General features: G+C 43.7%; 1 protein-coding gene and 1 pseudogene across 1 annotated transcript; one reads left to right on the plus strand and one right to left on the minus strand.

Annotated features, from left to right (window-relative positions):
- Positions 1-29,611: 29,611 nt before the first annotated feature.
- ofcc1 (orofacial cleft 1 candidate 1) lies at positions 29,612-90,951 on the plus strand. The gene is made up of 13 exons (XM_055930391.1): positions 29,612-29,893; positions 30,495-30,829; positions 32,036-32,057; positions 32,430-32,661; positions 36,939-37,027; positions 39,261-39,439; positions 51,721-51,996; positions 53,988-54,240; positions 56,399-56,562; positions 66,914-67,073; positions 82,512-82,709; positions 87,687-87,831; positions 87,949-90,951. Exons 1-13 carry the CDS (start codon positions 29,612-29,614, stop codon positions 88,011-88,013), a joined length of 2,400 nt encoding a protein of 799 aa, XP_055786366.1. The 3' UTR covers positions 88,014-90,951.
- An 18,714-nt stretch (positions 90,952-109,665) lies between these two features.
- On the minus strand, positions 109,666-111,682 carry LOC129858833 (basic proline-rich protein-like; annotated as a pseudogene).
- Between the last annotated feature and the right edge of the window lie 32,497 nt (positions 111,683-144,179).

Raw genomic sequence — 144,179 nt, forward strand, 5'->3', positions numbered from 1 at the left:
CAACAGCATCGACTGCCAGAGCTCTCCGGTAAACCACAATAGACTTCAAGACAATCACCTTATGCTTTTCTATGGATGCCTCCCACCGATATAGGCCGCAGCCTGACTAGGCAGGCTCTCTCTCTCCTCCTGATCCTGATGCATTGTGACTGGAGCAGGGTTTTCTCTTTCTCTTACAGTCGTGCACAAAGCACACGCACAACAAAACGAGGAGAAAGAAACAGAACATTAATGAAATGGACAAGGTCCAGTAAAAGTCATTTCAGGAGGGATTCCTGGATAAATCCCCCGCAGTGCGGTTGTCATCTCATCTGTTTACTCCTTGAAATATTTTATCTCTTTGGTTGACAAAGAAGAAAATAATCACTTTAGGCATTGATTGACTTCACCTGATTCACACATTGGACAGCACACGTTGTCTTTACCTACAAGGGGCAATAACAATACCTCATAATCACTATTAACGTGGCAATGCAGTAGCGTAAAAGATACGTTTGACTGTTGAATCCATCCTCTATTTGTAACTGAAAACTATCTAGCTTTGATAAAGGCATAGTTCTACTCTTGTTACTTCCCAACGATGACCAGAGCACAGACACCAGCATTCTCAGCCCAGCTGGATATTTCTCTCTGTGTTGCAACACAATAAACTCCCTCAGAATTTTGAGACCAAACTTAGAAACATCGATACATGGTGGGTATAGTGGCAGTTTCTATCTTGGAGCTGTCACAGTGTTGAGTCTGTTTGTTGACCTCAGACTTTTTATGGAGAAGGTGCTGCATCGGTGGCCTCTTGAAAAGCTAGCTAGGCTAATCTACTGGCAACAATTCATTGATGTACTGTAGGAGACTTGCTGTAGCACTGGTGGTGATTTAGTGATGGACATTAGTCAAGGCTTCGCCTTATATCCACACTGAATGCATACTATTACAACATGTCATTGACATGGACATAGATGGTCAGTGGACTGTAAGATGTGAGTTTGCCTGCTTTTTTGCTGGTGCTTATAAGAAATAATGTTTCAGACAAGTGAATTTTTCAGATGGCCTTCGGTACTTTGCATGTGAAATCTAAACTGTCTACTACTTGTGCATAACAGTATGTGTGTGCGTGCATGTGTGTTGTGTATGAGTGTGTGTGTACATCCATCTGCGTGTGTGTGTGTTAACTCCACACACTCCCCTGTGTGTCCAGGTATGGGGCTAGCCCACAGGGAGGAGGCAGAGGTGTGGAAGGTGAGGGCCGGTGATCCAACGCTGCGTGTCGGTGCCGGTGCTGCAGGCCGTGGGCGCTTCATGGCGGCAGTGGAAGAAGGGGAAGAAGAGGTGATCCCCCGCTACGCCCAGCAGCTGAGGGAGCGCGTGCTGCCTGACATGATCACGCTTGGCAGCCTTTCACTGGAACAGGTCAGAGCCACAAAGAGGAATATCTATGTCATCTCCTATATTCACCAGCACATGAGCCATGTCCATTACACACTCCGCCTAATGGACAACACTGGGTGCTTCGCTTCCCGCCCACCCACCCCTCACAGACATTTCTGTCTGTGTTGTGCTTCCTTTTTAAAAGATTTTTTTTTAGTGGCCCTTTTAAAAGTTGAACATTTGGTTCCTAATGTAGTTGATGTAACTTTCAGATTGAACTCTTTTTATGCACTGAACTCTGAACTATTGTTATGTAACTTCAATGAATTGTAAGTTTCTTAAAGCCCATTCGATTCATCTCGATCCCAGATTTGCCTATTTGATCGTATCATACATTGTGTGTGAAAATAGGATATCGTCCAAACTAATAATTTGTTTGCGTTTGTTGTTTTTGTGATTATTCATTATTATGCATTTGTCATTGAAGCCTGGATTTCCGCCTTGGTTTGTCAACCATCTCTTTTCAGGAAAAATAGAGCGTGACAATTTTTTCTCCCCACCGCTTGTTTTGGGAGAAGGGGATTTTGCGAAATAGCGTAAAGATCTGAAGAAGCTTATGAATTGAGTGTTGATACTCCATCAGTCAAAAAATGGGGTGAAAACAGGAACATGGGGTTTTCATTGTTCAGCGGTATTGAGGTAGCCAAACCCAAACATTAACGCATATCTAAACAGAAAATAAAAAACTATCCAGTATATTTATAGCTGTAATCTGACTTGAAAAGGAAGAAGAATTAAGGAGTTCTAAATTAACACCAACAATATGGAAGGAAAGTGAAAAATGGATAGATCTTGTGATGGTAAGACTTGAGTCATCGTTTCGTGTATTGATAATTAGTTCCATCTACGTAATACTGTATACTAGCGGGGTTCAGTGTTTTATGCTATCATAATGTGTATTCACTCCCCAACTGTTTTGTGCCCACTTCTCATTGAAAGAACATTAGGCTATGCACCGGAGATTTCCTCATCTATTTTGAAGTAATAGGACTTTTTTCTCCCGTTTGTTACACACAAAAGCTTTCATGGTTGCTCGCGAGACGCTGTCATTTAACAGTGTCAATGCGACTGAATAGCGGTGTAAACTTGCTGACTGAATGGTACCGGCTGGAAGGATTCATCAACCCGTTACATGTCGGTAGGCTCCAGGCTGGCTGCTATTGATTGCCTGCAGATTGCATTACCACGTTGTTTCAGAGTTAGATGCTGTGTACTTAATTCACACTACACCTCCCTATCACAAAGCACGGCCAAACTAAGGGTGTGTCTGAAACCCTATTCTCTAGCACACTACTTTTGACCATGGCCTACATAGGGTGCCATTTTGGATGCACCCTAAGAGTGTGATTTTATTTTTGGCAGGATACACATCTTCAAAGAGGAGGGATGTCTCAGGAAAATGAGTGGGTGAGGAAGAAAAGACTAATGTCCTTCTTAAGGGGAAATGCAAAGGTACTTTGCTGTGTCCATGAAGGGAAAGATTACTTTGTGCTATGTAAAATTATATTTCCTGAAGTAGTATTGTTAGTATTACTGGGATGATTTGAATACATTGTGCCAGGTTTGCTGAGAGGCATTTTAATCTCCTTCCTCTTACTGTGTCGTAGAGTTGTACATGTAATCGAAGCTGTTATAGTAATAAAAGCCAGAGAAATCTCAGTGATATGGTTGTAGTTCAAGTCATGCACTATTTCATCAGTATCACGTCTTCATGCTTTTGTTTTGTGAGTCTATTTCTTTTTACTGGCTGCAAAATGTCCATGTTGACAAAAAGTTGGCTCATTCTTTCAAAGGAACCCCAGGCCCAGTCACACAGAGACTGTGACCAACAGGAGAGGATACTGCAAGACAGGCTGTATGCAGCGTTCCAACGGTATGTTTCCACTAATGTTACATGAATGAAATAAGCATTCATTGTACAGAACGTTCACCATATTTATTTAGCTGCCATTTGAGAAAACATGTAATGTGACTGTAACCTATATGGGCTCTATATTGCAATGCATTGTCTGCGCTGCTGCATTGTGGGTAAATGGCTGCGAGGCATGAAAATCTGCCCGTGTCACTGGACTCAGAGGAGCATCAGTTTGTGTTCCATCCACATCAGTCTGGAATCATGCATCTCCTCCCTCAGCCCAAAGGCTATAATAGCATGTAGAGGTTTTTTAGTAATTATGGCTTACCATCCGGCCTGACATTATACAGAAAAAAATCAAGAGAATCTACATGAGCCTGTTGTGCTCACTGTTTACTATGGGTGTTGGTTTGAACACCATGCCTGTCAGATGAATACCGTTTGAGTTTAGCAACGATGACCTTCTCCACACAGTCTTGGCCCCTGCAAATTCCTTCTGATATCATTGGTGGGTGGCTATTAGTCATGAGAGGTTTTAATACACATCACCTAGGGCTACGTTTTCTGAGATTCAATGAGAAATGATCTCCTATTCTCTAGAATGGGAACGGGATGCCAAGCTGACTTTCTTTTTTATTTATGTGTAATTTATTTCCTTTCACTGTTTTTGATTTAACAGTAATTTCATTAGAGAGAGGGCCCCCATTCTGCTGCGTTGTTAACTGACGAAAGCACATGTAATACTTTTGATCGGGTGAGCAGAAAATAAAGTTGGTGGCTGGCTTTGATGCCGCACCGATGAGCATTTATTTGCTGAATTATTCTTACTTTAAAGCCATCTTATCCACTTTAGCAGGCGGGCCTATGATATTGCTTTATTTTGAGGAATTAAGAGAGGTGGCTGGGAGACGGAGCGTAGCAGCAGTTTATTACATTACCCCAGATAAGATTGAAAGGCCAAGCGGGCTGAGGAGAGAGAGAGAGAGAAAGAGAGGGAGGGGAAAAAAGTGGAAAGTGTTTGTTGTTGCGTTATTAGATTCTCCGCTGTTGGCTACAAAGTGGGAACAAGAGAGCACAATATGCAGGTGGCTGGTTAACAGGGTTACCACTTGTGTTTCGCAGCGCAGAGAGCCAGTTGCTGAAGGCGCTGAGGGAGCGCAAAGGTGAAGTGATCGCCAAATACGGCGAGATGACAGAAGCCTCCGTAGCAGCAGAATCACCGTGGGCCAGGGAGCCGGGCCTCGGCTGGCAGGTAGGATCTGTTACCCAGCCATTACCAGACACAAACACAGGAAGTAACATGGCACATCAACAGGAAGTACATCTTCTATATCGGAGGCATATTTCCACCGGGGTTCAACCATAGAAGAAATGATGATATCTCACAAAATATGTTTATGTGGCCTGAGAAACAGATAGAGGAATGTTTTTTTAAAGTCAAATGATGTAATTATATGAAATCCTTGCTGCCGTGAATGGAATCTGTCAGCAGAGTCTCTTTTGCAAGCACACTCATGCACGTGAGAGCATACTCGCGCGAGCGCGCGCACACACACACACACACACACACACACACACACACACACACACACACACACACATAAAAGGCTTCCCTGTGTTTACCATGGAACACTGGGAAAAACCGCCGTCTCTCTTTCTCCTTTATTTAGGATGTTTTTCATCCCCCAGTGTGTAAAAAGCCGTCTGGTGTCTTAAGGAAAGTAGAAAGGGAAAGAAGGGAGAGTGAGGAGGAAGGAGCAGCATCAGGCAGCAGCCTTAGCATCCGTAGGAGTGTGCTGTTGTTAGGCTGGGGATGAGGCTGCTCTGCCACCATGCAGGCTTAGAGATGTAATGAATCTTCTATCAGCCCTTCCTGCCAGGGTGACAACTCGCTTTGAGGAAGGTTGTAAATGTGGGAGAGATTGTGGTATAATTCCTCAGACTGGCATTTCTGCCCCCCAGTCACCATTCGATTATCTCCCAAATTGCTGTGTTTCAGAGAGATAAAGATTTTTTATGGCTTGCTGACTTGAAACAACCGGCACAGCCAGGAAAAGCAATGGCCAACCTGCCATGCATAGTAATTCCATTGGTAAATGACAAAATCTTTGTTTATATGACATTTCCAAAATTACTGCGGCAGATGAATCTAAAATATAAAATGTCACATTTGGCATGCAAAACTATGAAAATATATTTCTGTGCAAAATTCATGGAGGCATTTAATTTAGAACGTGTTTAATAACTAAGTCTGCCTGCATCAGTAATCCTGCCTGGAGGTCCCAAAAAGATTGTCATATTTATTCACTCGTTTTCTACCCCCCCCCCCTTTCCTTCATTCCGAAGCCAACATTTTTAAGGGTAAATGTTCATTGTTAATTAAGATTTACTAATTAAAATGAAAATAATTAACGAGAAAGCTTAATCTCCGAATATTAGGCTATACTTAGAAAGAAAATATGTTTTTGTATGTGGCATTTCCTGTGTATTAAAGAGTTCAATTTGTGGAGCAGTCAATGTAGGAACCTTGAAAAGATGTTTCGGCGAAGGACGTGCTACGTGCCAAAAAAAGCTGCTGAGGATCCGTGGCTGAATGCTTTGATCTCATCTGTAGGAGTGGTGTAATGTTATGGCACTTTAGGCACAACTAAGGCTCCGGGCAAACAAACCACCTTCTGATATGGAAAATTGGCTCACTTTGCCTTTTACCTTCCCGGATGTCTTGACTTTCCGCCATACACGTACCGGTCCATGCATGAGAGACAAATAATAACAATCTCTAAAGACACATAGTGAAAAATTAACACTGGTGTGCTGTTTTTATTTATTTTTATTGTTCTTTTTCTACCCCCTTTCTTTCTCCCTCAGTAGTGTGGGGGCTTAGAGCCCTAACCTCCTGGATGTGCGATGTGTGGGCTAAACCGCTTTACCACCAATTATACTAATTTCACTTCTGCCTAAATTGTTTTGTGTTGTGGCGTATGCAAAGATGCTCAGCGAGGAGATTGCGGGGCATAACGGCAGGGCTCGGCACACACCCTCTGAGGGTGGCTTTGCGCTGGGCACTGCCAGGCACCGGCACGCACGTGGCACTGGGTGTGTATCTGTTTACGCGCGCGCGCGTGCGTGCGTGCGTGCGTGTGTGTGTGTGTGTGTTCCAAATGGTTAATATGGGCCATTAACAGTCAAAAAGCAACACTGCCGGGCACACAGTGCTGGGTAGGTGAATCCCAATAGTGCCACCAGTATACACCGTTTATGTAGAGTGGCAACAGTCAGAGAGCGGAACATGCAAATTGAGTGAAGTAGAATCTCCAGAGGATTTTTTTGAATATAATAGATGGTTTAAGATTAGGTGACTGTGTGTTGAACTGTCATCCCTGTGCTGTTTGTGGACTTGTGTTTGTTTTGTGGTAGGTGAATAACACCAGGATATGTACCCTAGGCTGCTGGTCAACCGCCACTGTCTAGCTCCCGGGTAGCTGACTGTATAATTCAAGACCTGCAGTATCTTTTTACACATTTTGTTACATTACAGCCTTATTCTAAAATTGATTAAATCAATTTTTTCTTCATCAATCTACACAAAATACCCCAAAATGACAAAACAAAAACAGGTTCAGCAAAGTTATGAAAAAAACTGAAATATTACATTTCCATAAGTATTTAGACCCTTTACTCAGTACTTTGTTGAAGCACCTTTGGCAGTGGTTACAGCCTCGAGTCTTCTAGGGTATGATGCTACAAGCTTGGTACACCGGTATTTGGGGAGTTTCTCCCATTCTTCTCAAGCTCTGTCAGGTTGAATGGGGAACGTCTCTGCACAGCTATTTTCAGGTCTCTCCAGAGATGTTTGATTGGGTTGATTGATTGTTGCACCCTCGACAACTACTGTGATTATTATTATTTGACCATGCTGGTCATTTATGAACATTTGAACATCTTGGCCATGTTCTGTTATAATCTCCACCCGGCACAGCCAGAAGAGGACTGGCCACCCCTCATAGTCTGGTTCCTCTCTAGGTTTCTTCCTAGGTTTTGGCCTTTCTAGGAAGTTTTTCCTAGCCACTGTGCTTCTACACCTGCATTGCTTGCTGTTTGGGGTTTTAGGCTGGGTTTCTGTACAGCACTTTGAGATATCAGCTGATGTAAGAAGGGCTATATAAATACATTTGATTTGATATGATTCAAGTCCGTGCTCTGGCTGGGGCACTCAAGGACATTCATACGCTTGTCCCCGAGCCATTCCTGCGTTGTCTTGGCTGTGTGCTTAGGGTTGTTGTCCTGCTGGAAGTTGAACCTTTGCCCCAGTCTGAGGTCCTGAGCGCTCTGGAGCAGGTTTTCATCAAGGATCTGTTTGTACTTTGCTCCGTTCATCTTTGCCTCAATCCGGACTAGTCTCCCAGTCCCTGCCGCTGAAAAACATCCCCACAGCATGATGCTGCCAACACCATGCTTCACTGTAGGGATGGTGCCACATGTGACGCATGGTATTCAGGCCAAAGAGTTCAATCTTGGTTTCATCAGACCAGAGAATCTTGTTTCTCATGGTCCGAGAGTCCTTTAGGTGTCTTTTGGCAAACTCCAACTGGGCTGTCATGTACATTTTACTGAGGAGTGGCTTCCGTCTGGCCATGCTACCATAAAGGCCTGATTGGTGGAGTGCTGCAGAGATGGTTGTCCTTCTGGAAGGTTTTCCCATCTCGACAAAGGAACACTAGAGCTCTGTCTGAGTGATCATCGGGTTCTTGGTCACCTCCCTGACCAAGGCCCTTCTCCCCCAATTGTTCAGTTTGTCTAGGTGACTAGCTCTAGGAAGAGTCTTGGTGGTTCTAAACTTCTTCCATTTAAGAATGATGGAGGCCAGTGTTATTTTGGACCTTCAATGCTGCCAAAATGTTTTGGTACCCATCCCCAGATCTGTGCCTCGCCATAATCCTGTCTCGGAGATCTACGGACTATTCCTTCGACCTCGTGGCTTGGTTTTTGCTCTGACATGCACTGTCAACTGTGGGACCTTATATAGACAGGTGTGTGCCTTTCCAAATCATGTCCAATCAGTTGAATTTACCACAGGTAGACTCCAATCAAGTTGTAGAAACATCTCAAGGATGATCAATGGAAACAGGGTGCACCTAAACTCAATTTCGAGTCTCATATTAAAGGGTCTGAATAGTTATGTAAATAAGGTATTTCAGTTTTTTATTCTTAATACATTTGCAAAAAAATTCTAAAGACCGGTTTTTGCTTTGGGATTATTAGATATTGTGTGTGTAGATTGTGTGTAAAATATACATTTAATACATTTTAGAATAAGGCTGTAACGTAACAAAATGTGGAATGGAAGGGTTCTGAATACTTTCCGAATGCACTGTATATTGTTTGTTGTATGCTTAATGTTTTTGAATGTTAATGTATAACTAGGTACCAGGATGCACTATTCCATGGAAACTTTTTAGGCCCTCGGCGCTTCTGTACTAGATAGATACAGTGCCTTATTCCACATTTTGTTGTTAAAGCCTGAATTGAAAATGTATTAAATTCTTCTATTTTTTTCACACCCATCTACACACAATAAATACCCCATAATGGCAAAGTGAAAACAGTTTTTTTTTAATGGTTTGCAAATATATTGAATATGTAATACAGAAATATCAAATTTACATAAGTATTCACACCCCTGAGTCAATACTTTGCAGAAGCACCTTTGTCAGCAATTACAGCCAAGTCTTTCTGGGTAAGTCTAAGAGCTTTGCACACCTGGATTGTGCAATATTTGTCCATTATTCTTTTCTAAATTCTTCAAGTTCTGTCAAGTTGGTTGTTGATCATTGCTAAACAAGCATTTTCAGATTTAAATCAACTGTAACTCGGCCACTCAGGAACATTCATTGTCTTCTTGGTAAGCAACTTCAGTGTAGATTTGGCCTTGTGTTTTAGTTTATTGCCCCGCTGAAAGGTGGAAAGCAGACTGAACCAGGTTTTCCTTTAGGATTTTGCCTGTGCTTAGCAACATTCCATTTGATTTTTATCTGGAAAAACTCCCCAATCCTTAACAATTACATGCATACCCATAACATGATGCAGCCACCACTTTGCTTGAAAATATGGAGAGTGGTACTCAGCAATGTGTTGTATTGGTGCTGCCCCAAGCGTAACACTTTGTATTAAAGACAAAAAGTGAATTGCTTTGCAATTTTTTTGCAGCATTACTTTAGTGCAACAGGATGCATGTTTTGGAATATTTTTGATTCTGTATAGGCTTCCTAATTTTCACTCTGTCAATCAAGTTAGTATTTTGGAGTAACTGCAATGTTGTTGATCCATCCTCAGTTTTCTCCTATCACGGCCATTAAACTCTGTAACTGTTTTAAAGTCACAATTGGCAACATGGTGAAATCCCTAAAGGTTTCCTTCCTCTCCGGTAATTGAGTTAGGAAGGACGCCTGTATCTTTGTATTGACTGGGTGTATTGATAAATAATCATTTCACCATGCTCAAAGGGATATTCATTGTCTGCTTTTTTTACCCATCTACCAATAGGTGCCCTTCTTTGCGTGTCATTGGAAAACCTCCCTGGTCTTTGTGGTTGAATCTGGGTTTGAAATTCACTGCTCGACTGAAGGACCTCACAGATAATTGTATGTGTGCGGTACAGAGATGAGGTATGTTAAACACTATTAGTTTCATACAAAGTGAGTCCATGCAACTTATTATGTGACTTGTTAAGCACATTTTTATTCATTAACTTATTTAGGCTTGTCATAACAAAGGGGTTGAATATTTTCTGACTCAAGACATTCCAGCTTGTCATTTGCAATTAATTTGTAAACATTTTGAAAAACAAATCCATGTAGACATTAGGCCAGTGACAAATACATTGTTTTTTTCCCTCCCAAATTTCATGGTATCCAATTCATGGTATCCATCGCTGTAACTCCTGTACGGACTCGGGAGAGGCGAAGAGCCGTGTGTTCTCTGAAATACAACCCACACTCTTTCTTTACACAATGCCCGCTTAACCCGGAAGCCAGCCACACCAATGTGTCAGAGGAAACATCTGGCAACCATGTCAGCATGCACTGCGCCCAGCCCGCCACAGGAGTCACTAGTGCGTGATGGGACAAGGACAAAATCCTCCCCTTACCCGAACGACGCTGAGCCATTTGTGCGCTTCCCCATGGGTCTCTCGGTCGCGGCCGGCTGCGACAGAGCCTGGACCCAAACCCAGAATCCCTAGTGGCACAGCTAGCACTGCGATTCAGTGCCTTAGACCACTGCGCCATTCGGGAGGTAGACAAATACATTTTTAATTCAGGGTGTAACACAACAAAATGTGGAAAAAGTCAAAGGGAGTGAATACTTTCTGACGGCAAGGGTTTATATACTGAACAAAAAGAAATTCATCCAAACAGTGTCACCAGACCGTTTATTTTGCGTGGCAAAAGTCAAGAACGGAACATGCAAATGAGTAAAGTAGAATCTCCAGTGGATTTTGGGGACTATAATGGATAGTTTCAAATTTGGTGACTGTTTAAGTGTGTTTATTTTGTGGTAGGTGAATGACACCAGAATCTGTTCCCTATACTCCTGGTCAACCGCCACTGTCTAGCTCCTGGGTAGCAGACTGGCTAATTGAAGACCTGCAGTATCTTTCAAAAGGGCCTTTCTGTTTTTTAGCTTTAATGAATTGGCAAACATTTCTTGAAACCTGTTTTCACTTTGTCATTATGGGGTATTGTGTGTAGAGGGATGACACATTTGTTTTATTTAATCCATTTTAGAATAAGGCTGTAACTTAACTTAATGTGGAAAAGGGGAAGGGGTATGAATACTTTCCAAATGCACTGTACCTGCAGTCAGCATGCCAATTGCACGCTCCCTCAAAACTTGAGACATCGGTGGCATTATGTTGTGTGACAAAATGGCACATTTTAGAGTGGCCTTTTATTGTCCCCAGCACAAAGTGCGCCTGTGTAATGATCATGCTGTTTAATCAGCTTCTTGATATGCCACACTTGTCAGGTGGATGGATTATCATGGCAAAGGAAAAATGCTCACTAATAAGGATGTAAACTAATTTCTTCACAAAAGTTGAGAGAAATAAGCCTTTTGTGGGATCTTTTACTACAGCTCATGAACCAACACTTTATATGTTGTGTTTATATTTTTGTTCAGTATACTTAGGCATGAATGAATTAACCTGCTAATTTCTGTATCCTTATTTTTATTTTTTTAAATGTCTTATTTAATCAAAGTTGCTATTTCCAAAGCACTATTCTGTTATTTCTGTTTTAAAGAATGCAGCATTGCAAATCCAGAGCTCCAATCACAGCACATTTTCTGTAAAGATGCAGACTGTGGGTTGCAGATTGTGTCATCTGCTGTGGTTCCTCGCTGTCAAGACCCAACATGATGGTAGTGTTGGTCTGTGATCCACTTCAAACTGTCAATGGATAAATCATGAATCGTGTCGATATTGCAAGAAAATATTGTCATTTCACAAAACCATACGAAAACGTAGCGAAACTAACTGGAACAAGCTAGCTAGCCAAGTTGCTAGTTATCTAGCTTATATTAACAGTAATACAAAATGCAACTAAACATTTTAAAACATTAGCTGACACCTTGAGGCTTGATAGGGGGTAAAAATGTTTTTCCCAGAAGGTTTGACATTTTCGTTATTTATTAGCTATCTAGGCTACCAGTTAGCATTTACCCCACACATCAAATCAAATAATATTTGTCACATGCGCCGAATACAACAGGTGTAGTAGACCTTACAGTGAAATGCTTACTTACAAGCCCTTAACCAACAATGCAGTTTTAAGAAAATACCCCCAAAAAGTAAGCAATGAGAATAACAAAATTAAAGAGCAGCAGTAAATAACAATAGCGGGGCTATATACAGTGGGTGTCGGTACAGAGTCAATGTGCGGGACCACTGGTGTTGAGGTAATATGTACATGTAGGTAGAGTTATTAGCTAGCTTACCCTACTGTGTGCTGGACAAATTAGTGTTTCGTCATTCTTGTTACTAAGATAAATAAAACATCTCAAATTAGCTACTCACTGTAGCGTTAACTTCTTTTGAGTTACTTCTTTCTTTCTCCAGTTGTCAGTTCGAACACACACCGTTTATGCACTCATTTGTGGAGGACAAATTCAGAAATGACAGTTGGAATTCCACAGCAGAAAATATGTGATTGTTGTTACTAGGTTACCAGTTACAGTGCTTGCTTTTAGCTTGCGGTTTGCGCACACCTTTATCCAGAGGGAATACAACAATTATAGCTAGTGTATGAAAGAATGATATGGATTTAATATTTGTCAAATTATTGAGCATGTCCTCAAAACTCAAATAATCATCAGAAGTTGTCCTAAATTAGCATGTCAAGATCCTGATATGGACCTCAGTCAAGAGCATATGCATTGTATGTGCGGAGAAAAAGGGTAGTGTAAGGGTTTGGGTTAGGTGCTACCCAGTATGGTGAAGAAAGGAGTGTCTTTGTAGTGTAATTATTTGCATGTGTGTGGGGGGCTTAAGGGTAGGCCTTGTCAGATTGGTGGGGCTTTAGGAGGGCCTGAAAGATAGTAATGGTCTCTGAGTCATGGATTGCTGGAGAGAGTTCCAGAGCCTAGGAGCAACCCTGGAGAAGGCCCTGTCGCCGAAGCTCTGGAGCTTCAACCTGGGGATGACAAGGTGCTGTGGTGCAACGGAATGCGCATGTGGGTTGGTAGAGGAGAAGGTTTGAGAGGTAAGGGGGGGCAAGGTGCTGAAGGGCTTTGTAGGTCAGAAAGAGGATCTTGTAATAAATGCGTTATTTATGACAGGGAGCCAGTGGAGCTCACAGAGGACAGGGGTGATGTACTGCCAGTACTTAGTGTGGGTGAGTTTTGAACCATTTGGAGTTTATGGAGGGAGCTTGAGTTGATGCCAAAGAGTAATGAGTTGTACTAGTTAAGACGGGAGGAGTTGAATGCATGTAGGAGAGTTTCAGCAGCAGGACGGGAGAGGGAGGACTTGACTTTGGCAATGTTGTGGAGGTGGAAGAATGAGGTTTTGACAGTCTGTCTTATGTGGTGGCGAAAGGAGAGGGTGGAGTCCAGAATGACACCAAGGTTGCATGCATGGAGGGAGAGAGAGAGACAGTGGTCTCGTTAATGGTGAGGTTGCCAGCTTTGGTGAGGGTGGATTAGGTGCCTATGAGGATGAGTTCCATTTTATCACTATTGTGCTTGAGGAAGTTTTGTTGCGTCAATGTTTTCATTTCAGAGAGGCAGGATTCATTGTGGGTCAGAGGTGGGTTGAGGAGGGATTTGGTGCTGAGGTAGATCTGGGTGTCATCAGCATAGCAGTGGAAGGTTTAAGTGGCAGAGGATCTGACCTAGGGGAGGATGTAGATAATGAAAAGTAAGGGACACAGCACAGAGCCCTGGGGGACACTGTGTATAACTGCAGCTGAGTCTGAGGTGTGGCCATTAAGGTAGATGTAGTGGGTCCGGTTTGTGAGGTATGATTGTTGCCAGGAGAGTGCAGTGCCCTCAACACCCAGAACCTCAAGCCTGGTGAGGAGGATCTGATGGCTCACTGTGTCAAAAGTGGTACTCAGGTCAAGGACAATCAGGATGTTGAGGGCACCAGCATCACCAGAGGTGAGAAGGTTATTGATAACTTTGAGAAGGGCAGTTTCAGGAGGGGTGGAAACCAGACTGGAGGGGCTAGAACAGGTTTTTGATTAGCAGGTGGGTTTGTAATTGGGAGACAACAGTACAATCCAGTCTTGGCAAGGAAGGGGAGGTTGGAAGTTATTGAGGATGATAGTGTCCAGTCCTGGCTTTGTTAAGATGGGGGTGACTCACAGATTCAAGGACCCTGCTTTTGCGGCCAAATTCATCAACAAGAATGTGAAAGCGGCTGTTGTACCGCATGGTGTGGAACAAATGGTTAGCTGGTCTTGTTAGCAGGCAAGTTAGCAGGCCGGCTGGCAGACTGCTCTGCTAGCGAAGCCAACTTTGCTGGGTTCATCGACACTTGAATGTTAATTTTTTTTTATTTTTATTTTTTTTCATTTCCATTTTTATTGGTGAGTATAAAGTTGACCCCCCGCTATAATGTGTGTGTGCGTGTGTGTGTGTGTGTGTGTGTGCGTGTGTGTGTGTACTATTCCACTCACATTATTGTTTTTTGTTTGTATCATTAATATTTTATTTTGATCTAAGTCGCCTCTAATGCCAATATCTGTCTGTTTTCATGATTCAGTCGTAGTTTTACAATTTGTATTGCTCTTAAACCTCTCTTAACCGAGGTTAGTTTTCCATAGACTCTGCTGGGGACCAATCTATGTATGTTTGGTTTACTCTGGTTAAATGGTCACAAATCTCAGGTAGCAAAGAGTAAGAGTTTTCATGCTTTGCTCTAAACCTTTTTTGTATTTAGGGTTTAGCTTGCATCTCAGTTGGGGAGATGCTTCGGCAAGGGAGGTTGTGAGGGAAGGGGTTTTTCCCTCTTTATTTGTATATCGTTTTTATATGTTTTTTTGTGCTTCGTAGCTTGTCTTTGTTTTTTAAATTTGCGCTATTAGGTTCATCTAAGATCTTTAGTTTACATTGTACCTTGTCCTTTACACGTCCTCTCTCAATTAAGACATGACTCAGCCTAGTGTAGCCCATCCAGCTGGAAGGAATGGCTTTAATTTTCTTACTTGGAACTGCAGCAGCATAAATAACCCAGTTAAACGTAGTAAGGTGCTACACGACCTTCAACAATTGAAAACTCACATAATCTTTCTCCAAGAAACTCATCTGAAGGTATCACAACACTCAAGTCTTAGGTGCAGATGGGTTGGTCAGGTGTTCCATTCCTCATTTCAGAGTAAGGCAAGAGGGGTGGCTATTTTACTTCACAGATCGGTACCTTTTACATGTTCTAATGTGATCGCAGATCCCCATGGTAGATACATAATTGTCAGTGTTAGGCTGCTCAATACGAATGTACTTCTTGTTAATATTTATGCTCAATGGTGGGACAATGGTGACATTTAAAATCGGTTTTCTCTACACTGCCCGATAGGTCTTCCTATATGTTGATCTTAGGTGGTGATTTTAACTGCTGGTTAGACCCACATTCGGATCGAGCCTCCACTAAACCTTGTCAACCTCAGCTAAAGTTGTCCAAACCTTTATGTCTGAATTTGCAGTTTCAGACCCTTGGAGAATATCCTTTTCCAGATGGATTAAACACCATTTTTTTCTCATCGGTTCACCACACTTTTACGCGCCTAGACTACTTCCTTGTAGATGACAGACTTCTCAATTCCATATCTTCATGTTCATATAATCCAATTGTTTTATCTGACCACACCCCTGTTATCATAGAAGTAGTCTTTCAAACTGTTGACAATCTGCGACTGCCTTTGCGGCTAAATACTCAACTGCTCTCAGTAATGAACACTTTGTCAATTTTGTTTTTGGTCTAATCGACTTTTTCATGAGTACAAATAGAACCCCAAACATCTCTACATCTACTTTCAGGGAAACTTTGAAAGCTTATATCAGGTGAAATTATTTCATGCACCACACATGAGAACAAACTGAAAAGGGATAGGCAATCTATGTTAACACGCAGTATTGCCCAGTTAGATGACATTTATGCCGTTTCACCATCTCCGGATATTTCTAAGGAGCGTTTCACTTTGCAAGCAGAATTTGACACATTATTAACAGACCAGGTTACTGAACTGCTTGTCAAGTCTAGGATCACTTACTATGAACAAGGAGATAAAGCCAGTAAATTATTAGCTCACAAGTTACGTCAACTATCATCATCACACCAGATTCCTAAAATTCGTACATCGTCTGGGATATGATTAGACCCTAGGGGGATCAATGATGAGTTCAAGAGATCTTACCAGTCTTTATATACTTCTGAAAGTAAAGCGGATACATTGGAATTGGATGATTTCTTCCACTCACTTGCTGTGCCTTCTGTCAGCCGGGATTTGGTTAAAAATTTAGAGCAGCCGAACACTGTTGAAGAATTGTCTAATGCTGTCAAATCCCTTCAATCCAGGAGAAGCTCAGGGCCTGATGGCTACTCGGCAGAGTTTTATAAAAAGTTTCTCTCTAAAATAGCCCCTATTCTAATTGAAATGAACAATGAAGCATTTGTAAATGGTGCTCTCCCACAGACTCTCACTCAGGCAACCATGTCTTATTCTTAAAAAAAAAAACAAAGACCCACTTGACTGTGTATCATACCGTCCAATTAGCCTGCTAAATGTTGACTATAAAATTTTATCTAAACTTCTGGCAACGTGTCTGGAAACAGTCCTCCCATCAATTATCTCTCTCGATCAAACAGGATTTATTAAAAATAGACACTCATTCTTCAATCTTCGACGATATTTGATATTATATATAATCCCTCTGTCGCCAATGCCTCTGAAGCCATTATATGCCTGGATGCGGAGAAAACGTTTGACCGGGTGGAATGGATATACCTTTTTTACACTCTAAATAAATTTGGCTTTGGCTCCAAATTCAAATTACTTGAATAAGACTTCTGTACTCATCCCCTCAAGCCTCTGTCAGGACTAATAACACTCAATCAGATTGCTTCCCTTTGCAACGATCGACACGCCAGGGTTGCCCTTTAATATGGTCAAATCTGGAAACTATCATTTCATGAACAAACCGTTTATTCTTTCAGTGAAATACGGAACCGTTCCGTATTTTATCGAACGGGTGGCATCCATAAGTCTAAATATTGCTGTTACATTGCACACCCTTCAATGTTATGTCATAATTATGTACAATTCTGGCAAATGAATGATGGTCTTTGTTAGGAAGAAATGGTCTTCACACAGTTCGCAACAAACTGCTGCATATACCCTATCTCTGCTTGCACAGAACGCAAGAGAAGTGACACAATTTCCCTAGATAATATTGCCTGCTAACAATAATTTCTTTTAACTAAATATGCAGGTTTAAAAATATATACGTGTGTATTGATTTTAAGAAAGGGATTAATGTTTATGGTTAAGTACATTGGTGCAACGACAGTGCTTTGATTATTGATTATTTGCAACGCAGGACAAGCTAGATAAACTAGTAATATCATCAACCATGTGTAGTTAACTAGTGATTATGTTAAGATCGATTGGTTTTTACAAGATAAGTTTAATGCTAGCTAGCAACTTACCTTGGCTCCTTGCTGCACTCGCGAAACAGGTGCTCAGCCTACCACGCAGTCTCCTCGTGGAGTGCAACATAATCGGCCATAATCGGCGTCCAATATTGCCGATTACCGATTGTTATGAAAACTTGAAATCGGCCCTAATTAATCGGCCATGCCGATTAATCGGTCGACCTCTACGTATCAGGGTATAAACTGAATCTCAGTAAAAGTGAATTGATGCCACTTAATATGGCCGCAAAAAAATCCCTTTACATAACTTGCCATTTAAAATTGCTCACAGTAGCTTTATTTATCTCGGGGTACATCAGATTTGAAAACCTTTTTCAAGACAACTTTGCTCCTCTTTTAACCCGTACTAAGGACGATTTGGAAAGCTGGTCTTTGCCACACCTAAATCTTAGTCACAATGATTAATTATATTAAAATGAATATTCTTCCTAAATTCTTATATCTCTATCAGTGCCTACTGTTTTTTCTTCCCAATACATTTTTCAAAAAGATCGACGGCCTAATTCTACCTTTTATATGGGACAAAAAGCCCCCTAGGATACAAAAACAGCTTTTTCAGAGGCCCAAACCAGATGGCGGTCTAGCTCTACCGGATTTCAGATTCTATTATTGGGCCGCTAACCTTAGGATCATTCAGTACTGGTTGCAGAGAGATATTCCCAACCCCAATTTGGCTATAGATGGAGGCTGCCTCATCAATACCGGCATCATTGTCTTCCCTCGATCACTCCTCCATTACAGGCTATTACTCTTCCTTCACCAAAAATATATGTGTCAAAACAACATTGAAGATCTGGAATCAATTTAGCCGCCACTTTGGGTTTCAGACAACCTCTTCTTTGGCTCCGGTAGCCTCAAACCCAGCTTTTCCCCCATCTATGGTTGATGGTGCTTTCTCAACATGGTCTAGTCTCGGTATTAAAAGATTCAGAGATCTCTATATTAACAATACATTTTGTAATTTGAACAATTATCAGATATATAATATATATATGTCCACAGCATAGATCCCTGATTCCCTTATCCCTCTTCCTACTCTGAAAGACACCTTGTCAATAATCTTTAGTCAAATTTGCTCACTACAAACCACCTCATTAAACAATATTAAATCCTCATGGGAGGAGGAACTGGGTGAGGAAATATCTGATGAACTATGGGAAGGGGCACTTTAAAGGGTACATACCTTTTCTATTTGCGCTCGACACGGTCTCATTCAATGCAAACTCATTCATAGGGCCCACTGGACCAAAGCAAGATTATCCTAAATTTACAAGGATGTGAACCCTAATTGTGTACGATGTAACCAGTCTCCTGCTAATCATGTACACATGTTTTGGTGTTTGCCCATCTCTTGTTGGTTTCTTGAAAGACATCTTTAACACACTCTCAGATTTGAGCGGCACAGAGATCGAGCCAGACCCTTTTATTGCATTATTTGGGGTTTCCTTACCCACAATACAATTGACCAAAATGAATAAGGATGTAATTGCCTTTGTCACTTTGTTAACGAGACGATTCGTTTTACTTACATGGAAATGCTCTGCACCCCCTTCTCATGCTCTTTGGATTTCGTTTTTGAATTGCATAAAGTTGGAAAAAATTAAACACACACTCAATGGGTCTATAGACACATTCTATGCAATGTGGGCTCCCTTCTTTTCTTATGTTAAACGACTACATTTCCTGCAGTGCCAGAGTGATGTATATTTATATATTGGTGATGTAAGAGGCCTGGTATGTGTATACGTGACATCTCGGATGTTAAGGACTGTATGATCTGTGCTAGTTGACCTGTAACAACTGTATCAAAATATATATTATTTCTTATCTTTTAATTTTTTAATTTTTTATGTTTGTTTTGCTGTATTGTTGTCATGATGTGTTGTTTTATATTACTACCAAATAACTTACAAATGCAATTATTTTGTAAATGCTGGTGTTGAAAATTCAATAAACAAAGTAAATTAATTGTTTTTTTGTAGTTGGAGGGGAAAGTTCCGTGGGCGAGGGAGAGGTTGTTGATGTGTGTGATATATGGACAGAGAGCAAGCAGGCAGGCTTTAATGAGAACAGGGGGGAGAGGAAGTTGTAGTCTTGGATGGCATGGTGAGTTTTGAGATATATGGAGAGTAAATGGGGGCAGATTCGGAGAGCCAGGGTTTCAGGGGTGACGGTTTGGAGGTTGGCGGGGGAGGGGGCGGTTAAGAGAGATTGATCAGTCACTAATGAGGTTTTTTGGTGATCTTGTCCTTGAAAAACTAAAGGAAGGAGTTGTAGAGTTCAGTGGAGGGAGTAGAGAAGGTGTGGTCACGGGGCTGAAGTGGCTTGCTGACAGTGGATAACAGAGTCGGGGAGTTCTTATTGGAGCTGTTAATGATGTTGGAGAAATAACTGGACCTAGCAGCACTGAGGGCATCACTGTAGGTGGAGTTTGTAGGCCTCAGCGTGGACAGTGAGCCCAGACTTCCTGCTCAGCCACTCCAGGTGGCGGCCAGCATGCTTCAGGGCGCGGAGCTCAGGGGTAAACCAGGGTGGGGAGGAGGGGAAGGAGCAAGAGACAGGTTTAGTTTGGAGTGGGCCAGAGAGTTGAGGGAGACAGAGCATTGAATTTGGCAGCTAGTTCATCAGGTGAGTTGGAGGTGTGGGCAATGGGCAGGGCGGAGCAGATGGCATCAGAGCTTTGATGTTGTGGAAGGAGATGAGGCATTTGTCAGTGTTGTGTGGTGAGTATGAGGTAAGAGAGAATTTAAGAATCTTGTGTTCAGACAGTGGGAATAGGGAGGGGGAAGTATAAGTTAGGTTGGGGCCAACAGAGCAAACAAGGTCAAGTATGTGTCCCTTGATGTGAGTGTGAAAATGTACATGTTGGGTAATATTGAAACAGTACCTAACAGCCATGAAATCAGAGGCAAGTTTTGAGTTTGTGTGCACGTGAGTAATTCAGATAGTCCAGAGGAATGATTCGTTAGCTTTACACCCTGACTACACCGCTCGCGTCGTGTGCGCCGAGCGTTGCAAAATAAATGTAGCAATCTATGTTATTCAATTTTTGCACCTACACTGCTCGCACGCCTCAACGTGCGTCTGCGTTGCCAAGGACTAAAATAGAAGTCAGTTCTATTTGTGATGCAGATCGCGGTGCAAGTCCTGCCTCTCCCATCTCCTCATTGGTTTATAGAAGCAGATACCCACGTGCATTCTCCTCATTGGTTATACCCATGTGGGTGATTGAAAGACGAACTGTGTTGTCGGTCGTGGTGGTAATATTATGAAATTTTAGATGCCAATCACCATATAAGTTCAAAGATTAAAAAACTTTGGAAGGCGGAGAGGTGACTAGAAACGATTCAGTTGACTGTTTTATGTGTGAATTAATTTGTCGGAGTAGAGGACCTTGTGCATTTCAGGTAAAATAACAACTCATTGTTTATATCCCAGGACAAATTAGCTAGCAACAACAAGCTAGCTATATAGGACAAATTAGCTAGCAAGTGCAATCTAGCTAGCTAAATTGCCGTAAATGTATAATGCTTTTCGACCTGTCCCCAAATTAATGTAATTGGTTCAGAGTTTGTTTTGATATTTTAACCTGCGTGTCGTGATCGCGTTTGGTGTGGGGGGACAAAATCAATTTATGCACGATGGTGCACAATGGCGCACGTGCGCAGCCGTTTTGGGTTCCGTGTTAGGAGGACGGTACACAAGGATAGTGGTTATGGAGCAAAATGATTTGTAGGCAATGTATTCAAATGAAGAGACAGTAGGGAGACAGTTCAGTTATTTAGATTTTGGAGTTGTTACAGTACACGGCCGGTGGAGCGAGGGTGACACAGGTAGCCATAACCAGCGGGAGTAGTTTCGTTAAGAGAAAATACTTGGGAGCTAGGTACACCCTCTGTGGAGCCAGGCCCAGCCAATCAGAATGAGTTTTTTCCAACAAAGGGGCTTTTTTTTGGACAGAAATACACCTCAGCACCCCTTCCTCAGATGATCTCGTAGGTGAATAAGCCATATGTGGTGGTCCTGGGCTGACGTGGTTACACGTGGTCTGCGTTTGTGAGGCCGGTTGGGTGTACTGCCAAATTCTCTAAAACGATGTTGGAGGCGGCTTATGCTCGAGAAATGAACATTCAGTTCCCTGGCAACAGCTCTGTTGAACATTCCTGCAGTCAGCATGCCAATTGTTCGCTCCCTCAACTTGAGACATCAGTGACATTGTGTTGTGTGACAAAACTGCACGTTTTAGAGTGACCTTTTTTGTCCCCAGCACAATGTTCACCTGTGTAATGATCATGCTGTTTAATCAGCAATGGATTATCTTGGCAAAGGATAAATGCTCACTAACAGGGATTTTGTGTACAAATTTTGAGAGAAAAGCTTTTGGGTGTATGGAATATTTCTGGTATCTTTTATTTTAACTATTGAAACAGTTTTTGTTCAGTGTACAATGTTGTGGCTCCATCCTCAGTTTTCTGCTGTAGCAGTCAATAAGCTCTGTAACTGTTTCAATGTCACCATTGGCCTCATGTTGAAATCCCTGAGCGGTTTCCTTCCTCTCCGGCAACTGAGTTAGGAAGGACGCCTTTATCTTTGTTGTGACTGGGTGTATTGATACACCATCAAAAGTGGAATTAATAACTTCACCATGCTCAAAGGGATATTCAATGTCTGTTTATTTTATTATTACCCATCTACCGATAGGTGCCCTTCTTTGCGAGGCATTGGAAAACCTCCCTGGTCTTTGTTGTTGAATCTTTGTTTGAAATTCACTGCTCGACTGGGAGACCTTACAGATATTTGTATGTGTGGGATACAAAGGTGAGGTAGTCATTAAAATATAATGTTAAACACTATTATTGCACACACAGTGAGTCCATGTAACTTATGTGACTTTTTAAGCTAACCTTTACTCCTGAACTTATTTAGGCTTGCCATAACCAAGGGGTTGAATAATTATTGACTCAAGACATTTTATAAAAATTATGGGGCATTGTGTGTCCAGTGATTCAAAATCTCACTTTAAAATCAGGCTGTAACACAACAAAATGCGGAAAAAGTCAAGGGATGTGAATACTTTCAGAAGGGACTGTATATTGTTTGTTGCATGCTTAATGTTTGAATATTCATGTATAACTGGGTACCAGGATGCACTGTTCCATGGAACCTTTTTAGGCCCTCAACACTACTGTACGATATAGATAATGTACTTTAATAATCCATGAAGGGGAATGTAATATTAATGCCCCATGTTTGTGCACGTGTGTGTGTTTTATGGTAGGTGAATACTAGGTACCAGGATCTCGCTCGTAGCGCTCTTAAAATAGGCTCCTGGTCATCTATCACTCTTTAGCTACCAGATTGCCAAATATGCCAAATTTCCCTTTCACCGACACTATACACTGAGTATACAAAATATTAAGAACACCTGCTCTTTCCATGACATAGACTGACCAGGTGAAAGCTATGATCCCTTTTTGAAATAATTTGTTAAATCCCCTTCAATCAGTGTAGATGAAGGGGAAAATATTTGACAAAGCCTTGACAATTGAATTGTGTATGTGTGCCATTGAGGGTGAACGGGCAAGACAAAATATTTAAGTGCCTTTGAACGGTGCATGGTAGTAGGTTTCTGGTGCATCGGTTTGTGTCAAGAATTACAACGCTGCTGGGTTTTTGACTCATAACAGTTTCCTATGTGTATTAACAATGTTCTACCAAAATAACATCTAGCCAATTTGACACAACTGTGGGAAGCATTGGAGTCAACATGGGCCAGCAACCCTGTGGAACGCTTTCGACACCTTGTAGAGTCCATTCCCAGACGAATTGAGTCTGTTCTGAGGGCGGGGGGGGGGGGGTATGGCCAATTTACCATGGCTAAGGGCTGTTCTTACTCATGACGCAATGCGGAGTGCCTGGATACAGCCTTTAGCTGTGGTATATTGGCCATATACCACAAACTCCTGAGGTGTCTTATTGCTATTATAAACTGGTTAACAGCGTAATTAGAACAGTAAAAATACATATTTTTTGTCATACCCGTGGTATACGTTCTTCATATACCATGGCTCTCAGCCAATAAGCATTCAGGGCTCGAACCACCCAGTTTATATTGTTCTCTGTATGCTGAATGCATGCCAATTTGTGAAAATTTGTGAAAAGGTTGTACATAATTACATAAATACAATAACATAAGCACATAAGGGTATGCACACATCTACTTTCGTAATTAATGATGATGGCTAATTCATACAAAATTGTATTTTGAGGATGCCATTCAGGAAGGGAAACTGAATGAGTGTTTTTTATTGTTCAGTGATCATCTAGAATGAATTCCTTAACAGTCCAACGATCTTCCCCTATTGCTCATCATATCCTTGAAATGAGGCCATTCCAACAAAACAAACAAACAACAACAAAGCTCATCTCGGAACCTCATTGTGATTGGCTACAGTTTCGTCACAGACTCAGACACTAACCCTCTCCCCTCACAGATTAATTGCTTCCTGAATTAATCCAGAGTGTTTGTCCTTTAACGTTTTCAACTGAATCCCTCCCCTCGGTGGATTTCCAACCTGATATGCTTCCCCTTTTAACAGCCAATAACTGAAATGTGCAAATATTGTTTTTATTTTGTGAATAATTCTCTCAACTGTATACAGTTTGGGGGAAATACTGTACCAGGCTTTCCTTTCCAAATTTAACAGAAATGACTCTGAGTTGTTAAGCAGCAATGCTTGTGTTACAGTACAGGATCTACACATTATATGTTTAGGGTAATGCATTTCCTTTGTGAGTGAGAATGATGCACACTGTCTGCTGTCTGGAAGAGAGGCAGGCAGTGGCACGCTGTCTGAGCAGAGGGAGAAAATGATAGAGAGAGGGACAGAGAGAGTGAGGGAGGGGAAGAGAGCGCAGGGAGAGAGATACAGAGAGAGAGCGTGAGGGAGGGGGGAGAGAGAGAGGGAGACGCCAATGCTGTGTCTGTGAGGGGTGCGTTCCTTGACCTCTGGTTTCTTGCTGCAGTGACAGTAACCGTAACACAACCTTCTCTATGTATTGCAGGTGGAGTGGTCGCAGAGTCCCCAGCCCATGGAGGTGCGTGTGCGCTGCCTACGGGCAGTCAGGGACAAGCTGCCCAGGGGCCTCTACAGCCTCAGTGTGGCTCTTCAGAGCCGTCTGGGAGGCCCCGCCCTCACCTGGTCCTGTCTGAAGGAGGAGCAGTGGGCTGGGACCACAGAGCCCGTGGAGCACGGGGGCCACTTCTACGACACAGAGCTGCACGTCAACCAGAGCCTGTTCACCGTACGTAAGCATCACAGGGATGGGGACTGCTCCTCCGCTCCAATCGGGTGACAAACACATTTAGTTTAGCCCCCCATCCTGGCCTTCCTCTATTGAGAGTAATGTGTTTTTATTCAGGAGGGGAAGGACAGGATGTGATTTGTGGCGATGGGAGTTCATTCAATAAGACCCTCTTTTATTGAAACGATGCTCGGGGAAGCCGCTCAAGAAATAGTTCTTGAGATATGTGCAATGATGGAGGAAAAAAATAAAAAACATATTCTTCATCTGAAAGCAATTCTGACACTGAGGGGCTCTGGATTAAAACACGTTCACTTCCAAGAGGGGGAAAAGTCTTTGACATGAAACCCAATACTGAATTAGCTAAATACTATCTTTAAAAACAAACAGGAGTTATTTGTCAGATAAAAAAATGACAATGCACACATGCGGTATTGAAATAACGGTTACAGCACGCTGTAGGTTTAATTTGTTTTCCACCGCAATAATTCCAACTACTCTTCTTTCCAATGGTTTACTCTTTGGCTGCAGTGTAGGCTGTAGATTGAAAGGGGTTATGAAAATTTATATTAAACAGTAACTGTGTATATGAGGATGGAGAGACATTGTATTAAAATATGCCAGTGAGAGCCTCTAGGTTTGACTTGGGGGAAATCCAATATGAATAAAACAGCAACTTTTCAAACATGACATTTAATCCATGCATGTAAATCAAAAGACAGATCTATTATTCATTTATATAAGGGCATAGTGTTTTATTGGAATGAAAATGAAGTACAAATGCACTGAAAAATGTAGTGTATTTTCCAGAAGTCTATATGAGCAGCCATCATGCAGTATGCCCAAGACTAAAGTAGGCCTCTACAGTGATATTTTTAGACGTGGAACTTGGCAAATGAAACTATTTCCACTGTAACACCCTGGATAAAGTCTTGATACTTGTTACTCAGTTTGACTAAAACATTTCACTCCAAATTCTATTGAACGTTATTAGTTCAGCTGCGTTTTCAGAGGATGGTTAGCATAGCAGTAGCATGTGCCACAGTTTTAGGTCTTCTAAGTATTTTTTATTTAACCTTTATTTTAACAGGGAGTCCCATTGAGACCAAGGTCTCTTTCACAAGAGAGCCCTGTGAACATTTTACATTTTTAAAAGGGAGCCCTTCGAAATGTAACCTAATCCTAAATCATCTCTGTACTGTTCAAAGCACTTGTTGGCACTACAACAACAAATGCTAACAACAATAAAAATGTCAGATGGTGGATGATGACCAGAAAGTCATGTTTATTCATTGCTATAAGATGCCTGATGCAATGCTGATACCAACATATGAAAACTATAAAAGCTAATCCACAATTTGTTTCCCTCCTGATCCGTTTTTCCAAAGTGTTAAGATGCAGAAGGACTGTCTAGATAGTCAGTGTTCCAATGGCAACTCTAAAGGGCCTTATCGCATGTGGCCACTGTCAATGCACTGCTACAGTAGGTGGGCGTATTCATCAAGCCTCAGTATCCTGATTATATTGTCTCAGGCTCCATCTGACATAAAGAACGGCGTAAGCCACCGAAACTGAATGCGGACTTCGCTGGGAAAGGCTGTAGGATCTGATTCAGAGGTATAAGGGTTTAAGTACGGCACTGCAAACACCTCGTGTCACTCTCAACCCTCTAGTCTCTCCCCAACCCTGGCTCTTATTTATAGATGTTGTTGTTAGCTGTGGAACCACTGCTGATCAGATTTGTCTGAGACTATCTGGATTGGCTCGAGTGTTTTTCTCTTTGCCCACGTTATCGTGCGATTTTGGGAGTGTGTTTGCGGTGCCTTCTGAGAGGAAATGAGGAATTAGCAACAGTAGGAGGAAGCCAGGAGCTTATTTTTGTTTTTGGTTCCCCTGTTCTTTGTGTGTGTGTTTGGGGTTCGTTTTACCAGGAACACTGCACTTCAATTTGATCTGTCTTAAAGATTCTTGCGAGGAGGCTGCACACATGAAGGGTGTCAGGCCCACGGTCTTAACACAGTGTTTACTTCAAGTGGGTAGAAGCATAAGATCCAACATCTTAATATTGAAGGGGAGGAAGAGGATGGAAACCATGGCATGATAAACTAAATCTTTGGATTTTCACACAATCTTGTCTTTTTTTCCCCCTCAGCCCTTCATCTTTCTTTTTTCCAGTCATTGTTCTAATTCCTCAACTTTTTTATTCTCCTTTTTTTCCGAAAGAAAGTGTTTTAAATTAATTTCCCAGAGACGGAGGAACGATAGATAAAGTTCTAAAATTGAGTCATCTTGTGTGTTAGTTTGGACAGTCGTTTTTTCTTCTCTTTTTCCTCCATTCCTTTTTTTCTCTCCTTTCAAGATTGGGGCAGCAAATATCAGTCTGTTTTTAATGAAATTCAATAGTTTAATGGTTTAATAGGCGTTTCCACCAGGCCAAGGCACACTGGAACACTGGACCATATGTTTCTGTTTGCTGCACCACCTGAGAAAGCCTGTCGTGCATCTCATCCAGGCCTGGCAGGCTCTCTCAGGCAACTGTGCCTTCCGCTCCCTTCTCTTTCTCTTTCCTTACCTCCCGCCTCCCTGTTTATGTGGCTTATAGTTCTGTTACGGTAAATGAACAATATGAAATATTTTTCAATATCCATAATATGCAATATTATGCCATAAATTGTGTCTTGAGTCAGACACTTCCACCATCATTTCTCTCAGGTAGGTACCAAAAGCAGATTAGCGGGGGATACACATGATTTATGTGATAAAACAAGTCTTCACCGTTTTCCATTACAACTAATAGAGGGATGAAATATTCCCCCCTGGTGATTGATGAAGTGGCGTGCTCCTCGTTGTCAGTTCATTTTTTAAGCAGAAGGTAAGTCTACTGCTCTCTGGGTAAATAACAGTCCCTGTTTTGTCATCTGCGAGCACAGCCCAAACTGCTCTACTTGCTGCTGCATGCGTGATTTTGTAACGTGGCTCTCAGTATGTTAAGGTCATGGTAGGCATGTTACTGTAAAATGTACATACTTGGGTTCACAGGGAAATTAACGTTAATATCTCCAGGGTGTCCGCAGGTCCTTAAAACTGTCTTAAGTCTTAAATTAATTTATCTAAGATGGGATGATGAACCAAACATTTTTGACACCAAAGCAATTTGACTGAAAGCAATTTTGCTTTAGTCGGTAATTTCGCTTCTGGCTCTCACTCCCGCTCCCCCAATTGCACATGGAGTAAAGGGAGAGAGGCATTCTGATAAGCGCAAGCATTGACTATTGACAAGTTGAGCAACATTTCAAAATGTAATTTACACAGTTTTTAAAACATCTACTGTTACTGTTATTAAAAAAAAGAGGAGAGTCTCAGCTTTATGTGAGTAGAACAATTACTTCTCAACAGTCAATATAGAGGAAATAACGCCGCTTTACAATCAAGGTATGTAATTGACATGATTGAGCGCACCATTTGTGGTGAATACATCAAGTAGCCTATGCAGGCCTACCAATGGAAGGTTTTCTCAGGATGTTACATTTACTGTTAGATCAGTTACATGGCTATCTAGCAACAATATCATATTAAGAGTTAGCAATCTAGCTAAGGCGTTTTTTTGTGTTCCCACTTCCTCTGCCGGTATTATGTAGCATAGGCTATAGCCTAGGCCAATATTCACAAAAAAACATGCAGGCAAATTAATCTCGAAATATATATGATTATTCTGGATCCTATTTTGACATGTTTTACCTCAAGATATCCATCATGCATTCCCTGAACATCCCTGAGCACATTTTTCCATGTCTTTCTTGGCACTGGAAAACGCCAGTTTAGAGCCCTCCTGCTTAGCTAACTTGCTTGGAATTATAGCCATTTGATACCTGATTTACTGAATGAGGGTAGGACCTTGTTAACCTGGATCAAAAGCCTGCACACCCAGTGGCCTAGCTCTCCAGATGGAGAGTTGACTATTGTTTTGTACAGTAACAGTGCTGTATGTTTGACTTCAAGGCATTTCTTTCACAGTTGTATCGTTATGGTATTGAGGATCATTATAGTTGGTATTGGTATCGATGCCAAAATTCTGAACACTTAAGAGTTTGTGATCTAGCTAATGATTAGCCGGTTGGGATAGCCTAAACAAATGCATGCTTCAGCCATCTATATCCTTGCCACTATGCTACTTCATCCGTTAGGCGGCAGGAGAATGCCCATTGCTAAAATAGCACACCTGCCTGATATGAGCCATGTAGGCTATACCCTTTGGTGAAAGGTAGTATCTAAAAATACTACTTTTTTGCCAACATTGGCACATTTCTGGAGGGAAATATTAGTAGGTGTGTGGCGCGCCCAGACTCTCAACAATCGAAATGTGTTGATCACTTCCTGTCGCTCAGCTAACTCTCTCAAACCAGTCTTTATCATTTCATCTCTTCCCAAACCTTAGTTTAATGCCAACATTGTTGTGGGACCGGTTAAGACCGTTAATATAATCTATCGTAGGCTGTCATGCAGAGACAGTCTGCATAGCGTAACATGGAAAATAGATTAGTAGAGGACACAGAGGAGGATTTGGAGGAATGATGATCTAGGTTGTGGTTTGAGAGTTAACAATCTCACCTGAGGGCTCCTGTCTTATTTGCCCCCCTATGTATGTGTGTGTGCATCCGTGTGTGTGTGTGTGTGTGTGTGTGTGTGTGTGTGTGTGTGTGTGTGTGTGTGTGTGTGTGTGTGTGTGTGTGTGTGTGTGTGTGTGGTTTGTGGTGTGTGTGTGTGTGTGTGTGTGTGTGTGTGTGTGTGTGTGTGTGTGTGTGTGTGTGTGTGTATCCATGTATGTGTGTGTGCAGATCCTGCCTGCGTCGTGTGACATGCTGCCCTCCATGGTCCTGCTGTTCAGGCTGCTGGACCTGACGGGGGAGCGGAGCCAGGCCGGCACCACACTGGGCTGGGCCGCCTTCCCTGTCTGCCACGCCACCCTCACAACTGTCCAGGGGCGCTTCAAGACCCCCATCCTCAGGGGGCTCCCGCACCCCCACCTCGACCAGTTCCGCAAGATAGAAGGCCTTATGTCAGCCGACCTGGACAACTGGCTGTGTAACCTGTACTTCCAGGTGTGTGGGTGTGTTAGTGTGTGGGTTGATGGTAGCGTGTGTGAGGGAGAGTGGGCGAAGGAGTTGTTTCCGTGTTTGTGAGTGTGTGTCCATTTCAGTTGGGAATGTTGAGCCCAGGGGCTATGGACAGTCACCTGATTTGAACCATTATCAGAGAAGCTGGGTGGTTGGTATGAGGGGACATTATGTGTGGTAAATGGTTTTAGCTGAGAAATTGTAAATTGGCCCCAGATTGTAAATAAACCACATATTTACTAAACATATCCGGATGCATTTGAGGTGATGCATTGATCCAATTACTCAGCAGCTTAATTTAATTAAAATACAGAACAAAGGTTTCTCTATTTACAGTTCCTCTGCATTTTTTGTCCCAAGTGTATTTTTCCGATCAATAGGAATAATTATCGCAACTAATATCTAGTGGTTTTAAGACATAAAGGAGTAGCCGTACAGACAGTCATTATTGATGCATTGCAGTAGACGTGTAGAACACAAGTAGCAGTGACATCACCACTGTTATCAATTCTAAATGTATCATTGCATCATGCACTCATTCCCGCTCTGTATGCCCCCTCCCCCCCTTTCCGTAATGGCTCTACAGGTGAGGAAGCTCCCCAGTGGCAGCTCCAGAGGGGATGAGGAGCACAGTGTCACCCTGCAGATCCCTCCTCTCCTCGTCCCCCCTTCGCCCCCCCAGGCAGGCCCAAGCGACTCCAGCCCCAGCCGGGGGAGAGGCGGCGTCAAGCCGTGTCACCGGGGGTCCCCTCTCCACCTGTCTGCCTCACACTCCTCCTCTGCCTGCTCCTCCTCCACTCTGCCAGGTAGGGCTCCCCCACCGTCACCCCCACCACCCCCTACTGCCAGCGGCCACAGTGGGGGACAAATTAAACCTAATGTCACAGACAGAGTGGCAGGTCTCCATGGCTGTCAAAGGAGGTGATTGTGCTCTGAGGCAGGTCCTTGGTGTTTATCATGTGCTATTATTAGTTACTATGTATTGTCAGTATTGCTATTGTATTGCTAGATATTGCTGCATTGTTGGAGCTAAAAACAGAAGCATTTTGCTGCACCTGCGATAACGTCTGCAAAATTGTACGTGACCAATAAACTTTGATTTGATTAATATATTTGCAAAATACATTTCAACCAGTTATAGTACCAGAGTGTATTACTAACATTGCCCATTTCAAATTAGATTGAACATTTCATTCCATTCTACACAACAAACAAACACTCATAACTAGAAGGATGTTATGCAATGGAAACTATGGAATAGATCAAATGTTTTATTAAAATGAGGAAACGGCTAGTTCTCTAGCAGGAACTCATATAACCTCTCCGTGCGCCATTAGCATATTCATATTTTGTTCTTCTGTGGATGTGGATGTGCTCAATGTGTTTGGGAAACAACAGATGAGAAAACCCCCAGCCTCATGCTGAGATAAAAGTCATAGGACATGTTGCATGTATTCAAAAGATACACTAAGTATGATTTGAATTCTAGTGGTAAGTTCGTACTGCACGCGAGTACAAGCAAACAACAACAACCACCTAAAAACACATTTCGTAACACTTGGTTTGACAGCACAATGCTGAAGCCAGTGTGGCTCACACATTTTTGTTCTCCTGAAGTATTTGGCATTTTTTATGCAGAGAACTGATTCTCATGGCATGGGGTGTTTGTCTAGTACACAGCCTGTCCAGTTGACACCACAGTATTGTGAAATCTTTGAATAGTTTATTGTTGCCACTTAAGCTTTACTTTAGATATGAGGACTTGTGATTTATTATAACTCATTGATGAAATGGGAATCTCCTGGTATGGGAATGTCCTGGCACTACAGTCCTAGCCTGGTCCCAGATCAGTTTGTGCTGTATAGCCAACTTCTATGGTCCATTTGGCATGACAATGACCATAGGAGTTGGCTATACAGCTCAAACAGATCTGGGACGAGGCTACTAAAGTCCCTCTTCAGTACGGTCACATGGATGTGTTTCTCAGCTGAAAGGACAGGCAGGTGGAAAAGAGTAACATCGTCCATCTGTAGAGAGGAAGTGAATAATACCGGCCTGCTATTACCAATGATAATGTGGCCAGTTTCTCACTTAAAACACACTTCTCTTGTTTCCCCTGGTTTTCAGGTCAGGCAACATCCTGGCCAACGTCAGAAATCAAACATAGGCTCATTTGGTATTGATCTAGTACAAAGACGACCAGGCCTCTGTTATTAATACATCACTTTTTTTGGCAGGGCGCTCATCTTTATTTAACAGTCCTCGAAAAAGTTTCTGGGGTAGTGCTGGAGCTTTAAACATCAGACGGGCGTTTTAATTACAAATGAGTTGTGACAGGTCTGCTGGGTAGCAACCTGGCCCATTTTAAACGTGATGTCGGCTGACAGCTCGAGCCGTGTTCTCCGAGTGTTCTTCGAGCGCCTCAACATGTGGAAGAAATTGGTCTTTTACATTTCACAGCTTGTCACTTCCTCTGCAGTGCGACCCTTGACCTCCCACTGAGATCCTAACACCCCACAAGGGAAGTGTCCCCGACAAGAGCATTCTGGGAGATTTATGTTCTGCCACACAGGCAAAGTACCAGTCCTCCACACCCACCTCCTCTACTCTACAAAAAGAAAGAGGGGGGAACAACAGAGAAAATTCAGGTGAGGAGGTGGCTGGAGAAGAAGTGAACCTGATCCGTACCTTGAGTAACGGATCAAAAGGTGTCCCTCACAGCACCTCGCGGAGGCCCGTGAAGGCACCGCTCCGTAAGTCTAGCTGACGTTTGTGTCACATTTGCATATGGATCCTTTCACGTTGCATTACTTCTCGGAGCGGAGTTATGATATTCAGATGGAGAGATTACGTCAAGCTCTGAGGAGAGAGATTGGATAGACAACTTTAACCTAGCCCACAACTGGAAATCAAATTCAGAGAGGAAAGAGAGGAACAAATTATTTCTGTTATCCAGCACTCTGTCAAAGTCGGGGGCCTCAACCATTTCCTTCCATTTGGAGGAAGCTCTCTGTTTTTGATGTATAGAGATTCCTTTTTCTTTCTGTGAGTGTAACGCCAGAGCTTTTCTCATTATGTGCTTCCCTCAGAATCAGGACAAGTATATGGAGACCTCTTGTCATAGGATAACACACACATAGTCTTACTTGACAGTCAGACTGAAAGTTGTGCGTTCCTGGGGCCTTAAGTTAATTAATCTCCCTCGCATTATCACAGCCCTGGATGAGGTGTCTATTACAGACAAGAAAGTGACTGACAACCCCATCCTTGATGACTATACCAAATAATAGATTTGACAAGTTTGGAGAAATTATGAAAAAACGCTGATGTATAACCATTCTTCACTGTTGACTTTGTTGTGTCAGAAAAGTAAACTTACCATATGAGAATCATAATCCGGTTTTACTTTGTTTGCTCCGTGCATATCGAAGTCTATTTGCCTTTTTGAACACACGAGAGTCGCCAGAGGCGGTGTGGGTTAACTGACCTTTCACATTAACTGAATGATCCGGTTACACTTGAGTTTGTTTGAATCCAAATGACTAATTAGATTAGGCCTGTGTTCTATGATTGCCGTCAGTGGATCAGTAACTGGATGCAGAGGATCAGAGTTGAGAGGGTTTAGTTTTGTGTTGTTGCTTTTCTCCCCCTCGTTTTGCCAATGCATCATACTGCATCATAATACCCCCCCTGAGCACAATTTCGAGGATTTTTCATCTGTCTCTGGAACGCTGCCCTGAACATTCAGGATAAAGGTCCCTCAGGGTTAGGGTATTGGTCATTCCATTCAAACTTTACCACTACGTTATATCGTTATAACCTTATATCTCTACCAGTCTGTGATGGTCCCCCAATTAATGTTGCACTGTCCATATTCTATATTGATGTTTTATTGTTATGTCAAAGCCTGTTTGTATAGATACAAGAGTAACCCCACAAAATGAATGTTACAGATTGGGACAAACAGAACCCAAGGGGAACACTGTTTAGTTTAACCCCCCACATCACATACATACAGCATGTCCTTTATGCTAATGAATGAACAGAGATGGAGATGTGAAGTGTACTTCAACAAGATAATTTTATTAATCACCGCTATAATATTCCAACATGTTATCCAAGCTTCAAGTGAGACTGCAAAGATCCGTGATCCTACTTCGAGTTGCGTCGTCGAGTAAACAATGTTACGTTCGAATAACCACATCGCTGTGAGTCGAAACAATCGCTGAATATAAAACCCCGCCACCGAATACCGGCAGCGAGGGCACTCTCGGGTAATCAATGATTCACTGACCTTGGCTCCGCGGTCAACTTTGGACCAATCACAGGGCAATTAGAAGCCCAGGTGAGTGGAAAGGGCTCGGCTGGTCGGCTTTCACTAGCAGTAACGGACTTCTCAGTGTGGTGGACCCGGGGCCATGTTTTCCAGCCGAGGTCTCTCTCGCTCTCTCTCTCGCTCTCTTCCAGCTCTCTCTCTTCCCCACTCTGTCTGTCTCTCTCTCCCAGTTCAGAGAGAACCAGCTGGATAACAAGGAAGCTGTTGTTCTACCCTCGGAGCAACACTGGGGTTGTGGCAGCAGCCCTCCAAGTTCATGGACATAGCCTATAGCTGTCAACACTGTGCTAATTCTGGCCCAACACCATCTGAGAATCAGGGTTGGTGAATTAAACCCGAAGCTGCAGTATGGTGCTCTCTCTTCTCTCCTCTCTTTCTTTCTCTCTCTCTCTCTCCGTCCACAGCGGCGCTGGTGTTTTAACACACAAACAATGACAATGAATTTGTCCTCTAACAGTGAGTGAGCTTATGTCAGACCTCAGCTGTACCGCTTAACTGCATGCCCGTCACTTTCTGCAGTACTTCCAACCCGTAAGCAAGGTACTTCTGAGTTTGTATTATTTTGATGTAACTACTTTGTTTAATATATTCTTATTTTTCTGGAATTCATTATAATTTTAGGACCTATAGCAAAGAATTATACTCATTGTCTGTTGAATGCATTTGAAAGTAAAGGCATGTTAAACACACCCAAGTTTGTGAATAATGTTTGTACATTTGACTACAAGGGTCATTGACTCAGTGCCATTCTGTTATTGATTCTCTTACACCTTCTCAATTTCCATCTCTGTCGGTCTCTGGCTTTTCTATGAGGAGACATTTTTACCTTTATTTAACAAGGCAAGTCAGTTAAGAACCAATTCTTATTTACAATGGCAGCCTACCCTGGTCAAACCCGGACGACGCTGGGCCAATTGTGCGCCGCCCTATGGGAGTCCCAATCACAGCCGGATGTGATACAGCCTGGATTCAAACCAGTGCCTCTTGCACTGAGATGCAGTGCCTTAGACCGCTGCGCCACTCGGGAGAACTTACATCTCATGTTTGACTTATAGTACAGTAACTGTCACAGTAAAAAAAAAAAAAAATGAATTCGGTTGACAGCACACATAAAGACTTAACTATGCAAGCCAGAGTTAAATAGTTATGCAATCACATGACAGATCAGGGAAAAAATAACATATTCTTCACTCTGAAAATAACAGATATAAGCTTATTACCTCGTAACTGTAGGCATTCCTAATGTTTACCAGCAAAGCCCTGGTAATTAAGAACTACATCTGGGTTGGAATTAAATCTGATGTCAGTCTCCGAAACCAGGAGGAAGCTGAACAGTCTTGCCATTAAGTACACTTTAGCCGTCAGACGGATTTGCTGATATGTCGCCTATATTTAAAGGTTATTATTACTGATATATTTAATCCCGCAGCAAGAGAGAAAAATTATATCATCTCAGAGGTTTCCATATTTATTATATAGATGTGACTGGCTGCAGAAGAAGACGAGAAAAAAAGCGATGAAAAAAAGTTTCACATAGTGAAATTTTTACATGTATCAAGCTAAGGTTTACTTAATTAGAACCTCCAGGCAATGCAAGAACCCTTTTTTAAATTCTGTGAATGTTAATATGCTAAATAATGCAAAGCTCCGGCTCTTCAAGCATGAGACACACATCTGGCGGCTTACCATTTAAATTACAGCAAAAAAATGAGAGAGAGAGAGTGAGAGAGAAAAGAAAAAGGGGAGGAAAAAACACTTCAAAAGTAATTTTCCAAAGGAAAGAAGAATGGAGAAATGTATTACAACCAAATTTAATTTCTTTTTCGATTTTTCATCATGTCTAATTGCATGCATTAGAGCGTTCAGGCTCGGAAGGTTTGGCTTCTTAGATTGTGGGAGATGTGTGTGCAGGGACGTTTCATAAGTCTCTCTCTTTCTCTCTGAGGAAAATCAGCCTCTTAGACTTTGTTGCTTTTGCAAACTCTCCTGACAGAACAACGCAACAACTTTACTACCTGCCTCTGACTATGATCACTACACACCACACATGTGCAGTATGCACCACTGGAAGTGGGAAGAAATATTTTAACAATATTGCAATCATGTGTTGATTGTTTTATTTTAGGAATAATCTACATGATTTTGAAACATTATTTGGTAATTTTATAGTCAATTATGCAGGACGATTTTATTGATTGGTTGCTTAAATAAAATATGTCCTTTTGATTGATAAAATAGTGATTTAACAAATATTTGCAACAGTGGAATTTGTATTTTTTTATATCCCAATTTAAATTGTATTTCATTTTTCTTATTTGAGTTACTAGATACTGTATGACAAATAGGTGTTAGTCAATATGTAAGTTACCAGATATATAGACATGCTGTTTGTGTGTATATAATCATTGTTTCATCCTACTGTTTACTGACGGTTTGAGATTTTTTAGCTCAAATACATTTTTTTCCCCCAAACTTTTTATTGCTTGTTTTCTTTTTTAACAACCTACCTGGTCAACTCCTACCAGCACTCCTACAGTAAGCAGAACTAGGATAAAACATGTCTTCATAAATCAGACATAAATAATTGTGTTACTGTACTTTCTCTCTCTTACTGTTGTTGCCAGATGTGCTTTGCTCATAAAAATAAAAATGAATCTTTCTTTTTTTTCTCTTTCTTTCACTCTTATATGGCAGGGAAGAACTCCACAGTAGTGGTCCCTGAGAAAATAGAGGAGATGAGAGATCCCTACACAGAGAAAGCAGAGACATGGATGCACTACAAGGTAACAATGTGATTTAGGAAAAATAATTTCTACCCCCCCCCCCCCCCACACACACACACAAACCGTCTCCAGCCCTACACACACCTCCCGTCGTTATTATCTGAGATTTGTCAAAATATATTTCACACTAACAGGTATTTTTTCGGTCTTCAAAGCCAGTTTTGATCTGCTTGACAAGCCAAAGCAGCTGAAATTCTGTGAAATCAGCAATGCCAGCCAGACCTTTTTATTGCTCCGAACACGCCTCTTCCTGAGCTACAGAGGACTTAAGCTAAATGAACCAAAGCCTAGTACGTTACCTGCCATACTTTGAAGTGGTAATTGCAGAACTACTTTTCTTTGCTGATCTGGCATTGCTGTCTCAAGTTTTGCTTTGCTATTGTGCCCTCCTTTGTTGTTGTGATGTTTTGTTGTGATGTTATTGTGGTGATGTTATTGTGGTGATGTTATTGTTGTGATGTTGTTGTTGTGATGTTGTTGTGATGTTATGGTTGTGAGGTTGTGGGGTTGTTGTTGTGATGTTGTTGTTGTGATGATGTTGTTGTGATGTTATGGTTGTTACGTTATAGTTGTTACGTTATAGTTGTGATGTTGTTGTGATGTTATGGTTGTGAAGTTATAGTTGTGGTGTTTTGGTTGTGATTTTGTTGTGATATGGTTGTGTTGTTGTGATGTTATGGTTGTGATATGGTTGTGAAGTTAGAGTTGTGATGTTGTTGTGATGTTATGGTTGTGAAGTTATAGTTGTGATGTTTTGGTTGTGTTGTTGTGATGATATGGTTGTGATGTTGTTGTGATGTTGTTGTTGTGATGTTTTTGTTGTGATTTTGTTGTTGTGGTGATAAGATTGTGATGTTGTTGTTATGTTGTGGTTGTGGTGATATGGTTGTGATGTTGATGTTGTGGTTGTGATGTTGTTGTTGTGATGTTGTGTTTGTGATGTTGTTGTGACGTGGTAGTTGTTGTAGCAGATGATGCATAAACACCACATGAGCTCCTATCCACCTCACACTCTTCCCAAGCCTTTATTCCTCAAGCTCCCCTCTACAGCCGCGTTACAAGTGGCTCTTAGTCTCCAGACGGCCAATAATCAGCACTGCTGACCTCTTAAATGAATAAGTTTGTTGATATGAGGTGTTCTTTTTTCTGAAGCCACAAAGCTGCAGGGTTTTAAACGCTGCTAACTCTGTCAAATGTCACCCGGTTGAAGCCAGTTGTCTAATGATTAAGTGCGGTGATCTCAAACCTGCCCCAACCTGGGCGCGGGGGATCAAATTTCAGCCCCCTCTCAACCTACGGTGCCAGGCTAATTAAAATGTATTTTCTCCAGGCGACCACTTCAGCCCAGAGGGCAGGAATCGCAGTGGAAAATCTGGCTCTTAAGATATTGCATTAAATGTATTGTAGAGACACCAGAGAACATTGTGGTTTATATATCTCCTGTGTTTTTTCTCCTCTTCTCTCTCTGTCTCTCTCTCTGTCTCTCTCTCTCTCTCTCTCTCTCTCTCTCTCTCTCTCTGTCTCTCTCTTTCTCTCTCTCTCTCTCTCTCTCCACCTTTTTTTATTGTGATCATCACTCTGGAATTCACACTTTCTTTGGCAAAGATTGCACTATGAAAACCAATGGGGCTTTTATAGGGGCCTTACCCTATTTACTACATCCTGGGCACAGTTCTCTCAGGTGGAGGAGAGAGAGAGAGAGACGGAAGGCTCTTTTTCAAACTAGGGAGCTGATTAACATAATCAGGAAGTATTTCACAACTTCTAGCTAGCAGACGGTCTAAGCCCACCCAAGGGCAAGGCAGCACTAGTTGACAGGACGAGGTAAAGCAAGCCGTTAACACATTGCCGGGCTTAACAAATAATATCAGGCGCTGAAGTACCTCTGCATGTGAAATATTTAAACCCACTTCCTACCTTCATTCTGACTGTGTTGACACTAGTCAACGACTAGTGTAAGTAACAGCAACAGCTGCCCTATAAGTTCTGCTGCATTTCTCCATCTACGCCTTGTTTCTCCCTCATCAAAGTTGCTCCTCTCCAGAGATGTGTTATTTGGTTGTCATTCAGTTCTGAGACTGGAAGAGAACAGTGGCTCAAAAGTGTGATGCACTGTCTCCATGTGATCCTCAGATAGATCGGGGCCCGTTTCCTGCTCTGCCTGCTTTGATTACAAACGACATCTGCATGTGTTGTCCCCCCCCCCCCCCCCAATTTGTGCTCTCCCCAACAGAAGAAGCCAATCAACAAGATAAATAGCTCGAGCGCCCATGTGAGAGGGAGCGCCGCACCTCCACCGCTTCTGCAGGGCCAGGCTGACAAACAGGAGACAGCAGCTCCGGCTGTAGCATCATCGGAGAAGAGGGAGAATCTCTGGGCTAAGGAGATGGAGGAGTATACGTTCTCCCTACAGTAAGTCTCACCACTCATTATACAACTTCCAGTCGCAGCGCGAAGGAAATGTGTGTGACGACAGCTTTTTGCCTCGCGGAAACGGGGCCCCATTTCAGCGCAGAATGTCTCGATAATAACTACTATAGAAACGATGGCACACTCACACATCTTAGGTAGTGCATTGTGAAGAAGACCAATTAAACAATGTATAGGGGGTGGATCAGCTTTAAATTGCAAATAGATTGTGGCTTCTATCAAAGTAATTGTCTGCATCAGTTCCAGTCCCCCATATATATATTTTTATATCTTTGTTTATAAAAAGTGAGTGACGATATCTCCAACCCCATCGTGGTTATGTATCTCCCCTGGTGCTATGGGGTAAGATCTTTTAAAGGGGTGCGCATGGCAACATTGGCTCATCACACATGCCTCTGTCACTGTGTGGTTAGTTGGTTTTCAATTCCCCTGCAATACAAACTGAATAAGAGGGTTGGGCAAATGTTTTCTCTTTATTGTGGCTTATAGCATTTGATTTTAATGAGAAAACAGGGATCTATCAAGCACAAACAGCCCAGGATACACATGGTATAAAACACCTCTGCCAAACACGTTTGAGAAAAAAATATTTTCACAGAGTATTGAAATAATATAAAAGGGGTATTGCTTATTTCAACTGGAAACAAAGTTTTGCAGGTATTTGTTTTTATTTCAGATTTGAGAACATAAATGAATACAAGGCGAATCTGCACCCATCACAATGAGAGGGAAAGCCTCACGCTCTCAGGGGATTAAAAAGGGGCCTGTGTTTCCTCATTTCAGAGTAGTTTGTAATTTATAGCTTCCGGTGGCATATTAAACAAGATCAGAGACTACACTCTGGCATCTCCCGAACACACCAGGGGAATTAAAATCATTACCACGACAACAAAAATGAAGCCACAAACATGACGACACAATGCTAAGTGAAGGGAGAGAAAAACACATAATGAATCTAACTTGTATGGGCGGACTATACGACGGGAAACATTTAAAGTGTGTTTTACTTTTACTTGAGGACACTTGGTTGATTATTCAAGATGTGTTAAGCTGTGGAACATATTACAATTTTGCCTTTATGCCCTATAATGCACTAAAGCCTTAGAAAGCTACTCCCATATTTATTACGTTTTAAGACCGAGCTCAAACTTCAAGCAGAGCTCACTCGCCCTACATTACATCTGTTCATCACAGCAATCATAGGCACTGATGTTGTCTTTCCTCAATATCCCAAACAGTTCTGCAGTGGTTTTTGAGTTATGCTGGGCATGTCTAGCACCTGAGGACTGTATGGGGAACAAGCATACGGGGATTCTTGTATTGTTTTATTCACCATTCCACTCTTCTTACTGTAATGATGTCATCTGTGATGCCGTGTGCTGGAGCTCTGTGTTCTATTCAGAATTTCTGGATTCATATTGGGGTGATTGAGGGATATTACTGCCATCTAGAGAACCACGAGAGACTGAGCCCATTGGTGAGAGCCTTGTTTTTAGGGCAAATCAGATATACACACCGCGCTCACACTGGCTACTATGAATATTGTTCAAAACATACACTACAGTATTTTGTATTTTCAGGTTGCAACTAACCTCAAGATTCTTATCCTCTTGACCATAACCTATTTGGTTTATGAAGGCATCTTGATGAAGCTCAAACAATATTCCCAGGAATATCATTAACATATCAAATTGCAAATCATATGCCAATATTGACCTTTCCTTTAAGATAATACACAATGCTGGATATTAATTCGACAAGAATGCCATTTACCCACACAAGAGCAAACACGCCGTGCACCATCGCTAACAAGAACTAGAGAATAAAGTCTTCCCTAAGATGAACCACTCTACTGTTTCTAACGAGGTAGAAATCAGTAACACCTTCTGGCAGATGATAAAAGACATTGAATGTTGTGTGTTGTACATAATATAGCGGGCCTACATAAATAATGTTTTCCATTTGAAGTTTTAGCTCAATGGGGCAGTATCTGGTTCAACCCTCTCTTTCTTGGAGTTTTGATTATATTCCCCTCTCAGTTTTATCCCCTTCGATTTGCATATCAAAAAGTAAGGTATTTGTTGCCAACCTCAAATGCAACTCATCCCAAAACATACGTCGCTGCACGATAATAACCGTTAACCATGAATTACAATTTCAAAGAAAAACACAATGCTCTTAAGTGCAAGTATTGACAATAACAGACAATTCCCCGCAAATGAAAAGGCAGGAATTTCCTACTCAGTTGATATCTGTTTGAAGAAACATGAAAGACACTCGCCGACCCTTCCACCTTATTTGATGTCTGCGAGTGGAGACTTCTTAAGCACCTTTCTCAAAAGAATGTGAGTGAATAAAATCAAAGTGTTTGATTAGTGTTGTAATTTGATACGGCCAATTTGCTACTGGATACCACTGCAACAACTTTCACTAAGGTAAACATATTTGAACTGACTACTATACATTTACATTAAAATTTTAGTCATTTAGCAGACGCTCTTATCCAGAGCGACTTACAAATTGGAAAGTTCATACATATTCATCCTGATCCCCCCGTGGGAATTGAACCCACAACCCTGGCGTTGCAAGCGCCATGCTCTACCAACTGAGCCACACGGGACCACTATAGCCTACTGTACTGACCAATAAACAATGTAACAATCCAACACAGCATTTTAAAGTTGGATCTGTATTTTTAGGACATTTCTGATTCCATATAAAATAGGAAATGAACAGGAAAGTGTTAGCTGCATTTACATTTATCTTTAACAGCCTCTTATTACCAACCTTAGTGGGCCACGCAAACTCCTCCTGATTTCATTGTAGTGGGTTTTGGTGTAATCTGTTGTGGCAGGAGTTGCCTTTTTATCTGTTAGCAAAGTTTTCATTGCATTTGTGAAACCCAACTTGAACTTTAAGATGATAACAGTACTTGAAGTTTAAACTGTGACCTCTACACATGAGCACCTCTAATAATATTAAAGACCCAATCAGCATTGACACAAGGGACCAGTACTCATGAGGAGCCAGTACTCATGAGGGGCCAGTACTCATGAGGGGCCAGTACTCATTAGTCAACTATATTGGTCTGGAGGACTACAGGTCATCACAGAAAACATATTTGTCCACAATCATCTGTCCCTCAAATGTGTTTTGCTTTCCCCCTCTGTTTGTGCATTAATTAGACTGCAGAGTGTGTCGCAGCAATGGTATCCAACTAAATATTTTTTTCTCTCGTTTTGGGGAAACCTGTTTTAATCAAACTCACTCTCACATAACAATTAGATCTAATTAGCCCAATTATCAAGACTCTAATTACACTGAAATGTACCCCCTAAATCTCATATCAATTATATCTGTGACTTTCCTGTTAGAGAAAGAGAAAGGGAGAAAGATAAGACAAAGTGTAGCGACACCCTTCGCCTCCAGAGGCCACAGGATGATGCAAGTATCCCCACAGTAGATTCAGTCCATGCTGAAACTGGTAGAGGAGAAGCTCTACTGTCTGATAGCGTTGTGTATGTCTCCTTATCGCTCGTTTGGATTTTGCACTGTCACATACTGTTATAGAGGATTGTTTCGACTTCAGTTTTATTTCTGTCGCAAATAATGGATTCCGACATTTTGAAGAATTACTGTATGTGCAGCTTTAGAAATTAGGTCGGTTCTGTTGAATTGATTTCTGGTATTTGAACTGTAGTAATCATTAATTTAAAGGCATCTCTCTCATGGGTGGTCAGAGGCCTTAATACTTTCTAAGGTCTTTATGATCCATCAGAGCATAGTTGACCCAGTGCAGTCTTTCTCTGTTCTGGTACCTTATCATCCATTAGCTTCCTTCCATTCATTCAGTCTACCATCAATGTAACAGTTGCACTGTTGCAGCACAACACCAAATGCTGCATGCTGCAGTCCATAGGGCATACGGGGGAAATCTCAGTAACTCTGTTTTGTTCCTCTGTGAGACTCGGAACCCTAACTGTTCTTATTGTGGCATTCCGTGGAGTCACCAGGAAGTCGGGAACACAGTGACCTACTTTCCCCTGCAGCCTGATGGGTTGGAGATCCACGCTTCCCTTCCACCCGTTCCCCGGCAGGGCTTGGCAAGGCGCCGCTTGAGTGCCTGCCTCTCCGGCTGTGTGTGTGACGACGAGAGGGGCTGGCCAAATACCGCCAGGTCACGAATCGACGACGCTCACCTGTTGGCGGGTTAGGGGGCAGCCCCTCTCTCCCTCTGTCGGCAACGCCGCTCTGCTTTTGGAAAGAAAAGGAAAGTAAGTATTTTTTTCTATGCCTGTCTGTTTGGAAATGGCTATGAAAACACATTGTGCTTTGTTATGGGTTGGTTATCTAAATATTGCACTGAAGTGCATCGCTGATTTGACAGTGCATTGACAAAAAAGACTAGTGCACACTGATGTAAACAACAACCAGAGAGGAACGACTGGAACCTGAAAGAGAGAGAGGGAGAGAGAGAGAACCACCTGAAACAACAACAACCTTCCTCAACGATCCCACATACTGCGCTACTCCAAACCAGAACCCAGCAGGGGTCAATCAAATCTGATGTAATGCTCGGTGGAGTTGTGGGTAGAGGTGACGAGCGGTCACCCACCACAGGTTCCCAGAGCCCTTTCCTGCATCCGTGGCCTGGGAGCACATGTTGCCTTCACCCCTCCGGGTCGCGCTAGATGTTGCTCCCACTTCAAGGAAATCAGCGCTGTCAGCTTTCTAACAGGCAGGTCCCTGCCCTGACGCCATTTGCTCGTCCCTGGCAAAGTGGGCATATGATCAGAGAAAGGCCCTCCTAGGCCTGGCAAGTCTGGTATCGTCTGGTCTGGGTCTGAGCTGTGTTTCCCACATTCCCTTTATGGGGCCTTGGAGAGAGAAAGAGAGAAACTGAGAAAGAGAGAGGAGATGTTCACAGTGCACAGAGGGCAGGGGCAAAGGTGAGGCTGCTCTGCCACTCTTTTCCAGTTCATTTGTCTTCACATGTTATCTGGATGACATGAACACTGAAAAATATTGCCAAGTCAATAAACATCTTGAAAAAGTTTGACTCATTCCAGTAGTTTTCCCAAAATTGTTTTTAAAACAATAAATTATGCTTGGATGGAAGTGACTTTTACAAGACAGAGACATACTGACTAATGTACTGCAGTACAAACATACAGAACACACTCTCCTTGTACAAATAAACACGGGATCCTGATTTTTCATTAGAACAACATTGCTGACGAGTTGCTCTTCTAATAAGCTGACAGGCTGTAACCGTTGATTTTATCAGCTGTCTGACAGACATATTTGTATATCTAAATATGACGTTGGCCGACCATTTTGGGTATTGTCCATTTTAGCCAAAGCACACTGTCTGAGCCATTGCTCTCCGACTGACCTGTTGTTACCTTTCCCTGTTCTCTGGGTAGTCATTGGATTCAATTATTTGCATTGGCAATGGCATGTGTGGCAATCGCTATGTTTGTAGGGTAGACTATTCCAGCGTTCTTTCCCCACACCAGTCTTTTACGTGAGTGCATGAGCTTTGTCGGTATGGGCTAGGTCGCTATTGTCAGTCTCACCCTTCGAAGGCTGGCCCGTTCCCAGTGTAAATCCTGTGCCTGACACACACACACTCTGGAGCTTTCTGTGGGCCTGGAGCCCCATGGCTCTGGGATTAGTCTGCCAATGGGCCCTGATGGAAGGATGCAATCTTAGTTGGCCAATCATCACCACCACCTCCCTCTCCTGCCTACACCCCCCTCCATCCTTTACCTACACCCCCCTCCATCCCCTACCTCTACCACAACCTTCCCCTACCTACACTCCCTAACCCTGAACGTCAACCATCACCACCTTCCCCTACCTACACCCCCCTAACCCTGAACTGGTGGTGAGATAAGAGAGAGAGAAAGTGAGAGAACGAGGGGGGAGCGTGATGGAGCTTTGACACACCAACACGCCTGCTGGGAGCGTGTGCAGTGGCATGTGGGGTAGCGTGATGTGCAACCTGCCTGGCGCAGAGAAGAGCCTCACACATGCATGCTGGGAATGCAGCAGCTCTTGTTGCTCCTCTCTCTATCTCCCTCTCACTCTCTTTCTCTCTCTCTCTCTCTCTCTCTCTCTCTCTCTCTCTCTCTCTCTCTCTGGTGACAATGTCCTGCAGTTATGAAGACAAGGTCACGAGGAGAATGAAACTACGTGTTAAATACTGATGCAATTCTCAGGAGGCTTCTTGGGGCCTCCCAGTGTACATCACCCAAATAGATCTCTCCAGAGCACTTGTGATTAGTTGTTTCCCCTGCCATAATCAGAGGGGTTATTAAACTGCAGCGATACCACACCGCAAAGCATTGGATTGTTTTTTAAAGGTCAGAATTATACTTAGGTGATGGAAAACAACCTGCTTTGGGATGCTAAGTGCTGTGTTTATAGAGGGGGAGAGTAAGGGTAGCCCCTTTGGTTTGTTGATCCCAGGTGCATGCGAATCCTAATGTTTCCACCGCTATTTATGGTTCGCTATGGGACCTACCATTTCCATGTTTTAATCCTAAATCCATCAAGTCTATAAAAAGGCCACATGTTGCATTTTGGGTTGAAAAACAGGGAAGAATGGCTACCTCATGTAAACAAGCAGGCCTGTTCTCATGAACGAGGCCAAAACACGTTTCGGGGGGATATTTGGCTTGGGTAGAACCTTCCTCTGACTACCCTTTCTCTCTGCCAGTTCTGTAGCAATATTATAGCGCTAGCGTTTCATTGGTTCTCCTACACTTGCCTTGCATGTAAGAGCCTCCTCCTCGCATTAAAAAAGGCCCAGGCAGCTATTAGTCAAACAAGGCCTCCTAATTAAGTGGAACATATTTTTTCACTACTTCTGATTAGGTTAGAGAGCCCAGGCTCCCAGTCCCTCTCAGCTGCAAATAATTCTGATAATTTGGCAGTACGGGCATTATGCTATTCTAATTATATGATGTACTCCAATTCTACAGCTGAGTCACGATGCCATAATTCTCTTTACTATACCCCAAATACCTACTGCTTTCCCATTTTCTCAATGAAAATCATTTATGTGTATCTTGCTTTGCCAGTGTCCTGGAAATGGGGCAACATATAAAACTGAAGATGTTAAGGTAATTGTAGGGGTTGGGAGAAAAAGAAAACAATGTTAAGTTAAACATTGAGAAAATTGAGCACATTTAAAAAATAACAAATAAAACTTCTTATAAGATGATATCAAGATGACTTAATTAACCGAAAGCCTCGGTTATGGCCTCGCGGGCATGCTGTTGTGGGCTTTTTTACGTCCCTTTTTTTGGCTGCTTTTAGAAAAATACCACCACTGCTGGACCATATGATTATCATTTAATATATCTTATGGGAGAGAGTGTATTTGGGATTTTCACTTTGTTTTTGTTAAGAGGTTTCATAGCTTCCTGCTTGACTTCAACCCACCTGCTCCAGATTTTTACATGCCAACATTGTTCAATCTATTACAGATACTTCTACCCCAGAAGTAGAAACACCTAGATATTTCTAGTGGTAACTATTTTTGCCATTACAAAGGCTCTTTAAAAATGTGTACACAGTGATGTAATGTTGTCCCATGGCTTGCAGAGTTACCTCCCCCCGCTTGACCCAGGGGACACGGCACGCAGTGACAGTGATGCCAGCCTGACTACAATATTGTCCCTAGTTAATTGTCAGCAGCATTAGAAAGGTCAGGCTGTTGGAATCACATAGTGCCCCTCGCTGCTTTGATTGAAGCATTCATTCCCAGCTCGTGTTTTACCAGGAAGTGTTTTTTTAAAGCTATCAAGGGTCAGATTAACTAGGTGACTTTCTCTCTCTCCTACAGATGTAGGATCTTAAATTGACCTATATTGTCACAGTAAAATAATCCTGCAGCAGCAGGATTTGAACATTAAGTCCATAATGTTGCTTGATAGGTGGTTAGGCTATTAGCTGGCCAAAAGTAGGTTACATGAAAAGTGCAATACTGTTAATATAACTGTGTGTTAGTGTGGGTTTTCAGTGAATTTATGTAAATCACAAAGCTCATCTGCATTTCCTGCGAAATGTTTCAGCAACAAAAGAGTGATCAAATTAAGATCCAACATCTGTAGGCCAGGTTTAGTCTGCTGTCAACTATAGATAACAATCTTAGTTTACTGTCACTGTAGAAAATAAATGCTGTTCTACTGCGCGTGTGTGTGTGAGTGTGCAATGAGCTGCAGTGGTGTTGAGGAGCATATGCACCCTTCACTGTGTGACGACCCTTGACTTAAGAAAAAAGCCCATCAGCTGTTGAGGAGGAGACAGTCATGTCTTGTCTCTCTCTCACTTCAAAGAACCAGGTACTGTAACTCAGTGCAGTGCAGGCCTGTGAAATCCTCCTTGAAGTTCAGGCACGCTTTGGATGTGTTGTGTAAAACACGTCGCCATAAAGAAGACATACACTGTGATATTGCTAATCCCGCGATTTACCATCAATCACCAAAAAAGCATAGCTCTCTTTCCACCACTCAGCGGCTTGACGCTCGCTTTAAGTGAGACTGCTTGAGTAAAAAACATAGAGAGAGACGGAAGGAGAGGGAGCATGCTTGCTTTGTTTGAAAACTGGGAGTTAGAAAGATACTTTGACTTTGAAGATATTTGCCTGTAAATCTTGTAAAGTGAGTGTAGCTGCTGCACCAGTGGAGCATAAAAGCTCTAGTGTTAATTTATGCATGTGTTCTCTAATACACTGCAGAGGAGCAGCAGGCCCGTGTGTAATGTGTGTGGTTGGGGCCCTTAAGTGGAAGTGACATAGTACTTTGGTTCCAGGATGGTATTATTACATTCTTAGCTGGTTTTTGCTCAGATAACTTTGAAAACCCATGTTGTCCTCAGTTGTAAGCTATAGAAGCTGATTGGAAATCGGTCTGTATATGGTTTGCCATTATGTCAGACAAACCTTCTGAAATTCAAAGGAAAAACAGTTCCCTTGTCCTGGCCTTGCTTACAGAAAATAAAATGTAAACAAGGATGATATGTCATTTTTTTCGTCAGTCCTATCTTTCCACTTTGCTTAAAAACGACAGTATTTTTTACTTACATCACCGATATGCATTCAGCGTGTGAAGAAACAATAACATTATGGGGCATTTGGCGAACTGTCTAGCTAGTGTTTCTTTAAAAAAACATCTGCAGATAAGAATCTGTTCCCCAGCAATGGGGCCCCCCCCCCACAAAAAGAAGTGACAGCAAATAACTTAATCCTACAAATAAATGATAAGTCTGGTCTTTAAGTGGCCCCAGATTTAGAGCCTTAACTGACGGGGGGACGGGACGGGGGGGTTCTCAGGGTTACCTTCTTTCGGGCTCCCACCCCTGCAGCCATCTCCGCATAAATCAGCTTTAAACTCCACGCCACACTATCTCCCTGCAGTACTGCCATCATTACCCATGCCAACTTAAAGGCTTAATACGTGTCCCTACTCGCTGCTTACTTTATACTATTTTGCTATTTTTAAAGAGCATGGCGTTCATGTTCGTGGTATATCATATATGTAGAGAAAGATGCTCTCTTGTAACATTCAACTGGAGAGGGGTGTGTTGCAACGTTATCCAGAGTTGAAGCTATATGATTTTATTCATGGAGAGTTGTGTTCGATTATTAGTGTATGCAATGCTAATCTTCTTTGAAAACTGAGAAATATACTACAATCAACTCCAATGAAAATAACCTGGGGGGGGGGGGGGAATAATATATATATATATATATATATATATATATATATATATATATATATATATATATGTAAAGTGTTGGTTCCATGTTTCATGAGCTGAAATCAAAGATCCCAGTCCATACGCACAAAAAGTGTATTTCTATCAAATCTTCATCTTCTATCTATTTCTATGCCACAGATTGGCATTGCGTGCAATTGGCATGCAATGCATGGCATTGGCATTGTGCCTTTTATTGTCCACCAGAGCTTTTGCCAGATAATTGAATGTTCATTTCTCCTAACATAAGCCCCTTCCAACATTGTTTTAGAGAATTTTGTAGTACGTCCAACTGGCCTCACAACCACAGACCATGTGTAACCACGCCGGCCCGGGACCTCCACATCTGGCTTCTTCAACTGTGGGATCGTCTGAGACCAGTCACCCGGACTGCTGATGCAACTGAGGAGTATTTCTGTCTGTAATACAGCCCTTTTGTGGGGAAAAACTAATTCTGTTTGGCTTGGGCCTGGCTCCCCAGTGGGTGTGCCTGGCTACCAAGTGGGTCGGCCTATGCCCTCCCAGGCCCACCCATAGCTGCACCCCTGCCTAATCCATAGATTAGGGTCTAATGAATTAATTTCAAATAACTGATTTCCTTATATGAACTATAACTCAGTGAAATCGTTGGAATTGTTGCATGTTGCATTTATATGTTTGTTTAGTATATATGGAATAGCTTTTTCACATATGAAATAGTATATACGTTATGTCCACAATATGTATCTTTGAATGTATGCACTGTATAGCTTTGCAATAAGGCGTGACATTGGAGTGAAAATCCTTCTTCTCATCACACCCCCTCTCCCTGCTATTTAAATATTGTACTTTTGGTAATTGGAGGTCCCACAATGAAATCAATTCAGTGGGTGATAACAGATTTCACATCGCGTTACCCATTTGGCTTTGAGTAGCCCCCTTGTGTGGAGACAGCTAAAAATATTCCTATTCATGCATCATCAATATCTTCATTACAAGAAAGATGGGAGTCAGGTTGTATTTGCAGTTCCTCCGTAATGCCTCTTGACAGGGTATCATCTTGCCTATGTCTGTGACACATAGCTTTTTTGTCTACTGTGTAATTTTACTTTTGCCGACGTGCGAAAAGCCTTTCTGTACCACGCCACGAAGCCAGAGTCGTGATAAGGCCTAGAATGATACAACTGACCTTTTTCCAATGACAAAACAGCAAGTAGAGACAAAATACATGCACTTTGTTAAAAACTCACAGCATTTAGGTTATAACACACTAAGTTTACAGTATGGGATTCATGAATACGTGCATTGACAGAACGCAGTAGTATTTTCCCCAGTAATTGACTTGTATGCTACGTAGTTTATCCTCACTGTACCAGTTTGTTTCAGAGTGCTGCATGAATATTTATCTACAGTCTATAACTGTTGACTGGGCATTTTCTGAATGAAAGCGAGCTCTCCCACATGGAAAGAACTTGAAGCGATCTCTCGTGTTTATCTGCAAGGAAACCTGAGAACTTAACACAAATAATTTAACACTTCACAGAGTGCCTTCCTCCGGGGTTTGGTTGATGATCACTTTTAGTTTATTGTGACTTGATTTAGGAAATTACCGGCCACATCCTGTGACTTAATATTGGGTGAATTACGCTCCACTGGACTCAAATCTAACAGTACAGTTGGATGAGGGGATGGAGAGAAACAATTGATTATTTTTGCTTTTCCTCTTTAGGCATTATATGCAAACCATTTCCCTGGGTACACACTACAAAGTGAATACCAAGCATCTTTGGGAACAGAAAGATGGCTAGACGTATGGATGTCCACGGGCCATTGCCTGGAGAAATATTAGGATGCACCTTCGCCTTGTTTGACTCTTCTCACACTGACAAAGGGACATGTTGTGTCTTTAGCCGTGTGTGTGTGTGTGTGTGTGTGTGTGTGTGTGTGTGTGTGTGTGTGTGTGTGTGTGTGTGTGTGTGTGTGTGTGTGTGTGTGTGTGTGTGTGTGTGTGTGTGTGTGTGTGTGTGTGTGTGTGTGTGTGTGCTAAGTTTGGAGATGGTAGGGGAGACTAGAGCCCTGTTGAGAAAGGCTCTTATGTTCTCAGTCTTGTCCTAATGTGGCGTTCCAGTTTTCCATGCCAGGTCATTACTGGCCCAGCAGCACCCACTCTCTCCTCCTCTCCATACAAACTCTCCATCTGTGCCCTCTATATGAAAGAGAATGGCTGAGCAGGAGCAGGGCTGCACTGAGGAGAGAGAGGTGCACTGTGGAGAGAAGCTGAGCAGGAGCAGGGCTGCACTGGGGAGAGAGAGGTGCACTGTGGAGAGAAGCTGAGCAGGGGGAGGAGGGGCTGCTGAGAGATGCGAGAGAGAGAGGCCTGTGTGTGTGTGTGTGTTTGTTGTTTCCAGGCCCTGCACTCTCCTGCTGTCGTCTTTCTAAATCTCTCTCGTGTCTCCCTCTCTCCCTGTATATCCGAGTATACACTGTATATACTGTATGTGTGATGTTTTTTCCAGGCCTGTGCTCTCCTACAGAGGGCTGGGCGGTGGCGGCACCGGCAGTGGTAGCAATGGTGGGGCTGCTGAGCGTACACATTTGGCTCTCCGCATGATCCCGTCAGAGCTGGGCCTGTCACCGCGGCGCTGGGGCTGGCGCTCCTCCTCAGCAGCAGCAGCAGCAGCACAGCTCTGCCTCATTATGCCGCTCCTGGCTTTGATCTGGTTTGCGAGGCTCTACCTGCATTACTGCAGCCAGTGGCTCTTCCTCCAGGCCATCGCAGTTCCTGTCAACAAGTGAGTGTGCTTCCTTTGATATCCTCCTCTCTCCGAGGAGGTGGAGGAGGAGGAGTGATTGTGTGTGTGTAGAGAGAGTGCATGGGAGAGGAGAGAAGAGGCGAGAGCTAGCACAGTGCAGTGGAGTTGTGTGTGTGTGTGTGTGTGTGTGTGTGTGTGTGTGTGTGTGTGTGTGTGTGTGTGTGTGTGTGTGTGTGTGTGTGTGTGTGTGTGTGTGTGTGTGTGTGTGTGTGTGTGTGTGTGGACACACACACATGCACACACACACATAGATGTACATAAGTACTCACACACTCCCTCCCACTAGATACTGTATAAAAATCTGCCCATTACCAGTTTAACAAGACTTGCCTAAGCATTAATGAAACCATGTGGGAGAATTCATTGATTTCAACAGGCATTCTTGCGTGTGCATTATTTGGAAAGAATGTATTGTTTATTATTTTGTAGACAGTATTTCATAATAAACAAAGTAGGATGCCATTGAGAGGCTGTTACATCTCAATAGCACATGGTGTTGATTTAGTTCATCACATTAAAAGCTAGACTGTGAATATGCTTACAAGCATTAAATCATAGAAATGCCATCTGACATCTGACAGAATACGGGAAAAATGTGCATGAGTAAAAAAGGAGTGGAAGGAGGGGGGATGGAGGAAAAAAACATGGAAATCGAGGGGGTCACCAGCCACCAACGGATGACAAGTTCCACATGTCTGGCCGCTTCCTCCTCTGAGCATTTCTCCCTGTAATGGGCAGTCCCCAGCTAGCTCTTTTTCTCCATCTCTGACAGTCTGGGGATGGCCAGTGTGCTGACAGCCTCCCCCCAGCCCCACCCCCTGTGTCTAGCCCCCTGTCTCACCCGATGCCCTCCCCCAATAGTGCCTCTGGGACATCAGCGGGCAGCAAAGCGGGCCCTTCATGAGCGAGACACTCTCACTCAGGCCCCACGCGGCTCTCCCATCACCCCCAGCACTCTCACGTACACACACACACACACACAGACTGTACACACACACACATCACCAGTCAGGTGGCCAAGAGCCACTTTGCCAGCATATCACACCACCACCTCACAGGCCCAGTCATTAAAGAGCACCACATGCACATTAGACATTACACCACTCTGTGGCCCGCTCAGAGTACTAAATCAGTATTATTACTCCCCATTTTATATGGAAAGTCTTTGTCAACATTCAACAATATATCTTTCTGTAAAAATGACATTTGTAACACCTGGTACAAACCACAGATACGGTATATTAAAATACAGGGATAGGGATATAATGACTGTTTATAGAATTGTAAAGTTGCCATGGAATTTGACTTAAACTGAAGATGGAAACCTCTAGACAGGTCAGGACAGAATGGTAGACAAACCAAAATACATGAGCGTAGCATATAGACGAATAGATGAATTGTTGAGAAGACAGAAAGCGATAGTAGGTTTAGCAGTGTTGTGTTGGATCAGAAGGAGTACAAATGGACCATCAGTGGGAGTAATGGCGAGTGGCTGAGAGTGGGTTGTTTCTCTTAGCGAATCACATGTGAATTAATGGGCAAAACAGGCACCTCTTTACTCACACAAGCACTACTCGCAGATGGTAGATTAAGAAACTCATGAGCCATGACGTACAGTACATCTTATCTTACCTTTTGTTATCGAAAACTACAGATTCACAACACTTGAGTTGCATGCTTAGTTTTATAGAATTTACTATGAATTGATTGGTACTGTAGATCCATCATCTTTTGTCGCAATGTACTTTATTCATCATGTGATCCCCATCACAAACAGAAATTAATAGTTTTTGGTTATGATGCACACAAAAACACTACTAGTATGTTCTTTATACAATATATATTTAGACATAAATGTTTTGCTATTTCAGTGTGCTATCACATGTACATGTGTCCTAGAGTGGATGGAGCGCCCCAAAGCGCTGATGTAGGCTAACACTTCTCTTGTTTTCCTCTATCCCCCCTTCCAGATTCCAGTTCCATGCTCACACCGTGGAGCTGGTCTACCAGAATTCCTTGCTTCATACCCGCGAGGAGTTGGCTATGGTCGTGGTGGGACCTCTGACCTTGAACGCCGTAACGTTGCTGCTGCTCCTGATCAGATGGTGCTGTCAGCTAGCGTTTGGCTCACTCCCCTCCTTCACGTCAAACTTTATCATGGCTTTGGGAGTGTGGACAGTGCTGGACCCGCTGGCGGTCTTTGTAGTGGATGCCTTCCTGGGGGTAAGTCACTTAAAATAACTTGGACACTTGTGTTCACTTTTAATGGGAAGTTCACTTTATCTTAGCAAAGTGACTTTAGAAGTTAGAAAAAAAGCACACACAAGGTTAGATCCATGTCTTTTTGCATCAGGGATCCCGTTTTGTCTGTCCGAAAGAACGCCACCGTCAGATGACTTTCAGTTGTTTATGCGGAATGTGAAACCATGACATAGAGGTTGATAAGAGGCTATTTGAAAGCCACACAGTGTATATGTGTATTATTATTTGGCCTGGTATTTGATCCATCTGTAATTTCAATAACCACCATGTACCTCAATGAACATAAATGATAATCCAAGGTGAATGTCCAGTTTGTGTCTAATATACATGTATACTGTCCAATCATATCCTATGGTTAATCATATGGTTATTAGTGAAGAGATATTAGCACAGTATAATATTTCCTCACATAATGGAATACCACAGAGGGCCTTGACAAATGCATGTCCAACCAAACACTTTCCCTGGTTTTCTCTTTGTCGGAGACCTCTTATATTACCTGTAGATTACACCGTAGATGTACTGTACTGTCCTTTGCTTCAATGTATTTAATCCAGTGTATATACAGCGCATTCGGAAAGTATTCAGACCCCTTGACTCTTTCCAAATTTTGTTACGTTACAGCCTTGTTCTAAAATTGATTAAATCAAAAAATGTCCTCATCAAGCTACACACAATTACCCATAATGACAAAGCAAAAACAGGGATTTAGAAGAAAAAAAACTAAAAACAGAAATACCTTATTTACATAAGTATTCAGAACCTTTGCTATGAGACTCGAAATTGAACTCAGGTGCATCCTTGAGATGTTTCTACAACTTGATTGGAGTCCACCTGTGGTAAATTCAGTTGATTGGACATGATTTGGAAAGGCACACACCTGACTATATAAGATCCCACAGTTGACAGTGCATGTCAGAGCAAAAACCAAGCCGTGTGGTCGTAGGAATTGTCCGTAGAGCTTCGAGACAGGATTGTGTCAAAGCACAGATCTGGGGAAGGGTACCAAAACATCTCTGCAGCATTCAAGGTCCAAAAGAACACAGTGGTCTCCGTCATTCTTAAATAGAAGGAGTTTGGAACCTCCAAGACTCTCCCTAGAGCTGGCCGCCCGGCCAAACTGAGCAATCGGGGGAGAAGGGCCTTGGTCAGGAAGGTGACCAGTGGTCACTCTGACAGAGCTCCAGAGCTTCTCTGTGTAGATGGGAGAACCTTCCAGAAGGACAACCATCTCTGCAGCACTCCACCAATTAGGCCTTTATGGTAGAGTGGCCAGGTGGAAGCCTCTCCTCAATAAAAAGCACATGGACAGCCCACTTGGAGTTTGCCAAAAGGCACTTAAAGGACTCTCAGACCATGAGAAACAAGATTCTCTGGTCTGATGAAACCAAGATTGAACTCTTTGGCCTGAATGCCAAGCATCACGTCTGGAGGAAACCTGGCACCATCCCTACGGTGAAGCATAGTGGTCACAGCATCATGCTGTGGGGATGTTTTTCAGCTTCAGGGATACTTGTCAGGATCAAGGGAAAGATGAACTGTGCAAAGTACAAAGAGATCCTTGATGAAAACCTGCTCCAGAGCACTCAGGACCTCAGACTGGGGCAAAGGTTCACCTTCCAACAGGACAACGACCCTAATCAAACAGCCAAGGCAACTAAGGAGTGGCTTCAGGACAAGTCTCTGAATGTCCTTAAGTGGCCCATTCAGAGCCCGGACTTGAACCCGATCAAACATCTCTGGAGACACCTGAAAATAGCTGTACAGCGACGCTCCCCATCCAACCTGACAGAGCTTGAAAGGATCTGCAGAGAAAAATGGGAGAAACCAAATACAGGTGTGCCAAGCTTGTAGCGTCATACCCAAGAAGACTTGAGGCTCTAATCGCTGCCAAAGGTGCTTTAACAAAGTACTGAGTAAAGGGTCTGAATACTTATGTAAATGTGATATTTCGGGGGGGTTTATGTCAAACATTTTCCTTTCTAAAACCTGTTTTTGCTTTGTCATAATAGGGTATTGTGTGTAGATTGATGAGGGGAGAAAAACAATTTAATACATTTTAGAACGAAATGTGGAAAAAGTCAAAGGGGTCTGAATTGTAGTCTCTATGCGTGTTCAGCGTCTGTCCTACAGTGCAGAGTCTCCTGTTGCGGATGCAGCCAAGCTCTACTGGCACTTCTACCGGACCGACCAATCAGGGGCAGCTGGAGTGGTCATCACCCTCTTCCTCTATGCCATCCTCTTCCTCCTCTCCACCACCATCCTCTACCTCTACTTCCTCAGGTCAGCACAAACATGCAGCAACTAATTTAATGCATTTGTAGGATAAAATATAGAATATAAAGTTGATTTAACTCTGAATTCATTCTAATATTGAAATTGGCCATCGGTGCTGATGAGGATAGACATAAGAAACATGGGAAAAATGGGACTATCAATTGAACAGCACTGAATGCAGTACTACGCTATGAGCTTAATGTGTTTTCATACACATTACTAGGGTTTTCATGGTGTATGTATTGTAATACTGTAGTGCTATTATAATAATATTGGCATTTCCCACCATTGCTTCAGAACCCATGTCGTAGTTGACGTCTCAGTTCCTCGAAACAGCCCGTTTCTGAACTAGAAATGGATCTTGCTCCAGACCTGTCCTGTCACATTGGGCTTTCGTGTCGACTTTGAGTCCTCCGTCTCTGACCTTCCTAGTGGCTGAAAAGTGTCACAACACTGGGGAAGCACACAGGAAGAGCGACTAGCGAATTAGGAATTATCATTGGGGTATTTTTAGATGGTCCAGCCTATGGGGACACCCTGCCAATGAAGAGTAAAAACCCTCTAACACCCATAGTCCTGTCCACTAATTCCTATACCCGCGTGTGTGTGTCTGTGTTTTCACTCAACAATGTCCGCAGAAAACAAGTGTTGATCTAATCGGTTGTGATTTTAGAGTCTCATGCAATTACTAATGCAGTTATGCGTTAAGTGAACTGCCACACAAGGTTGTCGAATTGAACGCAGCTCCATAGTCGGTATGGATAGTCGGAGAAGATGTAAAGCATGGCTAATTCGGAACTAGGTAGATTTGTTTTTACATAACGTGAGTATGTAACATCCTTGCATTATACGATTACTTGATATGGTGTATGGTGTATGTTTAATCTTTGTGCTGTATCCATATTGAAGGGCCTGCTGCTATAGTAGATGGACAACGTTTGAGCTGCTCATCAGATGAAGTCTATCAGATTGAGTCACCCCTGCTGGAACGTTAGTGGAACGTTAGCGCTAGCAGTGTTTGTGTTTGTGTTGTGATGGGGCTCTGCAAGCCACTTTAGCACTTATCTCTCCCATGAGTTGCTCTGTCCTGTGAAGAAAGCAATGCTCCAATCTGATTGGCTCAGAACAACAGCCAATGAGAGTGGTTCCTTTCAATGGATGTTTTATTAAGGAAGTTGGGGTTTGATGGTGATTAGTGATTATTGCAAGCTGAAGATGTGTTTTATACCACATGTACTTGTAGGCCTGTTGTACCCAATTTTCCTACATTTTCTTCTCCTATTTTTCCTTCCCGAAAGGCAATTCTCTTTTACATAATCGAAAGATTCAGTTGTAGGCCTAATTTTGGGGGAGTGGTGAGGTAGGAAAAACGTTGGGTATGTGATAAAATACTGTACCACATCCCCATCAAAAGGTGTGTGTTTTCGTACCCTGAAATTAGACCGAATCCCATTAACATTTCGAAATGTAAAAAGTCCACAATTGAATTAATCAGTTTGGAATCGGTCCGAAAGGGGATAAAAGGGTACCATTTCATTTTCAGTAAGCGGCCGCTTATCGGCTCAGCACTAAATGGACAATATTAAAACAGCAGCCAGTATTAATGATTTCTGCCACTCAGTCGCCGGGTGGATTGTATTGAATATAGGGCACGAGGCTGAGGAGGGCTGATAATTTTATGGGTTACATGTTCTTATTGGCTGTCAGAGTGAGAGCTCTGACACAGCTCGTGACCTATTTCTAAAAAAAAGCCTGGGGCTATATGTATAGATAGAATGAACTGTTATCCTTTTTTAATTACATTTTAGGCTGCCTTGATTCATTGGCTGAAAAAAATATATATTTCTGTAATTTTTTACTCCTTCACCGAAAAACTTCACAAATAGAGGTGATCTGACATTGATTGTAGTGGTATTACATTAGAATGATTAGAAGCTAAAGGAGAAGGAAAGGGTCTTCAATTTTGTATTGAGAGGGACTGGTCTCCATCTAGTACTTTGAATGAGTCTGGATCCAGCCTACTTACTGTCTGTCTGTCTGTCTGTCTGTCTGTCTGTCTGTCTGTCTGTCTGTCTGTCTGTCTGTCTGTCTGTCTGTCTGTCTGTCTGTCTGTCTGTCTGTCTGTCTGTCTGTCTGTCTGTCTGTCTGTCTGTCTGTCTGTCTGTCTGTCTGTCTGTCTGTCTGTCTGTCTGTCTGTCTGTCTGTCTGTCTGTCTGTCTGTCTGTCTGTCTGTCTGTCTGTCTGTGTGTGTGTGTGTGTGTGTGTGTGTGTGTGTGTGTGTGTGTGTGTGTGTGTGTGTGTGTGTGTGTGTGTGTGTGTGTGTGTGTGTGTGTGTTAGGGGCTCTGGGGATGAGACAGCCACACACACACACACACGTTTGTTTCACTATCCTTGTGAGGACTTCTGGGCCCCAGAAGGATAGTAAAAACACACACACACACACACACACACACACACACACAGAATGGGCTGAACCCTCCCTGGACCTCCTCTCTGTCACACTATGCACCATAGACCTAGTTTGAAGGCTAAAATGGTTAGAAGTGAGATATATTGTGTTGAATGTTGTGACTATCTATGTGGAATACAGATATTATAGAATTCAATGATTTGATATCTGTACAATCTTTTATTAAATATTCTGAACAAAAATATAAAAGCAATATGTAAAGTGTTGGTCCCATGTTTCATGAGCTGAAATAAAAGATCCCAGAAATGTTCCAGACGCACAAAAAGCATATTGCGCTCAAATTTTGTGATCAAATTTGTTTACATCCCTGACGGTGTGCTGGGGACAATAAAAGGCCACTCTAAAATGTGCAGTTTTGAAACACAACACAAAGCCACAGATGTCTCAAGCTTAGAAGGTGCGTGCAATTGACATGCTGACTACAGGAATGTCCACCAGAGCTGTTGCCAGAGAATGTAATGTACATTTCTCTACCATAAGCTGCCTCCAACGTACTTTTAGAGAATGGTCCAATGTCACAAGGATCTGTACGCAATTCCTGGAAGCTGAAAATGTTCCAGTTCTTCCATGGCCTGCATACTCACCAGACACCAGACACCCATAGACTCCCAAGTGATGCAGCGGTCTAAGACACTGCATCTCAGTCCTAGAGGCCTCACTACAGACCTTGGTTCGATCCTGGGCTGTATCACAACCGGCCGTGATCGGGAGTCCCATAGGGCGGCACACAATTGGCCCAGCGTCGTCCGGGTAAGGGGAGGGTTTGGCCGGGTAGGCCGTCATTATAAATAAGAATTTGTTCTTAACTGACTTGCCTAGTTAAATAAAGGTTCAACTAAAAAAAAACTATAATAATGTTTGCATATCTGTATTCCCAGTCATGTGAAATCCAAAGATTAGGACCTAATGAATTTATTTAAATTAACTGATTTCCTTATATGAACTGCAACTCAGTAAAATCTTTAAAATTGTTGCATGTTGCGTTTATATTTTTGTTCAGTGTATATAATTGACACTATTGATTAATATTAATTAGCAGCTACCATTTAACAGATAAGGGTCTTTCGATAAATAAATGGGCCAATGTGTGACATCACGGTCAACATTTCTAAATGGTTTGATATACATTTAAATATAATTTTCTAGCAGAATTAAAGTCTAGCTAGGCACAATGAGACCATAACACCACCTACAGTAGCAACAACAAAACGTCTACATGTCATTCAAAATGTCGCAAGAAACATGGACTCCGCATGTTTCTTTGTCATGCCTAGTTGGCAGTTTCTTTTGTGCTTTAGTCAACTTCTCTATCATTTTTAGGCTTGCTAAACATCCCTGAAGAATGAAAAAGACAAACAACAGCATTTCTATATGTTTTAATAGTTGATATAATACAATAACATAATACAATGGATTCTGTCAACAAAATCACTGACAATAATAATAACCAATAATGAAATCATTAAATCAGTAAACTCTTCAAGCATTGTGTGTGTGTGTGTGTGTGTGTGTGTGTGTGTGTGTGTGTGTGTGTGTGTGTGTGTGTGTGTGTGTGTGTGTGTGTGTGTGTGTGTGTGTGTGTGTGTGTGTGTGTGTGTGTGTGTGTGTGTGTGTGTGTGTGTGTGTGTGTGCGCGTGTGAACTAGCTGTCAAATTCTTGCTTCCTCTGTCCTTGTTTCCTCCACTGCTTGCCTCTCCTTGAGAGTGCATTGTAGCCTGAGGGGAGGAACCTTCACTCCTCTCCCCCAATGTGCTTTGAGAGGGAGGTGAAGAATGGGGGAAACAAGGGGAGAATCTCAATTACATTTCCATGATCGCTCACGTCCTCTCTCCTCGCCTCCTTCTCAAAACCCATTGGATAAGAAGGTGAGAGGGAAAGACCTCTGACATTCTCATCCAGTGGGTTTTGGGAAGGCAACAAGGAGAGAAGATGCAATGAATCAAGGAAATGCAATTGAGATTCTCCCAAGGACAGAGGAAGCAAGTATTTGACAGCTATTCAAGACTAGGTAGCTAAAGACCTGCTGTAAACATTGGAAGGATATATTTAAAGGATAAATAATGTCTACTATTTACATCCTTGCTTCATCCCAGCTAATTAGATGTGCAAACAATGACTAGGGGAATAGCTCTAGTCTAGCAATAGAAACTGTTGTTTTTTGGCTATATGGCATCATTAAAAAATATTACCAATGGTTAATTAGGTTGCTAGAATAAATCTGTCCAACAACCATTTGTGACCGACTGGCTCGATTCGGTCTTATGTTGCAAAATTAGATCTTTTTTTACATGGGATAAAAGTAGAGCTAGAAAATGGTATATCATACACTACAGTTGAGGAACAATGGGAAAGTAACTTTGCTTTGAAAGTTGATAAACTTGTAACCCCACTTTTGAGAAAATGTCCCTTGAAAGGTTTGGTGCACCTACTGGAGAGCTCTTCTTTGTCTACACCCATTCAGCATCACTCACATTCACTTAAGCCTTAGCTCCACCCATCTCTTTTAGGATTCACATGTGAGGCCATGTGCTAAACAGAGTGAGTATAGTAGTGTACTAAAACATTCAAAGATTTAAAGACTAAAAGCTGGTTTATACTACAGCTATGTCTGTAGACAGTTGTCGCAGTCACATCATGAACATTCTATTGTCGTCCTACATCAAACTTGTCGTTATGAAAAAGAACACAAAAACGACAGGCTGCATGACATCAGCAGCCTGGTGGTCTAAAATAGCATAACTGGTGTATTTTAACATCAATAAACCCATCCGTTTAAAAAAATTAATTAAGTATACGTCAATCTAGCAAACCAGGCAACTAAAAGCAACTTTCTAAACATTGTTTTGATTCGTTTCTAGCTTGTTAGCTAGCTAGCCAGTTTAAATAATTACCATATCATAGCTGACAATTACTTAACATTAGCTCATTTTTATTAATTATTAGATGAAAAAAACGCACAACAAGATCATTATTTAAAAGTTAATGGCGAGCTAATTACAGAAAATAGCTGAGAGTGTGACGAAATAAAAGCAGGGCGTTTTACCGGAGAATTTTAGATTTCTCCGGTAAATAGATAGTTTCTTTAGCCTGACTTTGTATCCTAATTTGACTGGTGCAGGTCATGTTGTTCTTCACATTACAGTCTCTGGTAAACACACACTATATCAAATAAAATCGAAGTTTATTTGTCACATGCACAGGATACAGAAGGTGTAAACGGTACAGTGAAATTGTTACTTGAATAGTGATGTCTTTTTTTAATGTAGCTAGCTAGCTAAACAATGAACCATAATCCCAATTTATAACGTTACTACCATGCATGAATCTGCAGGTAGATAAAGCTAACCAATTGGGTTCAATGCTAGCAAGCTAGCTAACATTAAGCTATAATTAGCAATGCAAATAGCTTTCTGAGATATGAATAATATTACTACACAGATCATATATGTAATGTTAGCTAGTGAGCCAGTCAGCTAAAATTAGCTAGCTAGCTAACAGTACGCTTTAACTTGCAATGGAAGCAACTTTCTGTCAAAATTTGAAGCGTATAATATCTGAAAATGTAGATATCTAGACACTCTTACCCATATACATGGATGAACTCTTGTCCCTCTCTGTCACCGGATGCCGTGGTTGCCCTTAGTTTGAAGATGTAATCCGGAGAGAGGTGTTTTATACAACAGCCTTATTTCTGTGTGTTCTCTTTTCTACTCCCATATTTGCAATCAATCAAAATACTTTTCTCCATCTCTTTAGCTATCATACTCTGCTTCCCCCGGGCATTATTATAGATTATTTTGGATATGTGTGCCCATCAAAACTGTTTTCACACCGTAACATAGGGGGATACAAAATGTTACGAGGTTACAGTGCACTTCCGAGATCGAACATACAAAAAAAGAGTCCGACAGCAATATCCAGGAATTTTACAGGATCAAGTTCAATGTGTAATTAATTTGTTAAATGCTTAGTATATGATATAACGACAAATAGCAGTATCATAAATGTAAGGAAAGAAATGTAGTGTTTTGTCACACGATTTTTGCCAAATCTGTGAAGACTCCAAACATGAGAAAGGGTTTAAACATAGATTTTGATTAATCTCATGAATTATATTTGAATGTACAGTTGAAGTCGGAAGTTTACATACACTTAGGTTGGAGTCATTAAAACTCGTTTTTGAACCACTCCACAAATTTATTGTTAACAAACTATAGTTTTGGCAAGTCGGTTAGGACATCTACTTTGTGCATGACACAAGTAATTTTTACAACAATTATTTACAGACAGATTATTTCACTTATAATTCACTGTATCATAATTCCAGTGGGTCAGAAGTTTACATACACTACGTTGACTGGGTCCTGAGATCCTCAAAAGGTTCTACAGGTTCTACATCGAGAGCATCCTGACCGGTTACATCACTGCCTGGTACGGCAATTGCTCGGCCTCCGACCGCAAGGCACTTCAGAGGGTAGTGCGTACGGCCCAATACATCACTGGGGCTAAGCTGCCTGTCATCCAGGACCTCTACACCAGACGGTGTCAGAGGAAGGCCCTAAAAAATTGTCAAAGACCCCAGCAACCCCAGTCATAGACTGTTCTCTCTACTACCGCATGGCAAGCGGTACCGGAGTGCCAAGTCTAGGACAAAAAGGCTTCTCAACAGTTTTTACCCCTAAGCCATAAGACTTCTGAACAGGTAACCAATGGTTACCCGAACTATTTACATTGTGTGTCCCCCACCCCAACCTCTCTTTTACGCTGCTGCTACTCTCTGTTTATCTTATATACATAGTCATTTTAACCATACATCCATGTACATACTACCACAATTGGCCCGACCAACCAGTGCTCCCGCACATTGGCTAACTGGGCTATCTGCATTGTGTCCCACCTCTCGCCAACCTATCCTTTTACGCTACTGCTACTCTCTGTTCATCGTATATGCATAGTCACTTTAACCATACCTACATGTACATACTACCTCAATAAGCCTGACTAACCGGTGTCTGTATATAGCCTTGCTACTCTTATTTTAAAATGTATTTTTACTATTGTTTTATTTCTTTACTTACCTACACACACACACACACACACCTTTTTAGAGCCTGTAAGTAAGCATTTCACTGTAAGGTTGTATTCGGCGCACGTGACAAATAAACATTGATTTGATTTGATTTGACTGCCTTTAAACAGCTTGGAAAATTCCAGAAAATTATGTCATGGCTTTAGAAGCTTTTGATAGGCTAATTGACATCATTTGAGTCAATTGGAGGTGTACCTGTGGATGTATTTCAAGGCCTTCCTTCAAACTCAGTGCCTCTTTGTTTGACATCATGGGAAAATCAAAAGAAATAAGCCAAGACCTCAGCAAAAAAATTGTAAACCTCCACAAGTCTGGTTCATCCTTGGGAGCAATTTCCAAACGCCTGAAGGTACCACGTTCATCTGTACAAACAATAGTACGCAAGTATAAACACCATGGGACCACGCAGCCGTCATACAGGTAAGGAAGGAGATGCGTTCTGTCTCCTAGAGATGAACGTACTTTGGTTCAAGAAGTGCAAATCAATCCCAGAACAACAGCAAAGGACCTTGTGAAGATGCTGGAGGAAACAGGTACACAAGTATCTATATCCACAGAAAAACGCATCCTATATCGACATAACCTGAAAGGCCGCTCAGCAAGGAAGAAGCCACTGCTCCAAAACCGTCATAAAAAGCTAGAGTACAGTTTGCAACTGCACATGAGGACAAAGATCGTACTTTTGGGAGAAACGTCCTATAGTCTGATGAAACAAAAATAGAACCGTTTGGCCATAATGACCATCGTTATGTTTGGAGGAAAAGGGGGGATGCTTGCAAGCCGAAGAACACCATCCCGACCGTGAAGCACAGGGGTGGCAGCATCATGTTGTGGGGGTGCTTTGCTGCAGGAGGGACTGGTGCACTTCACAAAATAGATGGCATCATGGGGTAGGAAAATTATATGGATTTATTGAAGAAACATCTCAAGACATCAGTCAGGAAGTTTAACCTTGGTCGCAAATGGGTCTTCCAAATGGACAATGACCCCAAGCATACTTCCAAAGTTTGGGAAAAATGGCTTAAGGATAACCAAGTCAAGGTATTGAAGTGGCCATCACAAAGCCCTGACCTCAATCCAATATAAATTTTGTGGGCAGAAGTGAAAAGGCGTGTGGGAGCAAGAAGGCCTAGAAACCTGACTCAGTTACACCAGCTCTGTCAGGAGGAATGGGCCAAAATTCACCCAACTTATTGTGGGGGCTTGTGGAAGGCTACCTGAAACATTTGACCCAAGTTAAACAATTTAAAGGCAATGCTACCAAATACTAATTGAGTGTATGTAAAAGTATGACCCACTGGGAATGGGATGAAGGAAATAAAAGCTGAAATAAATCATTCTCTTTCCTATTATTCTGACATTTCATATTCTTAAAATAAAGTGGTGGTCCTAACTGACCTAAGACAGGGAATTTTTACTTGGATTAAATGTCAGAAATTGTGAAAAAGTTTAAATGTATTTGGCTAAGGTGTATGTAAACTTCCGACTTCAACTGTATCTTTGTTCACACTTTATATCTTAATGATTTCACATGATAAAAAATAGGCAAATTATTATTGTCTATGTAACAGCTCCAAACAGTTGTCCACTAAAATAAATGCTCACTGGTACCATAGTTTAGAACTGTTGAACAGCAGTTCTGCCAAACATATTGTGCATATCCAAGGCATTTCCGCAATGAAAGATGGTGAATCCCACTAAGAGAGAGGCGCATAAATGAATGAAAAGAGCACATCTGATGATGAATGCAAGCTATTCTTATGTCTGAAGTCAGAGTACTACAGAAGAGTTGGAAACTCTCCCAAGAGCCCTGGATGGGAGTGATGCTGGGTTCAAAGCTCTATCTATCCAGTATCCTTGTATACAGCTGGCTCTCCTTGATGTTAGTTTTAACTGATTACCCCTTGACTGCGGAGAATCTCTTTGGTAGGGGAAAAGGTTGCGCGCGTTTGATGATTGGCCAAGGCATTTGTTTGTTTGTGTAGCGCTGGTGTCTTTGTGGGCTGTTGTCTGTGTTGCTTGTGGAGAAAGCTAGCCGGCTGATGCTCAGTCACCTCGAGACTCCGATCAATATGTGTTCTGGCATGGCCGCATGACTCAGACCCACCTCATCAGACGGCCACTCAATCAGCAGCCAATAGCAGCCAATCCCCTGGCGGCTATCTTTGAAGCGCCTTGTGGAGTCCTCTGGAGTCCTCTGGAGATTTTTCCATACCGCCCACTTACTGCCAGCCCAGCTCCTTTTAACTAACAAGTAGCCTCCCTCCCACTCACCAAGGCCAATTTGCCTGCATTCTTGTCCTCTGTGTTCTGCGTTCTGTTTTATTAGTGGATCAATTGAGATACTCCATTTGAAACGGCATACTGAGTCTGGAATGAGATGCTTAATGCAATTAATATAACGTTGGGGATGCTTTCTGGTACACTGGACACCATGATTTGGGTTTTAGTTGTAAGCACCAGACAACATCGAAACGATAAGCTTCATTCAATGCCGCCGAGGCTCGTCAGATGAAATGTGTCCCAAAGGTCAGGGAACCGGTTTGTGGAACGTTAGCCGACGTGACATTAACGTGAATATAATTAGGATGTGACGTTGGTTTGGCATCCGACTAGCCGACGAAACCATGAGTACAGTCATGAACTTTGACACCGTTGGGCTGAGTAGGGCAATATTGTTCCTTGTTTTCACAAATGACCCTTGGTGGCCTTTTACGAAGGCAGAGTGGCAGACAATGATGGTTCTTGGCTCGTCTCCTCCACTTTCCCTCCCTCCACCCTCACGCCCTCCCCCCAGACTCCACAACGAGGGGCGCATGCTGGACATCTTCCAGCGTCTCAGCGTGACCGAGGGATCCTTCTTTGTCCCCCGGGACCTGGAGGTGTCCAACCAGGAACTAGACTACATCATCCAGAAGGCCGAGCAGTGGAGGGGCTTCAACGGAGAAAGACGCAAGGTGAGCCAACTAGCCCGCTTAACATCCCTAAACCCTGACCCCAACCAAACTGGGCTGGCTCGGATATTTTGTTTCCACATTTTCCTTTTCAGCACGGTTCCATTAACTATGGGGGATGCCTAACCAGGCCAGCTCAACTTAGTGGTGTGAGAAGGCCTTTCTTATGACCACTCTACTGTAGCCATGCTCTCTGCTGTCCTCAAGTCGTAAGTGTTTAATTGGATTAATGGTTGTTTTCTTACTGAGAGGATGAGCAGAAAGGCCCTGTTGATACTAATCCATTAGATTGCTCCATCTAACAGGCAGAGAAATTGTGGTTGGTTGTCTGTAACCGCGGGTCATGCCCGCTAGGGTCTAGGACCAAGGGGATATATTCTGTGGGAGAGCTGATTGGTTAGCGAGGGACTTAGAAGAGTGGTCAAGATAGACTCCACTTATTGTCCATTACTAGCTTTAATTTGGACACTTTATTAACAAAGATATTAAGTTTTAAGAAGATACATAGAATAAGCTTATTTTCTATCATTACATTTTCTTTAGTTACATTTCAGAAAGCCAAGGAATTCATCTCAAAGGTCTTTAGCTTCATTCTAATTAGTACAAGATAATTACCAAAACAGAAACTCAGCTAGCGGGCTGCCTGATTAGTCTGTGGAAACCAATTTCCAAAGATATTTCATTAAAGAAAGACTACTCAATCAACACACACACATGCATGCACACACACACACACACACACACACACACTGCAACAGGCATTTGGTTAATGTGAACTTAGCATGGACAAGTCGATGTCAGAAGGTTGTGGGTGCAGGAAATTCCAACGTCCCCATGAAATGATTCTCATCTGAGGGAAGCTGTCATCTTCTGACAGGCACTATGGGTCGGTGAGGATGACACAGCGATGACACTGTATTAGCATGTAACCACGGCGGTGGGGAATCTATGCATAGTGATTGAAAATGTGACTTCTGCAGATAAGAAAATAGAACATAGCGATCCAACCCCATTTAATTTATTCTGTACAATTTGTTAGTGGCATACATCTCTTATTAACTTTCCTGCTCTCTCTCTCAAGTTCATACACTCCCAAATGGCTACAGCGTGTACTGTACTGCAGCCTCCCTGTATAGCCTCCCAAACTATTTAGTGACTTTCTGATGAGATATTATAATACCTGTCAACCGAGGCGAGTGTAAGTGAAAGCTAATTGCCACCTCATCGTAAATGCAAAGATTTTGTTCAGCTGTTTTGTGGTAGCACTCCATTTCAATATAGACTATGCTGAAGCTAACTATGTATGTTGATTTTACCACAAATCAATTAAAATACAAATAAATATATTTTACAGTCCCAGTCTAGCAATGTGCCCGTTTCACTTTTAGACATACCAAGTTAACTAAGGATCTGTGCCATACCAAGTTAATTAAGGATCTGTGCCATACCAAGTTAATTAAGGATCTGTGCCATACCAAGTTAATTAAGGATCTGTGCCATACCAAGTTAATTAAGGATCTGTGCCATACCAAGTTAACTAAGGATCTGTGCCATACCAAGTTAACTAAGGATCTGTGCCATACCAAGTTAACTAAGGATCTGTGCCATACCAAGTTAACTAAGGATCTGTGCCATACCAAGTTAACTAAGGATCTGTGCCATACCAATTTAACTAAGGATCTGTGCCATACCAAGTTAACTAAGGATCTGTGCCATACCAAATTTACTACACTCTTGGAAAAAAGGGTTCCAAAATTGTTATCCAGCTGTCCCCATAGAACCCTTTTTGGTTCCAGGTAAAACCTGTTTTGGTTCCAGGTAGAACCATTTTGGGTTCCATGTAGAACCCTCTGTGGAAACACTTGGAACCAAAAGGAATCTACCTGGAACCAATAAGGGTTCTTCAAAGGGTTCTCCTATGGGGTCAGCCAAATAACCCTTTTTTTCTAAGAGTCTAAGTATCTGTGCCATACCAAGTCAACAAGAGTCTCTTTTTATTTTTATTTTTTTAATTTCACCTTTATTTAACCAGGTAGGCCAGTTGAGAAAAAGTTCTCATTTACAACTGCGACCTGGCCAAGATAAAGCAAAGCAGTGCGACACAAACAACACAGAGTTACACATGGAATAAACAAACGTACAGTCAATAACACAATAGAAACATCTATAAATAGTATGTGCAAATGAGGTAAGATTAGGGAGGTAAGGCAATAAATAGGCCATAGTGGCGAAGTAATTACAATTGAACAATTAAACACTGGAGTGATAGAGTGAATGTGCAAGTAGAGATACTGGGGTGCAAAGGAGCAACAAAAAAAACAACAATATGGGGATGAGGTAGTTGGATGGGCTATTTACAGATGGGCTATGTACAGGTGCAATGCTCTGACAGCTGATGCTTAAAGTTGGTGAGGGAGATATGAGTCTCCAGCTTCAGGGATTTTTGCAATTCGTTCTTGTGGTCTGTTTAGGTGTGAGATCTTCCTATAGACCAATTGCCTCACAACAACTTTTGTGGGTTAAGCCTATTCATTCAAAGCCAGTCTTTCCATACAAGTCAATATAGTTCAATATACACTATATATACAAAAGTATGTGGACACCCTTCAAACTAGTGGATTTGGCTATTTCAGCCACACCCGTTGCTGATAGGTGTATAAAATCGAGCACACAGCCATGCAATCTCCATAGACAAACATTGGCAGTAGAATGGCCTTACTGAAGAGCTCAGGGACTTTCAATGTGGCACCATCTTAGGATGCCACCTTTCCAACAAGTCAGTTCATCACATTTCTGCCCTGCTGGAGCTTCCCCGGTCAACTGTAAGTGCTGTTATTGTGAAGTGGAAATGTCTAGGAGCAACAACGGCTCAGCTGCAGAGTGGTGGGCCACACAAGCTCACAGAACGGGACCGCCGAGTGTTGAAGTGTGTAAAAATCGTTGGTCCTCGGTTGCAACACTCACTAGGGAGTTCCAAACTTCCTCTGGAAGCAATGTCAGCACAAGAACTGTTAGTCGGGAGCTTCATGAAATGGGTTTCCATGGCTTGAGCAGCCGCACACAAGCCTAAGATCACCATGCACAATGCCACGCATCAGCTGGAGTGGTGTAAAGCTCGCCGCCATTGAACTCTGGAGCAGTGGAAACTCGTTCTCTGGAGTGATGAATCACGCTTCACCATCTGGCAGTCCTTCGGACGAATCTGGGTTTGGCAGATGACAGGAGAATGCTAGGAATAATGGTCTGGGACTGTTTTTTATGGTTTGGGCTAGGCCCCTTAGTTCCAGTGAAGGGAAATCTTAACGCTACAGCATACAGTGACATTCTAGACAATTCTGTGCTTCCAACTTTGTGGCAACAGTTTGGGGAAGGCCCGTTCCTGTTTCAGCATTACAATGTCCCCCGTGCACAAAGTGATGTCCATATAGAAATGGTTTGTCGATCGGTGTGGAAGAACTTGATTGGCCTGCACAGAGCCCTGACCTCAACCCTATCGAACACCTTTGGGATGAATTGAAACGCCGACTGCGAGCAAGGTCTAACCGCCCAACATCAGTGTCCGACCTCACTAATGCTCTTGTGGCTGAATGGCAGCAAGTCCCCGCAGCAATGTTTCACCATCTAGTGGAAAGCCTTCCCAGAAGAGTGGAGGCTGCTATATCAGCAAAGGAAGGACCAACTCCATATTAATGCCCATGATTTTGGAATGAGATGTTCGACTAGCAGGTGTCCACATACTTTTGGTCATGTAGTGTAGTTCATCAATCAGTGTCTTCAGCATGAGATGGAGCTAATGTGGAGGTGAGACTATACCCCCCGCCTTGAACCGTCCTCATGCACCTCCCTGAACATTACATGAGATACAGTCTCAGTTAATACAGTTGGTAAAGTAATACTAATTAGTTTGGCTTGTTTATTGGATAGAAATTGGGCCTCCATTTTTCTGGCGACTTTGAGAGAAATTAGGGCCCAAAGTTTATGATTAAGAAAATGCTTAATGTAGCCTGATGGCTTCTCACAGTTGTCCTACTAAGTCTTCCCTACGTTACGTAGATTTCCTCGCTGCACTGCAACAATTACAGCATACTTAATATTGTCCCTAATTTGGCTTTATTAAACTGATAAAATGCTAACGCATTAAACACATTTGCCAGCGTGATTAAAATATAGGGTTATTGCATTTTATGATTTTTACATTATTCAGGCCGGCGATTTTTCACAGAAATAAGATTGGCCGTGCCATTATTTCATCATTATTGGAGCAATTTCTCCTGTGCAAAAAAGGGTCACTTTCCTAACTCAGCAAAGACATATCCCTATTAAACTAATTTGCCTACATGCAAATTTTTGTCATTTTTCCCTCGTTAACTATTTATCAGAGACAGGAAAAAAATATATTCATGAAGGAGAGAGGGGAGCAGCCCGACAGAGCTGAAACTAATATTTTGCAACTCTAATGATTTTTTGCATCCTTAATTAGATAGAATAAGGTTGATATGATTAGGTCAGGATGTAGTGTTTTTCATTAAAAATACATTTCAGAAACTGTATTCCAAATGTGCCCTTGCAATTAAATAATGAATCCAACGAGTTTCTTATTACGGACCCAATTAATATGAGAGGGAAGGGCGTAATTTTAATAACAATGGGCCACGAGGCCTTCATTAACCAAGAGAGGAGGGAAGAATGGATAAAGAAATAGAGGAAATTTGATATTCACAGGTACAGTATAGTGATGGTGTGACGGACATAGAAAGTTTTAAGGGTCAAGCAAGGTGATGACAAAGGGTCAATGACTTGATCTGACCATTTATCTTTGAGTCCCCAGTCACAGTTCATGCTAGCAAGAATATAAAACTAAACAAAGACAGCCTCAAGGGCAGCCATATTTAATTTACTCTCTGATAGAATGTGTGTTAAGTACATGGTTGAACACAAGAAAATGAGAGAGGTTAATGACAACGTTGAGTAAAACCAGTGATAACCAATGACAACGTTGACTAAAACCAGTTTCCTCTCAGGGTGCCCTCTGCCATAACATGGGACGCGATCCTTCCTACCTTTTTACTGTACATGTGATGTTTCCCTCCAGCTCTGAAACAATAAAAGAAGAATCCACATTCAATAACAAATGTGCAAATGGCCCTATTATTATCAAACTTGTAATTTTCATGATCATAAAGCATAATCTAATTTGACTTTCTTACTTACCAATTAACTTTATATTACACCTCACTATTCTTCCAGGCCTTACAGTATACGATCAGTTCTATTGCTGTAAGCTTTGAATATGACTTAAAGGTGGTGGCATCAGATAAAAGCACCAGCTGTTGAGCTGATCCAAAGTGGGTGAGTGGGCCTACACTCATACCTGAGTTGGAATTCGATCTGAACACTTGCGGAGGAAGCAGTAGGATGAGTTTTCATTAAAGTCTTATCATCTAGCTAGTGTCTATGATGGTGGGTGATAGATACACCCACTCGCTGATGTCATCGCTTACGATCGATTAGATCATCTACATCGGCACCTTTCCTAGTTCTAGTTCTCCAGGGAAGTTACAACAGAAGCCAGGCTAACTGCCTACTGCATTAGTTGGTTAGCACACCGTTGTGGGAGTCTACTGCAACCGAAAACTCATAGTGGAGCTCAGTTGGTAATGAGCACATTAATTATGGAAAAGCACTGATGCAGATGGACCTAATTAATTGTCTGCCGTCACCCTCTTGATTACTGTACCTGGAAGGGAGGTGTTAATTTCGGTAATACTTAAGCAGGTACGCAAACAGTTGTGTCAGAGTGGGGGCTGTGACAGTGACTGAGGAGAGCCCTACCTCACTAGAGTCATTGTCACCGTCGTTATTCACCAGAAGTTTCAGGTGACATTGTGCTAATGGAAGTTGTCGTCTCAACGATGGCCCCAGAGATGTTTTCGCAACTGAACGGCGGTCGACAACATCGTGGCGGCGGCGTTTGTCTCCGTATGTCTACGTAATGAGTTACCTTGTGCGAATTTGGGGAACACCCAAGGTGCTTTGCAAAACATGCTTGTGGGGGGTAAACCTGTTGAGGTTTGGATGGCACAGATTGGAGCTCTAATGATAACTTGGACTGTGCTTCTCTTTCCTAAATCATGTGAGAGGGGACGATGTGTGGTCTCCCTAATCTATACTAGGTCCCTCATGTTACCACTTGATCAGATTTCAGCTTCACTCGACGTAACTTCTTACCCATTGGAATTACCATAACAACCTTTTGAGTTGAGCATTGAAATGGTTATTCTCTTTATCCGGTATCTGAGCCTCTGGTAAAGGTTTTAGCCAATCTGTTTTACCCCTCAACAATGTCCTCTGCATGATCCTTCTCAAAACAATGCTGCAACCCCTCTCGATTCAGAAGACTCCAAAGCAGCTACGTGACATTGTTGATGTTCACCACACTATCTGATCCTTGTCATTTGGCTTCCCCATTCCTGCTCTTCACTTATGTACAGTAAAGTGAGACGTTATAGGGGCCCCGAGAGACGACCGCCTTCACCGCTAAGGGAACAAGGCCATCACCCCAACCAGGGGAGCGTTAGCCCATGACGAGAAGCCCAGGAACTGCTTGTCAGTTGGACAATGGCCCAGAGAGCCCCCCTACAGGAACCCAAAACAGGAACACAGGAAGTGGAGAGGAGTTGATGTGTCACCGCGGTAATACAGGAGGGGTCATCTGGAGTCGATGGGGGTAGTGTTGGGGGCAGGGAGATATGGGGATCACTGAGGGCAGTTCCCCCATCACCCTTCACCCCTCTCATCCCACACCCAACCCTGCCATAGAGTGGGGGCTGTGTGTGTGTGTGTGTGTGTGTCTGTCGCATTAGGTCCGAGAGTGGCTTCTTCAATTACAGGGGGCTATTAGTGGACAGTGCTGTGAGCCTCCATGGCCCGGGGCTACAGCAGCCAGGCAGGCACAGGGAACAGGAGCACAACCACTCCACTCGCCGCTGCATTAGAGTGCTCAATATGAGATGTGACTGCAAAGGGTACATGCCTGTGTTGGTGAAAAGGTCACAGACTTTGGGGGGCAGTAATGTGTGAAAGCGGTGCAGTCGCACAATGGTTAAAGAAAGAAAAAATATATATAGAAGCACTCACTCAGCAACCCCCCCCCCCCTCTACTCACAAAACGCTGCAGCCCTGTCTCCATTTTTTTGTATCGCCGCGTTCACCCAGGGCAACTCCGTGATTCGCCGACGATCCTCGTAAAAAGTGTCTGCTTTGCTTCGCTTTTGGAAATTGTAGGCCTTTGCCTAAAAAAAGATGCAGCCATTGTTGTAATTGTGTAACACCTCAAACTGAAGAATGGGCGATCAGTTTATGTGTGTCTCTGACACTGAACCGTCCCTGTGTTGGCTTTTTGTGCTCCCCATGTCTCCTCCCAGGCCCATAGAAACAGAGGCATCGGTAGAGAGTCTCGTGTTTGAACTCGTCCGTGTGAACGTTTAATTACTGCGAGTGTCAGCCTCTGCTTAATATGTCCCTCACCATTAATCCAGGAAGAGGATATTATTATCTCTTCTCCCTTAACCCTGGGCAGGCTTTTCTCTGGGAGTCTGAGATGGAGAGAGTAATAGAGAAGGAGAGAAAGAGGGAAAGAGAAGAAGAGAGAGAGACTCGTCACATCATAAGTAGGTCTGTATGGTTAGCACCCCCCATCACATGCCAGACAGATACAAACTTACACAAACACAGTTTTTTTACAAAGTGGATGTTTTCTAGTTAGTGGTGTCTTTGCACTTGTAGAGATTCAGGGATGTTGGGGGGGGGTACTTTTCTTTTAATTTAATCCTAATATGTTGTATGCCCTGTCAGCTGTCAAAACAACGTCCAGCTGGAAGCCACACAATTGAGTCCACATGTTGAAGCCCTGTCTCTCCCTGCTTCTTCCCTCCCTCCCTCTGCCTGCCTCTTCCTGGTTCTTCCCTCCCTCTGCCTCCCTCTCCCCCCCTCTGCCTGCCTCCGTGCTTCTTCCCTCCCTCCCTGCCTCTCCCTGCTTCTTCCCTCCCTACCTGCCTCTCCCTGCTTCTTCCCTCCCTCTGCCTGCCTGCCTCCCTCTCCCTCTGCCTGCCACTCCCTCCCTCCCTCTGCCTGCCTGCCTCTCTATCTGCCTGCCCCTCCCTCTGCCTGCCACTCCCTCCCTCCCTCCCTCAGCCTGCCTCTCCCTCCCTCTGCCTGCCCCTCTCTGCCTGTCCCTCCCTCCCTCCCTCCCTCCCTCTGCCTGCCTGCCTCTGCCTCCCTCCCTCGCCCTCCCTCTGCCTGCCTGCCTCTCCCTCCCTCTGCCTGCCCAGCTCTTATGGATCCCGGCCCGTTCACTTGCCATCCATAATGCAAACCAGAAGGAACAAATTGGACTGTCGGCGAGGAGTGAACGAGTGTTCTTCAGCGGCACACAGAAGAGCAAATGGGATTTTTAAAGAGCTCATCTTGCACCATTTTTTTGTGTTTTGCACACTGGCTGAGTCTAATTTGTCTTGTAGTTTGAAATTATTATATCGGAGGATTAGCAGAGAAAGTTTGCCTAGGTTGGAGTCCAATGGGATGTGGTCACTAATCTAAATAATAACAGTTTGCTTCATTGAAGAGTATTTAAAGAACAAACATTTTGGCACAATTGACATGAAGCAGGAATGTATCGCTAGAAAGTGGTGGACTTGGTGGTGGAGAGTCGGTTGTCTTAAATCTGGATTTCATTTTAGCATTATTAAAAGCAGTACTATTAATAAAAGTGCATATCCTTCTTTGTGATCCTACGACACTATGAGAACCAGCCTGCATGTGAAGCCATCTGCCCTTTTTACTTTCTGACCATGCGTTTGTTAGTCTTTTCCCTCCTCCTCTTCCTCCTCCTCCTCAGTTGCTTTAAAGAGTGTGACCTTGAGTGTGTCCTGTGGCCCAGGGGGGAGCAGGCCTGCTGATTGTGACAGGTGTCTCGTCTTAACAGGATGGATGATGACATCCTCTGGAGAGATAGGTTGGAGGGACTTTAATATCTCTTATCTCTCCCATAACCACATAGATGGATATACAGCACTGCACTGTCAAGGTGGCCCCGCTATAAGCAGAGAATCCCAGGTCTAATTTTGTTATCGGCAGTTATCATCCTCTGAAGCCTTGAAGGGCCGATTGGAATGAAGCCACTTGTAAGTGGCCGGAGAGAAAATCAAGAGAGATGTTTCACTTTGGCCCCTTTTTGGGGGGCATCTCAATATCCAATGGTACAAAGTACAGTGGCATTGACTATAGGTATGTGGTACATCATGAAGAAATCTTCAAATGAACCATTATGTTTGTCATCACTTAATGCGTTAATGAGGGGTTGACTTTCCATGTAGCTTCTATGGTGTCACTTTATTGGGATAGTCCCCTTATGGATGATCTGTAGATCAAACATTAGATGGATCAGATGTCACCTTCATCTCTCTCAGTTAATGCCTTAACACCACCACAACAACACAACAAACCTGGAGAAACTGTCTTCCTTCTCCCTCAAGGCCCCAGTGGTTGAGCCTTGGTACTAAGTGGGGGGTTACTGCTATTGGAAGTGGGGCAGTGCTTCTACAGGAGTTGTTAGTGGAATGAGTTGCCGTTATTTTCCCCCTACCAGATAAAAGGAGATTAGTAACAGTGAATTATGCATATCTTATTTCTTGGATCATCTCGAGCAAGAGATGCTATCTCGCTAAGAAAGTTATTCAGTTTATGCAGACTATGTAAATATTCACTGTTGCTTGTTTACCTTTTTCTAGAAGTCCAATTTGAAAAGGAGCTGATATTGAGTGTAGTTTTATGACCATACTGTAGTGTATATGCACCTAGGTATATCCAAGTAGATAAAGACAAAACTGCCTCTTGCACCATACGCACAATAATGAGGGTGAATGGACCAAAATAAACAAGTACTGTACTGAATCAGCCACAGTGTAGTTACTGTGTGCACTACTGTACGTAATGCCAATCGGTTGCCTGTCTTGGTCGTCTGTGCATTTAACCAGACACAGCGTGTTTGAGCCAAATCAGACGAGCACCGGAGATGCGTCCGTACCATTTTAAAACTGTCCCAATTACACAAACAGACTGGCCCTGTATCGAGGACGTCGCCGGCAATAATAGCGGCTCTATTTCCATTCTAATGGCTGGCGTTGGCCTGGGTTATCCATGCGTATGTATGGCCCCTCTCTGATTCCTGCTCAGTGACTCTCTATGAGACTTTCAAATTTGATTTGATCTACACAGCAGCGGTAGCAGCAGGCTTGGAGGCCCCAGTCTTCTGCTGGCTACCTCTCAATGAATGCAGCGCTGGGGAAACAGGCCTTGAACCTGAGCCAGCTCTGTGCTGAGGCAGGGAGGTGTGGGAGTGACCGTCCGCAGCTCAGAGAGCCTCTGCACAGAGAGACAGTCCCCCCCCCCCCCCCTCCCAGGCACTGGGGCTGTGTCTTTCTGTGTGTGTTTTTGTATGTGCACATACATGTGGCTGGATAAGGGTCTGTGGACAAAGGAAACAGACATGGCTGTCACCTCAATAGTTGTCACTGTTCCTCTATCTGTACAGTATGTTCATACCCATGCCCTGGTACCGCTAGCTAGCCTGCCTCGCCTCTCTGGGCGGTGGTACAGTAGTCTGGCTCAGTCAGGGCGTTGTGCCATGCAGCCCGATGGATTAAGCGTGGGGTAGGGGGTCAGGAGCTGCCAGAGCACCCAGCCACTGCTGCCCATCAGCCCCATGCAGCCAGCCTGAGCCTGGGCAGCCCAGCCGGGGCTTCCACCCTCCATCCATGTGCGACTGACAAATAAATAACCCAGCCTGTCCACCACCCAGGCAAATTCAAATGCACCTGTCAGCGTGATGAAGCACTCGCCCGCAGGGAAGCATTGTTTACATTTTCACTCCACTCTTCGCAAAAGTGAGATTCTAATTATTTTCCCACTGTAAATTAAAGCCAAGTGGGACAGAACTGAGAACCAAAAGCCCCCCCCCCCCCCCCCCCCCCCAGTGGATGGAAGGAAGCGGGCGTCACTATATATAAATTGCGTTCGGGTAAAAAAAAGGAAATGCGGGTGGATGGTACTGAATTGGAAGGTCAGCGGCTCTTGTCTTGATAAAAAGAAAGACAGAGGGAGGAGAACGAGAGACAGAGAGAGAGGTGAACTGCTCACACAGGCTGCAGTGCCCGTCGAGTTTTGTTGTTTTGCTCATTACACATGGGTCTTGAGATATTCAGCCGAGTGGAATACATTATAGCCCCACATTTCATACATAATAATGTGCCAAAATTGCACCGCGTTATTTGTCATCCCGATGACAAGAGAGAGAGAGAAGGGAGAGAGATTTAATTAGTCCAAAGGAGCATGCAAATGGGAGGTAAAATTAGACTAGAAGAGGGAGAACCTAGGGATGAGTGTGGATGGTAATGATGGCTATCTAGTTTGGATCAATCATCCAGGGATCAGGGAAGGTGACAGGCCGGCTCGTGCCCAGGCCCCAGGCTCCCTTCCTGGACCACGGCCAGCACAGCTCAGCCTGTCTGTCTAGATTTCTATGGAGGCCTCTCCTCTCTCTCCAACCTCCAGCCCCATGACTCATACAGTACACCACTACCTGGAAAACCTTCACCATTCGCTCACACGCACCACCTAACCTGTAGACACACTCACCATTCTGGGGATTATTTAGCTCTGTGTTGTTAGTGATGCATAGCCTATGGCTGGGGTTTTCAAAATGGAGGTTCAGGACCTACTGGTTGGTTGTAGCCAACTCCAAATGAGTCTCAGCTTACGGCCAGACTGTAGCTCAAAACATTTTCATTACGAAAGTGTCGTATGAACATTTTGATACGGTAGGTCAGGGGTGTAGAACGTTTGGGGGATCAGTTGTGCAACAGGGACAGAAAAGCATGAGGTCATTAAAGAATTCCTCTTGTTTTAGACAACCATTGACACGTCACAAAATGGAGTGAAAATGTCACGGTGATATTTGTAAAGAGTCGAGGTCGAGTTATCTAAATACAAAATCACTCTGTCCACAGCCATGTCTCTTGCTGAAATAGTTTACTGAAATGGTTATTACTGAAATAGCTTCACCCAGTGGAAAGTTTCTATTTCAGTCGAATGTGTCTGCCCTCTTTTTAGTTGTTAGTTGCAAGTTTATATATTTTTTTAGGTATGCATATGGGTCAATTTTAAAATTAGGCTGAAAGGCATATTTTTGGGGGGTATGTAGTGCATTTAGTCATTTTATTGTGGGATACAATTATTTCATCCTCAAACTGTTGAATAGAAGAGCTTTATTAAAATGTCTTAACTTCCACTCTCATTATGTTCCTTATCTGAACACTGGCACGTGTTCAAGCTTGCTCTTTTGTAAATATTTATTATTGAATGCAAATAATTGATATACTAAATATTCCTTTACTAGTTTGAATACTCACTTCGCTGACTATAGACACTCTCATACTGTATAACCATGGAGTTACATAAAAATACAGACTATTTGCGATCTTCTTAGTGTTACATGCAGACTTGTTTGTGAACAGTGGACCAATGACTGCTGTTAGATTCCCTACCCACTTCCTGGATCTACCCCTCTGTGCATTTGCGGTAATGTCTACATATACCACAATTTATGTCCTTGCTGGGAGACATGGCTTGCTGTTTATAGTCCCTAAAATAAATAATGCTTGTCTCTTCCCATGCGAGTCAAGAGACTGATACGGACTCTATCAGATTTCCTAAATGTAGACGTCAACGATAAATCGAGGCAAGATTGGTCGAAATTAGGTTAGCTCACTTGAATGCTATCTGCTTAACCCACAGCTGGTCGGCCTGCTACACCCAGGCATTGAATGTAAATCAGTCACTTAGTGCTATCAAATGGAACAATGGGGAAGAAGAGAGCACTCAGACTTGGGCTCGTATAAAAGTCAGGCTGGCCAGAAACGGAACCAACCTCCTAATGCTCTCGCTCGCTTTCTCTCTCTCTCTCTCTCTCTCTCTCTCTCCCTCCCTCCCGCCCCCTCCCTGTAGCTACAGCTCAGAATATGATTCACCCTGAGAACCATAATGCACTGAGTGAAATGGCATCCCCGTCATCTGCACACAAAAACGTTTCTATGTTTGTCTCAATGTGTTGTCACAGGGATTTCACCAGCAAATTGGCCAATGTGGCCACGGCACGGGAAATGTTAAAGACAGGAGAAGGAAATGTAGTATTAGTGAGAACAATTGAAATATCTCTTGTTTTGTGTCATCTGATGCATTTCTTATGTTTTCCCTCAACAGCTATCAAATACACTACTCAAAAATCTAAAATGAATCAATTCCTGTTATCGTGAATGGAAGATTATTGGGGAAGTATGTCACCAGATCACACCAGTCAAGATAGTATGGACCTAGAGGGCACAGCTTTACCCTAATGAGTACTGAATTGGCGTTAAAGAGATGCGTCCCCCTGCGTTTCCTTCCTTAAATGTTTGTGGCTGGTCTTCCCGCTCTCGAGCCAAAGCGACTCTTTGACATTTGTGACAATGAGGTCGTTCTCTCCAGGCTGTCTGCAGTGTGTTTAGAGCAGTTGTCTAATTACAAGTAGGTAATGACTTGGGTGTTTTCGAACTGCCTTGAGTTGTTTGGCTAACAGTTTATGTAGTTAGAAGAAAATCAGGACATCGATACACTTCCCAAAACGAAGTCTCTCCTTCAGCGTGACCCTGCCACTCAGGCCCTGTGAATGAGTTGGCTTTCTGGCTCCGTGTTTTCTTAGACAAATCATAATTACGGAGCCAATTAGGGGGTCACCTTGAGTTTATAAACTCTGCTGCCGGGAAAAAATTCCTGGTGCCTTTCACCCAGCCTTAACCTCCACTGTGTGTGTGTGTGTGTGTGTGTGTGTGTGTGTGTGTGTGTGTGTGTGTGTGTGTGTGTGTGTGTGTGTGTGTGTGTGTGTGTGTGTGTGTGTGTGTGTGTGTGTGTGTGTCCACAGAATGAGATTGTGTGTCTCCACAGAATGACTCATGCCTTAATTAGGTCCTTGCTCTGAACCTGGCAGGATGCGGGCCTGCCTCCGCCTGCCTGGCTCCCCCACCTCCACACAGTCAGTCAGTCCCCCAAATCTGGTTTCCATCTCAGAGGATGAGTCCTTTTACTCCGGCACGGCCGCCCGGTGCTCTGTCTGTCTTTTTTCTCGCTCACTCTCTCCTTGGTAAGAGAGGCCTAGAGGACCCTCGAAGCAGAGGCCTTGAATTACAGGAGAGAGTTGTTGTTGAGCTTGTCTCTGTCTATGCGTGTTTGTCTGATATTGGAACATATTTTTAGTGTGTGTACGTGCCTGTGTGTGTGCACAAGTGAGGGTGTGTCTGTGTGTCGACCATGTCTGCCTGTGTTACCTCAAAGTTCCCCCGTCTTGTACCTGCGTGTGTGTCGTTCAGAGGCATTGTGTGTGAGGCGGCGGGCAAGCTAACACACAGGCCTCTAAAAACAGGCGTTATCAGCCAGAGAGGCACCATGATCTTCACACATGGATGCCGTCGAGTTACATGACCTATATAACATGTTACACGCTCTGCTAGCTCCCTGTGTTGCCCTAATAGAGGAGGGCAGTGCATTACAGGTGCAGCGGCAGAACAGGCAGAAGCGTCACGCACAAACAGCACCGCCACCATGGTTGTGTGTATGCACTCGCCCTGGTACAACCTGATCCCTTCTCCCTTACCTGCTGCACGATCACTCCCCACAGAACTAGTGAAAGCGTTGTAGCATTTCCAATTGGCTTATAGCAGCTTAGCATGCGTAGCATACAAATTCTCTCTCCTTTCCTGTGTCCATATTTCTTGACAAGAAATAAGAAGAGTGCAGCCACATGTTATAAGTCAATGCCTCGATTGATAATGTGAGTTGTGTTTGTGTTTGGCAACTTGATCCTCAGCATTCTTACCTTCTTTTCCTTTTCGGACGGTGCTCATCTTTGGATGTGAGGCTCAGCAAATTACAGAGGATTACTGTCAACTGTTTGGGTTTTAATTCTTTAAGAGCGCTGAGCTGTGGTCACAAGCAGGGCAAGGTATAATTACGTTGAAGTGAGCATTTGTGCAGGTATGCTTCACTAAACCCTGTGTACTCTGTTGTACTCTCCCTCCCTCTTTCTTTTTCTCTCTCTCTCTCGCTCCCTCTATTTTACACGCACACAACCTGTCTCTTTCCCTCATCCCCATTCCCTCCCCCCTTCTCTCTCTCTCTTTCTCTCTGTTGGTGTAGAGAGGGAATGAACCCTGACTGCTTTGACAAGCTCCTGACAGTGTCTAGTTAGTGTGTCTGTGTGTGTGCATGCCTGCATTTATCTGTGTGTATGTGCGTGTGTGTATTGGGGGGTCTGTAATGAGGCTGACGGGGCCCCTGTGTGTGTCTCACTAGGTGTCAGTGTATGACTACATCTGGACAGAGGAGGGCCCCTTGGCGGGCTGTGCCCCCCCCAGGGGTGACCCTCATGGGGCCGTGCCCGCTGCAGGGGGTGAGAGCAGTACCCACGTGTCTGTCTACACCCTCTACCTGAGCGGGCAGCGCCACCGTTACAGGCACTTCCTACGCCAGCCGGACGGTGCCATCCTAGAGGTAGGTTAACCCTAACTGTGCTTTCTCTCTCTCTCTCTCCCTCTCTCTCTCTCTCTCTCTCTCCTTTGTAGTCAGCTGCCTCTCTCTGTCTTTCATTCTTTCTCTCTCGCACGTTCTCTCTTTCTCTCCCTCTTATAACCTCTCTCTCTTCCTCTCACTTATAACCAGAGATAAAGACAGAACGATGGAGAGGGATGGAGAGAGGAAGAGTGAAACTGCACTGCATCCTCTCCTCAGTGTGTGACCTAGCAGAAGCACACACACACACCATGCACTCACACACGCAGGGGAGAGCGACATTGAGGGAAGGGAAAAAAGAGAGAAGAGGTTAGCATGCCACTCCTCTCCTTTGTGACTCAGAGTGAGAGGAAAGGAACCGTACAAGTCTCGCCACACCTCCCTAGCAATGCTACACACACAGACAACAAGAAGGTGCTATGGCCATAGGAAGGATTCTCCATTCTCCTTTCAAAGTAGCACCAAATGAGCACTGGCATGACTGTTATGATTCTCCCAGCTAGCACCAATGCTAACTCCCCACTTGTATTTTTCACCAAATGAGCATCCGCCACAACTGCTATTCCCTTATTTTGCACCCATGCTAACGCCCGTCTTTATTTGGTTTCTAGAATACTGGGTGCTGCACGCATTCTCCCAACTCCTGCCTTCCCCTGCCCTCGGCCACGCACACTCCTACCCTGAGTCAGTCAGGACGGAGCAGACTGCCGCACAGATTGGCTGTCTAATTAAATGTACCACTGATTCGGCTTTGTAACAACTGCAAGCACATGAATGAACTCCCCCGATCCCCCCGAGAGCAACCTGGATCATCACCATCCCGAAAAAAGTCAAATGAGAGGAAAAAAGAGATTAATGCCGGAGCTGCATCAACAGTTAGCTCTCGGGCGGTGTGGCGTCGTCCTAATGGGTCCCGTCATATTTTGACTGATGAGAATGTGTGTAAACACACAACGTGGCATATCTATTCATTTTTCGTGTGTGTGTGTGCGTGCACGTGTATGAGTTTGTGTGCGTGGTAATGTGTGTCCATGTGTGGCCTCCAAACCTGTGTGTCACAAATGAGACATCTGGGTAAAGTTGTTTACTGAAGGATTTAGAAAATCACAGCAGAAATATTCATTTTCACCATCTCTCAGACAGAAATACAGTCACTGTAATTCCTAAAAAAAAGAATACAATTCACTCTTGGCATTTCTGCTGGAGAAAATCATTTGGCCCCGGACCCACCTTTAATGGTAAGGGTTGAGGAACCAGTGGCCCTATTCCAGTTGTTTACCTCAGAGGGAGAGAGTGTTGTTCCTGCCCGGAAAAACAGAGGAGAATGTCCTGTGGTATCACCATCCACCCCATAGTGGCATGACGGCCACGCCTCTACGTCGGGTGGAACATGAGAGTGACGCCGGTGGCAGCCGTGTCCCCTCACCCCCGGCTGTGGTGTGTGTACGATGGAGAGGGGGGGAGGGGGTGGCGATAATGCCAGCTCTCCAGCCTTGCTGATCTTTCTGCTTTCCACCCTCATTTCCCCTCTCCCTACAGCACGGGCCCTCTTTACATATTCAAACTAATCCTCCCTTGAATATATAGACTAGTTTTATGTATAGAGTGACATCCAGGAATCACCAAAGGGCATCCCCAGCCCTCGGAAGAACACTTGAGCTGATTTTATTAGTGCTTTATGTAATTCTGCCAGCAATATAGTCAGTGTATGCGACGGGGGGCTGTGTATGCGACGGGGGGCTGTGTACAAACTGGCCTGCAGATTTAAGGTGACAGCTCCTTGGAGAGAAATAACATTCAGGCAGTCCTGCCTGAGCAATAAGAAAATATTTTAGACTGCACAATTCAAGGGGAAAGAGTAGAATACCTTGTGCATATGGTTACTTTCTCCACGCATATAGTATTTTAAAGCCCCCTGTGTAAGTTCATCATATTTATGTGTTAATTTTTACAGGAAACAAATCTCTATTTTGAAGTGAGGCTTGTTCCCATATCACAATATATAACATATAACATTTGACCATTCAATGATATTGCTTTATCATCTTCAAATGTGATATGTTATTGTGATATTGTCACGGCCGTCAAAGAGAGGAGACCAAGACGCAGCGTGGGATGCGTACATACTAATTTATTTAAAGAACGAACACTAAACAAACTAACAAAATAACAAACGAACCGTGAAGCTATACAAAAATGAGTGCTGACAGGCAACAACACATAGACAACTACCCACACAGACAGGTGGGAAAAGGCAACCTAAGTATGGTTCTCAATCAGAGACAACGATAGACAGCTGCCTCTGATTGAGAATCACACCCGGCCAAACACACACAAATACAGATCATAGGGGGGAAGAACATAGAATGCCCACCCAAATCACACCCTGACCAAACCAAAATAGAGACATAAAAAGCTCTCCACGGTCAGGGCGTGACAGATATGGGAACAGGTTCCTGTCTCCTGTAAATGATTGCCCATTAACCCTTAGGAATGACTACCTGCTGTGACCTACAGTGTCATCATTATTCAGTCCTGATGCTTGGAGAATGAGACAACTTACAATAGCAGTATTTATTTGACTTCTTTGAACTGTGAAAAACAGTCAGTCTCCCCTCTGTCTCCGTCGGTTAAAGGATTCGTCCGACTACTTAAGGAGGCCTTCCTTTGTTTACTGAAGCAATATTGACGGATGCTTCATTTCCACATAAGAGGTCTGTTTTTCTCTGGCAATGTCCTGGACAGCCAAGCCCTCGAGGACCAGGGAAAGCCTTAGACTAACATGACCACTGCTCCAGGGTTCTTATTTTTGCATATTAACCACAATTTACACTCAAAATTAATATAAACGAACACCTAAGAAAAGCAAGCCCTCCGAGAGGTGCCCTGAGCTATAGACACTTACAGTGTAATACAGCAGTTTGGTGTGTATATTTGTATTGTTATTGGGGGGGTAGCGGTCCATGACTAAGCAAAAAAAAATTTGCATGCACATATTGAATATTCATTTGGCTAAACCATGTGATTCCTGCACCTGTATCCATCTGGTTTTTAGTATTAAAGGTCATGTACAGACACAGAAAAAAGTGTCCCAAAGGGTTCTGCGGCTGTCCCCATAGGATATCCCTTTTTGGTTCCATGTAGAACCCTATGTGGAAAGGGTTTTACATAGAACCCAAAAGGGTTCTATCTGGAATCAAAAAGGTTCTACCTGGAACCAAAAAGGGGAAAACCCTTTTAGGTTCTAGATAGCACCTTTTTTTCTAAGAGTTTGTGGTCAGGGCCCATCATGTATTGCATTTAAATTATGGAAATTGGTCGAACCATGTTTACCTGTAATATTAACCTGGAAGGCATCTACTATTTTACCTTTAATATTAACCACGGCATGCTGGGAAATGGTAACAAATGTAGTGCAGCAAGAATAGTAAAAGCAACAGTCCCATTGGCATACTTTGCCAAAAGGATTTAAAGGTGGTGGAGTGTTTAAAAAAAAAAAAAAAGTACTTCTCAAACAATCATGAATAAACAGATGTTTGCCAGCTGCAAACTCACAATGCATCACTCTCAACAACCGTTGAGATTCCAGTAGGGCCCTCATAACAAAACAACTTCTGAGATGGGCCCATAACAGCTCCATCTGAGGGAAACAATATGGCCGACGAAATGAATGTGGGCAAAGTCATTATGTTCCCTACTAAAACCACAGTAGGTTTATGTTTCCCTGTCTTTTTCCTCCCAGGCTAGCATTTAAGTGTCTACGGCCTGCCAAAAAATAACGATTTGAGTAACCAACTGTGCTGTTGTACCATCTCCTTCTTCCATATGTGAGCCCTGGATCAGCTTCTGTGAAAGTCCCATTAAAGATGCACAACTAAAGCTCCAACAGCTTGAATATTACTTCTCCGCAGATTATTTATGGCTTGGAAAAACGCTGATAAGCATCTAAACTACGTTGTAAATAAAAACACCGTTCCGTGCAATTTCATCATTGTGTTTCTTTTGCTTTTGAAGTCTTTTTCCACTTGTGCCCTTTAACCATTGTTGACGTTAGACTTCCTCACTCACAATCAACTTATTTCAATACTACATACTTAATTAACTTAACGTAGCTAGGTATGACTGTACTGTTCTTGAGTTATACCTAGGAGGGGTGATTCCCATATAATTACAATTCGCCGCAAGCCCATGTGATGAACAGAGACAGAAAGAGGGGGAGAGATGCCATTTCAATACTGGGCCTCCTCATTGGTGTAATATGCCATCAGACCCCCATTACCCAGAACTCTTTGTCTTCACTTTCCATGACTCAGCGCTCCTCGTCCACAAATGACTCCGCGCTCGCCAATATTGACCTAATTTCACATTCAGAATATGAAGAAGTTAACCTTTAAAAAACACCTCGCAGCAACATTAATTGACAAACTGCATCAATTCTCCCTCCTGCACCCCCTCTTCCCCCCCGGCCGCATGTTTGATTGCCGCTTCGGAGCCTCGGAGCACGCTTCATTGGCTATGAGGTCATCCTGAGCCTTCAGAAATATGAACATGATTTATACAGGAAGTGAGTTCTGCTATCTGCTGTTCGGTGCCGGGGAAGGATACGTCCTTGGTCTTTGTATGTTGCATGAAGAGATTAATGCTTTCCCTGCCAGCCATATCAGCTTTGCGAGAAGACCTTTTCCAAAAGTGTATCGCGTCTAATTATCCAAACACTAGTTTGGGGAGATTTGTGGGATATTTTTTTGAAGTTTACTTGAAAAACGTGGAACTGTGTTAATTCTTTCTGCACAATCTTTTTTGAAATTCCCAGTCTTAAATATTTTGTAATTGCAAATTACTGCATAAACATTAAAACAATGGTAGTGAACTCGCATATAGAAACATTTAACTTTTGAAATATCTTCAGCACTTGAATGTGTCTGACAGTTTGTTTTTGTCTATGGTGTGTCCTTGAAGGTGATTGGTGACATGGACGGGGCAGAGCCTCCTCTCAGCACTATGCCCCGCCCAGGTCAGAGGACACCAGAGGTGAACCAGGAAGACGAAGGCCCAAGCTCCACCCTCCAACTCAGGGAGAGGAAAAGGAGGAAGCCTGTTTGGCGTGAGTCCAACACTCCTGTGCACTGTTTAATGGCTGTTTGTGTAGTGTGGCGTTTTAATGGTTGTTTGTGTAATGTTGTGTGTTTAAACAGTGTTATTGCCTAATCCGTGCCCTCAGGTACTCATCGCGTCGAGCCAGTAGGAGACAGTGGGCATGGCTCGAGCTGCATTGCAAGGCCTTAGCCACTAATGTCACTGTGAAATGAAACAAAGCAGGAGAGGACACCCAGGTACTGTCAACTAGCACCTCCACCGACCGCATCAACTGAAGGGACAGGGACTATTGACATACCCCTGGCAATAGACAACTAGCACCTAAGGCTCAACCGACCACACCAATTGACAGGACAGGGATTATACACATACCACTATATAGACAATAGACAACTATCACCTCAACCGGCCACACCATATGAATGGACAGGGACTATAGACATACTGTACCTCAGTGATGGACAGTGACTGATGGATCAATTCAGAATGTGTTTATGAGCACTCTCAAGCATACTCACAGAACAGTTGAAATTGTTCCTGATGATACACATAGAGATGGTTCCGTTAGAATCAGGCTTCTACAAGAGCTTTTTCCACTGGAGGTACTGGTGCTAACAACTTTTTCACTTGAGGCACCAGCACATGATTTGATCGTACTAACAAAAATAAAAAGATAATCGCTAATGACCTGGCCTGTGTCCCAAAATGTGCCTGCATTCCTTACAGAACCAGGCTAATCATGACTAGCCATCTTTTAAACTAGCATGCCCTTGTGTTCAAAGAAAAGAGACTTAAAATAATGTGCAGATTTCAAAGTGCCATGTGTTCTTTTCTGCGAAATCCTCTAGGCGGCAGAATTTGAAAAAACTATACTAGATACCAAAACGATACCACCAACAACAACAAAAAATGGGGAGGACTGTGATTTGACCCAGTTTTTCAGGTTTTGGCTCTTAAGAATCACAAAATGGGATGTTCTAAGTCCACAACAATGCTTAAACCGCATCAGGGGACCATTTTTGAGGTCTGTGAAAAATGTTTTTTAAATTCAGGTGTGCACCAGCCAGACCGGTGTGTTTGTTTCTGTAGTGCACTTGTGATGGAGTTTTCAAAACAAATGGCCACAGGATTGATTCTGCCAGGTAGGCATAGGCTACTTTGTAGTTACCTTTTAATTGCCTTTACATCTACCTGAAAACGGGAGGCTATCGATAACATCACTAACTGCTACACAGTGTTAGACATATAGGCCCTATGCGCACCGCGCACAGCAGGGCGTGTCTACTGGCCCGAATGTAAAAAAATACTGGCCTGGGTCAAGATCTGACAGAAAAGGGAATGATGCATACATAATTTCAATAGAAGGTGAGCAAGTAGCATATACAGGGTTCGTACAGACATTGGCAATTCAAATTCAAGGACTGTTTCAAGCACTTAATTGTAATTTTCAGGGACCTAAATTTGACATGTAATTGTTGGGAAAAAACTCTCCCCAAAATGTATGCCAACAAAAAAGTATGCATTACCACTTTAAAAGTAATGATAAAAAAAATATATATGTAGGCCTACCTAATGGCATTATGCATTGAAATTCAAATTATTTTTACATTTTAAAATGTCAGAATAATGTGGACACAAACACACTAATGGATTCTGCCCATGTGGTAGCTAGTCAGTCTGAAACAAACGCACTAATGGAGTCTGTCCATGTGGTAGCTAGTCTGTCTGACACAAACACACTAATGGAGTCTGTCCATGTGGTAGCTAGTCTGTCTGACACAAACGCACTAATGGAGTCTGTCCATGTGGTAGCTAGTCTGTCTGACACAAACACACTAATGGAGTCTGTCCATGTGGTAGCTAGTCTGTCTGACACAAACACACTAATGGAGTCTGTCCATGTGGTAGCTAGTCTGTCTGACACAAACGCACTAATGGAGTCTGTCCATGTGGTAGCTAGTCTGTCTGACACAAACACACTAATGGAGTCTGTCCATGTGGCAGCTAGTCTGTCTGACACAAACACACTAATGGAGTCTGTCCATGTGGTAGCTAGTCTGTGTGACACAAACACACTAATGGAGTCTGTCCATGTGGCAGCTAGTCTGTCTGACACAAACACACTAATGGAGTCTGTCCATGTGGTAGCTAGTCAGTCTGAAACAAACGCACTAATGGAGTCTGTCCATGTGGTAGCTAGTCTGTCTGACACAAACGCACTAATGGAGTCTGTCCATGTGGTAACTAGTCTGTCTGACACAAACACACTATTGGAGTCTGTCCATCTGGTAGCTAGTCTGTCTGACACAAACACACTATTGGAGTCTGTCCATCTGGTAGCTAGTCAGTCTCGCCATTTGAGATGTTGGAGTATGATTGAGGTGTTATTGTACCATGTTTTAAACTTCCCTTTGTAATGGAATGCATTGTATGGAAAACCAATTTGAAGCCAACATTCGATGTTGTCTTGCTCATAATAAGTCCTGTGTAGCTTGAGTTGTCGATTTCCACGGGGGACCAGTAAGAACAAATGACAAAAATAGATGCACTCACTACTGTAAGTCGCTCTGGATAAGAGCGTCTGCTAAATTACTCAAATGTAATAACTGCACATTGTTTTACCGCAACAGAGTAGCTCAAATCCCTTCAATTGAAACATTAGGGAACAAAGGTAAGCAGCTACATCTCTCATAGAAACTGATCAGAAATGGAATCACAGAATAATTAAATTGGAGCAGTAGACCTTCTAAATTGACAACCATAACTTCAATGACTTTCCAAGGACCAAATAGCCTAAAGGAAATGTCTGATTTTCAAGGTAGGCTATTCCCTGATTACTGAATTGCGCATTGCAAATATTCAACCGAGACTTTGAACTTTTTAAAGACCTGGTTTGCATACCCATTCTTGCCTTAGCATTTACTCTCATAAATTGGAACATCTTTCCTACCGCTGTTGGTCTTCTGTGAATTGCTCCATGCAACAATCAGCTGTTGATGAGCTGCTTGCTCTCTCTGCCTGACAGATCATCAATAGGCTATAAAGTACAAGTCAAAAGTTTGGACACACCTACTCATTTAAGGGTTTTTCTTTATTTGAACTATTTTCTACATTGTGGAATAATAGTGAAGACATCAAAACTATGAAATAACACATATGGAATCATATAGTAACCAGAAAAGTGTTAAACAAATCAAAATATATTTTAGATTTTAGATTCTGCAAAGTAGCCACCCTTTGCCTTGATGACAGCTTTGCAGGCTCTTCGCATTCTCTCAACCAGCTTCAAGAGGAATGCTTTTCCAACAGTCTTGAAAGAGTTCCCACATATGCTGAGCACTTGTTGGCTGCTTTTCCTTCCCTCTGCGGTCCAACTCATCCCAAACCATCTCAGTTTGGTTGATGTCAGGTGATTGTGGAGGCCTTGTGTAACGTGTACGCTGGGAGTCGGGAAGCAAGTACAGGTGCAAATGTAATAATAAATAGAACAGAGTACAAAACACGAAAAGCGTACAGACATGAAAGAGAAACAGAGTCAATAACGCCTCAGGAAAGAACCAAGGGAAGTGAAAGATATAGGGGAGGTAATCAGGAAGGTGATAGAGTCCAGGTGAGTGTCATGAGGCGCAGGTGCGCGTAACGATGGTGGCAGGTGTGCGTAATGATGAGACAACTGGCAACGTCGAGCTCCAGAGCGGGATTAAACGTGACACCAGGTCTTCTGATGCAGAACTCCATCACTCTCCTTGGTAAAATAGCCCTTACACAGCCTGGAGGTGTGTTTTGGGTCATTGTCCTGTTGAAAAAACAAATGATAGTCCCACTAAGTGCAAACCAGATGGGATGACATATTGCTTCAGAATGCTGTGGTAGCCATGCTGGGTAAGTGTGCCTTGAATTCTAAATAAATCACTGTGTCATCAGCAAAGCACCCCGAAACAATCACACCTCATCCGCCATGCTTCACGGTGGTCATCCGTTCACCTACTCTGTCTCACAAAGGCACGGGGGTTGGAACCAAAAATCTCAAATTTGGACTCATCGGGCCAAAGGACAGATTTCTAATGGTCTAATGTCCATTGTGCGTGTTTCTTGGCCCAAGCAAGTCTCTTCTTATTGGTGTCCTGAACAGTTGATGTTGAGATGTGTCTGTTACTTGAACTCTGTGAAGCATTTATGTGGGCTGCAATCTGAGGTGCAATTAACTCTAATGAACTTATCCTCTGCAGCAGAGGTAACTATGGGTCTTCCTTTGCTGTGGCGGTCCTCATGATAGCCAGTTTCATTATAGCGCTTGATGGTTTTTGCGACTGCACTTGAAGAAAGTTTCAAAGTTCTTGAAATGTTCCGTATTGACTGACCTTCATGTCTTAAAGTAATGATGGACTGTCGTTTCTCTTTTTCTTTATTTGAGCTGTTCTTGCTGTAATTTGGACTTGGTCTTTTACCAAATAGGGTATCTTCTGTATACCACCCCTACCTTGTCACAACACAACTGATTGTCTCAAATGCATTAAGAAGGAAAGAAATTCCACAAATGAACTTTTAACAAGGCACACCTTTTAATTGAAATGCATTCAGTTGTGCTCAATTGAAACCACTTCATGAAGCTGGTCAAGTGTGTGCAAAGCTGTCATCAAGGCAAAGGGTGGCTGCTTTGAAGAATCTCAAATATAAAATATATTTTGATTTGTTTAACACTTTTTTGGTTAACACATGATTCCATATATGTTATTTCATATTTTTGATGTCTTCACTATTATTCTACAATGTAAAAAATAAAGAAAAACCCTGGAAAACTTTTGACTGGTACTGTATGTGTGCAGCGTGCGCGTGATAAGGAATCGGCATAACAAATTAATAGCTTTGCGTATCCATCTGTTTATTTATTTTTTCAATTATATAGCCTAGATTAAAAATGTCATTATTACAATATTTTTTTCACTGACCCAAGCGGGCCACTGACGGGGATGATCAACTGGCCTGGAGGATTTTCAAAACCTCCTTGACGCACACAAACAGGCGCATTTCTGTGCATTTGCTGCCTCTTCAGAAGTAGGTCTATTTTTTGTCAACTGCAAATTGCTGTTTGAATAAAACATGATGATAAAAAAAAATGTAATGTGACCAGGTAGAAGATTTTCACTGGCACCCTTGCGATCAATTAAAAAAGTGTGTCACACTGCCAAGTCAAACGGTCGCAGTATGTTTTGGTCGCAGTATCGAACCCTGAGGATGCTCGTCCCTTTTGTGATGTATAGCTTTGTGACATAGTTCACGTCATAGTAACACAGTTCCATTGGGCAGTGTGATTCACATCATCACATATACAGTACAGTCACAATCAGGAGGCATAAATTGGCTGCCTATGCAGATAGGGCTATTCATTATCCAATAAACAATGTGAAGTGGAGTAATGATTCCGTGTGCCAAATGAATGAGGGTCATTAGGTCTTCATTACTGCCCCAACACAATGAAAAATGACAATTCTAAAAGTCACCAATCAGGGCCCAAGTGATAAAATATCAATATTGGGCCCACATTAAGCTGGATGATATTCAGGCCCGGGTTGATTTGTATTGAATATGTGTCTGGTGGCCGGTGCTTGACGTAACAAAGTGGGCCACAAATCAGCCAGTAATGGCCGTCTACTTATACATATTGCTTAATTAAAGGTTGTGAGCTTATTAACATGTGTCGGTGGCACTGGGCGCTCGAGATGGAGTCTGTTGGCGTGGGCCGGCTCTAGAGGTTTTATAGATAACCTATCATACTAAACCATATAGGCCCTAATATCAGACCTTAATAACCTGTCATTTTCATTGATAATGATTCCTCTTTATGGTCGGCCGTTATCGCACCCCCAACTTGTCGAAGAGCCGGCCGCGTCCTTTTGGGACTGTGAACCGGCCTGGGTGCTCATTATACCTTACTTTTGGCCTTGAAGTTGCTCCACACCTCTATGTATAAACCATCATAGCCATGACTTGGGGCTGCTGCAATACACACGGTGCAGCAGACAGACAGACACAAGCAGCCGGCTAGCGTTCTCTCTCTTCTCTGGTACACCCCAGAAGCTGTTGGACCACCGCCTTATCAAACCTCTTTTCCCGAGAAAGAAAGGGCCAGGTTTACTGTACAGAGATCATTATTTGTAGTGTTCTGTTAGTGTCTTACACAAGCTAAAGGTCTGTATGAATGAAGGAATGGTGTTGGGAGTGCACCGCTCCAAACTGTAGTGTTGAAAGAAAGATGGCTACCCCCACACTGTTTTCTTATCCAACGTTTTGACCCTAAGGCCTTCATCAGTCTTTGCTGTATAGTGTTCTAGTCTACAGTACAGGCGGCTGCAGAAGAGGCTAGAGTTGTGATGATGTACAGTCTAGCCCCTTTGTGTGATCCATACACTGTCCTCTTACAGCCTCTCTGCTTTCTGGTTTCCTGCCCCTGACATTACCCAGAAGCCTGTGAAGCTAATCTGCTCCAATTAGAGATCACTCCATTAAGAGTGACAGCGCCACACCCCCCAATTCAATCAGCTCCTCTAATGAACGCTGAGCAGAGCACCCTGTCACTGTCTGTCAATCAGGAAACAGGAAGACCCATTCACACACACACGCACATGCACACAGGCACACATACATGCGCACGCACTGAGGCACATGTGAACGCACACAAGCATTTACGTACACAAGCGTATGCACACACACAGACGCACACACACACACACACACACACACACACTCCTTTTCTCTGTCTGGACTATCTTTGGTTCAGTTTATCCACCATCAGGGTCTGGTCTGGCTTAGTCCCTATCTGCTCTATAGATCCACTGACAGTTGTTTTGGGTCTCAAATATACAGAAGTTGTAGTGGTGTATACAGTGACTGTTATTTACTGTCATAATGATGTCATTATTTAAACAACGTGAATTCAGATTAAATTAGATTTCTATCTGATCAGTATCTGAAGATGTGTTTGTGGTGTCATGTCTATATTGTGTTGTTCTGTATTAGTGGACAACACTTAGTTAATACAGTACATACTGTATGATTGGTTTGCATATGATGTATTGCAACTGTACTGCTCATGGACATTAAACCGTGCACGTCCATACATCAAATAATCATATTGTATTTGTCTAGCTGTATGTTTTAGTTCATACATATTCATTTCTTATAAACGCGATGACAAATCTTTTCCCCTACCAGGTCTGTTTTTCCTTTTTCCTTCATTTGTTATGGCCGTTTGTTCTGCTTCAAAAGGGGATGCTGAGCAGTACCCACACCTATATATAATTCATCAACATACTCATATGCCCTGTGCAATATTTCTCACCAGAGGACAAAAGGTATTCCAACGGTTCAAATATTTGATTGCTAATGACAAACACTATTTCACCACAATTTAAATTTCAAATCGATCCCTAGGAGCAATTATTTTTCAGGGGGAGAAAAGAGAGAAAGATGCCCTTAGGTCTGCGCTGCTTCACATTTGCTGATTTAAGTTAAAAGAAAGCCTTTTTGCAGAGCTATCATAAGGGAACTGCAACTTTTTGAAGTAGGCTCGTACATCTGCATAGTCCTCAAACCTGGGGATGTTGCTCGTTGGGGTGGGGTGGGGCGGGTGTAGAGAAAAAATAACTAAAAACAACATTTTAACATTTTGTCTAATTCTATATTTATGTACCCCTCAGCTTGTGGTATTCACATTAAACAGTTTGTGTTCAGAAGTTCTGCTGTGATCGTTACTCGGCGCGGTAGACACCGGGCAACTCTGTAGGCTGCTGTGTTGCTTGCCTGCCATTTGCTCGATTCATTTGAATGAAATAAAACTGATTTAAATATATACTTTACTGTCAATAGGTGTTTCTGATTATCTCAGTCTCTTTTGATGAAGAACAACGTTGCATTTAATCGTGTATGACTATTCTAGTGTTTTGACAACTTCATCTGCGCCGTTGAGAGTTGTTTGATGTTAAATATAATTGTAATGCAGTAAGTAGAAGGACTTTTCTTTGTGGTGAGCCCTCTTAGATCAGAGAGAGAACCTGTGGCTTACAGCAGACATCTTTTGAAGGCATATTCAATTCATATAAATATTTACATGGATATTGTTTGTTATATTGATGTCTCAAACCACTGTGAAGATACTGTAAGAATCTTAAACATCATGTGAAAAAATGGACTCTGAATTTTAACGAGACTGTTTTTCCCCACATATACTGTGGCATCGTAGCACCATGTTAACATGTCCACTGTAGATCCACAATAGTATCAATGCTCAACTAACTGAGGTCATTGGGGAAGTTTATTCATATACACAATATAATGTTGAATAAATATACAGTTAGGCTGCTCTAAAATCCACTGTAACACATAATAATTTTGCCTTTTAGCTCATACCGATATTTTCTAAAAACTAAAAAGGTTAGTTAACAATCTCACTGAACCATGGGAGATTTCTACTGTGGAAATGTGCAATTAGGCCACTCTAAAATCCAGAGTAACAAAAAACGCATAATAGACACCATTCTGGGGATTATGGTTCCTCACCATATGGCTACTGTTATGTGGACCATTTACATGTCTTGTGCCATTTGCCCACTTAGCTTAACTCAACTTGTTAAAAAAGAGACAGATCATATGGTAACCAGAAACACCCGTCTACTACCATTGGGAAAAGTCGGTCATATGGTGTAACAACAGGATATAGAGCATAGAAATAGAGTTAGTAGAATGGGTATGTGCTCTAGACCCTTTGTAACCATGCATTCTACTCCACTGGCACTGACCCTTGAAACATCTCTCTGGTGCTTAAGCCATAACAAATACAAGGTGTATTTTTGAAGAGTTGCAAGCATCTGGATGGATCGAGTGTTTTTTTTAAATGTATTTATTTAATTCTTTATTTATTTCCAGAGTGGCGGAGGCAGATGTCCTGCTCACAGGGGGAAAGAAATAGCTAGGGAGGAAAGAAATATATGAATATGCAAATCGTGTCACAACGTGGAACCTTGTAATGACTAGGAAATGTTCTCACCATCTTTCATTATGCAGAGGTCATTGCTTAATGCAGGCAGCTGGGACCGACCGGCTCTCTCTCCTTTTCTCCCCATGTCCCCCCCTGTCATCTCACAGCGACTTGAACAAAACTGCAGCCTGGCACGAAAAACAGGGCCAAGCTCGGCACACACACACATTCGCATGCCACACACAAACACACACACAAACAAACAAACTCTCATGCCACACACACACACACACACACATACAGACAGACACACACATATGTGAAAGCTCGCATACCACACACACACTTGCACGCCACACGTGAGAGGAGCTGGGGTCACATGGCTCGACACACTTGACTGGGCAGAGATGCATGTATCCTGTCTTGTCTTTCTGTGAATCCTTGGATGTGGGCATGTAAACCACACGACCATCCCTGTTTGTTTATCTTCCTTTTGATCAACTCTCATCCGTCCTCTCACTCCTCTCTCTCATTCTGCTGAGGAAGCTGTTGAGATCTGTTTCTAGTGTACTAACATTTCTACTGAAGGCTAGCTGGCAGCTACCCTGCTTCACACAACTAGCGTTAATCATTAGGTATAACATCCTCTCCTCCTCAAATAATCCCAGCGTTTGAATGCTAAAAATGTAATGAACTTCACGGTTCATTGTATCTGACATTGCTTAATTAATGGGTGCATTTAAAGTACATAGGCCCCGGTAATTGATTTATATGCATGATTTGCACATACAGCTGTTAGTTCCTGTAGGAAAGTCATCACTCAAAATGGGCCCGTTTCTACTGATACGGCGAGGTAATGATAGATTGTGTTCACCGCAGTAGCAGCCCGTGATGAAGGAGAAACAACGCAGTTCAATTTAGTGTTATCTTTTCTTCTTGGGAATACTGTTAGATGACACCAGTAGCTTTTTTCTCGTGTTTTTTCAAACGGACGGTAGAGTATTAATGAATCCACTGCATCCCCGCCACATTTTTTGCATAAAGTATTTTCTTTCGACTCCCTCCACATAATTATGTACAATGACAGGCTTGTCAGGGAGGCCATATTTTCAGTAGACGGTGCAGTGGCATGTCGAAACCTGGACCGAATGCCCATAGTTGAGCAATTAAAAACACTCACGCTAGCTAATGCTGCCGCCGCGGCTTGGCTGTCGCCCCGTATTCATCAGCCCCGCTCTGCAACGACAGCTTGCATTTTTCCCCTGCCAGGCCTGAGTGAACGAGAGACAAACATCAACAAAGAAAGTGAAGGAGCCAGCATGGAAAAAGAGACACACCACAGTTTTACTTGATGTACATTACAAGCCTTCATGATATCCCTCACATACATTCTCCATAAGTGTTAGTCAATGTACACTGAGTTGACAAAACTCTTTCCAGGACATAGACTGACCAGGTGAATCCGGGTGAAACCTACGATCCCTTATTGATGTCACCGGTTAAATCCAATTCAATCAGTGTAGATGAAGGGGAGGAGACATGTTAAAGAAGGATTTTTAAGACAGTTGAGACATGGATTGTGCAATTCAGACGGTGAATGGGCAAGACAAAATAGTTAAGTGCCTTTGAACGGGCTATGGTAGTAGGTGCCAGGCACAATGGTTTGTGTCAACTTCAAACTGTTGCATTCGGCGCATGTGACAAATACAATTTGATTGGATCCTAACGACATCCAGCCAACTTGACACAACTGTGGGAAGCATTGGTGTCAACATGGGCCAGCATCCCTGTGGAACGTTTTCGACACCTTGTAGAGTCCATGCCCTAACGAATTGAGGCTGTTCTGAGGGCGGGGGGGGGGGGGGGGGGTGTTAATGTTTTGTACACTCAATTTATATAGCTATATAGTATTTTATTACTTAGATTTCATGTAACCCAGTACATGGTCTATTTACTGTAATGCTTGGTCCAGTGCTGTAAGGCCCAGGCTGGTCACAGGAAAGGTTAAGGCCATAATTATCAGTAGAATGGGGGGAGTTTTTGGGGTCGCTGGCCTCTAACCATTATTTGGAGTTTGGACAGAGAACCTCAGTGGAGCTCAGATCAATCTCTCACCTGGGGAATGACTCCAGCATATTTCTATCACCAACCTATTGATTTTTCCATGCACAAGCCCCTCATGTGTGAGGTGTTTTCATGTGCACGGCGCAGAGGGGAATGCTGCCTGCAGCACACACACACACGAACACACACAAACACACATATGTATCCACCTTGCTCATACACACACACATGATCCTGCACACACACACACACACACACTCATGTATTAATTTCTGTAGACACCCATAGGCATATACACACAAAATGTACAGATCGGCATATTTAGTGCTTTAGATCTCTCCCATACATACACACCATCCCAACACCTCTCCTCTCAGTAGAACCTCCCCCCCCCAGCTCCTTGTTAAAGCAGTTGCCAAGTGAGCCATGTCCACAGTGGGGCCAACTGTCTCGCTCTCTTTATTACACACACTAATCAATAGTGACTGAGGTGATCCGGGGCCCCTCCCCGGCCCCTGCACCACCATGCTTCATCACGGGGGCCACATTAAGATCAGTGGATATGATTGCTTTGGTCCATGTCACTTTGATTCAGAACTGGGACTGTTTTATTGTCATCCATAACCAGCGCAGACAGGAGAGGGTGATATGGTATTTTAATAATGTATTAGTTTTGCAGTGCTATGTCCACAATGCTTTGCAAAATATGAAATGTAATAACTTAGCGTTGCGCCTGTGTGTTCCTGTGAGATGCCTGTCTAGAATTGCATGTATTTGAATGCAAATCTCGTTGTGTAACTTTTGATGTAGTCAGATGTTGAATGATTAGATTTAGATTTTATTTGGAAGGCATGCTACTGTTTATTGATAAGAACAGTGGTAATATGGTGATATATGTGACCCTTTGTGTGATCAAAACACTGGAAAACACATTCAAGTTCAGTTTGATTCAGCTGTGGCACTGGCGCAGGGAAACAAAGGAAAAAAGAAACGATTGCGCTGGAATTTGTCAAAAGCCAATAATCATCCTCGCTCAGAGAGGAGTAGTATGTCAGAGGGAACCAATCAATATCACATTACTTTGAGTAGAGAGTATATACAAGACTCATCAAATTGATTCTTACAATGGCAGTTTCATTTGGTCTCCAACAAAAACCTCGACCTGTGTGGCGTGAAGGCGGAGAAAAACACAACAAACAAGACAAATGAGTATTTATTTGACTAAAATAACGCCTTGGCCGTAAAGAGAAATGAGCAATGATGTGTCATATTTGTGCTCTGGTTAAAAGATGACTTGTTTCATTGGACATTGAAATTTCATGAATATATTTCCAAATGCCTGGAAAAAGAGAATTCATCATTAAGTTTGTGCGGGCTATAATGTCACGTTAGGGATTATTCAATTTCCTAATGTATTGTGCATGTCACTATGGCTAGTGATGCATACCTTCCTGGGCCCCTTGAGAGGGAAGGTGTGGGGTGTACATTACTGGTTGGCAAAGATGGATGCCAGAGTTTTGGGCCTCATCATAAAACTACTCCTAATCCTAACTATGTTGACTAAAACATTTCTTCAACTTAGACTGTCTCCCTAAATATTACTGTTCTTAACCACGACTTTCCCAAGTAGGACTTTTCCGTTTGCGAAGAACGGCCGCTGGATCCTAATGGCGGAAAGTCTTCAGCACAGAGTCATCTGGAGAGACAAGGCACAGCGGCTCCTTAGATGATTAAAAAGTAATTTTCTTAACTGTCCTCATAGGATTTGTAAAAAATAAATGTTCAAAAATAACATTAAATTGCTCCAATCAAGCATAAACGTCTCATGCTCGTGGTGAAATTTGTACTGCTGTTCGCATGGTGTGGTTATTTGTCATCGTTTTCCTTTGGCGCTTTTCCAAAGGCGCTTTTGCCCTGATCAACAATTAATGGTTGCGATTGCTTCTCTGTTACTTACGGCGGATGAGACAGATGCAGGTTTGCAAAAACTGGAATAGTAATGAACAAGAAGAAATGTGGGACAGTGAAGGTCAAAATGTTGGATATTCTCTAGGTGCTGTAAGTGACACAAAGAATATAACACTTCTCTATTGACTTACCTGAGTGTGTTTACTTCTGTTTTTCTAATCATTCCCGAATGCACTTTGCAAAAGTACTACTAATAGTAGCAAAATCATGTTTGTAAATAGAGGAGAAGAATGGAGAAGCACAAATAAAGAAGTATCAAATATGGCATCAAGTCCATGGTCACGTTACTTTCATGTTTGCACCTTCCATAGAATACGTACAGTACTGTAGTGTATAGCCTATTTCTAACACACATTAACACAATAATCCCCAGTGCTCGGCAACATGTCTATTATTGTCCCCCACCAAATGACCTTTAGTGCTCTCCCCATCCGAGGACAGAGGGCCCTGGATTCGGATAGAATCAATATTCTATTATGATAGTGCGTTGAGTGTGTGGAGGTTTACTACTTCACCGTAATAGTCTCACTATTTCATCCTCTGGCAGGCGTGCGAGGCATGGCCGGAGGGGCTCAGTCACTGCAGGCTGTTGACTCCCAGCATTAAGGCCTAACACTAACGCTGGCCACTAACACCAGCCTCCAGTCCTATGCCATTTGCTACAGCCTCTGTTCTGCAGTCCAAGCAAAGGGAACGTTTATTTGGCAAACGTTTACTAGTGATAGAAATGTCTTGAATAGGACTGATGTGATTCTCTATTCTACAATTTAGAAAAGGACGATTTTAACTTTGTAGTTTATTTCTATCCAAACGTTCCACAACGTTGTGACCTGCTGTAACGTAATGGTTGTTGATGAGGGGAGGGGCATGAGGGGTATGGTGCACTCCTGGCAGAAGGGAGTGCTAAATGTAAATGTTAAGTCATTAGATGGGAGGGAGGCATAAGAAGGCTAGGCCTTATAAAAGATTCATTCCATTATGCCCGTCGTCTCAAATAATTAACTAATGTGAGTATTTTACGCATCCAAACGTTGGTACCTTTTAAAAATCCTGCCGTTTTTTAAAATGTCATCGGGGCCCCTCAATTTTTAATCTGAGGTGATAAACATCAGGTTAACAGGGCACTGCATAGTAGGGGAAAGGTCTAACTTAATATTGTCTTTCTGATTTCTGTTCAATCAAACCTATCTCCGAGTCTAATCTATTATCATTCAAAACTTTGCTGTGACATGCCCTCTATTTATATTTTCTGTTGTGGAATAAATAGGCAAGGCGGACAAGTGGTATTTTTTATGCATACTTCTACGAAGGAAATAATTAAATCAAATGTTATTTGTCACATCCGCCGAATACAACAGGTGTAGACCTTGCAGTGAAATGCTTACTTAAAATCTCGTTCCCATCGATGCAGAGTTAAATAAGAAGATAAAAGCACACAAGAATGAAGCTATATACATGAAGTGCCAATACCATATCAATGTGCAGGGATACGAGGTAGTTGAGGTAGGTATGTACATGCCATACCAATAATTATAAAGCAGTCCCTACTTGGGAGGAATGCAGCAGTGCCCTCTTCAGACTTCCTCTAAACTCAGAACAATCTTCACTACTTCCACATTGTCATTTATAGCAGATGTAACGCCAAACTTTCTCTGTTTGTTTGAACACGTTTTTTTTCGCTGGGATTGGTGTTTTTAGGGAAGTGTCCCTCAGCATTTGTCTTTCTCATCCGTCCCCTCCCTCCCTACTCGCTGATGGAGGGCTGGGTGACTGCAGGTACACGATGGCTCTATACCCGGCACATTCATCATGATGTAACCGTGAGCAACTGGGATCTAAATTACCTTCGTCTGGCATCATTCCAGCACATGCTATAAATGAGGTAATCGTCCTTGACTATAAAATTTGCATTTCCAAGACTTAATTGCTATCATTACATTTTTTTCGTAATTCTATTAATTTAACAGAATGGGGTATTGGGTTTTATGGTTTATAATTTGCATTAAAACAATGCATTCCTGAAAAGAATGTGGCAAAAAAAATCCCTAATATAGGAATAAGAAGGAATAGGGACATTGCATTTCCTTTCCGATCTCTCGTTACGAACTTATGTTGTTGCGTGTACAATAGACAGGCAAGAAAGACGGACGTGGGATACCCAAACAATAATCTGTCAACTAAGTGAAAGTGGTGTTCTGAAACCGTACAGGCACACAGAAGCACTCTGGGTAAGGGGGAGGCGGGGGGAATCAGGGCAAGGCAATAATAAAGGAACAGGAACAGGGCTTATCACATTGTTTGGAATAAGTGAAGCTTGTGTCTTAATGGATGTTAGGACGAGCCGGTCTTCTTTTTAACTCCCCTCTCAGCCTTTGTGCATATATGTACATGATGTCAGCTGTGCTTAATACTGTCGTCCCCAAATAGTATGGCGAAAGAATACGGAGGATGACACGGAACAACGGAGCCATCAGCTCCCATTTGTTCCCCTGATGTCGACCTCGGACTAGACGTCTGTGAGGTTTAGAAATGCGTGGCCCTGTAAGTGCAGACAACATTCTGCAACCCGCTGCACTTCCTGCACTTTGCTGACCTTAAAAGTGTGGCCTCAATTCAGAGAGCTGAAAACCATTACACACTAGCCTAGTGTTCTACAATACAGTGGCAATGCCCTACTTTGTTGTGCAGATGCTCTCTTCTCTGCACTGTTTTCTATTGTATCTGTGTTGTGTTTTAGTTTTTTCTCCATTTCTTAGTTTTAACAGCAAAAAGATTTTGAATACCTAGCGTTTCTATGTCATTTAACATGTTCACTCAAGAAATAGCTTACCCATCAGCTTCACAGATATTGGCGTTGACTGTAGACCTACCCAGAATATGCTTGGGAGCGATCATCCATTTAAACCACAGAGTAACATGACCACCGCTGACACAGACCAGGTTGCTTGGTCACATGGGGTTTGTGTGGAGTGTTCGGCACGTCGGTGCAGGTAGGGCCTGATGCGTTTCCGCGGCGCATGGCGTAGTGGTAAGACGGTGAGCCGTGTTTTGACTGTGTCAGCCAGCATCAGCTCAGGCAGAATCGGGGATGACCATCTCTCCCTTTAGTCTCCATTGCGGTCATGTCAGCAAGACACATTCTTGGGGTCCTTCAGAGCACTAGTGACAGGGGAAACCTGCCAAGGAGCGACCTGAGATGGCACTGGAATATGTACACCCTCAAGACGCTTAAGGTACAGTAGCTAGGGCCTTTACATAAGGGCTGTAGCTAGTACACTAGCTAGGGCCTTTACCTAGGGGCTGTAGCTAGTACACTAGCTAGGGCCTTTACCTAGGGGCTGTAGCTAGTACACTAGCTAGGGCCTTTACCTAGGGGCTGTAGCTAGTACACTAGCTAGGGCCTTTACCTTGGGGCTTTAGCTAGTACACTAGCTAGGGCCTTTACCTAGGGGCTGTACCTAGTACACTACTGTAGCTAGGGCCTTTATCTAGGAGCTGTAGCTAGTACACTACTGTAGCTAGGGCCTTTACCTTGGGGCTTTAGCTAGTGCACTAGCTAGGGCCTTTACCTAGGGGCTGTAGCTAGTACATTAGCTAGGGCCTTTACCTAGAGGCTGTAGCTATTACACTACTGTAGCTAGGGCCTTTACCTAGGGGCTGTAGCTAGTACACTACTGTAGCTAGGGCCTTTACATAGGGGCTGTATCTAGTGCACTAGCTAAGGCCTTTACCTTGGGGCTGTAGCTAGTACACTAGCTAGGGCCTTTACCAAGGGGCTGTAGCTAGTACACTAGCTAGGGCCTTTACCTAGGTGCTGTAGCTAGTACACTACTGTAGCTAGGGCCTTTACCTAGGGGCTGTAGCTAGTACACTAGCTCGGGCCTTTACCTAGGGGCTGTAGCTAGTACACTAGCTAGGGACTTTACCTAGGGGCTGTAGCTAGTACGCTACTGTAGCTAGGACCTTTACTTAGGGGCTGTAGCTTAGAGAACCTTTAAAGGGAAGCTTAGATCAAACAGTACAGAGTAGCGTGCTCTTAACATACAGGGTTGAAGAGTGAGAGGAAACCAATGCTAAACTGAAATATACCAGTTAGGGACTTCCTCCAATACCACAAGCATGCAAGTGATGGAACCAAACTGTGGGCCCACTCCTAGAACTAGCTCCTTCTCCCTCCAGCAGACAGACAGTAGTGATGCGCTTCATTTTCCCTTGTCCCACGACTCCAGCGCTGCCTCTCTGCACACGCTCCACCGCTGTCGTCCATATGTCGAGTGCTGTGAGATGGTCATCCCGTAAACGAGGCCCCCTATGACGTAGACCAGAGCCCATCTGCCTGGAAGATTACTCGCTCGTTTTCTGATGCTGTTTTCTCTCCATCATTGCTCGTAAACGTAGTGAGGAAGTTTGGGTGGAGGACGCCATTGTGATAGGTAATTTGGAAAAGAACACAAAGAAACCGCACACTTTTAGCTGCACCACCACCACTACCAGGGTCTGATGTTAATGAGTTTGAGTGAAAGGGATAGTTGTTTTCTTTTAAATGATACAGCAGCGCTGACTTAACTTTTATGTGCTTAACTCAATACTTAACAGAGGCCTGTTCCTGCCGTAGTCCTCACACTGAAATACAGGCCATTTCTTTGATGAAGCACCACACTTTGCCTTCATCTGTTGTGTAAATTACCATTTAATAGCTGTACACATTTGAATATGTTCATTCCTGACATGGTGCGAATTGCACATTTCTAACATTGCGGGCAAGAGATGGTTTTGGCTGCAAGCACTTTTGGCCACTCGGAGCGCCATTAATTGTTTACCAAAAACTAAAGGCACCATCTATTTCTCAATATCGTACTCTCTGTAAACAACAAAGCCTGCAATTTGTTTATCACAACAACTCCGCGCTGAATGGCAGTGAGCGACATTTTGCACGCCCCCGGGATACGACATCTCTAAGAGGCTGACGACCAAATGAGGGATGATGAAAGACGATGGAGATCATCTATTTTGTCACACTCCCCACATTAAACAGACATATTTGGAAGCACAGCTGACCGGCATGTTCCGCCAAAACGTGTCATAAAAGGGAAGGCTGACTGCAGAGCTCCAGCCAAGTCAATGAAACGGGCGGCACAGAAAGAGAGAGTGTTTTGACCATAACTGGCATCCAAATGCTTTGGCTTCGTTTCCTGTTCCTGGTTTAAGTCCGACACCATCTGTTGCACAGCCTCTGTTTGTTTGGAGCTGCTTGAGCTGAGTTAGAGAGGAAGTCACTCGGCAGTGGAAGACTGGGCGACCGTGGACGAGGGTTTTAAAGAAACCGATGTGAAGCGTGCAAAGGAGGGCAACACCATGAACAGGGACATCAACAGGACTTTTGATCCTGTCATTTCGCCCCGAAGATAGGGCTTTGTCAACAGCGGAGTGGAGATGAGAGAAGAGAGGAGAAGGGTTGAGAACCTTTCTGGGTGGAGGCTGGAGTTTGTGTTTGTGCTGGTGTTGATAACCTGCCATCCCTCAGGTGTGACAGAGCTGACACCACTGTCAGACCGACCGCTTAGCACCTGGAGGTCAGTCAAGGGATAGTGCCAACCGTCCCCTCTGTTCCCCTCTCTCTGCCCCAGATCAGGTGCCCACGGTGGGGTGATTCTGCTCAGTGTTGGGGGTAGGATGGAGAGTAATAGATCTATAGAGTAGGTGTTGGGGCATCTCACAGGGCCCCTCTCTGATTGAGTCTGATGCATGCTGATTGGCGGCGAGGCTGTGCTTGTCAGCAGCGAGGCAGTGTCAGGTGAAATTAGCCGCCGCGGATGGAGGGCCCAGGGAGGAATTCATTAGGCCAGCCTGGCGCAAAGGCAGAATGACAGGGCATTCACACTTCACACACACCACCCCCTCCAACCCCTTTACCCCTCCGTCCCTGTCTGAACCCGCAGCTCAAATTAACCACGCATCCCACAAACCCATGCACCCCCTCCCCCACATCCCCCATCTCCCTCTGCAGATGTGTGACGCTCCGGGAACACATGTTCACATACACCACGCCGGGGCCACCATCTCCGTTAGTCATATTTACCCCAGAGCAGCAGCAGCAATGATGGTGGTAGTAGCAGTGATGGTGGTGGTAGTGATGGTAGTAGCGATGGTGATGGTGGTGGTGGTGGTTGTACCGGTGGTTGTAGTGGTGGTGGTGGTAGTAGCGGTTGTGGTGGTGGTAGTAGCGGTTGTGGTGGTGGTGGTGGTGGTAGCGGTTGTGGTGGTGGTAGTAGCGGTTGTGGTGGTGGTATTAGGGGTGGTGGGGGTTGTAGCGGAGGTGGTAGCGGTGGTAGTGGTGGTAGTAGCAGTGGTGGTGGTAGTGGGGGTGGTAGGGATGGTGGTGGTACAGTAGTAGTGGTGGTACAGTAGTAGTGGTGGTGGTAGTGATGGTGATGGTGGTGGTACAGTAGTAGCGGTGATGGTGGTGGTACAGTAGTAGCGGTGGTGGTGGTGGTAGTGATGGTGGTGGTACAGTAGTAGTGGTGGTGGTGGTAGTGATGGTGGTGGTACAGTAGTAGTGGTGGTGGTGGTAGTGATGGTGGTGGTACAGTAGTAGTGGTGGTGGTACAGTAGTAGTGGTGGTAGTGGTGGTGGTGGTACAGTAGTAGTGGTGGTGGTGGTAGTGATGGTGGTGGTACAGTAGTAGTGGTGGTGGTGGTACAGTAGTAGTAGTGGTGGTGGTAGTCATGGTGGTGGTACAGTAGTAGCGGTGATGGTGGTGGTACAGTATTAGTGGTGGTGGTACAGTAGTAGTAGTGGTGGTGGTGGTGGTAGTGATGGTGGTGGTACAGTAGTAGTGGTGGTGGTAGTGATGGTGGTGGTACAGTAGTAGTGGTGGTACAGTAGTAGCGGTGATGGTGATGGTGGTGGTACAGTAGTAGTGGTGGTGGTGGTAGTGATGGTGGTGGTACAGTAGTAGTGGTGGTGGTAGTGATGGTGGTGGTACAGTAGTGGTGGTGGTACAGTAGTAGTGGTGGTGGTGGTAGTGGTGGTGGTGGTAGTGATGGTGGTGGTACAGTAGTAGTGGTGGTGGTGGTAGTGGGGGTGATGGTGGTGGTACAGTAGCGGTGATGGTGGTGGTAGTGATGGTGGTGGTACAGTAGTAGTGGTGGTGGTGGTGGTGGTAGTGATGGTGGTGGTACAGTAGTGGTGGTACAGTAGTAGTGGTGGTGGTGGTGGTGGTAGTGATGGTGGTGGTACAGTAGTAGTGGTGGTGGTACAGTAGTAGTGGTGGTGGTGGTAGTCATGGTGGTGGTACAGTAGTAGCGGTGATGGTGGTGGTACAGTATTAGTGGTGGTGGTACAGTAGTAGTGATGGTGGTGGTACAGTAGTAGTGGTGGTGGTACAGTAGTAGCGGTGATGGTGGTGGTAGTGATGGTGGTGGTACAGTAGTAGTGGTGGTGGTGGTAGTGATGGTGGTGGTACAGTAGTAGTGGTGGTAGTACAGTAGTAGCGGTGATGGTGGTGGTAGTGATGGTGGTGGTACAGTAGTAGTGGTGGTGGTACAGTAGTAGCGGTGATGGTGGTGGTAGTGATGGTGGTGGTATAGTAGTAGTGGTGGTGGTGGTAGTCATGGTGGTGGTACAGTAGTAGCGGTGATGGTGGTGGTACAGTATTAGTGGTGATGGTACAGTAGTAGTGGTGGTGGTGGTGATGGTGGTGGTACAGTAGTAGTGGTGGTGGTACATTAGTAGCGGTGATGGTGGTGGTAGTGATGGTGGTGGTACAGTAGTAGTGGTGGTGGTGGTAGAGATGGTGGTGGTACAGTAGTAGCGGTGATGGTGGTGGTAGTGATGGTGGTGGTACAGTAGTAGTGGTGGTGGTGGTAGTGATGGTGGTGGTACAGTAGTAGTGGTGGTGGTACAGTAGTAGCGGTGATGGTGGTGGTAGTGATGGTGGTGGTACAGTAGTAGTGGTGGTGGTAGTGATAGTGGTGGTACAGTAGTAGTGGTGGTGGTACAGTAGTAGCGGTGATGGTGGTAGTACAGTAGTAGTGGTGGTAGTGATGGTGGTGGTACAGTAGTAGTAGTGGTGGTGGTACAGTAGTAGCGGTGATGGTGGTGGTAGTGATGGTGGTGGTACAGTAGTAGTGGTGGTGGTGGTGGTAGTGATGGTGGTGGTACAGTAGTAGTGGTGGTGGTACAGTAGTAGCGGTGATGGTGGTGGTAGTGATGGTGGTGGTACAGTAGTAGTGGTGGTGGTAGTGATGGTGGTGGTACAGTAGTAGTGGTGGTGGTACAGTAGTAGTGGTGGCTGTGGTAGTGATGGTGGAGGTACAGTAGTAGTGGTGGTGGTGGTAGTGATGGTGGAGGTACAATAGTAGTGGTGGTGGTGGTGGTAGTGATGGTGGTGGTACAGTAGTAGTGGTGGTAGTGATGGTGGTGGTACAGTAGTAGTGGTGGTGGTGGTAGTGATGGTGGAGGTACAGTAGTAGTGGTGGTGGTGGTGGTAGTGATGGTGGTGGTACAGTAGTAGTGGTGATGGTGGTAGTACAGTAGTAGTGGTGGTGGTGGTGGTAGTGATGGTGGTGGTACAGTAGTAGTGGTGGTGGTGGTCGGAGTGATGGTGGTGGTACATTAGTAGCGGTGGTAGTGATGGTGGTGGTACAGTAGTAGCGGTAGTGGTGGTACAGTAGTAGTGGTGGTGGTGGTAGTGATGGTGGGGGTACAGTAGTAGTAGTGATGGTGGTTGTACAGTAGTAGCGTTGATGGTTGTACAGTAGTAGCGGTGGTGGTGGTAGTGATGTGGTGGTACAGTGGTAGTAGGGGTGGTGGTGGTAGTAGCAGAGGTGGTGGTAGTGGTGGTAGCGGTGGTGGTAGTAGGGGTGGTGGTGGTGGTAGTGGTGGTGATGGTAGTAGGGGTGGTGGTAGCGGTGGTGGTGGTGTTAGTAGCGGTGGTGGTGGTGGTGGTGGTAGTAGGGGTGGCGGTGGTAGTGGTGGTGGTGGTAGTAGGGGTGGTGGTGATGGTGGTAGTAGGGGTGGTGGTGGTAGTAGCGGCGGTGTTAGCGGTGGTGGTGGTGATGGTATTGGTAGCGGTGGTGGTGTTGGTGGCGGTGGTGGTGTCAGTAGCGGTGGTGGTGGTGTTGGTAGCAGGGGTGGTGGTAGTAGCGGTGGTGGTGGTGGTGGTGGTAGTAGCGGTGGTGGTGGTGGTGGTAGTAGCGGTGGTGGTGGTGGTGGTAGTAGGGGTGGTGGTGGTGGTGGTAGTAGCGGTGGTGGTGGTAGTAGGGGTGATGGTGGTAGTAGCGGTGGTGGTGGTGGTGGTGGTGGTGGTAGTGGTGGTGGTGGTGGTGGTAGTGATGGTGGTGGTAGGGGTGGTGGTGTTGGTGGTGGTGGTAGCAGTGGTGGTGGTAGTAGGGGTGATGGTGGTAGTAGCGGTGGTGGTGGTGGTGGTGGTGGTAGTGGTGGTGGTGGTAGTAGGGGTGATGGTGGTAGTAGCGGTGGTGGTGGTGGTGGTGGTGGTAGTGGTGGTGGTAGTGGTGGTGGTGGTGGTGGTAGTAGGGGTGGTAGTAGCGGTGGTGTTAGCGGTGGTGGTGGTGGTGTTGGTAGCGGTGGTGGTGTTGGTGGCGGTGGTGGTGTTAGTAGCGGTGGTGGTGGTGGTGGTGGTAGTAGGGGTGGTGGTGTTGGTAGCAGGGGTGGTGGTGGTGGTGGTGGTGGTAGTAGGGGTGGTGGTGGTGGTAGCGGTGGTGGTGGTGGTAGTAGGGGTGATGGTGGTAGTAGCGGTGGTGGTGATAGTAGTAGTGGTGGTGGTGGTAGTAGCGGTGGTGGTGGTAGTAACAGTGGTAGTGGTGGTGGTGGTGGTAGTAACGGTGGTGGTGGTGGTGGTGGTGGTAGCGGTGGTGGTAGTAAGGGTGTTGGTGGTGGTAATAGTGGTGGTGGTGGTGGTAGGGGTGGTGGTGGTAGTAGGGGTGGTGGTGGTGGTAGCGGTGGTGGTGGTGGTAGTAGGGGTGATGGTGGTAGTAGCGGTGGTGGTGATAGTAGTAGTGGTGGTGGTGGTAGTAGCGGTGGTGGTGGTAGTAACAGTGGTAGTGGTGGTGGTGGTGGTAGTAACGGTGGTGGTGGTGGTGGTGGTGGTAGCGGTGGTGGTAGTAAGGGTGTTGGTGGTGGTAATAGTGGTGGTGGTGGTGGTAGGGGTGGTGGTGGTATTAGGGGTGGTGGTTGTAGTAGCGGTGGTGGTGGTGGTGGTAGTAGCGGTGGTGGTGGTGGTGGTAGTAGTGGTGGTGGTGGTAGCAGTGGTCGTGGTGGTGATGGTAGTAGCGGTGGTGGTGGTGGTAGTAGGGGTGGTGGTGGTGGTAGTTTTGTAGTGATGGTGGTGGTAGTAGCGGTGGTGGTGGTGGTGGTAGTGATGGTGGTGGTAGGGGTGGTGGTGTTGGTGGTGGTGGTAGCAGTGGTGGTGGTAGGGGTGGTGGTGGTAGTAGCGGTGGGGGTGGTGGTGGTAGTAGGGGTGGTGGTGGTAATAGCGATGGTGGTGGTGGTGGTAGTCGTGGTGGTGGTAGGGGTGGTGGTGGTGGTGGTAAAAGCGGTGGTGGTGGTGGTGGTAGTTTTGTAGTGATGGTGGTGGTGGTAGTAGTTTTGTAGTGATGGTGGTGTTGGTAGGGGTGGTGGTGGTAGTAGCGGTGGTGGTGGTGGTGGTAGTAGCGGTGGTGGTGGTAGTAGGGGTGGTGGTGGTAATAGCGATGGTGGTGGTGGTGGTAGTTTTGTAGTGATGGTGGTAGTTTTGTAGTGATGGTGGTGGTGGTGGTAGTAGTGGTCGTGGTGGTGGTAGGGGTGGTGGTGGTGGTAGTAGCGGTGGGGGTGGTGGTGGTAGTAGGGGTGGTGGTGATAGTAGCGGTGGGGTGGTGGTGGTAGTAGGGGTGGTGGTGGTAATAGCAGTGGTCGTGGTGGTGGTAGTTTTGTAGTGATGGTGGTGGTGGTAGCGGTGTTGTTATTTGGCCCTGACAGAGGATGCAGATAGAGCAGATCCTGAGTGACATAATTGGCTAATACACATGCCTTGGAATGACTGGCGGGATCAACCGACAGGTCGGGAAGCGGTGAGGCCCTGGTTGGTTTCTCTCTAGCATTGTTTCGCAGGCGTTCCCCAGTGGGGCTATGTTAAACAGCAGGAGTGTGAAATGCACCGCCGCCGCTCCAAGGACTGTGTTTGTGCGTGTGTACCTGTGTGTGCGTATGTGCCCACTCTTGTCTGTGTGTGCATGCATGTGTGTGTGTGTTCATACGTGCATGTGTATGTGGTTTCTCGCCCCTCTAATTCCAGTCCCACAGGTAGTGTAGGTAGCCGGCGGAGGAAGGCAGGTTTCACTGCTCAGCACATAATATGCTCGGGGACTGTGTATTAACACTATTTGCATTAGGAGAGCCTGTTGTCCCCAGCTGGGTGCAGTGCTCCGCTCACACTACCTGTGAGTTTGGCATAATCCCAGATTTGCTCTGGCAGGTGAAAAACTGTTTTCAATGGCAGCCACAGTAACCTTACCCCCCCCCCCCCCATCCTGTCAGTGTGAGTGTGTGTGTGTGTGAATTCCCTCGTGCTCACCTCTCACTTACTCAGCAACACAAGCCAAAAGGATTGTTTTCTTTCTTTCTCTTCACATTTCATTGACAAATCGTTTGATGGAATGCCTTGACTCATTGGTATGTCACTCAACTTTTTCAGTCAGCCCTGACTTTTGAAATCCCAAACTATTATGAGTCAAAGATCATTTAACAGAAGTACAATAAGCGTTACACTATACTTTATTCATCATCATTACTAATAGGGGATTATGACAGCTGTGTGTGTGTGTGTGTGTGTGTGTGTGTGTGTGTGTGTGTGTGTGTGTGTGTGTGTGTGTGTGTGTGTGCACTACACACAAGCATGGTCGAGTGAAGGCTTTGACTCGCTTGAGTCCATTCACTCCCCTGAGATCTTCCCTAATCCACTGTGTCCCGTTTTAGGACCATAAGGCTACTGTAGCAAAATACACTGTAGCGGCTGATTAGCGGCATTACTTACGAGCAAAGAAACACTATTTCACGCACATCTCCGCCCGGCTAAATGAGGCCTTTCAAATCAAACCTCAGCTTTTAATAGCTGTTACTAATATTACAGGTCATAAATGATGGCTCTTCCGACTCTGCTTTGGCTGATCACACACGGATTATCTCTGTTATTTACGGTTGTATATCACTTTGGCATAAACACGTACTTATGGAAATGCGATCACTATTCTCTACGGTAATGCACTTTATAATGATTTATATTGCAATGATTCATCAACAAACACACTGCACGCATCCAGCAATGTGTTTTTGACTCTGTTTTTTTTCTTCCTGCAGAGTAGTGTTTTTATTCTTGATGGGGGAATTTTACTTGTAAATTGGTGTTGTTCTGTGTACTCACATACATCATTGGAAGCCAACCCAACCCACTGTTTGAAATGCAACTGCAGCTTGTCACATGATGGCTCCACATGTACAAATCAATTAAATTCTGCAGTAAACAATCTGACGCATGTCTAATTACTCGCAATCCCGACCTTGCCAGGGAAACCGAATGAACTCACACTCACACACACATGCACGCACACACACATAGTCTCAGGTATTCAACATATTGGCCAATTTAAAAAAGGGATTACAATGTTGACTGTGTGTGTGTGTGTGTGTGTGGGCACCGCTACCGCACGCGCAGCCCTCACATTGCCCTCAGCAACTCAGTAAGAACTCCCGATAAGGAGAATTAGTCAAAACTTGGGAGCTGCCAGTCAGCGGCAATTAAACTTTAATCTTGGGCTGAAACAGGCACAAATAAATTAAACCCTTGTGAGAGGCAATGTGCGCTCCCCTGATAATGTGGGATTGAAGTTGTCTCTGAGGCTGTGGAGCAGCCTCTACCATGGCGCTGGTGCAGACTGAGGGAACAGAGACTGGGGACAGTGGGGGACTGAAACTCACAAAAGTTAGGTGTCTGGCTCACACGCACACACACACAGCTTTAGCTAATACCCAATGCACTGGGTATATTTTAATAATGCCAGCCAGGAGCATGCAATTGACCTGTGCAGGTCCAGCACTTGGAGCTTGGCCCGCTCACAGCTTGCTTTCGGGCTTTAAGATGATGTGCATAAGGAGAGTGCTCTGATTGCAAATGTATTTCCACAATCGTGGGGTTGTATCATATTGGACCTTACAGTGTGGGGGAATTTGATAACCAAACCGAGCATGACGCTCCCAGTACAAATGGAAATTATATTTGGAATTATGCTCTAGCCAACTACAATAGACCGAATCTAGCCATCAGCCAGAGGAGACACTTTAAATGCTGTGATATTCCAACGTGTGGTTGTCCGCGACGCGCGCTGAGGAGAAGGGATATTTCATTAATATTTTTAATGAATTAATACTCTTATCTCCTTCCCCCTGCCCAACCTGTAGACTGGTGTTTAATTTCAAAGTAATTTTCTTCATATATGAGCATGGCGTTTATGTATTAATGTCATGGCCCAAGTCTGTGAATGACATGATTTATTCCAGAATGGTGGCGGCCACTTGCATTCAATCTCACCACAAAAAGCCCCAGAGAAACAGAGAAGAGAAGCAATGATATTAACAATATTAACAGTAATAATGGAAATAATTGCGAGGAAAACAATGGCGACAATAGTAATCACACATAGGGAAATACCTCAGTGTTTGACCGAATCGTACACAATTATCATGCATGTGTATATAATATAATTAATTCTATGTCTGTGCCTCCTAGCCTGCGGCAATCGGTATAGAATCAGTTTTGCATGTATAATAGATCAGAGAGTAGGCTATTCATGAATAATCCAGAGGCTGGAGTGTGTACCAGTGACTGTGGATGTTTGTCTTTGGACAGAATCAAAGTGAACATGTAATATTGTGATAATCCATATTTGATGAATTCAAGGCTGACTTGCCTTAGCTAAGTTCTGCTAATTTCCAGACATGGGCTTGCCTCAGTAATTGAGTTTCCAATAACATTGTGATTATTCCCCTCTACATGATAATTGAATCCAAGGTATTTTTTTCTTAACATTGCAATATTGTAGACGTGTGATTATTATGCATTTGCATGTAGATTTCAGTGCCTCTCTGGAACTCATCACTTTCCTCTTAACTTAATTTACTATATTATTATAGCATGCATTTGGCTCATAACAAATGACGGAAAGCTCTCTAGTTATGAGAACAGAGTAAATTATTTTTGAAGTTATCTTTTATACCAATTTCCTCAGTCTCTTTCTTCCAGTACTGCAGAGCCCTCAAAAATGCTTAAAATTCTATCCAACCTTAACTTGTTTATCATTTGCATTATACGTTCAAACGTGAATATTTTTACTGTTGAACTCATCAAATTCAGATTTGATGCCAACCCATTCACATTTTCAGTTTGATCCTGCCTAAGAAATGCTATCAAACTTAGATATCCTGGCCCGATTTCTCACCAGTTGCATAATGCAGGGAGTGGTGTGATTATGAATGTAATTTTCATTAGACTGATAGGCCCCCTACATCCTGCCTGTACAGAGAGATACAGATAGGGGGTACAACGCAGGGCTGGCTCCTGAATATGGGAGTACCGCTGCTCTTTTCATGCACAGAATGCATGAAACTCTCTTCTCTCTCGCCCATGCTTTAGGTATGAACCGGGACTTGGCTTCTCTCTTCCTCTAGTGAAAAAAATAATTCTTCACAATAGCACAAGAACAGAGCCAGACGTTACGATGCAATGGATCCCTGACGAGCCCCAGAAGTGGGGAATTATTTACCACCGCCTGCGTACATCTGACGACTGCTGGCTTCACATCACGCTGGAAACCAAGCAGCCATAGCCTTTTGTCTGTTCATCAGCTCAACCCTGCTAGAATAGTGATCAGTGGGTGGTTTAGTGGCTGGGTAGCGTTAGCTCTGACACTCTGAGCTGTCCTCGCTGTCACATTGAAGATGACTGGTCGACTAGTCGACACTTTGAGCCACTGGGCAAGGGGGCTATGAATGGAGCGGGGGAGAGAGAGCGATCCCTTGTCGTCATTGTCGTAGCCACAGGGCGCAGTGTGGAGGGCACCAGCCAAAACATTATACTGGGAGTTTAGGCTTGTTGTTTTGCATAAATGTTGAATCACTCTAGCGTGTTTTTATTACGGCCCACCATCACTGCTGCTAATATTGATTTAATTCTCTATTTATGTTGAAATAGCCTCACAGGACATTATTTGACAAACATTATGAATATGAATACAACAGAGCTAAATGAAACTACATTGATTGATTGATGGATTGATTGCCTTGTTCGCATAGCATCTTGGGACAGTGATTGTGAAGCATATTTCTCAACGTGAGAAAAGAGAGCAAGCGAGAAACGGGTAGGAAAAAAAGGTTGCAACAACTTTAACAAAACATCACATGCGAACAGGGCCCTCGGCTTCATTTGCATACGCTGACATTTGCCGAAAAAATATTTCAACGTTAGACTGAGGTGTAATGAAACGCTGCCACCAGCCAGTCAAGGAATAATGTTACCATAAAGGTAACATGTCCAGATTCCCTCCCGGAGAGGGATGTTGGAGGGGAGAAAATGCCCATTCTTATCCCCTTCCTCCTTCATGTTACGACAGTACAAAAGGATATTTTTCTTTCCTTTCGCTCCATCCGTCTTGCCCAATACTGATTTAGTATATTTCCCCACTCCCTTTTATAGGCTAATTGCGTGCAGTGCTGGTGAATTTGTTAGTGGTGACACCTCGGCAACCCATTGGGAATGCATCTCATTACGGGGCCAATGTCCAGGAACATCAGATATTATTAGCTGTCATTAATCTGCCTTATATAGAGGAAGAGAAAGGAGGGGGAGAAGGGTAACAGAGGACACAAAGAGACTAGTATGATGGCTGGTATAGACTGGTGTGTTGAGGTCAGAGGTCACTGGAAATGTCAAAGGTCAAAGGTGGAGTCCAGGTGGGCTACAAGACACGATAATATCAAAGATGATGTCATTTTGGTTTTTCGTTAAGATTTGATACGAGTTAAACAGTATCTTGTTAAACACATTTTCATTGTGTTGTGAAGAGCTATGTGTTATGGAGGCTCATATTTTAGTAATAAAAAGGTTGAATAAAACATTATGAAAGGCATAGATACTGTATTTACATTATTTAAATGCTTGCTTGATGTAGTTCAACCTTTTAGCATAGATATTTGGAATAACATGAGATGTTTTCCTGTTTATTTTCTCTCTTCAGTGACAACAACAATACATTTACTTTTGACGAAGGGTCCTAAGCTGGTTGAATTACATTTTTGTAAATAAGTAAATTCTAAGATTTGTTTTTGTCATATCGCTATAGTACCTTTTTGTTCCCAAATCCGATTTAAATCAAATCAATATGACAGCCCTAAACTAGATTCCCAGTCAGAATTCATTTTCTTTTGCTGTGGTCCAAAACTGTGTTTTTCTTCTACACGTACATTTAATTTGATACAGCATCTTTGGATGTTTTTCCCCGCGCAACCACGCCTGAAGATGCTATATGCATACTAGATAGGATTACACCTTCTAAGCAGATTTTGTTGGAGAAGGGGTTAAAACACATCCCCTTGCCTTTGCGAAAAACAAACATGGCCATCATTTGAAGGAGGCACAGGAAGAACCAACCTAGTTCTCATTAGGGCTGTTCGGTGCCCTGCTTTTGTGGAAGCAACATGCGGCATCCCGCCGCTTCACCCTGCTCTTTGAGCCAGGCAGTGTATATGGCCCTAATGACTAAAAGTTCCTCTATAAAAAGTATACAGCACAGCTCCCTGCAAATTGAGTTTCCTCTTTGTGCCAATTGAGTGTGGTTTATGTAAGCTGCGGGGAGTTCCTTTGAACCTCTCATTCCAAAAGCCTCCGAAATCCGGGGTCACCCCCGGCCCCCTCTCTGCCGGTAAAGATGGAGGAAGAGGAGGCCGCATGTCGCAGACACCCAAATTCATGCCACATTGTGCAAAACAGCTCCGTCGTACCGAGGGGGGAGAGAGAGAGAAAAACTAGACATATCTCAAAATGAGTTTAAAGGCTATGAGGCAGGTGTTTCTGCTTCCTTTATTGGTAATAAATGAGTTTGTAAATTGGATTTTATTAGATCAAACTTTCAAACTCTGTTTACATTAGGCCAAGTTAAAGCCATTAGGCGGGCAGGACTTTCGCTATTTAAAGTGGCATCTTTATATAGGGCTCAGATCAGGTTTCCTTTATTTCTTAACTGGAGGATTTGATAAGCCCTTAAACATTACTAGCTTACCCAAATGAAAGTTAGGTACATGATACCTGTGTGTCTCTAGGTACACATGTGGATATATTTAATAAACCATGTTTGTCTATCGCCGAATGAGTTACCAATTATTTATCTGGAACAATAAAAGTAAACATGATTTAACTAGGGAAACGAACCCTCAGAAGATGCAACAGACATGACGCCAGTTAACATCGAGAAATAACCTGGTAGAAAAACCATTGCGTTAAGTAGAACAAATAATAACGATATAACAACAAAATGGTTCCAATAACTTTTTGCTTGCAGAATGTCTGCAGTGGAGGTGAATTCTTTTGTCCTCCATCCCTTCCTATGTTTGTGCCAGCAGAGAGAGTGTGTTGGCGGGCTCCCATTCCCATGCAATAGGGCCGGGATGCCCAACTCCTCCAGCCTAAGTGAATAGGATTGTTTTCGATGTCAGAGGCATGAAAGCAGGGCTCATTCTGCAGTAATCAAAGCCCCCAAAAAGGTCTCTCTATAAATCCCAACACTTCTCCCCCACCCCAACTCCAACCCCTCTCTACACTGCCATAAATCTAATGCGCTTTCATGATCTGTGCAAGCCGAGTACATAAAACGTGTTCGCGGATTTGCATACAAACATACTTATTCTAAATCCCCCTCAGAAGTTGTAAATGATTGTCTTTTCCTGAAATACATCTCAACAAATTGTATTTGGGCATGTTTATGAATCCTATTACGGCATGGGTTTTATCATATTTTGTGGACAGCGATGGCTTCCCAATCGTAGCTGTTAAGAAGCACAGGGCCCAGGGCGATAGATTTTGTCATTTGTTTCAAGATGGGCTTCGGATTTCTCCACGGCGCTCGACGACAGGTCCACACTGGCAAGATGGATCCTCATAAGTCTCCCCGAGAAGTAATTCTATAACCACTGTCATGGGCAAAGAGGGCTGCACTGAGGCTCATTTTAGAGTTGTTTCATTCTGCGCATTTGCATGCATTAATTGAAACGGTGCTTGTTAAGTTTCCACAAAATACCTATATCGGAAGTAACAACAGAAGGAATTACGCTTTGTTTTTTAGTCTTTGAAAATTCCGTATTTGTATAACCCAGCCTATTGAGTGACAGTAGAATGTTGCATAATAATGCCTCAAATACTATTTATCTTCCAATACTATAATTTGTCAGGAGCTGCTTTACAGTGAGGTGAAAGTACTCATGGGTACGAGGAAGTAAAAAGTGGTCCTCCTGACTGAGTTACCGACCCCTCACCTGGCGCCGGACCAGCTGTGGCCCCACGTGCCCCCCTCCGCCATTAATTGGAGGGACAAGCTGGTGAGTGCGGGGGGTCATAAACATTTCAAGAGTTATAAAACTTTCATTAAGTTCTCACGATATCGCGCCAGAGGATGACCTTCCTGATCTCTGCTCTTTTTTTGTTGTGTTCTGGTAGAGGGGCTGAAGAGGGGAGCGGGCTTAGACCCACAGCCCAGGATTCAGGGAACAAGCGCCTGCTTTGTGGCAAGGAGGCTTTTTCAGAACGGTCTAGGCCTCTTGACTCCTCCTAAAGCCAGAGATCAGAGCTTAGAGAGTGGCAAAACAAAGGAACCACTTGAATGAGATTGTAAAACAGAGCAATGACGAGGGAGGGGGGAAAGGGGGGAGGGAGGAGTGGGGTGGGGTGGGGATGGATGCACTGAAAACAGCCAGGCTAGACTCTAGTCCATTTCAAAAGGTCTTTTCAGGATTCGTTCTAAGCCTCCTCGATATGAGCAAAAAGAAAATAAATCAAAGGGCTGCCATGGCTCCAATAGATGGAGGACATGAGGAAAGATGTGAAGTGGGTTGGGTCTGCTATTGTCCATACACAAAGGCCATAGAGGCACATTCCCCAAATGTGTTCCACATAGTTCACATTCCTTGAAGGTTCCGCTATTTATTGTCAAATTAAAAAGTTTGAAGTCTCCGTTATTTAAAATGATTGGCATTACCATTGTAATTATTACAAATGACTTGTTTTTGATAGGTCGCTTTTCAAATAACCACTCTAATTATTGTGCTTGATTGAAAGCAAATAAATTAATGTAAAAATACATCAATGAAACATTTAAAATACCCAAAAATGATACTCTTTGAATGGTCTGTGATGATTTAATCTCAAGATGAAATGGACAGCGAGAGGAGGAAAATAGGCCTGCTCTCCTCTACTTGACCCATATAGTGATCTTGACTAAATAAACGACCCAATTATCATATTCGTTAAGCGTGACTGCTTGGTATTTACTATAGCCCTCTATAAATAAAATTGGCGAACGGCACAAAGAGGAACAACATTCTCATTCATGTCCTAGCCTTTGGAGTCCTTTTGGATTGCCAGTGTTTATAATGTTACAGCAGTCACGTATCCCCTTTCCTGAAGATCTCGGTGGAATTGCTCGTGTTGGACCCCTCCCAAATCACCATTAAAAGAGGGAGGAATAAAAACAACTCAAAGTTTTGGCTGATAACCATCAGGGTCCTAACCCCATTATCAAGCCCCTCTCCCTTAGCCAGTGTGCCAGGAGTCACACCCTGGTCACCAGTAGCCCTGAGCTGTTGACCTGATGGAACCACCGGCATTCTAATTCAGATGAATTACTCCCCTTAACGCTAGGAAGTGTCCAGCTTGACCTCTCCCTGCCCTGGCTGCCCCAAGACCCCTCCTATTAAACGTGGAGGAGCCCTGTGCCTAACCCTGTATCCTAACAGCCCTTTCAGCCAGAGACATCCTTTAGAATAATGGACCAAGAATAGAGCCCGGGCTTAATGGTGTTGTTTTAATGACACCACCTTTTGTGTTTTTCATTGAGACGGAGGCAGAGAGAGAACCGCGAACCACAGCACCACAGTATAGTAAAACCATGGCAAATGTACCCCATTTTAATGTTATAGGACACAGTTAAGTTCCTTCCGTGGCCCGGGCGTCTGTAATGGGTGTCTGCTGTCAGTGCCATACACAGCTGTTTCTTTTATGTTCTATAATTTGCTTCAAGGAGAAAATAAAGTGTGTGTCTTTAGGACCAAGGACTTGAGACCAAATGAGACCCAAATACCAAAAGGACCTTCATAGGTGCACTGTAGTTAACCATTGTAATTAACAAGAACACAAGTAATCAGCGAGGCAAGTATGTCATTAAATGGCATCCCCGATGATTAATTTGCCACTCGTAATGGTGAAATGAACCTCTCTCCGTGTCCTTAATGACCCTGGTTAATCTTTTAAAGAAACAGAGGCGAAGAGTGCCAGGGTATCAGCCTCTGACATCTATAGCACCCGTCACACTTACATAGTCTCAAACAAAACATGTTCCGGGTAGAAGCATCCGTAGTAGTGAATTGGTATTTGGAGGGCCACCAAGAGCAGTTGAATGCACATTTTTATTAATACACTTTTCAGGGTTAAAATCAAGTGTTTGAGTACCCTTTCGATGTTAAGAGAGAGTGGTTAAGTACACTTCAGTCTGCAGAGGATCTGTCCACGTCACACTGGAATAAATCCCTTTTAAGAGTCACGGTTACAAAAGAAGTAGCACATGGCTACTTAGAATCTGACACCGTGTACTTTAAAGTGAGGGTAGAATAGGACATTAGTTGGGGAGAAAGGAGCCCTATTATATGGCCTGTTGCATAATTTAATTCCCCTGTTAATTTATTATTCAGTGGAATACATATTTGTCTTGGTAATTTTATATCTGAAACCGCGATAATGCGGAATTAACCATTTGAATTAATCATGTGAATTAAGTCTGATATAGCCCTGGCGTCCAGCTGCATTGGTCTGGTTAACACCAGAAGTGTTGAGCATATGCTTGTTGAAGGAGGGCGGAGGGAGGTTGGGTGGGCAAGTCTCTGTGGAGTTGCCCCAACAATGAAACACAATATCCCCTCCTTCAGACGCGTGCAATGACTTAAACACTCCATTGTATGAAATATGAATGAGGTGCCATTGTCCAGCCCCGGTGTGCGTGGGGAGACAGTGTTGTCGATTAGCCACATGATTAAGCAGATGACACGGTGAGGTCTGCTGAAGGTAAATAAATGCGGCCTTCTGTCCTCCCCAGGGCCGCCGCCCAGGCCCCACAACTAGCTTAGCCCTGTTAGAGCCAATTGAGTGAAAAAGTGATAATGTATACCCGTGAAAACAGCTGAGTGGAGGGGGGAGGGGGGGGGGGGGGGGGGGGGGGGGATAGGCATTGGGTGGGAGGCGAGAGGGGGAGTTTGATTAAAAAGGATGAATAATGTAGTCATGGTCCATGTCAGGTGTTTATTGTCACATTGTTGGATTTGCATGTGAAAAAGAGGCGCTAGCCTGTCCCTCGCTAGGCTCTCTCTCTCTCTGGGATGTGATTGGCTGTCGGGGCGGCTGTGCAGCACTGTCGCAAGCCCCCTGTGAGGAGTGCATGAACTCAGCCTATGGTTCCTCAGAATGGGCCCAATGTGTCAAATGGTTATTATTGGCAGACGCACCAAAGAAAACAAATAGAGGCAGAATGGATCCTAATGAAAGGAATAGGTCAATTTTAATAAATATAATCATTCATCATTGTTATCCATTTCTACAGCGCAAAGGACTCAAAGACAATCATTTAACACTCCCATCTCAATAGATACATAATGAAATACAGTACATCAGTGAATTGACAAAATGTCAAAAACTATTATCCTACAACATAATTGTTATTCTCAAACCAGATGAGACTATTGATGTAAACATCCTCATAGCGGTTATTTCCAACACCAATATGTACACCTTGCTTTAGAACACTGTAGTTCACCTTTCACTATTCAACCCCATTTACTTGCTGTGTACAGTCTCAGTCATACATAACTCACCAACAGTCATCTGTTTTCCATGTTAATACTTGCATAGGTCTTAGAATGCACGTCCAATATTTATTCATGCTAAGTGGTATTCTAGTGTGGCTCCCTAACACTAGACTCCCTAAGTGGAGGTGCACTCTCATTGAGGGTTATTTAGTAGTGACTGTAACTATTCTAATTCTTGCTTTAACAACGACAAGCTGTTAACCTTAGTGCTCTCATCTTGTCTCTGTCTCGCCCTCCTCTATTCCGTGGCGGGACATTCAGGTAACTAATCTGCCTTTAAATATGTCTCAGAGGGAACGCCGGCGCTAATTAGTATCGGAATTTACTGCCTTCCATTTTATTGACTTGTCCTACTTCTCCGATAATTAACTAATGAGTAAAGTAATGAGCTATGTCGTTCAGTCATGCTGTTCAATTAAAGTACAGAATCAGTTGTTGAAAATAGTTTTGGATGCCGTTGCAAGCCCGAATCCAAGTGCATGCAGTCAGTTGATAGCATTGAGGTATTGACGCATGCTAATGTCCAATGAAAGAGAACTCCTGACAACTTTTGGTACTCACAGATAAGAAGGCAGAGGCCTAGGAGGAGGGTGTTTGCTACCAAATAATTGTAATTGGATATGACGTTATGCTATTGTTGACACTGAATTTCCTCCCCTATATGCCTATCATATGGAAGTTTAGATATAGCAAATGCAACTGAGGTATCCTACATTAGCATAACTGTCATAAAGGGCAATTAATAAATTAATATACTCTGGGGTGCTAAACTACATTTTCTAGGTAGTCTTTGACCTCACACATGCCACATCACAGAGCCCAATGGGTCTAAGATAATGTATCTTAGTAAACAATGTGTCATTGAAGGAATTGGGCGCTTTAACGAAAACACAGGCTTCATTATAGAAAATTAATTAGAGAATCACACTCCCAAGTGTTTTCGCAGATAATGAACTCACTATCTCATCAGACCAATTTACTCTGGCAGGGATGATAATTATGTTTACATCAAAATCAATGCACTTGTTGATGGAATGTATTTTTGTTTATCATCGGCAGCCATGTTTTCTTTTTTAAAGGAAATCTGATAACTTTATTTAAAACCCTTTTGAACACGAACATAATAGTCCATTTTGATTTCCGAGGCTTGTGTTCGGGACAAGTATAAGTTCCTGTGCTATGGCCCTATAAATTGAAATTATTATTCAGTTATCTTCAGTATTTCTGCATTTATTTGTCAGTCAATTTTATTCCACATCAACATACTGAATGACATTAAGCATGCTACCGTAATGTGAAAACTGAACCGGTCTAAAAAGGAAGCAGGCGTCAGCCTAGTGACATTACGTGTTGCCTTCTAATGCGAGTGTGGGTTATGACAGCACTAGTCGATGTAACGAGAGAAATAAAAAAGGTTGCTGGATCTTGTTCCAGTTACTTGGTAGCTGAGCAAACTGACACATTTTTTGTCTAGCTCCTGTTGTTTTGCCGTTCTCTTCAATTAAGAAAGAATGTCCACAAGAAGGTACTTGCATATGTGGCTTACATAAGAGTGAGAGTGTGTGTGTGTGTGTGTGTGTGTGTGTGTGAGAGAGAGAGAGAGAGACTGGACGAAAGAGAAATAGAGAAAGAGGACAAGAGAGAGAGATATGGGGCAAATGGAGAGAGGGAATGAGAGTGAAGGGGGGAGAAAGAGAGAGAGGGGGAAAGAAAGAAATAGAAAAAGAAAGGAGGATTGTCATTTCACGCTCTCTATCTCTTCCTCCCTCTCTCTCCCAGATATTCTTCAGCTGCTGAACTCCACTGACCATAAAACCTCGCTCGGATAATTGAAGCATTAAACACGCCTATATTTTTTACTTAATTAATAATTAATTTAATGAGAGGGCGAGGTAGTAAAAATCACTAATTAAAACGCTCTGCATCACAGGAAATGGCATCGGGATTTATTAAAATAAAAAAAGGAGCAGAGACAAAATGCAATGAATCCCACAACAGCGTTTTGGCTGTATCAATATTCTATTAATACTCACAGCATGCCAGAGGTCTTGGCTGGTACGCCAGTCAGCCCTGAGTGGATGTGACAGGCTTGCAGAAAGACGCAAAAGCCAAGGACATAAAATTCATCCTGACAGCAACCTTGGAGATCATCCCGGGCCAAAGTCGGCTGCGGTGCTAAATCAAAGAAATAAACTCAAAAGAACAGAATGGAGTCGACTCTTGTCATTATTATGACAAGCTGCTGTATTTGCAGTGCTGTATGTGGCTGGGCCAGTACAGTGTGGCTGCCTGGCTGGGCCCTCAGAAAGATCAACTGGAGCACTAGTGTAGACTCAGACTTACTGTATACAGTCAATGGGACCTGAACAATGCATCTGTTAACAATGCAACACTTAACACTTTTTTAACACCCCTAACACTCTTTTTTTAATACTAACAGTGATGCTGTGATAGATGCGTGATGACAGCGTTACATATAATTCCACATGTATGACAGTGTGTTGTGTGGATTGAGATTTGAACAGTGACCTGATGCCAAGACATTTGTGTTACTGATTACAACCGCGACCCAAGAATTAAAACAAGGGCTTATGGCACTATCCATTTAGCCTGAAGCTAGATTTCTGCAGGCTTTCAATTTCTCAAAGGAAAGGTTGGCAACACCTTATCACTGTTGTTTCAATTGGAATAGTATATATTACTGACAGAGAACAGGGCTGAGATATTGTGAAACATTTGGCTGTTTAACATGTAACCAATCAGCAATCAGAAATGTTGCAGCTCAATTTTAAACACATTCAGTGTCTTTTTTATGATATTTGTCATGACAAGACGTCCAATTTAATTTGATATGACAGTGGGACTGATACCTCTGTGTCCTGTCAACTCCCTCTTACGCCTCTCTCAGGGATTTCTGACATAGCCTGGTGAACAGTAGGCTTCTATGTATAGCATATGACCTTGCTGTCTTGACCAATGACCTCTGTACTGTTCCAGCTCTTGCTGTCAATGGTGACTGGTGACACATTCACACCTCCGAGAGACAGCACCAATATCCACACGCTTACGTTACCCCCATCCCTACGCCTCTATGTGTGTGTGTCCACTCTGAGCACGTGTGAGCAGGTGACAGCATTTGTGTACTTGTGAGGGTGTGTTTACCTGGGAGTGTGTTCATCGTGGTCTGTCAAGTGTCAATCAGAGGGAATAGGATTGTATTGGAGGAAGAAGGGGAGGTTTGGTTGTGGTGGAGGTGGGGGGGGGGGCGTTGGTAATACCCCATTCTCCTCACAGGGCACAGCCAGGTCACAGCTGGTGCCCGCCGACACTTCCTGTTTCTGACTGGTCTCGCCCGCCCGCCCACCAATCGAGACTCAGCAAAACCTTCCCGAGCACCAACGAGACAGTCAGCACAAAGAAAAGAGGGAATCAGCATGTCCATTCGCAGGGCAACACCTCCAAAGACAACTGTCCAATGGGAGCAGATTGGTTCTCTCTCTCTTTTCTCTGCTTTGTGTTGTCAGAGGAGGGAAGATGAGTTAGAAGAGCTGGAGTTGCATTTTGGGGCTAGTTTGCCTCCAGGGGACCTGCTTTGACTCCATAAGGGTGGTGACATGACAGGCTTGATGCCCAAATATCTGGGGGCCTGAAATAACCAGGTAATGAATGTAGTGTCGTGTACTGTAAGCATCATCACTCTGCCTTGGTTAGTTTGTTTGTAGTTTTGTTGTTTCTATATTCCACGTGGTTCGCTGTTATCGCTGATCCATCCGCCGCTAATCAACGCAAATAGCCTTACAATTACCACACGAGTCAAACATCCATCTCACTGGCTATCTATCACTGTTTTAGTCGGCAATATTCCCCAATTAAAGCGTTATTGTACCCTACTTCATCAACAGGGTTAAAGTAATCAAGATTAATCTCAGCTAGGCTGACACACGCTGTTTGCTAAGGAACACACAGTACAATTGCTTAGGGCAAGCATCATTAGGAAACGCAATAAAATTAGGCAAACTGATTATATTTCCAAACTCGGTGGCAAAATAAAACACAATTTGGTGGCCGCCAATTAACGGAGTTGTACTCGTTGAATGTCGGCCATTATGTTGTATTGTTGTAATGCTCGGGCACACGTGTGTATGGGGGTGTCAGGGTGAGTGGTGAGGTGGGGGGGGGGGGCAGCCTGTAGCAACCATATAAGGTTCCCAGACAGCTATTGACACGAAGTTAGACCTAGCCAAGGGGTACTCCAGCCATTTTGTGCTCGGTTGTCAATTGGAATCTAATAGGGGTTAAGTGTTTTGAATTCTGTCTTCTGAAGGGAGGGGGGGGGGATAAAAATGCTTCCGGAAGGCAATTTTCATTTAATTACAGTTCAGATGGGATATAGTATGTGTTTTATACTGTGTGTGTATGTGTGCTTGCGTGCCTGCCTCCCTGTCTTTGTGTGTGTGCGTGTGTGTGTGCGTGTGTGTGTGCGTGTGTGTGTGTGTGTGTGTGTGTGTGTGTGTGTGTGTGTGTGTGTGTGTGTGTGTGTGTGTGTGTGTGTGTGTGTGTGTGTGTGTGTGTGTGTGTGTGTGTGTGTGTGTGTGTGTGTGTGTTTGTATGTGCATGTGTGTGGTGTGTGAATGTGTCTGCCTGCCTCCTGTAGCTAGGTTTTCCAGGGCAATCTATTTATGTCATTCATGACCAGTCTGCGGTGAACAATAGTCTGAAACACACACTGTGATTTGCCGGTTAGCACTGAAACCGTTTTAAATGCTTATTAATCTTGCCTTGAGCACTTTTCTTCCCCAAAATGGAAAATGAATGAAAAATACATGGAAATATGAAATACCTTTTCTTATCACTCTGTGGAGGTAATACAGTATTATGTGTTCTCTCCCTGAAATAGCTATGACATTCTATGAATATATTTGGAATTATTCCTTCATGTAGAATTGACTTACAGTATACTGTATGCATTCTTGATGCCTGTCCCCAGACTGTGTGTTTGTAAACCCATATCAATACACGTTCTGAATCGCTTTCAATTTGGGCAAGAGGGCACTTGTATCTGTTTTGGTTGTGTCATTTGAAAATACTGCATTATTTTCATCAGATGCAGGTAAGCTTCCTCACAGAGAGTGACATATTACACTCTGTCTCACACATTAGATAGAGGCTAAGATGAAATGACAGACAGACATGATAGCAAGGTAGACTAGAGGTATGTCATTGGACGTCGGTCTCCCTTAGGTATGTGTGTGTGCGTGTTTGTGTGTGTGTTCTCAATCCCCCAGCTCACCGTTGTGGCTTTCAATGGCATTTGGATACTAAGACAGACAGCCAGACAGCCAGACAGACAGCCAGACAGCCAGACAGACAGCCAGACAGACAGCCAGACAGCCAGACAGACAGACAGACAGACAGACAGACAGACAGACAGGACTTCTGGTTGAAGTGGCCCTTTGCAGTCATTGTCCCCAAGAGAATAGAAGTCACCACTGATCTCCTCAGTAAGGCCTGACCCCCAGATCCCCAAGAGAACAGAAGTCACCACTGATCTCCTCAGTAAGGCCTGACCCCCAGATCCCCAAGAGAAGAGAAGTCACCACTGATCTCCTCAGTAAGGCCTGACCCCCAGACCCCCAAGAGAACAGAAGTCACCACTGATCTCCTCAGTAAGGCCTGACCCCCAGAGTAAGGCCTGACCCCCAGATACCCAAGAGAATAGAAGTCACCACTGATCTCCTCAGTAAGGCCTGACCCCCAGAGTAAGGCCTGACCCCCAGATCCCCAAGAGAACAGAAGTCACCACTGATCTCCTCAGTAAGGCCTGACCCCCAGATCCCCAAGAGAACAGAAGTCACCACTGATCTCCTCAGTAAGGCCTGACCCCCAGACCCCCAAGAGAACAGAAGTCACCACTGATCTCCTCAGTAAGGCCTGACCCCCAGAGTAAGGCCTGACCCCCAGATCCCCAAGAGAACAGAAGTCACCACTGATCTCCTCAGTAAGGCCTGACCCCAGATCAGATCAGTCTCTCATGTAGGACTTTATACCCCTTCATATGACAGGAGGGACCATTCATAGAGCAGAATTACTGTATATATTTTTCGATGTCCAGTAATACTGGCTTCATACTTAAACAAAACAGGTAGTAATTTTATAAAGCCAAGTTTGAATGTCACTGACATACATAGCCGTGGGAAGTAGGGGTGCTGAGGGTGCTGCAGCACCCATGGATAAGTAGATTTTTTTTTAAACATAATAAGAAAAAATAATAAAATAAAATAAAAACTTCCCGCGGCCATGCTGACATATAACAACTGAAATATGTTTTTATAATAATTATGCATTATATTATAATCAATATTAAGATGATATGCAGGCCTCTAGGCTGACAGATGGGTGACACACTACTGGATCAATTCAAATGACACACACATGCTGCTTTAGGATATTCACAGTTGTGAAAACATAATCAACGGGCTCATAAAACGTATAAACCCTTTTGATGCACGATGACCTTTTGAATTCTGATTAACCTTGTCCTAATGGCCGTGCTGACCTGTGGCATGGCTTCATGAATTATAAATGTGATTGATTATCATAGTCCATTCATTTATGAACACCATCCCCACATTTAATCGTTTTTTCCCTTTTCTCTCCCAAGCGAAGAGATTCTGTAGACATTTTACATCTAAAGCGTTTTGGCTGGGTTATCAAACACAATTTGTCCTCTTTTTTTCTTCTCCCCCTCATCCTTCCTTTAATCGTTTTTGCGTATTCTTAGACCTCCAGTGTTGGGGGGCGGGTGGAAGCAAGAGTACAGAAAAATAGTTAACAAACTCCACAATGATTGATGGCCTAATTTCAAGCCCTGAATAAAGCAGTTTTCTAAGTCTGTTGATTCTCCATTTATTAGCTAATAGAAACATTTATCAAAAAAGTCGCATTTTTTGCTTAAGCAATAATTGCATTTTTAAACCCTCATTAGGGCTCCCATGCATACATAATCCAATTGAATAAATACAGTGTAGGAATGAAGAATTAATTCTCTGTCCTTCCTTCCCCTGCTAAAGTGCAAGTTGGAAAAGCTTCTTGCATATAGGGTCTCGCTTCAATTCCTACATAGGAGACGGAGAGTTTAGGGCTGAGGAGAAAAGACCCGTGGAATAGCTTCTGAATTCCTGCAGACCAAAATAGGCTAACAGCTTTGAAGGTCTGAGAGATGAAAGACTAGCAAATGATTACATTTGTGCATTCTGTCCGAGATTAAATCACACATATTCCCACGTATGATCTTCTTTCTCCTCATGAGAGAACCTTTCTGCCTGGTCTTCTTTGTTGTGAGCTCTACAGCAGCAGAGAGAGAAACGTGAATAAAAGCATGGTCTTTTGTTGCCTGCCTGTTCAAGGGGGATGATAATGGTTGTACGGTTGTTCGTTGGCTAGCCTTTTGCCTATGTAGCTATATCAAACAGGAGTCATGTCTTGTTACCTGGCAACCATCCCACTAGCCCCGGTCTCGGTGTTCCAGCAGAAAGCCAGTTTTAATCACCTAGCAAATTTCCAGTGCAAGAAACAGACAGGGGCTCAGCTTAATCTTGTTAGCACGATGAGGCCGTTTTCAGATAGCACCGCAAATCAAATCATCCCAAAGGCTTTTGAGCTGGGGGTTTTCAGCGGTGGCGGTGGTGTTGTGTGTCAGGGGGGGGGGGGGGTATGTGTGTGGGGGGGATGTTGCAGTTTGTAATATGAGGTGGAGAAAGAAAAAGAACGGGGGAAATGCCTGGAATTGTAATGACCATATTTAACTGTTTATCGCTTGCTTTCTTTTTTCTTTCTTTTTTACTCCTCTCCAACTTCCCTCTCGAACCCACCCCTCAGACATCGCTCTAACCACCGTTGCCCCCCTCTCCCTTTTTTGGTCATGAGCTCACTTCAATTTAAAGCCTCCTTTTCCCTATAGATTTGCTTTGGTTTAGCCCTGAGCTATGTGTAACACCCAGAAGACTCCCCACTCTGGGCCCAGGAGAACCAGGGAAAGGAGAACAAAGGGAAAACCTGCAAAGTATGAAACTTAAAAAATGTACTTTGATAGCCTCAGCTACCTATTGGAGCGCTGATCCAGAACCCGTGGAGACGCGCGGTATCAAGGAGCCGAGGAGAGCGGAATAAGAAGTGGGCCACAGAACCCAAACTCTCTAACTCACATCCACACTCTCTATCTAATCTGATGGTTAATTCACCTCACCCAGTCAGCCTGTTTACACCCTCTCAGATCTGTCTTTAAAGGAAGTACAGTGTATGAGACAAATGAGAACCAGACAATATGGTTCGCAATCCAAGACACAAAATAAGATTACTCAAGATATCCTCCCATGTGCACTAACTAGAACTGTGATTTATGTAAAGGTTTGAGTTACGCATGCTTATCTCAAGTTCTAGGATTGTTCTAGGATTTGGCTGGATCATGATGCTATTGTGTCCAATAGTATCCTACCCCACCCTGTAATGGTGAGATGAGGGGATGAGTGCTTCGACTAAAGATTAGGTTCCCTACTTAGGTTCCTTACTTAATGCAGTATTGTTCTCCAGCAGACTGGAAAGGGCCACTGTTCAGTTCTGTTCTGTTCCACCTTCACCTCAGAGGAGAAAGACAATTCATCTCCTAATTGAGCCATATCAAAGCCTCTCTATATCTTGAAATGCTTCATTACAATTCCCACCAGAAAGATGACAACCGCTCTTAATACTAATGCTGTCTATGGCTGTGGTGTTTTCATGCCAATGTGATTATTTGATTAGCCCAGACCCCCTGTGACCTTCCGTGTCAGGAAGCCGTTGACTGGTGACAATAGTGGCGATAAGCTCGGAGCGGTCCACCCTCACACTAGTGATGGGGGACAATAGCATAACACTCCTGTGTATGGATCTCGACCGATCCCCCCACCCCCGCTTCTTCCATCCATCCTCCGGCCCTCCTCCCCCCTATTATTAAATTTACCTCTTAATTTTCTCTCTCGGTTCAGTGTAATTAATGGATCAGTTGAAAGAGGCGAGGAGGCCCCAGCCACAACCATTGGCGGGCGTCAGTGTCCCCACTGTCCCCCCAGCCCTGTGCTGTGTTGGGGCCCGCCGGGGTCTCCTCGTACCCGGCGCTGGGCCGTCACTCAGAGCTCCGACCAAGGGAGGGGGGCCTGTCCGTCAGGGTGGGGGCGTGGGAGGGGTGTGGAGAGACGATGGAGGACACTAGCTGCCAGTTTCCCCTCAGTGGCTGTAATTGTGCTCATTTCTGCCCATTTACATTTCATCAGTGGGGCTAGCTAGCCCCGGTTAGCGGCTAGTGCAGGCGGCGGCTCATTAGCACTGAGGACAGACGGCTGGGCAGGGGACCACACAACACCACCGGGCCCCTCTGAAGGAGAGCAGAGAGAGATAGAGAAAGAGAAAAGCAGAGGGAGAGAGGCCTGGAGAGAAAGAAACCCTGCCTCAGATCAGATTAAACAGAGATGGGATTTAAATCGATATCTAATAAAGTCAGCCGCCGGGTCTCTGGGCAGGCAGGCGTGAGGCTTCCCGTATGAGAGAGAGATAGAGAGAGAGAAAGGGAGGTAGTCTGGTCTGACCCAGACACATGACTAGAACTCTTTCCCTTTAGTCCAGTCAGTCCTCACAAAACAGGTTAGATCCCCACAGCGTTCACACTTACAGAGAACAAGAGGCAAGTACTGAGACAGTGACTAAACACATTAGCTAGATTCCAGAGTCCAACAATGAAAATCAAGCGTAGAGACTCCCAAGAAGGGATGTGTGTCTCACTTCCTTTCTGCTAGGTCTAGCTAACAGTCACAACATATAGGAAGTCATCTGTATGTTGCTCTATATGACTGCAGGTAAACCAGTTTAATACTGTAGCTCATTGTACATTATTTTTGTCTTTGTTTTGTTCTCAGTGATGGTGAAGGGTAGATTGAATAAATGAATAATATGAACATAGGGTTAACTTTGACTCAGATTGTCATGTATTAGCTGACTGGTACTGCCTGTATACCCATGTATTTACAGGATGAGCCAGAATATTCCGATGACTGACATCAGATGTGTTTTTTACCAGCAGCGACAGTTCCTGTCCTTATTGTGGCTAGTGATGCTAACGGTATTAGTGCAGAGCAGAGACGGACAGACAGGCTTTCTGTCCAGGCTCACGCAGCAGCCTCTGACAGCCACAGCATCTCAGAGCTCCACCTCACACTGGTAAGAGAGAGAGAGAGAGAGATAGGCCATATCCACACTATATGAATTCAAATGAGATTAAATACAGTGTGCCTGCCCTCTCCTGGCCATCACCACCACAAAGACACTGTCACTCCCCTACGAGGAAAGGAGGAGAGTGGGAAAGGGGAGGAGAGGTGAGGACCAACTCCCTGCAAGGCAGAGGCATACACCCACCCCAGGCTTATAGTCGAAGCAGGCTTTGACAACAAAATGGACTTACTCCTTCACAAAGGATATGTTGTTGTTATTGTTTATTATTATTTGTGGCAGTATTATTTATATAATTTTTATTATAATTATGAGTGAATAGGCGATCAATGAATAGTGTTCGCTATAAATTTGCCTTGTTGCTCTGATAGCAAATTTTTATTCTGGATGTACCTCATTTAATTTGAGCCATTTATTCAATATCATGTGTAATAACTGCACATTTCTCGGAACAACATAAACTGCACAGTATATCTAACATATAATTAAACAGCGCTGCCACATACGGCAATTTTCATCATTAATAAACCAACCGCTTGATTATTGGAAGGAACCTAACAAAATGGAAATGATTCGCAGTTCGAAACAACACACTGTTCTTTGACTGACAGCATTGTTCCATAATCTCATTAGCAACAGAAAATTGACTGCAAATGATGAGCGCCACATTCCTAATATTACTAATTGACTTTAGCGATGCGGTGGAGAGTGTTTTCTCTGGGCCCTGCCGTGTGTTTGTTAGACCGTAATTGGCATGGCTCCTGACAAAAGGACAGTGGATGAATGACACACATGCTGTAGGGCTGTGGAGAGGCCCTCCCAGGGGCCTTAGGGCCACAACGCTACCTCTGCCTCTGGGTGCTGGGAGCAGGTGCATGCCCAAGAGGCTGGAGGGATGGCCAGTTAGTAGAATGAAAGTCAGGGGGGAACTCGTTGAGAGTTAGTGAGAGGTAGACTGGGCAGTGTTCTCTGCATCAATATCATGCTATGTACTGTATGCCGAGACAGTCGTGTCTGGATGTCTGTAATGGCTCAGATTGTCTGTGGCAATCTCATCCGGTTACATGTTTGATAGCTGCCAGGCCCCTGCCAGGGCATACCACCAGGTCTGTTTATGTTTACATGTGTGTGTGTGTTTGTGTGTGTGTGTGTGTTTGCCTGTCTATTTGCCTGTGTGTTTGTGTGTGTGTGTCTGTGTGTGTGTGTTTGCCTGTCTATTTGCAAATGTGTCCGTGTGTGTGCTTGCCTGTCTATTTGCCGGTGGGTGTGCGTGTGTACTCGTTTTCTCGCGCATTGTGTGCCTGTGTTTCTGTGTGTGTGTGTGGTACGTTCCCTTGGGCTTTGTGGGTAAGCTGGGCTCTCTACTCCTCATCAGTGTGTATGTGTATCTGGGGGCATGGCTCTGGGGTGGGCTTCCACCATGGGGACCCAGAGACCAGGGGGACAATCACTGCTGGCGCATAGCTCCAGGAAAGAGACACGGCAAGAGAAAAAAGAGCATTAATTTATTTATATTTACTCTCTTCCCCCTCCCTTTCTCCAATGCATAAAGGGGGGGGGGGGGACTTCTGTAACGAGTTTCACAAGCTATCGGCTTTCACAAGATAGCAAGCGAGGGGGGCTTCTGTCAACACTTCCTCATCTGCCAGACCCAGGTCACATGACCCGGTCTGTCACACGGCTCCGCAGAGACTGGCTTCTTCCTGTCAGGAGATCCCAGAGTGCTGGGAGGATAAGGCTCACCTTCCAGGCCCATTGTTTTCCCCTCTATTCTACCCCGCTAGTTAATCACCTCTAAATACCCATACTACAACATATTGGGATGGCCAGTGGGTTAGACCAAGTTTGCCAAGTTGTGGGTATAGCTTGGCAAACATGCTTCATATATGCATAAAACCAACCTTTCTGAATCACCAACACTATGTCCCTTTTCATGGTGGCGCCTTGAACAAAAGGGAAATGCTCCCACAAAGTCAAAATTCAATTAAACATATACGATTGTTAGGCACTTGTGTGCTCAGGCAATTCCCAGGCCACCTCCCAGGCTAGGCTGATGATCTCTTATGATCTCTATACCATTGTATTTCCAGAAAGCATATTGAATAGGAGGTAAATGAACCTATTAGTATTATTCCTGAACAGTCAAGTGAATTTGGTCACGTGAATAATAACAAAGTCCATGACTGAAATGTCTCTGGATAGTTGCATACACAGAATCAGGGGACTATCCTAGTCATCTTTTATCATAGGCTTCAGTATCTCATGAAAAACATCATCAGCATTCTGTTGCAGAAGACATAAATGTGGGATGAAGACACCGTCTTTTCATAACATTCAGGAGACTGACTGGCCAACCAAGATCCACATCTAGGACAAATAGATTGTACAATACGGTAGAACGTCTTGTCCAAAATCTCCTTTTAACCTCAATTTGGCTGTAGTGCGGCTTTAGTTCATACGTTTCTGTATTACACTCCTTATTGCAAAATAAATAGTCTTCAAGTTGTTGTTCTAACTCTATGGTGGATAAGACATTATTGTTGATGCTAATGATCTCCCTGCGCAAACAATGTAATATGGGAGGTTAATCGGGTTACCATGATTTTCTATTAGTTGTGTTTACAAAGGCTGAGAGGGCTTCGGGGGGAGTTTCATCTTAATAACAAAGGATCAGTCAAAAAATCTGGAGCATTTGTTGCACAAACCTATGAGGGGACCGCTGAGTAACTATGATAATCCACAATAACTCACGTTAAGATGGTTAAAATGTTGCTCAAAGGAATAAACCAGAGACAGGAAATATTTGGGCAAAAAAGTGAAATTGTTAAGTATCAGTAACTAGATAAGTTAAAGCACACCAGAAGTTGAATTTCTCTCAACCGATTGTATTGAAACTGAATATTCTACAGTTGTAGTGTAGCGCCATACAAGGTTCAACCAAGTACATCCTTCAACTTCTATTATTCCACAGTGTGAGTTCTCTCTCATGTTGTGACCTCATAATGACCGACCTTCTTCTAAGTGTCTCGGAGTCTTTTGTTTTCCGTCTGCGACGTCTTTTTGTGTCGCGCTCTGACTTTGAAAGTGTTCCAAAAGTCACGCGATTGCCGAGTCATCCAACGCATGACAGGTTGAACCGCGCTCCTCAAGATATTTTGGGCCACACCCTGCTAGAACAATGGCTCCCAAATCTCAATGACATCACCCGGATGAGGTTACCTCTCGCTCATAAGAGAGTCAAAGTTGACCTGACCTCTGAACTTTAGATGGAGATGACCGGTTCACACGTCAATGCAAAGCAGCATGGGTATTCACCTCACGTTCTTAATTCTTATAAGAACGCCCTATTCTTATAGTGCAGATTTGAAAGAGTGCATATTGGGAATGATTATAAACGGTTATTACTGTCTAAGGAGTATCTACAGTATAAATTCCTGACTGTCATATGAACTGATTAATGCAGTGGATGACTTGTTAGAATGAAGTCTCATTCTTGAGCTCTGTATGATGTTTCTATTCTTAAAGTCTTCATTTTCCCATAGTATATGTTTTGTATTCACTATCATTACTACCATCCTTATTATCAGAAGCCCTCAAAATACACTCACTCAGTCAGTTGGGAAGCTTACTCTCTGTCTGCACTCTCTTTCTCCCTCGCTTTCTCTATTTCTCTCTTTCTCTCTCTCTCTCTCTCTATTTCTCTCTCTCTCTATCTCTCTCAGTGATCGTCTCTTGTTTACGTTGGTGCCTGACAGTCCTGGCCTTGGCTTTCTGTGAACGTGTGAGCGTGAACAACACTTTCTAGTCATTACCGCCTCGCTTTCTCACCCCTGCCACTCTGCCATGGGCCTCGGAAAGAACAGGGGATGGAGAGAAAGAGGGAGAGAAGGAGGTGCAGTGAGATGGAAAGAGACTAAGGACAAAGGGTGCGTGTCATGTGTCATGACGGCAACGGCTGTTTGACGGCTCGGTGCGGCGGCAGAGATAGAGAGCTCAAGACGATGAAGCGATGATCAAAAGGATTGCAACCATAATGATGGAGGCCGGCTGCGACAAGACTGAGCTGTCTTCTCCCAGTTTGCTCTCATCAATGTCAAGTCTTCCCTGACAGACAGAGTGAGATGGAAGATGGAAGGATTCCCCCCCCAAATTGTACACCAACACTCCATTTAAACAAAAGGCGCTAATCCATTCTATGACGACGTCCTACACAACCGTTTTCACTGTAGATTATCCTCACTGGGCTGCCTGAGCGTTTGCGGTTGAGTCTCTGCGAATGTTCGTTGTTTGTGTTTGCTTGTTGTTTGTTGGTGTTTGTTTCTCAGCTTCTCTTGTTTGGCCAGGTGATGTTTCCTGCTGGAGAGGCTGTCTGCATTGAATTCAGGCCTCATGCACCTGCTACAGTGGTCTGTCTCAGTAGAGTCTACAGTTATCGAGCTGTCTTGTGGCCTTGCTGGTAACCATTCACCATCTCTCGCTTAGGAAACAGAGAAAACACACAAATTACAGGCTATCCATTACAAACACAGAAGGCCATGTCAAAGTGTCATCCAAACTAGTAGCTGTGTGAATAATACTTAATCTGTGTTTGTTACTGTTAATATATTTTACAATTCAACTCTTAAGTCTACCACATAACTAGTCAGGCACCTTGGCTGTACTGATGGCACCAGATATCATGTTCGAACGGTGAGCACAATACTCGGATCCATTTCCTCTTGAGACCCGCTCTGGAAATCCCTGTCATATCTTCAGCTGCATCTCAGTCAGACAAAATTAATTTTAGGACACCCGGGTATTAAAATAGTAGCCACCATGGTGCCAGTTTAAACATGTTTAAATATTTACTAAGTTGGGCGTTGGGATGACAGACAGCCCAGAAGGATTGTGCGTACTGGGAGACTGTCAGATGAAAGGCCACAGACTGCATGCTGGCCAAACTATGTCAGGAGCTACAGAATAGGACAGTGGTTCCTAACCTGCTGTAACCCCAGTTTGATGTGTAGTAAAGGTTCATAGTTAACTGAGTAGAAACACACATTTTTTGCAGCCTGAAAAACAGGTTAGCTAGTTTTATTGAAGAGCCCAAAATCTCTTTATGCAAAAGGTAACTAATACTTTTTTGAGACTTGAGGAATGGATTAAGACTCCCTTTTAATAAAGCCACTTTTTCCTAATACACATAATGCACCAAACAGTAGAGTATGTTGTCTATTGGTCCCATGTTATCTTCCCTCTCCTCCTCCAGACTTCTAACCTTATTGTATTTACATGCTAGGCAGAGCCTTAACCTGGCTGTTATTTCCCTGCCTTGGTAATCCATCTTTGTGACTCTCAACTTCACATATGGACCAACCCTGTAATGACTTACTGGTGTCAGGCCTCCGGTTTCAGCTGCTGAGCCATCCAAAAATTCAGTTTCAGCATTTTTACAGCCGCCCCCAAAAAAGAAGATTAGGTAGTAATGTATGTTGTTAGGCAGCTCACCTCGTTGGGGGGATATGACAGGATTAATATAGCGGAGTGTCAAGGTCAGGCTGGATAATCTGCCCAGGGCTGGGGGGGGGGGGGGGGGGGGGGGGGGGGGGGGGGGGGGCTGGGGGGGCGGATGGGGAAACAGGAGGAGACTGAGTCTACACATTTCCCAGGATCCAGATTCACATTTTTCCCCCGGTGAAACCTCTCTCTGATGATGAGTGGTTTTTTTCTGTAGCCAAGGCAATGCCCACCGACTGCATTCTTCTTGGTATAGAGTGAATCTTTAGTGACTTAGAGCACAACATTATTCACCCACAGTACCAGTCAAAGTTTGGACACACCTATTCATTCCAGGGTTTTTCTGTATTTTTACTATTTTCTACATTGTAGAATAATAGTGAAGACATCAAACTATGAAGTAACACAAATGGAATCATGTAGTAACCAAAAAAGGCTTAAACAATTCAAAATATATTTTATATTTGAGATTCTTCAAAGTAGCCACCCTTTGCCTTGATGACAGCATTGCACACGCTTGGCATTCTCTCAACCAGCTTCACCTGGAATGCTTTTCCAACAGTCTTGAAGGAGTTCCCACATATGCTGAGCACTTGTTGGCTGCTTTTACTTCACACTGTGGTCCAACTCATCCCAAACCATCTCAATTGGGTTGAGGTTGGGTGATTGTGGAGGCCAAGTCATCTCATGCAGCACTCCATCCGTCTCCTTCTTGGTCAAATAGCCCTTACACAGCCTGGAGGTGTGTTAGGTAATTGTCCTGTTGAAAAAACAAATGATATTCCCACTAAGTGCAAACCAGTTTGGAAGGCATATCGCTGTGGAATGCTGTGGTAGCCATGCTGGTTAGGTGTGTCTTGAATTCTAAATAAATCAATGACAGTGTCCCCAGCAAAGCACCCACCCACGATCACACCTCCTCCTCCATGCTTCACTGTGGGAACCACACATACAGAGATCATCCGTTCACCTACTCTGCATCTCAAAAAGAGGTGAGGTGGTTGGAACCAAAAACACGGTGGTTGGAACCAAAACTCTCAAATTTGGACTCATCAGACCAAAGGACAGATTTCCACCTGTCTAATGTCCATTGCTTGTGTTTCTTGGCCCAAGCAAGTCTCTTCTTTCTATTGGTGTCCTTCAGTAGTGGTTTCTTTAGAGCAATTTTGACCATGAGGCCTGATTCACGCAGTCTCCTCTGAACAGAGATGTGTCTTTTACTTGAACTCTGAGAAGCATTTATTTTGGCTGCAATTTCTGAGGCTGGTAACTCTAATGAACTTATCCTCTGCAGCATAGGTAACTCTGGGTCTTTGTTTCCTGTGGCAGTCCTCATGAGAGCCAGTTTCATTATAGCGCTTGATGGGTTTTGCGACCGCACTTGAAGAAACTTTCAAAGTTCTTGTAATTTTCTGTATTGACTGACCTTCATGTCTTAAAGTAATGATGGACTGCCGTCTCTTTGCTTATTTGAGCTGTTCTTGCCATAATATGGACTTGGTAATTTACCAAATAGGGCTATCTTCTGTATACCACCCCTAACTTGTCACAACACAACTGATTGGCTCAAAAGCATTAAGAAGGAAAGAAATTCCACAAATGAACTTTTCACATGGCACACCTGTTAATTGAAATGCATTCCAGGTGACTACCACATAAAGCTGGTTGAGAGAATGCCAAGAGTGTGCAAAGCTGTCATCAAGGCAAATGGTGGCTACACTTTTTTGGTTACTACATGCTTCCATATGTGTTATTTCATAGTTTTGATATCTTCACTATTATTTTACAATGTAGAAAATATTTTAAAAATACAGAAAAACCCTGGAATGAGTAGGTGTGTCCAAACTTTTGACTGGTACTGCTTATGCAACTACAACTTTCCACCTCCAATGCAAATAGCCATTTACTCAACAAGTGCATGAACAAGTGCAGCACAACCTATTCAGTTCTGGGCTGTTTTAGCCCAGTATTGGTTCAACTCATTTTCAAGAGAACACTTTCCTGTGGAAATGGACATTGTCAGTGAACCAGTGCACATAATGAAGTGCTTTGGCTATTAGCCATTCATGGCTTGACGTAGGATGTATAGTAAACCGCAGCCCACTTTCACATTTTAACCACAACGATGGCGTTTCCATTTAACCCCTTAATGTATGTTAATCCAGAGATGTCAATGGGTTCTCTTAACCTAGCCCCATAGACCACAGCTGAAAGGCAAATGGATAAATGAGTTAAACTAGACGGACAAAGGATGGCTTGAAAGAGGCCTCTGATATTTTATTAAATAAGTAGAAGCCCCTAAAACAAAGGCACATTGTTGGCACTGTGTTGTATCTGCCCACTCGCTGGTCCGTCCAGAGTTAGTCCCCCCCCCTCTCTGTTTTGCCAGTTTGGGGTTCCTAGCCTCAAACGCTCCACCATACGGGTATAAAGGTAGAGTGAAGGAGAGGGAAAGTGATGAATATTTAGGGACCATTGAAATGAAAACCCCAGTGGCCCCTGGAGACCGGGGCTTAGAAGCCATTGCCTGGGGGATCTCCATCTGTTTGTACCTTTAGCTTTCCCTTTCAGAAAACAAACTTCTGCCAGGCCTCAAAAAGACCTCTGCACATGCCAGGCTGTTGAAGTACATGCATAGCTCACACTCGCAAATAATAATAATATGTATGTGATAGTTATGCTAATGAGGAAGATGGTTTTTAATTCATTCTTTTTTTAGGCAGGCTTTGACAGAGAGTACTAGAAAAAGAACCCAACTTGTTGTTTTAAACCTGAACAAGGGGCTTATTTTGGATATTTTATTATCGTCATTTGAGGTTGATGTTTGCATACAGTACAGTATGTGTGTGCGTATACATGTGTGTAACACGTTTGTATGTGTGCATGTGTGGGTGCACCCGTCCCGTGCTCACGTGTACGCTTGTATGTGTGTTCATTTCTGCATTTGTGTGTGTCTGTGCAGAATTTGGGGAGGTCTGGGGCTAGGCGCTCTGCGCTCGGCGTGCATGTCTCACAGGCAGGGCAGGGCTGAGTGGTGCTGGTTTTGACAGAGCCAGCCCACAAATCAAGAGTAAATAGGGACCCGGAGGCATGCCGGCTTCACTGAGGGGGAAGTGAAACATATTCACTTAGAACAAATCACCCTCAATCTGGCTGGAGAGAGAGGACCCTAGTACCACCACACACACACCAACCAACCACCCAACCACCCAACCAACAGCAGACTCTTGTTTATGTATTATAGCATCAGAGATGGGCAGGCAGCCCACAGGCCCATTAACAGGGACCAGGGAGAAGGGGAAGAATTCAATTAATGCTTTGTGGTGTGCTACGCTTCAGTCAGACAGACAGCAGCATCTTCTCTCTCCTCTCTCTCTCAGACAGGGTTCGCTGGGTTAGCTAACTCTCACACACAGTCAGGATTTCAGGATTTATATTAGGGTTGTTTATGATTGGGTTTAGTTTCTAATGGATTCTGGTGGCAACGTGGCAGTGTAATTTCTTGTTGATTTGATATTCATGTGTTGTTCCTTGGCGTGTAGCCATGTGATCTATGTGATGCTGTCCACTATTGAAACATTTTATTGCTTAGCAACTGTGCTTCAGAGGTGCACACCACTTCATAGGTCTGTTGTGTTTTCCACCTGCTGAGTGTGAGTATATGAAGTGTGTCCAAGCCCAGATTCACACGACATTTGGTCCCTTCTACCCCCTCTCCTACCCCCCACCATCTCCCATCGACTGGGAATGTGAAGCCTAATGATCCTGTAGTGGCTATATTGTGCTGATGAATGTCCAGCCATCAGTGGCTAAGCTCAGCTTCAACTGGACTGTGTATCATAATATCACTACCATAGCCTTGCACGTCTTTTCTTGAAAAATAGCATATTTTCAAGACCTACATTAGAGCACCTGCTTATTTTAGAGACCTAGCTTAGAGCAAGTTCTTTCTTGAAAAAACAGCACATTACAAGTGAGATGTCAGATATGTATTTACATATTTTGTTTTGGGCTGATAAAGACGTTGTTTTCCTCAGTGGTTGTATGTGGTATTAACTGACTGTGGCTTATTTTGAAAGGGAAACCAGGCGAGACACATGAGGGTTCAGTTAATTGGGACACATCATTTTTGTATGTAGTTTACAGCCAAGAAGAGGAGGGTTGAGGTAGTTTTGGGATGAGTCTGGATCTGAAAACTAATCTACCAGTTTAGTACTCATTTCACTGCCAAGCAGGAAAGGCAATGTGAAAATACTTGTCAACACCAGGAGGTTGCCACCAGATGCATTATGGGTATCTGGTAAATTAACTTGTTTTCATTTGAGATGTGAGGAAATAGTACATGACTGTAGAAGGAACTGGCTTCTTTTAGAATTAAACTGCCCTTTTGGATTAAATAATTAAAAAACCTTTGACAGTATGATTTTTACATACAATCTAGAAATATACAGTTCATTGTTATTTTGTGTATCATATCAACAAGTATGCCTGTTGCCCTGCTGTCCCTGATTTAAATTAAGAGTGATATGGCTTCATTTCTAACCTTGTACTGTCAGCCTGCCTGTGCTTTTCCAGAGGGAGCCAGGCTCATGACACATTTGGTGCCCTCATTCTAGTCTGCTACCTCTTACAGAAAGACCATCACCCAGTGTTGTGTTCGACACCAAGACCAAGACCGGCGCAAATCGAATCCGAGTCAAGACCAAGACTGGAGAGGGGGCGAGACCGAGTCAAGACGGAGACTGGAAGGGGAACAAGGGGTCCGAGTCAAGACCTAATACAAATGTATCCGACACCGAGACAAGACCGAGACAATCATAATTTGGTCTCGATACCGGACTCGAGACTGAGAACATCACCACATTTTTGTAGATGTCTGACAATGAACCCCTACTCTTCTCCCTCTCTTGCTCTTTATTCTCCCCTAACCCCTCTCTCTCCCTCTATCTCTCCCTCTCACGCTCCCTTTCTCTCCCTCTATCTCTCCACCACTCCCTCTCCCTCTTTCTCCCTCTCTCTCCTCAGATCCTAAGTGTTGGATTTTGACACCAGCCCGCAGGAGCAGTGACCCATGAAGTAATTAGAGGAGGAATTCCCCCCGTTCTGCCTGGCCGTTGAGCCGAGCCGAGGCCGGGGATCATATAAAAGCCAGTTGTGTTTACTTCCTGATCCATCTAATTTCTGTAACGAGGGGGGGGGGGGGCTGCGTTACGGCCACCTCATCTCCTTACCGCTGCCTAAGCCACGGCGGGCTGGAGAGCCTGGCCTGCGGGTATACCGTTGCAACCCTTTCCCTCTCGCCGCGCCTGCCTCCACCTAACAGGATTAGCTGAGCTCTCCTCATCCACAGCACAGGTGGAGGGACCCTTCCCTTCCCATTACACTTACACGCTGTGAGATGCAACTTTACAGTTAATGCATCATCAAAA

Source organism: Salvelinus fontinalis, chromosome 7, assembly GCF_029448725.1.
Source record: "Salvelinus fontinalis isolate EN_2023a chromosome 7, ASM2944872v1, whole genome shotgun sequence".
Lineage (NCBI taxonomy): Eukaryota > Metazoa > Chordata > Actinopteri > Salmoniformes > Salmonidae > Salvelinus > Salvelinus fontinalis.

Coding starts and splice junctions, on each gene's coding strand:
- ofcc1 (XM_055930391.1), top strand. CDS start 29,612: ATGTATGTGTGTGTGCAGATCCTGCCTGCGTCGTGTGACATGCTGCCC. Junction 29,894..30,494: donor TGTGTAACCTGTACTTCCAG/GTGTGTGGGTGT, acceptor ATGGCTCTACAG/GTGAGGAAGCTCCCCAGTGG. Junction 82,710..87,686: donor CGGACGGTGCCATCCTAGAG/GTAGGTTAACCC, acceptor GTGTCCTTGAAG/GTGATTGGTGACATGGACGG.